Raw genomic sequence first — 134,921 nt, 5'->3', positions numbered from 1 at the left:
AATACTTACTCATATTGCATCGCGCAAAAACCTCTTAAACTACTTGGAATTTCTTTGTACAAGCCGACGTTTAGATCAGCTGCTCTTTAGGCTCCTTGAAGGATCTTTAAACTTTGACATTTTCTTTCTGTGCATACTTTGTACTTGACTTTTATTTTTTTTACATAATGTGCAGTGTACAAATAATGAGGCAAGTAGACAAGGGAAGATAACTGATACTTTTTCTCTAGAGGAAGTATGAAGCATCTGAAAGTCTTGACTGGGAGAACGGGAGAGAAAAAATAGAAAAATGTCCTCAGAGACACATTAACCAGGAAGGAGAGGTGACTATAGTGAACGAGTTCAGCTCAATAATTAAGGTCGAGGAAAGAAATTAAAATTTTTGTGCAAGGCCTTGGAACGAAGCCGCTAATAATTCTTTCCGTTTATCCATTCGGGTTTCAGAGAGTTGGAAACCACACGGCACATTATGTCCTTTCGTTGTTTATTGTATGAACTGAATGAAGTAATGGCCAACAGAGCACAGGCCGAGGGAACAGCCTGGAGTTGTTACCTCATGCATGTCAGAGCAGACGGTGTTGGAGTTGGACTTGGACTTGGAAGCAGCAGGCTGCCGTGACGCTGGGGGGAGAGAACTTTCCTTGGCAGGATGAGAGACGAGGTAGATTTGGATCTTGAGTTTGTAAATACAGTTTGGCGTCAGGAGGACGGGGAATAATTTCTGGGGTCAAACTTAGAAAGTTGCAGGTTGTTGCGAAGAGCTGAGCAGGATTTTCCATTTCCAACCAAAGTTTCGCAGCTTTGTGGAAGCTCAGGAAAGCTTTTAAGGAGTTCAGAGAGACAATTTTCGCATGTTTATTTTACCGGATAATGTGCTAAAAGTGGAGGGTAGGACTGGAATCACAATACGTAAAAAGGTGTTTATTTTTGGAAGTGTGATAAATTACTGTCTTTCCAAAAAATGCCCTGGGGAACCACAAACAATCCCAGGAGCTGGACTAATCCCAGACAGCCGATTTACCTGAAGTCTGAAGTCATCTTTTGTGATGAATAGCAGGAGCAACTCATCTGCACAAACACTGAGCTCACTGACATCGGGCTTGAATTTACGTCATCGTTGAAATGGCAAGCGGCTCCTAGTTTTCCTTTCCACAGGGAAGCTGCAACACGCTTTTTCCTGAAACATCAGTTTAATGGAAGGTGACTCTTTTCCATGTAAACAATCAAGAAAGAGGAGACTTTAATTTGCAATTGGCGCGATGGCAGTATTTAAAGTCAAATATAGAAAGTGTTCTTCATAATTATAAAGTCCTAAAGCGTTTTCTTGGAAACTTAAAACACCCGTGTCTGTCCAAAGGGTTTTCGTGTTAAATGGAAAGGTATTTCTCCTCTATGACTTACTAAGGCTTACATCATGCATTCAAAATTATTTCCATCTTGTTAAAATGCTATTATTTGTTATGTAAAGAAAAAAAACATGACAAAAATCTGATGTTAAAAACATACAATGATATGTAAACACTTTTTAAACTGATGCTTTAATGAAGCATATATATATATATATATATATATATATATATACACACTGCTCAAAAAAATAAAGGGAACACTTAAACAACACAATATAACTCCAAGTAAATCAAACTTCTGTGAAATCAAGCTGTCCACTTAGGAAGCAACACTGATTGACCCGACGAGGGTCCCCGTTGTCAATCAGTGTTGCTTCCTAAGTGGACAGTTTGATTTCACATAAGTTTGATTTATTTGGAGTTATATTGTGTTGTTTAAGTGTTCCCTTTATTTTTTTGAGCAGTGTATATATTTCTTTGGAGTCTATCAACATCCTACATTTTTCTGACACGGAAGTATTTTCTAATAGAGTCATGGAATATGGTAAAGTCACACTGAAACTATCCTTCTGATAAACCTCTGCTTTTTGCTCATCTGGGTGCGTGCTTTGACTCTCTAGACAGACATCTGAAAGTTTAGGAATAAAAACCTGAAAAAAGAAATAACTATTTAATCTGAAGAAAAGAAAGTATGATGTCACACTGTGTGTGTGAGGTGTGTTTTCTGACCCTGACATTAAGGATGCAAATGACAAATCCTACTGAGATAGTTAAACTTTACTTTAGTTTAGCGACTACTAAGATAATATTCACTAAGCTTAATCAATATTTGATGTCTGGTGTGACTAAACACTGAAACTGAAACGACAAAAAAAAAAAACAGTTTTACCAAATTCTTTATTTGAGGGTTTGGATACGTAGGCAACCAGATTATTTCACATATCTACATTTTCTTACCTAAATATTTTTTTCAGGTAATTTGCACATAATATGTGTTATTAAATGATTTATTGTGGTCCTCTTTTGGCTCCCAACAAAACTAGCAAGAACTAGCAAAAATGTCGTAGGTATTTAGTCATTTAACCTTGTTCATCTCATCTTTTTCAGATAAGTAAAATAAATAGCTTTTTATAGAAGGCTTGTGTTGCCTACGTGAACGTTTCTTGAAAATAAATAAAATAACAGGAACTGTTTTGCGCCAGTGTCTAATAAAAAAGAAATGCTGCCACCAGAGGGCAGTGTTGCATCACTCGTAGATTCGCTAGTTGCATAAAGTCCTATGGGGAACTTCATTGAATGTTTTCCAGTTAAAATAGCACAGCTAAATGTTTTGGTGCAAATAGTACTGAACAGATTTCCCCGACAACAGCCACTCAGCATAACTGCAGTGCAGATAGCAAACGGTACGCATTGAGCAGAAACGTATTTGACACACTTTCTGAAATAAAAAAAAAAACAGTTGGATGAAACAATCCTCCGATTATTGAAGCAATGCCAGTCCGAGCTTTGATTTTTCCCTTCAGTGGGTTTTTAGCACGTCTGATCATCAGCTTTGATCTGTTTCAAAACCCGCTAAGACCGTCACGGTGAGATTGGTGTGCCCCTGGATCAAGACAGGGATTTTCAGTCTAGCTCTGAGGCTAAAACCGATGATCAGTTTCTGCAGAAAAGAGCACAAACGTATTGCATTTTTAACCATATTTCTCTTTCCCTGTGCTCCTCCACTTTCCACCTGCAATGCTGAATCAGCCCGCATATTTTGCAGTCTAACGTTGTTTAACATTTTTCTCCTACCAGAAAAAAATAAGATAAAAAAAAAAAAATCAATGTAGCATTACAGAATAAACGAGAACACTGTTTTAAGGACATTCTCATTCATTAATGCACTCATGGACAAACACTCTTTCATTAAAAGCTGCAGACGGGGTAAAGTGTGTTGTTGACATCGTGTGTTATCCGTCCTCTTGTAATCCTCGGGGATGTCCGGAGCTGTAGAGGGCAGCATTCCTACCTGAGACCCAGGAATGTGGCATTTATTTTGGAGTGCAGCGTGAGGAATGCACTGTTTGCTTCAAAAAATGTCCTCTCTGTGTGGTGGATGAATATTTAGAGGAAAGTCATAAATAAAGATGAGATACAGTTGGCACTGATGGTATGACACCTGGCAGCACAACAGAAAAATGTGCCATCAGGTTTGGAGTTTTGTTTGTGGGGTTTGGGGAGGATTTGGAGGCTTCTTTTTATTCTGGTAAATATTGATGTTTTAAATGAGGAGGAAGTAGCCTTCGGCTATGAGACAGGATGTTCTACGCATGATTTATCACCGCTGCACTCACCTGTTGTTCTTTTTGGTACATTTAAGCACTTTCACTGAGTTCGGGTTGGGTCCAGTTTGCAGGCAGAGCAAGAAATGAAGTACATTTGCAGCATTTCTTCAACACATTGTAGCTGTCCTGGCCTGGCCATTGAAGTTTGAGTAGCTGAAGGTCACTCAGAAAGAGGCCCCTGTTCACTTAAAATCACAAAGAGCCAAATTCAGCACTTAGTGTGCAGCTTAAGGAGAGGAGAGAACAGGAAGCTCATGTGAACTTCTAAAATACCAACGCTATAAAAGGTTCCCAGATGCTGTTAATCCACCAAAAATAAAGATAAAAAACATTTTTGGGAGAAAGGCTTCGTGGGACAGCCAGCGTTTGCTCTGCTTCCATACAAAAGCTGCCAAAAAGTCCTTATCTGTTTTGGAGGGATCGGTTCTAAGTTCAGAACAACAAAATCACATTTTTAATTAAGTTTTAGTCAGATTTGTTTCATGTTTTCACTCACTTCTGATTGACTGAGGAATATCCAGGTTGTATGTACTATAATCCATAACATAAAGAAGCTGCAAAAATCAACATTTAACAAGCATTTGTAGCATTTAACTATTTTGTAGCACTATTTGCCCTAGCTTGATGCATTAATGGTGCATTTTAGTACCAACATCATCATTCAACCAGGCTAGTAATATCTCCAATACCTTATTTAATCAGATACTTATCGTTAGAGATATAACCTATCACTGGAAAGGCGTACCTAATAAAGTTGCCAGTGAGCAGCCCCACCTTGTGGAGGTTGAAGGACACAGCGATGTAACTGGCTTCAGAAACATTCAACATTTTCTAATACATAATAACACACTGAAAAGAATAAAACAAACAAACAAACAAACAAACAAACAAACAAACAAACAAACAAACAAAAAACCCTGAATCCTCATTTGCTGTACAGGCAAGAGTCAGCTTCGCAGCTCAGCAAGCTGCTGCAGGAATTCAGAAAAGCAAACGTTTAAAACTCCAGTGAGCCTTAAGTAATTGCAGTTTTAAGGCATGATTACAAAAATATTCTCTGCAAGCTCAGTTTATTTCTAAAGTAACAAAGTAAGGCACACGTGCATCTCCAAGCTACTGGTCAGGTGGACAATATGCTGATTTATTTGTTTAACACACAGGTAACATTAAAGGAGACTTTCTGTGCACTTTGCCATTAAAGTCAGCTGTAGTTCACATATGGCAGACTTAAATACCATCCTCGTTTGCTCAACTTGAACCATCTCCTGTAAACGCACAACACTATGTGCACAGCAAATATTACCGGCAGGGTGGGGGGGAATGCAGGAAGACAAAGTAAGCTAAAGTCAACAGACGTCATGACCTCACCGTAGGGAGGGAACGAAGGACAGATGGAGGTGGAGACAGAGGAAGGCAGGACGGTAACTGAGAAATGGACGAGTGTCTTCTAGGTGGCCATGATGTTGTGCTGGAAGGATGTGGGCACTGGTCAGGCCACACACACGTACACACGCACACACACACACACCTCAACCCAGTCGTAGTAGCAAGGTCATGCCTAACTGCAGCTCTTATTATTGTTGTGCAGCAGTAAGATTTAACTTTGTGGTGGACAACCAGAGGAATTAGATTCTGGATAAGTATGTTTAGGTATTTGACTCTTGGTTTCTGTAATGGTGGGTAATAAATTGAGGGTGTATGTCTTGGTGGGACTGGAGGGATTTGGCCTGGAGCAGGAAGTTCCTGCTAAACCAGAGTTGGAGATTCTGGACGGAGTTGGAAAAACATACCAGAAGAGTGTGCCAAGCAGCGCTCCATTCAAAATGTATAATTTGAGGCAGTAAATCAGCCAGGTCCACATCATTTTCTGTTTTTTTTTTGTTTGTTTTTTTTACCATCAGCGCTCTCGAGAATTTAACCTTTTAGTCGTTTTAAGCTGTAACGTGACTACACGAAGTAAAAATGCAAAAAACATGCAGCTTATTGCAAACAGGATTTCGCTGCTATTATTAACATATCCTCATCAGGAGCACTCAGTGATTTATTCCTGTAATTTTGCAGCTGTGGAAAGCGTTTGACGTCAGAAGAAGACAAAGCAAACGGCAGAGGAGGTTCCGAGGAGGAGCTCGAGCATATTTGAGTGAGCAGGTGGGGCCTTCGGGGGGCGGAGCGGGGGGGTCAAAGGTCGAGAGGCGATGACGGGTGGGACGCTGTGGTGGTTGGGTGAAAGTCGGTCAGCAAACACAGTCTGTCGTCACAAACACACGAACTACACGGACAGAAACAGAAAGAAGACGAGTGTGCGAGACAGGAAGACGAGAGTGGGGGAAGTTGGAAAAAAAGAAGGAGAAACGTTGAGGCAGGGAGGAAGGCCCTCAGGTTTATTCACGATGTTGTGATATGTTCGTCATGATCCTGTGTGGTGCCGTCTCTCACGTGAATGGAAAGTAGTGATGTGCGGTCAGTCATATATACCATACAACTATCCACGCCATGTTTGCAGAGTGTATGACTGTGTTTCTCAACAACATGGGCGAGATTTGAGTTGTCTCTTTCGACAGGTACGTGCAAACATTTTTTGGACTCTTGTCCTTTATTAAGGACTCAGTTGGTTCAACATTGGACCCTCTCTGTAAGGTCTGTATGGCACAGAATTGTACAATGCAACCAAACCCACATGACCTCATCGATCTCCTTCGTGTGACCTCGGCTGACTGTCAGATATTTCGGATACTGCCTGTTGGCCCCACTTGTGATTCCACTTTCTTGTTTTGCATTTCATTTATGTTTTTTGTTGTTGTTGTTGTTGTTTTATTCAACCTTTGCTTAACAAGGATAGAATCCCATCGAGATTAAAAACTGCAGAGGCAGTCCTGACCGAGAGGCAGCAGCGGATAGAGCACCAAAAAGTTACAGAGTTAAAAGAAAACGACGAGACGTGAAGAAATGGTTGCACGCTGTTGAATCAGCTTCAATAACTTTTAGCTCGGAGGTAAAAAAGCTCAATGTTCTCGCTCAGTGTGTCAACTGATGTACCAAATTATGCCAATATTAAACCACCACTACTGAGAAAGTGCAGTCTGCAGCCAATCTGCTAATGATCTGTGTGATTAAAACTCACTAGGTTCAATAAAAGTAAGATTTCATACAGAATTTGTATTTTCACTGCTCCTTTACTTAAATCATCACTTCATGTTGATGAGAAGTTCTATGTCGATATAGAAAGTTATTAGAAAATACATCATGTTCACATTGTGCATTATGCAGGTTTGTAACATATTGCAGGTTCTACATTGTTCTGTTACTTTCACTTACATGTCTGAGGAAATCCATTACTGATGTATTGGCTGTTGATTTGTTGTGCAGTAGTTGCTTCCATCTCTGAGGTTTTGTATTTTGTACCTTGTAAGACTCCTGGGCAATTCTGAAGATCTTCTCAATCACGAGCAGGAGGGAATCAGTCTTGTTCAGATCAGGAGCAAAGAAAACTGGCATTCAAGTGTCTCAGCTATGGTTTGATGGGTTTTAAAATTTGCATTATTGGATTAAATAATCAATAAGAAAAGACATTTTCTGACAAGTTTTCAAAACTAAAAGATGGTTAAAAAAATATACATCACCCGTCATCTTCCCTGTTTTTTGGGGGGTTTTTTATGTATCAACTTGTTTTGCTGCCTAGATTCTGGTCACATGCACACTGATATGTTTACTCCTGACAAACCATAATAGCTGATTTCTTCAGTAGTTTCTAAATGTCTTTTTTTTTTTCAATCTGCAATTTCAGTAATTTATTTGCTCAAACTTTAAGCATTAGAGAAAAAGACACAGCTGGCTAAAGAAGATCTAACCAGCCCAGCCTAACCCCACGTTTCTGTTCAGGACAGATCAATCCAGCCCTCAAAGGTTCACATCTGTCACCACATTAAAACATTTTCTTTTTCCACCTCTTGTGAAAGACCTTTGGGGTTTTTTTTGCTTTAATTTATCTCAAGGATATTTGCCAGGAACACATGCCCTCTTTCATCAACTCCCCACTTCACACGTTCAAACAGGCAGGTCAACACACACCGAAACCTGCCAGATGCCGAGTGCGACCACAGCCTTTTACTGTCGGCCAGGCAGGGCGCTCCATCAGGGCGATTTTGATGTTCAGAAATTGCTCACAGGCAAAAGGGGAGGCGAGAAGGTCAGACTCACTTACCAGAATAACAAATCTGTAACTGCCTCAATCTTCTCATCAAGCTTCTTAGTAAAAAAGCAGCTTACTGTAAACTAAATCTGAAGCAAATGTGTTATATTGATTCGGCAACAAAATTAACATGGGCACGCTATGTTCAGGTTGCACTAATATTCTTGTTCAAAATGAGGAATCCTGAGGTGACGGTCATTTCATATTGTTTTTTACTAGACCCAGAACAAACTGCAACCAATCAATCGATCGATCAATCGTTTGGAAGAATTTATGGCACTGGTTAAAATACACAGCAAAAGGTATTCGTGTCAGAAGCTGTGTTTCCCTTTACCTTAATGTTGCACAAATTGGAATTACGAAAATAAATGTGTTTAATGGAAAACATGGCAGTTTTGACAAAAAGTCTTTTGGCACTAGAACGAGTTAGTTTATTTTGCAAAGCTGCAATGGAAACACTTTTTTGCATCACTCTGTCATGCGAAAAGGAATGGAAGGTGACGAGAAGTGGTAGGAGAATGATGGTGCGTTTTTTATTTGTTTGAGGACTTATCACACGAACAAACTCGTTCACAAAGTTCTAACTGTATTTCTTCTTCAATGGAAACACAGCAATTACAAATGGTGTTTTTGTGCATTAGTTTTGTGCACATTTGTAATAAAACACAGCCACTGAAGGGTTTACCATTTTGTCTTGTTGCAATCAGAAACATTCTTGCACCTTTACATAAAAAAGCAAATAACTGTGAAATGGAAAGGAAATTATATATGGGTTTAAGTTTGTTTTTGTTTTGTTTTTTCAAAATCCCCTTTTTATCTTTATCAGGATGATGTTTTTGTGATTCTTAATTGAATTTAGGTCAGGGTTTTGGAAAGCGTCCAGTCTTTAGCAGCTCCACCGACATCTTTGTAGTTTTTAATTTTGTTCCATAATGGTCCCCATCAAGTCTGACTAGCTTATTCATCCCTGCAAGAGAAAAACATGATGCTGTTGTCGCCATGTTTGTAAGTGAGGATGGTCTCTATTGGGTGGTGTAAATTGCCAGTTGTATTCAACACATAATGCTTTGAATGCAGGAAAAACAATAACTTTGGGATCATTTGACCAGAGTACCTTCTTCCACAGGTTTGCTTTGTCGGCTACATGGTTTGTGGAAAAATCTTCTCAGAGTTGGATCCTATTGAACTCTTGGCTGCTTTTATTATTATTATTATTATTATTATTATTATTATTATTATTATTATTATTATTATTATTATTATTATTATTATTATTATTCCCTCTTTGCCTAACCTGTCAATTGAAGTTTGTGGTTTTGCCACACTCTTTCCATTATCATGTTGTGACGGACTTCGACAAATGTTCAAAGCAGGGTTATGTAACCCTGCTCATTTTAACCTGCCTGCAACTTTGTCTTGTCTCCTGTTTTTCTTGGTCTCCATGATGCTGTTTGTCCACCAATGCAGCCAGCAAACCTCCAAGGTTAAAGCTTGTGATCGTAGCGTAAATGAGAAAAGAAAAAAAAAAAAAAAAGGTGTATAAATACCTTAGGGTTTGTGTAACTAGGGAAAGCACAGTCAGCCTATTGTGTCACTGTACAGAGCAGTGTCCAGTGTCAGTCCTTGAGGGCCAGTGCGCCCTGCATGTTTTAGATGTTTCCCCGCTTCAGCACACCTGAATCCAATGAATGGTTCATTACCATGCCTGTGCTGGACTTGATGACATGACGAGGAGTTTAACTCTAGACATCTGGATCAGCAGCGTCGGCGAACGGACGCATGCATCCAAAACTAGAAGAGCACCGTAGTTGAGTCATTCCTCCGCAGGACAGCAGATAGCGGAACATCTAAAAAGAAATCGGTGGTGCTGGTGACACAGACGGTGACCACCGGTGGTCTGCCGGCGGCTCACTGCTCCAGATAAACAGGTCGGCCCTCTGCTTTTTCAAAAACAGCTCTTCCTTCATGCGGCAGCGTGTTGCTCTGCTCAGACCAGTCTGAACTGCCCCTCGCCAGCACTCGGCCGCCTCGGCATCAAACGATATTTTTAATGAAGTGGTCAAAAGCTATTGCACAAACATTCTAAAGTAGCTTAGGTCAACAGCGTCCCTGAGCCTGTTCTGTTAGCTGGAATGCTCCCGCGCGCCGCGAACAGGCCTCTCTTTGTTTTTCCGTCCAGCGGCCTCACGCCACACCGTGCTGCACAGGAATCCTGTTTGTTTTCTTTCAGATTTCTCAACCTAGTTCGCTCTGATGTACAAGCATGTGTGTGTGCGTGTGTGTGTGTGTGTGTGCTTGCTGTGCCTTGAGGTGTGCATTAGGTGTGCATCTGCGCTTGTATCAATACAGCAACAGTATGCCCCATTGACCGTGTGGTCATTATAAGACAGTGCCAAGGTTCACAAGCTGTAACATGGAACACACTGTAAAATAAACTTATTGTAATTCCAGCCAACAACAGTTTGGGCCGTGCAGAGATAGGATGGAAGAGGCCCAGATGGATGTCTGTTGGATAAAACCGTAAATGTCTCGCCACTCATTCACTCCAGCTAAATCCACTAATTTGGTCAATAATCTGCAATTATCCAAAATACGGTGTTCTTTTTAATGCCCTCCATGCTGACTGGACAAGCCCCTCACGCCTCCTGTCTGCCTCATTAAGTCCTCCTTTCCCGTTATTCTGATTTTTAATGTTGGCTGACCAAACCAGAGGAATTCATTATCCCAGAAATCTTTCACAACAGTTTCAATCGAGCATTCAAGGCAGTTTCTGACAGTGAAACGGGAGGCTTGTTCATTCTTCCTTTCAGTGACCTTCACTGTCTGGACTATATGAGCTGTAACCCTGGAAACAGGGATAACAGTAACCAACCCCATATTAAAACTATAAGGTTTTCTGATTACCCTGAAGTAGGAAAACTATCGGATAGATGTAAAAAAAAAAAAAAAATTAAGATATAGTTTGTAATTTTAACTGAATGCAATGCATTTTGTGTTTTATTATTAAAATATCCGGGGTTTGACTTATATTATGACCCACTTATAGTAGCAGCACCTGTTTAATAAGAAAAAAGGTAAGCCAATGAGTTACCATAAAAACAGGACCTTTAAGATTAAAATATCACATCAGGTCAATAAAAACAATTTTTAGGGTTCTGTGAAAAATATTCTTAGCACCTGCTGGAAGGTTGTCACATTTAAAAGATATTTTTAATCTCATAAACAAGCTTCATCAGAATCCATCTTGAACAAGACTGTAAGAACAGAATGGGATTAGTTACATTCGGAGTTATTTCCTGACAGAAAGCGTAACTCTAGGATTGCCCTTCATGTTTCACATTTCCCCAACATGATCCTGCCACCATGTTTCATTTTGGGGATGGTGTGTTCATATTTGATGTGTTTAGTTGTTTTTTTTCCTACATAAAGTGTCTTGCATCAAGGCAAAAAAAAAATTGCATTTGCATCTCCTCTGACCAGAGCACCTTCCTGCTCCTCTTCTTCATCCCTGACTTCTTCTGGCTCATGCTGTGTGGACTAAAGTGCAACATGAACGTCTCATGGTTTCCTTCTTGCCACTTATTCATAAAAAATGTTGTTCAGTTAACAGACTTCCACCTGAGTGATGAATCTCTGCTGCTCTGACCTTTTGACTGATTTTCTGATTACTGCTCTCCTTGCCCTGTCTGACAGTTCAGGAGGACGGTCGCGTTTTTCTAGTCTTACAGTTGTACAGCGGATTGTAAGATGTTTAAACTTTGGGATATTCTCCTTTGATCTGTCTGCCGTAGGGGATCTATTTGTGCTGTTTGTTTGCATGCAAATCTTCTCTACAATAAGCTTTTGAGGCCTGCACAAAACAGTTGGATGAAATGGGTCGCCATATTCAGAATAAAATTTATTTCTTTTAATACCACTACTATTTATAATAACTAACTACACACAGTATTTACTAGTCATGAAGGAACTGGTTTGATCTTCTTAGGGGTGTCACTGTAATGATGCCACTGAATGCCACTTTAAGTATGTTTATTGTAGAAAAAGAAAAAAAAATGTGTCCTGTTTGGTCCACATCCCATTTATCTATTACTTTGTGTTGTTCTGCCACATGAAATTACCTTAAAATACATCCAGTGTTGCAGTTTTGATGTGACATGTGGAAAAGTTTGGAAAGTATAACTACCCTTGCAAGGCAGTGGACATACCTGTAGGTTACCTCACAGTGTTTGGTTAAGCATCTATCAATCTCCTGCTGTTAAAACATTTCTTGCTTTCGTGAGTCTCTCGCTGTCCGTCTGCCGTAACTGCTCAGTTTCCACCGAGCCGAGGAAATGCCTGTTCTGGGTTGTCCCACTAAATGCCACATATAGGCGGCACCTTCTAACGCCACGGGGTGAGCTGCTCCGAAAAGCACCTCCAAAACACTCTGCAGGGCGGTGTGCCGGGTAAATCCTGCACCTGCACAAACACTCCGAGCCAGGAGAGCGACCCACACCGCCCTCTAAGGCACGCGAAACCACATGTCCGAGAAGCAGGAAAACAACATACCTTGGAACAGTTACCGTGAGAAGCAAAGGTAACGGGGAATACAGTTTCCCACAAACGGCAGCATTTAAATGACAGCTACAGCCTCGAGTCTGCACGTACCTCACAAAAGTCATTTGCGTGAGGTGCGGACAAGCTGTCCCTGCGAAGGAACAACTCAGACATGTGACACAGAACAGAGATCTTAGTGAGAAAGAAACAAGATGTAGGACGGGGCGGAGGAGACCGAGACAAATGGAAAATGTGGCAAGTGAAATCAGATTGGGTGATAACGACGAGTTGGAAACTTTTCGGGTATAATTAAGTCAAAGGGAAAATGTGTAACGACCAACCAGAGACGGGCTGAGGACTGACCCACTCAGCAGAACACCTACCTGTCAGACAAGGCCTGTAAAAGACTTTTCCCACCAGGACAAGGCCTCACATTCACACACAATGTTACGTAACCGTCGCACCCTTCAATCATTGGGCGGTAAGTGAGACCCCACAGGAGAGCCTGATCCTGCAAGCTTTTACAGCCTGATAACTTACTCTCTATCTAGCTAATAGGCCTCCACGCTTAATCTTCAGGCGCTCTTTGTAAATATCTTATGTAAAAATCAACATAATACCTCACAGAGTTGTCCTCCTCAGTGCTTTCCCCACTCAGCTCCTTCAGACTAGCGGCAGCAATGATTAGCAACCACCTGGTGGAACCGTTTGTATAGAAGCTACTTTTCAGCCCAACACTCCCAAATACATTTGCAAACAGCATAACAAGAAGCCGGTGATGCTGTGCTGAGTGTCAGAAAGAGCAGGAGCTTCTTAAAGAGACAAAGGCCAATTTCAATCCATCAAATTGCCAAGTTACATTTCTTTTAAGTCATGTTTGATGTATGCATAACAACTGAAGGTAACAGTTGCTTGACTGTGCAATAAAATGGCACTTTCTGTCTGGAAAATGCCCCTTTAACGACCTTTTGAAGTTGGAGAATAACACAACGCAACGTTGCTAGAAAAATACTGCAATTAGTTTTTCACAACAGAATGCATTACATCAGGTTTGAAAAATCCCAGTTTGCTGCAGCTGAGTTGACAGGTACCTAAGTGATGAGCTCTTCATGCGTCATCGCCTCCTCCACCTCTGCTCTGACAGAGCTGCATCATACCGATGGCGAAGTTCAGCTGGAGAAATAACAGTGAGCTGACGGCTGGTGATGCACGACTCACATTTGGTTGTTAGACACATGGATAAAGATCCTGCATTCAGGGGGGATGAAGATTTATAAACATTACACAATGGGATGAGTCATAATCCTCTGACTATGATGTTACAATGCTGCTATTTGGCTGCTGATTGAGGCGGCGGGATACGATCTGGTGGGGGACGGGTTGTATCGTTCAGACTGAAATCACATTTGCGCCATAGTTTATTAAACTGACCACATGTAATTGTAAAATTCAAGGCCTTTGTATTTTTGTGTTCTATTACTTTGTTTTTTGGCGTTTTTATTATGTAAATCACCTTGAACTACCTTTTTGCTTAAGTACAAATGAACTTGACTTGACTTGACTAGGGACTCTCAAGATTGTTTTCATCAACTTTAGCAAACTGGCAGAAGAGAACAAGTAAGTTTCCAAAAGTCCAAACACATTATTGCACTTAGGTGTGTGTGCATTGTTATTTGTCCTGTGTGTGTCTATGTTGCCCCGTGATGGACTGGTGACTTGTCTGTTCTTCCAAGTGTAAAAAAATCTTTTTGCGGCATTAAAAAGACTAAACTAAGTTAGACATTTGCTAGAAAATGTGTTACCCTGAGTACAGGATTTATTGTTCAGCTAGAGCTTAGTTATGAAGCATTACATTAACTTTAGGTGCTGATGCTGGCTTCAGAAAAGTAGCTACTTCCTAAATACACTTTTATAAAGAAATCTCACACTGTACAGAACAATCATATGAAAAAGTACTGAAATAAAATCTCCATCCCGAATTTTTTCTTTTAAATGGCCACATCAGTGAAATTTGGAAAAGACAATTTATCTGAGTCAATTTAACAAATTGTCAGTCTAGTTTTTTTTTTTTTTTTTGTGAAACAAACTTGTTTGTTGTTTTCCCCACACTTTTCAATACAGCACCCATTCAGAGATTTTCCAATTCACTTGGATTGTTATGTTTCTCGTCTGTGTGGACTCAGGTAGAAGCATGTGAAACTTTGTGTTGTCTGCTGCTGCTTTGCCATGTAGGTGCGTGACGACCCCCCTCCTCCTGCGTCATCACTTCCTCCTCACTTTAGTGAGGAATTCACCTTTGACTCCTCCGGCTGTGGAATAATCCATGTTGTGAAGGAGAAGAAGAAGATGATGGGAAGATAATATTTTCCACTGTCAGTTTCCAGGAGCGAAGGTGTTGTGGGAAGGTAAAGTGGAATGAGATAACAGCAGTAAATAGTTATCTGGGTGGACAGATTGTCGTCTGTGTGGTGGGTTTTATGCGGCACTTCAGGATTTGTAGAAAATCTCGAAAAAGAGTGAGGTTGTCAACTTTTTTGGGGGAAATCTGGACGCAACAACAGGCACTCAGAGAAGATCTGATTGTGACCGGACTGGCAGAAACACGCCACAGATATGCGGGGGGAAAGGTGTAGACTTCAGTCTGACCTTGCAGCTCGTAGACAGATGGCAAATGGCCCTTTGGTTCCAGAGGTGCAGACAGACAGGGAGGGGTCCCTGTTAGCCACTGTTGCAGAAAACTTCATATCTGGAAACAATTAGCTCAGATGAAAACCCAGACCAGACCGTTTTTGTACAGAGTAGCACAATCCTCTAAAGAGCTTTTTGGGAACAATTTGATCTCCGGTGTTCACGCCGAAACCACAAGTCAGGGAAAAGGCAACTTTCGCTATCATTGCAAGCGATGCCGCCTCACACTTTATTTTACCGAACACACCTAACGCGGATCTTAAAAAGCAATATTGTTACAGCTGCTTGTTGAATTCGGGCAGTCCCAGAACTTATCTTTCACCTTTTGTCCACTACATTAGTCATCTGAAAACAGTTTCCTTCTGCTGTGCTCAGTTGTAACAAACCCATCTAGTGTTGACTTTATCCAATGTTCCTTCTCTCGCAGGATCACACAGATGCTGGGATTTCTTTTTTTTTTTTTCCCCCAGTAATGCCAGAACGTCTGACCAGATTTCCCAGGCAAAGCCAAAAGCACAGCAGTTGGTGAGATGCCCTGATTGCACACTTCACCAGTAAGAAGCTTTGTGGCTTGAACATTGTGTTTTTGTTCTGGAGAGTTCTCCCTCTTTTTTTTTTTTCTTTTTTGGTGTTTGTGGCAGAATAGGTCATTAAACATGTGAGCTGGTTCCATACCAAAGTGACACACGCAAATATTATTATTAGTTATGCAGCTGTGCTAATGCTGTTTCATTAGATTACATAATAGAAAATAGGAGCTTATATAACAGAAGAAAACCTTGTAATTAGAGCCGAAAGCGAATCTGTTTGACCCTTCACAAAAAGCCATCTTTGCTAATTGTTTACATGAGGAAGAGATTGATTTAGACTCTGTCTGTATCTTTTCACCCTGTGTTTATTATGTCTTTTTCCAGCTCTGAGGAAGCTAGACAGAGTCTCACAACTTTCACTCAACAATGATGCCAAGCTTGTCTCAGCTTCGGGTTTTATAACAGCAATGCCGCATTGCGAACTGGAGTTTCTGGTGTTGAACAGACATGGCTGCTGACCAAGCAGGGAGGGCCTAACAAAAATATATGAGCTGCGTTAATGGGGAATGTCCAATTCAGCATTTTTGAGGTTGACTCATAGATTTGAACTTGGCGTGGGCTCTATTTAAAAAAAAAAATTAAATTAAATAAAAACTTATCTCATGATCCAAATTACTCCAAAGCTCTGAAACTGATTGGAAATCCCTCAAGAACCAGTTTATTGCATCGGTTCATTTAGTAGGTGTCGAGGAATTTGGGGTTACCCATGCCAATGTGCCCAATTATATTAAAATCCTCCCTGGGGAGTTTGTATCTCCAAACCGTTCTTGCGCTTTGCAAGTGTTTTATAGTCTTTGTGACAAAGAGACAAAAAGTGAACAAAGACCACCTTTACCTCATGCAGAAATTAGAAAACACTGATTAATTAGCAGGTAATTGGCTTTTAATAGCTAATTAGCTGTTTGTTGTTCATCCTCCTGTAATCTCAAATGAAAGCATTTAGATCTTATTTCTCTTCTATTGACTTGTAAACAAATCTCAGAGGGAACCTTTACTGTTTATTGAACAACAATTCTGCTCAATAGACAAAATCTTGTGTTTTTAACAAGCATTTGTAAGTCAGAAACTCAAGTCATAGTGTAATTATGCTGTTTGCAGAGTGACGGCTAGCAAACTGCAACAGCTGGAACATACAGGGAGCTTTCATGAATCTGCATGAGAGCACGGCCAACTGGTAAATAACCATCCGGTAAAACAGACAGTAAACATGCTCTTAAAAACCTATTTGACACCTCAAATGCACCCAGAGTAAAAGAAAACAACCTCCTGAGTCAATCAAAAGGGGAAAAAAAACACTGAATCTTTGAAGGAATGCTAAGGTAACATCTTGACCTGTACATCGCGAAAAGAAACACCTGTCCGGGAAGCAGCAACTGGCCCGTTTTTTCTTTTCTTTCTTTTATTTTTTTTTCTGTGCTTGGAGTAACATTTTCCTTGGCAGTGAATGAGACGAAGCAGCAGCGTGTGATTAAAGCCGATGTTTTCATCCAACGCTTTTACAGGAAGCTAATTAGCCGAGGTATGCGGTCGTGTGCCAAGCTAATGTGGGGGAACTGACATTCCTGCAGAGAGGCGGTGGCCCCAAAAAGTCAGTCCAGTGTGTGTTGTTTAGATTAAAAGACTTGTCTTGGAAATTCACAACACATTCATTGTCGAGTGCATTGCCATTGGTAACAAACCAGAGAAGTGGAAGAAAAATAATACAAAGGGTTTTTTTTGTTTTGTTTTGGGTTTTTTTGTTTCTCCTAATTAAATCTCAAAGTGCTTCCTGAATGTGAAGTCAGTTCCTTTGGGTCAATACTTAAAAAATAAATTTAAAAAAATCTACTTCTGTTGCGACAACCGACTCTACCAGCTTCGAAGATTTTATTAAACAGACTTTGAATTGCTTTTAGCAGTCTTTCTACTGTAGCTCTGTGTGTGGCCTGTCCCACGGTAGAATAAGGGGATATCATCTGTAAAGTACAGACCATTGTAAGGGTCACAAACACTTCATGGTCCCAAGACTTTGCACAGTTTGGAGAAATGTCCTCGTCACTGTTGACAGCTTTCCCTACTTGTTGAAATCGCTGGTATGTTTCAGTGGGAGGTCCGAAAGAGGAAGCTCACGGGGTTAATGTGTACAGTATACGTTTAAAATTAGAAACCCACCCTTTGACTTCCAGCTGAGAGGTCACAAAAACAGAGCCCGGCCAGTCGGGGACCCACATGTAGCCATGTTTTGGTAAAGACCACCTGACTTCCGTGCCGCTGTGTGTGGCAGTAAATCTGCCGCCGAGATGAGTTCCTCTTTGTTTGTTGAAAGAGCTACAACCCCCCCCCCCCCTCTCCCCCCCAATTCTCATCAGTGTCTCTAGTCTAAACACTTTCCACGGCTGCTGTATAAATAGATAGTTTCCACTTTCTGTTTCTGTTTCTGAGATTTCAGCCGCCCGTCGGCTCCGCTCGTTATATCTGCGCAGATGTTTCCCGACTTTTGGTCCGCAGCAACTTTCCACCTGCAAATTTCTTTTCTTTTTTTTTTTTTTTACAACCCGGTGGAGAACGATTCGTCCAGAGGTAATGAAACTGATATCCCTCTCCCTTCGCCATAACAAAATGATTAAAAAGAAAATTTCACCGACAACAGGAATCCGCCTTCAAACAAAATCCCTCTGACATCAAAAAATACATCATATCTCAGCCCATTACCGTAAGTAACACTAGACCCGGCCATTCTGCGCAGGCTATGCGTAAAAAAGATTAGGCCTGATGCGTGTTTCCAGGCTCGACGTTTTCCACCGCTCGGGGCTTTAAATAGGCACACTTTCCATCTTCACAGTTCATCTGCCCACCAACCCCATTGTTAAATCTCAATAGATCACCACAGGCTCCAAATCCATTATTAGTTTCCACTGCTTGTCTCTTCACGGATGAACCTCAGAAAGTTTCCATCGGCCTCCAAGCCTTTCATCTGTCAAAAACTGGCGGATGCCTCCTTCATTGTTAAATGTCCACAGATCACCATCCAAAACATTTAAGACTCCCCCCCACAACTGTTTCTGCAGACGGGCTTCGAACTGTAAAAGAAAGCAACAGCTCACTTTCCCAGACTTTCTGTTTTTTTTTTTTCTTACCCTGTTTTGCTTTGCTGATCAAACACAAATATTACAAACGACACTGGAATGTTATAAACTAAATCTACTGCCTTGGCAGGTCGAATTCTGCATTCCTTTTTTAAGTTTATGATTTTACAAGTGAAATGCTTAAAACATAAAAAAAAAAATAGATAAATAAATAAATAGAAAAAAAACAAGAGCGTTCTCTGCTGTTTGCAGCCACGATGATTTCCAACCTAAAGAGTGGAAAAATAGTTCAAAGTGGGGAAAAAAATACGCAGGCAGGAAAATCATTTTGAGCTTTGGGTCTCATGTTCAGTTTGCACAGTGGTATATAGATGGGGTGTTTGAAGTTAAAGCCATGGAACATTCTTCAAATAGCTTGCCAGCAACCACTAATGGAATTCAGTTTAATTCAGCTGAATGTAGGCAACACAAGTGAAGTTTCAAATGTGGAACCGCTTTGGGAAAAACCCACCAGCTTAGCATGTCTAAGGTATACCTCTGCATACACAGAATGCACCTTCGTGTAATGTATATTTAGAGCGTTAGCACGGCTGAATCAGCAGAAACAGATTATTCCTTTCATGAAGGCTTCGTTAGTCTGAATTACCGTGAACCTAATTGTGGGCCTGATTAAAACATTAAATGTCATTAAATCTCTGAACCCTAACCTTGCTGCTCTGGTCTTGTCAAAAGGGAACGGGACGAAGATTAAACATAAAAAAAAACAAAAAAAAAACGAGCAGACGCGAAGCGCAGACGGAAAACAACACGTTTTTGTTTTCAACGTCCTTTTCTTCCTGCGGAGCTGTGAAATCACGGGAAGGTATGAGTGTGCCTCCGCTGACTGCGGGCAGTGTTTGGGAATCATGGAAACAGTGATGGGATGGCCCACAGGAGGCACAGAGGCTCGCTCTGTAACGTCACCGTCAGGCTTTGACATCACGATCCACGGAGAGCCGTGTAATTTCCACTTTCTGACCCCGAAGGTGAGACTAAATGAGGAAGGTGTTGTCGTGAGACACAAAGTCGGTCTTCTCCACAGAGCCTAAAGGTGGAAACCCCCCAGCTGTTTTGCTTTGGCAGGCTTGTGATGTCACGGGGTAACTATGAAGGAGCGTGAATATCACACCGTGCTATAACTGGCTGGTAGTAGCTTGTGTAAATCTGGACTAGGACAGGAGACAGGCCTGGGCCTGTAAATACCGTTTGAGTTCAGACGTGATGGAAACTCCAGGGTTTATTTAGAAACTTAATCAATTTTTTGTTTGTTTTTCTCTGTAACTGTGCATTATTGAGGATTATTAGCAGATGATATAGAAAAAAAGAAAGCAGTGAACTAGAATCGGTATGAAACGGACTGATCAATTGTTAAGACCAATAGGGACCCAACCACATGAAAGCAACTCGTCTCACTTGTGGTGAGGATAACTCGCTGAAATTCAAGCCAAGTATCAGAATAGGGAAGAAAAGAGATTTATTACTAATTTAGTCAGAGGTAGTAGTTCATACCAGCATGTTAGAAATTGCTGACATTTTGGGATTTTCAACAAAATCGTCTCTCTGGTTTGAAAAGAGAAAGTACCTGTAAACAAATGTATTTCTGACAACAGAGGTTAGAAGAGAATGGACAGACTTGTTAGAGGTAATATTAATAACTTTATCAGATTGGTGGCTGCTGCAATACTATACCAGGTCTCAATCCTATCAGCAAAAAAAAAACCTCCCAAAACAAAAACTGAAAATTGAGGCTATAAATTACACAAGCTGACCACAATTGGATAATAAGAAATAAGAAAAATGTTGACTGGCCTGAAGGATCATAAATTCAGAGGGTCGGGCCAGAGTTTTCATTGACATGAAAGCATATCTCCATTCATACTTTTACTGTACTCAGGTGCAGCTGAAATCAGAAGTTTAAGTACACAGAATAAATTGACACTTTTTTTTTTCTCACTGTCTGAAGTTAAATTGGACCAATCTTCTCTTGTCTTAGGTTAGTTAGAAGAACCACCAGAGATGATGCCACAATAATGAGAGAAAGAATGTCAGACATTTAGACTGTGAGCGCCTTGTGTTCACCTTTCATTGTAGAGTTTCAAGGTGATCGAGACAGACCTCATCCAGAGAGGATTTCTGTTTTGGGGACCTAGCGTCGCTGAACCCGGTCTCATTGACTAGCATTGGACTATGAGTTGGTTTACCATGTGTAGGCTCCCAGCAGACAGAAGTCTTTGTAAAATGTGATCCCTTCTAATTAGAGTTTGTACAATTCGTAATATGTGTGCCAGTCTACAGAGATATTCAAACCTAACAGCTGGCAGATTCATGTGAGTTAAAAATCGCACTCACAGATGAATAACTGAAAATGAGACACACTAAGTAATAACTTCACATTCGGCTTCTATTGTGTTGAATCTGAACAAGGCGAAAGATCAGACAGTTCACCTCCTTTAATAGAAGCGATGCCAACAAGTACAAAGTTGAGCAGACTACCATTACAGCACCACCAGACATCCAGCTCTGATTTAAACCTGAAGCAACTCTCTTAGACAAATACATCCATCTATACTTAGCCTTGACATATCCGACTCTACCTCACACAGAGCTGTGTATTTCCTTTGGCCACCTCAACCATCCCATCCACAAAATCAGATCTGGAGACTAGAGAGAATAAATAGAGTCACTGGACTAATATCCACAGGAAACTTTAAGTCCTACAGGCAAAGCTCAAACATTCAATGTGCAAAAAAAATTTAAAAAATCAAAATCATTCATGAAGCGTAACAAAAACTGAAGAGTATAGGTGAAAAAAACAGTGCAATTTTTGTCTTTTTGAACCCTCATTTTTAAGTAAACAAAATGGAGGATGTCTCAATCCGATAGACGGATTCTTCGTCAAACACACATATTCCAGCCCAATCCCTGTCATAAAACAATGCCCCGAGTATTTTTAGGAGATGTTTTCTGAATGATTCATCTAAATATTTCTCATTTATTGGTGGGAAAAGGAAGGAAGTAGTTTAGGGTGAAGTTTTAGGGGCTGGGAAAGACAGACAGCCAACTTCCTAAAGTAATTTGGTGTGATATGAAGACCTAGGCGGAAATTCAACCTGTAAGACTATTCCGGCATCACCCATCACCACGCTTTCACCCCAGCCAATCAGGACGCACCACCTCTCTACCTCAATCCAATCAACTGGCAAGAGCTCCTTCAAAAGGCGAAGCAACCCACCTCCTTCCCATTTCCACCACCAACCTCCCAGATGCCTCCAGGTCCTCTCAAGACTCCTCTCTCCAAGCTCCGCTCCACCACCAGTGACTGGGCCCGGGGGAAGACTGAGCTTCGTTCGAGGCGACCATTCAAGCTCGCTGCGATTCTCAGCACGCTCGTCTTCCGCCGGTGTCCGAGCGCCAAATTCTCGGTCCAATAAAATTGTCTAACTGCTGTTTCTCTCTCTGTATGAGTCTCTACAGACTGAAATGCTTGAAGTCGGTGGTAACTTTATGTGGTGATGGGACTCTGAAAAAAAAAAAAAAAAAGATCTACAAGCAGGAAATCAACTGGGGTTACATTGGTGGGAAAAACTGACTAAACTATTGGAAATGGAGCCCAATAAAAACTGTATTTATAATTATCTATCTCCATAGATTATGAAGTTCACCAAAGACAAACTTCTACCATGCAATCTGAGATGGTTTGTAAAATGTTGGGTATTAGTTGTTTATAGTTGATAGTATTTCTGTTTTATTGTTTTAAAATATAGGACTTACTTGTGCATCTATCTATATTGTCCTTCATTTGTTTTTAATTTATTTAACCGGTCCTGTGTCATGACGACACTGGGACCAAACAGAACAGAGAGAGCACAACGTTTTTTGCAAATTCATTTTAGCCCCTCAAACCACAACCATGCTGACATTTACATACTGCAAAAAATGCCTGTTGAGGCATATTCTGTACACACCAGGGCTCCAATCGGAAGCACTTTGCTGCCATCTAGTGGTCCGAGTTATATCCCATTTTGGGTAATTTAGCAAATTTGCACAGTGCAGATCTAAATGTATGTCTTCTACATGTATGTGCTATGAACAGCACTAGTTATGTCTACCTTATTTAGAGTCTGTTTGTCTACTAGTAAATTAATAGTTATTTTTAAGTAATTGTTAATAAATCCACACTGTTAGGGGTTAAATTTAATCATACCTTTTCTTGTTTTTGTTTCAGAAATTTGTTCTTCTGTTGCTTTCTTTTTTTTTCTGTTGCTTTGGCCAAAGATTGCATATTTATTTTTCTTGCGGCTTTTTTAGCATTGTCACTGTTGTTTGGTTTAAGCTGTTTTTGGGGAAAAAAAGGCTCATGATAGCACACACACACAAACAACAGAAAGCATGAAACAAAAACATTTCACTTGATCTTAAGAGGACATTCATTAAAAAAAGCTTGCGAACATGTCCTGCAGTGGAAGATAAATAGACGGCAGCAACAGTAAATTACTCCACATGTTAGATAACAGCAGCTGCTGTGTCTGGGTGTTGTTTTGCAGTGTGGCAGGAGCACGTTCCTTCATCAAGCTGCTTCCGTTAGATATCAGTGCAGCTCCTAAAGCTGCGCTGACATACAGCACACACATTTTCTCTTGTCAGCTTTACAGACACGCAGGAATCCCTCACACACACACACTTTCACTCACAGCTGTGCTCAGGCAGTCAAGTAGAAGTTTCTACTGTACTGAGCCTGCACAGAAAGAGAACATATCCTTTTTAGGAAAAGCACAGGCCTCCTTATATGGGGATGCTTCCTGTCTAGTAACAACCCAGTCTGCTGGCTTGTTTCTTACATTCCTTTCCTTCAGCTCCTAGTTTCTCTGGGAGTTTTTCATTTCCGATTTGCTGGCTGGAGAAGGAGCAGAGCAGTGTTTCAGTCTAGCCTGGTGTGTGATCCCCCCCCTTTTTCTCTTAAAAAAAAAAGGTAAAGAAAATACACAAACCTCCGTCTAGCCTCTTTCCTGCAAACCTCTACTTTGAGTTTGATGTAGTAAAATAAGCCTGGCCTAAGATGGGGCACACCTGGCCGTTTCAAGTCCATCACAGACTAAACCTCATTAGGCAGGTGAGAACTCAAAGAGCATGTAGTCTTTGTTCCCGTCATATCTGCACTTTCGCCGGAGTCGACTCATGATATCTTATTGCCTTTCAGCCTTACCCGGGAGTCAGACTCAAGATGTCCTGTTCAATGTGAGATAAAAATCTCCAGCCACAAGTTAAAACAAAGCAGCCTAGCAAAATGTTCCCCAATCAGCAAGTGAGAAAAGCATCTGGATGTTCGAATGCATTAAGAATTTTCTTTGGAAAGAACAGTTCAGACTGAAATTGTTAATCTTTAGCATTTTACCTCGAAACAATTGGTTTAAAGTTTTCCCTATGAACACCAGCTCAGCTTACCGTGACTGCACTCTTTGTTCATTTTAGATGGAAAAGCGGGAAGCACGACGTAATGATAAAATTTTGTTTTCAGAATCACAAACTAACAACTCAAATCGGTAGTAGAGGACATTTACTTTCAGAGTCTCCTTTGCATGTGCTTCTCTGAAGTCAAGTTGTGTGCTTCAGAGTGGAAAAGCTGACAGCTATTTGAAGCAAAGTGATTGGTTTTTAATGGCTCAGTCAACACCCGGAATGAAATCCTCAGGAGAAGGAAGCTTTGTCAAAACTTTTAAAAACAATATTCAAAGATTCTCTTTATGAAAATTGAGTTTCCAGATAGGGCTGCACAGTGGCGCAGTTGGTAGAGCTGTTGCCTTGCAGCAAGAAGGTTCTGGGTTCGATTCCTGGCCTGGGGTCTTTCTGCACCGAGTTTGCATGTTCTCCCTGTGCATGCGTGGGTTTTCTCCAGGTACTCCGGTTTCCTCCCACAGTCCAAAAACATGACTGTTAGGTTAATTGGCCTCTCCAAATTGCCCCTAGGTATGAGTGTGTGTGTGCATGGTTGTGTGTCCTGTGTTGCCCTGTGACAGACTGGTGACCTTACCCCGCCTCTCACCCGAAACGATAGCTGGAGATAGGCACCAGCAACCCTCCCAACCCCACTAAGGGACAAGGGTGCAAGAAAATGGATGGATGGATGGAGTTTCCAGATAAAAAGTTGTTATAAAAATCCCCTAAAATTCTTTTTGTTGAAGCAAAAGGTGGTTCTTCAAAAATGTTGACTCAGGAATTATTTCTATATAATTAAAAAAAACGTAACTCAGTGCCAACAAGACAGTAATATGAAATACAGGCACTGGAACAATATTAAATCAGCTACATTAATACATGCTATTAACATTTTAATGGGCCCAAAACTACCTTGTAAATGAGTAATAACAGCATTTTGCATTTTAACATTTGTCACATTGGAGGATTTCAACTGCAATGAATGTGTGTGCACTTGTCTAGTGTTTGTGCATTGATTTTGAGTCTCCATTTGTATAAAAATACAATATGTGAGATCTGATGACCCCTAGTGGCAAACTTGCAGAATGCAGCAAACTAAATTTCACTTTGTCTTCCAGGAAAAACTGAGGTGGATTCACATGTCCAGAAGTGATTCAATCACAACTTTTATGTAGATACCTGCTTTATAAACTGTAACAAAACCTACTTTTGAGCTGGTCCCTGCTGGCCAAAAAAAAAACAAAAAAATCTAGGTTAATAACTTGTACAAATAGCTTAAGAATTATTGCTTAAAAACATGGTGAAGAGATCATAACGTGCAAATAATAACCTTAAAGCACAGAACTGTAGCAGTTTCCCAGACGTGACAGCATGAGAGCAGAAGACTAAGTTTCAAAACACCATCTTCCACCTCTGTACTGGAACAAGCGCCTGGACAGATAACCAGCTCAATTTAATGGCTCAAATGATTTCCTTTGTGTTACCGCTTAATGTTCATTTACCAAAGCACACAGCGTCTGTGCACCTTTGAAGTCCGGTTGGTGGAATGCTGTTGAGGTCTTAAAGTCTTAACCACCTGCTACACATCAAGCCGTTTATTTTATGATTTTCATGCCTGCATTTTAATGAGATTCCACCTGTTGTTTTTGCCCACCGTTCCTCTTTCATGTAAACTCATCTGCGGCTTCGCATTTGAACCCTGCCGTCTTTTCCTCTTTCTTCTTGTCTTTTTTTTTCTTTTATAAAATGTATTATTTATAGGCGCTGGCAGCCTGTTTGTGAAGTCAGTCTTCAGGAATTCCCAGTGTGGGGTCCCAAGCCTCTAAACCAGACTTATCCTTCCATCCCAGATGAAAGCTTCTCGAAGAGAGATGGTGTTGTTTGGCCCGAGCAGCAGAGCCTTGCCTTCAGACAGCAGGAATGCGGGATGTCTGGAGTGGGGGTCAGGAAGCGAGGAAAGAATGCCAAGCATGTCCATGTTTGTCCAGGGCTGGCTCTCCATTCAGCCCCCAGTGACGTGCCGCGAGGGCCGGGGAGTATAAAGGGAGCCGGAGTGTGCAGTCAGAACTCAGATCAACTCCTCTACCGAAGCTGAACTCCGGCTTTCACCGAGAACAGAAACAAGGAAGAGTGTGACCGGAGCAGCGGCTTGACAAGAGATTAACTTCCCCGGAAGACATTCACAGACTTGGGCTCTGAGACCAAAGGAAGACTTTCTCCACGAGGGCTTTGGAAGAATCCGAATTTGTAACTGAGAACTAGAAACGATGTCTGCTGGAATGAAGAAAACGATCCTGCTCCCTGTGCTGTGCGTCGTGTTCTCCTACATGGTAAGCTCAAACAATTCACAGATGCTATTTTCATTTTCTAAACATGAGTTTTAACCTCAAATATCACCATGCACCATGAATGTACCAGCTGCTTATCCCTGTCCAAGCGGAGCCATGTGCTCATGATGTTTACCTGTGCGTGTGTGTGTCTTTGGTACCAGGCTGCAGGTCAGGAGTGCAGCGGCCAGTGTTCCTGCCCCTCCGCCCCGCCTCAGTGTCCCCCGGGAGTGAGTCTAGTGCTGGATGGCTGCGGCTGCTGCAGGGTGTGTGCCAAACAGATGGGCGAGCTCTGCACCGAGAAAGACGTCTGTGACCCCCACAAGGGTCTCTACTGTGACTTTGGAGCCCCCACCAACAGACGCATCGGAGTGTGCACAGGTGAGCCGACAGGTCCTTCTCGATTGTCTGTCACCTTAGATCGTCCTAAAAGCATGAACCTTAAACTGAACTTTGTCTCCGCAGCTCGGGAGGGAGCGACCTGCGTGTTTGGCGGCATGGTGTACAAAAACGGAGAGTCATTCCAGAGCAGCTGCAAGTACCAGTGTACCTGTCTGGATGGAGCTGTGGGCTGCGTCCCGCTTTGCTCCATGGACATCCGGCTGCCCAGTCCAGACTGCCCCATGCCAAAACGTGTCAAGGTGCCCGGGAAGTGCTGCGAGGAGTGGATATGTGAATCTCCCAAGAAGAACTCCTTCGCAGGCACTGCTTTGGCAGGTGAGTCAAGAGAAACGTCCTTTCTAAGTCTTCCCACGTCAATAAGACGTACTCAGAGCTCTTGTCTAATCCTGGGTCTCTTCATGTGTTTACAGCATACAGAGAGGAGGAGACTTATGGTCCAGATCCTAATATGATGAGGGAGAACTGCCTGGTTCAGACTACTGAATGGAGTGCCTGCTCCAAGACCTGTGGCCTTGGGATATCTACCAGGGTCACCAATGACAACCACGAGTGCAGGCTCGAAAAGCAAACCCGGCTGTGCATGGTGAGACCATGCGAGTCCCAGCTGGAGCAGAGCATCAGGGTGAGTTCTTCTTCAGATAAGCCCCTTGAAGAACTTCCACGAAACAATATCATAATGTTTTCACCAAAGAGCAATCGGCTAAACCTTCATTCTCCACTTGCAGAAAGGGAAAAAGTGCATCCGCACTCCCCGGGTCTCCAAGCCCATGAAGTTTGAGATCTCGGGTTGCACCACCACCAAGTCCTACCGGCCAAAGTTCTGCGGTGTCTGCCTGGACGGCCGCTGCTGCACCCCCCACAGGACCACCACCCTGCCCATGGAGTTCAAGTGCCCCGACGGGCAGGTGATGAAGAAGCACATGATGTTCATCAAGTCCTGCGCCTGCCACTACAACTGCCCCGGGGAGAACGACATCTTCGAGGCTATGTATTACAAGAAGATGATCGGCGACATGGCGTGAGCCACTGAGGCATGGTCCAAACCCACGACTTGAAAAGAAACAGAACTCCATCTCAGTTTGCAGCTCAGTATATTTGCCTTTTGAACATGTCATTTTCCCCCCCATAGTAAACGTAGTCCAGAGACTCTGAATGGCTGAAGCATGTCAGCCGCATAGACTCAGACAGAGGGCTGCGCCGCAGCTCTACAAGATTTTATGCACTATAACTTTTTACTTTTTAAATGACAAACCTACTGTGTGGTTTCCGTCCATTCCACATTATTTTTCTTGTTACAAATCCATCCATTTTTCTTTGTGCATATTTATAGCATATTTAAACGCTGACCTCCTCTCTAAATGAGGTGTCTAATTAGCCCCCCCCACACCCTCCCTCCGTCCCCTCTTTGAGTCCAAAGACCAGACCTGTAAACTCTCAGCAGCTGTAGAGGGAGCATGCCGACCACAGCGAGCCAGTGTCCAAACAGGACTGAATGTGTCCTTGTGCGAGTGTGTGTGAGTGTAGGACTGAATGTCGACCTTGTGTGTGTGTGTGTGCGTGTGTATGCGTGTGTGTGTGTGCCCTTAGAGAGTGGAGGAAAGGTCAGAGTCTTGGTCCAACATGTGGATGAGAAACCAACTGAGAAACAGCTGAGTTTATGGTTAGATAAGGAACGCAGTTGCAATGGCACTGAGAAAAGAACGTAAACAAAAAAAAAAAAATAATAATAATAATGTGTTGACTGTAACTAATTCAGGTCTATTTTGTATGAAAAAAAAAAGAAGTAGAAGAACAGACTGGAAGGATTGTATTTTTCATTCCTTTTTTTCATGTTGATATGTAATTTTTGTAAATATTTGTACAGTTTAATTTAATTTAAAGATCCCAATTTGTTCTGTGCTTTTAAAGTCTATCTATAGTATATGTTGATGTGGGGGGTTTTTTGTACTGTTTTTATTGAGAAGTGTGACAAAAATGTTGCATGTTTCACTGTGTAGCAGAAAATAAAATCTTATATTTTTTATAAAAACAAAACTCTTGTATTTTTGTACTCAACCACTGACTTAATTCAACTCTAAATATAAACAAAAAGCTGTTGCGTCATTTTTATTTTTCCACTGACCAGCAACCGCCAACATAAATTATACCATTACTTTTCATATTACGTCACATTAGACCAACAAACCTCAAGGTAGGTTTTTACAATCTAATGTGATTCACAAAAACGAAAAATAGCTACAAATCAAAATGGTAATAATGGTAAAAGGAAGAAAAAAGATACAATATGTGCATATTTGTTTTGGTGTATTTGATTAGCAGCATTGCACAGAGACTGGATGTTTTGCTCATTCTTCTCTGCAAAACAACTCAAGCTCCTACAGCTTGACAGTTTTCAAGACTTGACTGACTGAACCATTATAATCCATGAGTATACGCCCTCCTAAATCACTTGGTTGTAGCTCTGACTGCGTATTTAGTGCTGCTGTCCTTCTGGAAGCTGAACCTCGACTCTAGTGTCCAGGTTTTTGGCAACCTCTAACTTGGAGTGTACTGATGTTAGCTCCATCAATCTTCCCTTCAACAATTTCTCTTTCCCAGAAGCCCTGCAGCTTGATGCTGCCACCAGCTCGCCACAGGCATGGCATAGTCACGGTGATCTGCAGCGGTAGTTTTCTGCCAAAAGGTACTTTCTGCTTTCACCTCACCAGATCACCTTGCACATTTGCTGTTTTCCCTACGGCGCACTTTAAACAGGACTAACAAATCAGAGTTGTTGAGCTTCTTAGGAGTCAACATGAGCTTTTCGACTCAGATTAAGGCTCCCGTTGCTCAGTCTGTCAAGTTTAGTTTGATCACCTTGACTAAAATAACAATTATTTTACTACAAACTCAGGAGTGTTATGCTGTGGAAAAATATTACTTTATGGAGTGGTGTGCGATGACATGTCCTTGTGGGGGAGACAACACAATTCTGCAATTCAAAGCAACAATGCAAACAAAAATATTGCAACCCTTTGTATACAAATTCTCACAATCAACATTGATTGAGAGCAAAAACAAAAAAACTAAAGTCCCCTTGTAAACTGACTCCACTGTCAGCACTCGCTTCCAATGAAAAAGGAGATACAATGTCGCCATCTTGTGTCTGAAACATCTCCTGCACTGACTCATGCCCCACGTCAAGTACGGAATAAACTGTTTGTTTTAGCTCCAGATGAGCGTCTCTGTGATGTAGAGACTGAAGGTTTCCTTTGAAAAACATTCCCTGCGACGAAAGCTCAGCAAACGCGAAAGGAGTCCAGGGTTTGATTTTGGTTTCGGGCAATGACCAGAGCTGCTCTAAGATCATCTGAGACCTTAAGCAGAGAGTGGTTTGGGGGGCCTAATTACAGATAGGCCCCCAAATGATGTGTGATAGATTGTTCGGTTATTGCTCATTTACCACAAATAGGTTTATTTCAATTAATACATCAACTTTTGATGTCTTAATTTGACTTGAGACAATATAAAACGACAGAGCTTCATGTTTTTCTGTTTTGCTGTTTGAGCTTGGCACTCGTCCCTCTAGGTGTGCAGCTTTCCAACAAAGCAGATTCAGAAAGGAATTGATTTTTCTCACCAGTAAACAGAGCAAGTGGGTTGCGCTGTGTGTCTGTAAAGATTTATGAAATCGTTAAGGCGTTCTGCACATTTTCTCTCAAGGTTTCAAGCGGATTAAACTCAGATTGAGTTTAGCAATCCTTCACAGGGTTGATGGCATGGCAAAACCTCAGATGGAGTCACGAAGAGGATGCTGTAAACGGCAGCATACTTCCAGCTTCAATTTTAAAAATAACTAGCGTAAAATAGGATTTAGTAATAATGAAGAAAATGCAATGCTGAGTTACCGTTCAGCAGAAAACCACCAACACTGTCTGAGTTGTTTGCTTGCGTAAATATACAGTTTGAATCTTCTTGCCTGACCTGGCTTTTAATGACTCACTGTGTCCATATTTTGCTGCTGCCTGGTGAAAGAAAGATACAAACTTTATTTCTGAACCTGTTCTGAGCTGCTTCCACGGTTTCTATTTTGAGTAATAAAAAAAAAGGAGATAAACTTTTGCACTTCACTTTTTCTCCTGCCCACGTTGCGAAAGTCTCATTCAGAAAAAAAAACCAAACAAGTCCCTAGATGTTTTCCCATTAGTCCTTGCGACAAATAAAAGTGTGGATTTCGACGGCGGAGCTAATGGCTGCAAAGTGTGTCGCGCCTGAATAGAGTGTGTCCGCAGCCAATGTGTCATCCCGATGAGTCACGCCGGCCTCAACGCCCACAAACAAACAAGTGCAAACTTCAGCTACTCTCGAGAACGATGTGTTTTTTGCAGCAAAATACTAGTTTCACTCCTGCTGTAACAGGTTCCTCCAAAAGTAAATATTTGCGTTGAGACGAAAACCTTCAAAAGTGGCAACCTCCACAGTTTAAGACGTGCATTAATCTTCTTCACATTCAGTGGTGTTATGGGTTATCACAGATATGCACATAGAAACTTTATTTTAAAAAAAAAGAGGTTTCCAGAATCAGTTTGTTTATTTTCTTAGAGAAATTCAGTACAGTGTTAGAATATAACACAATTATTTTTCCTGCTAAAAATCTAAACTTATTGCCTTGGCTTGATTGGGGTTAGTAGTTTCTATCACGTCAGGGAATAATTTCTCTCCTCTTCTCTTTCTTTTTTCCCCCCCCCCTTTCAAAGCAAATTACCATCCCAGAGAGAGATTTATATCCCCACACAAAGCCATATTGTGTACGATCTCAGCCTTATCCTGCCCGGATAAGTCCCAGGCTTTCGCATCAATCATTTGTAATCTGACAAGCAGACGAAACGCATGTGCAGAATGAGCAGACAACTGCCATCCATCCCTCCATCCATCCATAACATTAACATATCTTGAGGAATTTGTCTTTGCGATGTGGGAATGCGTTTCAATGCAAATCTAGCTCCAATCTACTGTGTGCTACTTTACGTGAGAGAAACCATGTTAAAAAAAAAAACAACAAAAAAAAAACTAGAGAAGCAGAGCAGCATCCTGGAGTAAAGAAAGGAAGAGATAAAACCTTGTCACACATTTGCACGATCTATCTATGGAAACCAGGCGTCTGGCGAAGCGCAGAAGGACGAGGAGGCAGGCAGGCCGCGGTGTCGGGTTTTGTGCCGCTCTCCCGCTCAGCCCCGCCGCAGCTCGTGGAGTTTCTGGGCCACGTTTTCCAGCTCCGACTCGATGGCTGCCAGACTCTCAATCTCAGGCTCCTGCAGGTATAATGAGGGAGGCGAGACAAACACACAATGAAAGTGATGTAACGTTTGTTTAGCAACTGTGGCTAAAAAGCACATGGCAGCTGTTTTTTTCTGAAGCCGTCACGTAACAAGCTGGTCCTTTTGTAATTCTCCCAAGTCAAGCTACATGGGGAAAAAAAAAAGAATCCTACATTTCCCTACCTTTTCACATACATCTTGGCCTTGACTTTAAAACCATGCAGTGAGCAGGAGACATTAAGCGACGCAACGGCTGAGCATCTAAAAATGTGCTCTGAGCTTTTTTATGTAATTACACCATCGTGCTTAACAGAACACTTGCTTTGTTCAGTAAGATCCAAGATTCTTGAATCATGATCGGTTCTTGTTATGAATACACGAGTGGGTCGAAAAGCTGGCAGAAGAGCGAACTGCATGTTTTTATGTTTTCTTTATTGGGTTGATCTTTGGCTAAATAAAGCAGGAATGTGATGAGATGAGATTGCTGCAGAAATGACTTGAAATATAATGAACCAAGTTCAATGAGGGTCCAGAATAGTGGTAGAATAGAGGAAAAAGAGAGGGGGATAAGAAAATCTGTATTTAAGTTAAAACTTTTCGTGAAGGATAAAGCCTACCTCTGACCTCCTGGTGCCACTCCCTTCCTCCTCCATCACCTTCCTCTCCTCCGGCGATCTCCGCGCTATCATCTGCAGCTCCCTCTCCTCTGGAGTTCTTTCTGGATCTCTTTTCTTCTTCTGCTTCCCTTCCTCTGCTTCCTCCCTCGAATGGTGAGACACTTCCTGCCGGCTGCCCGACCGAGGCTCTTCCTCTCCTCCTGCTTTCTTCTTCTGCTGCCAGCTCCGGGCCCTCTGGGTTAAGTGACGTAGGCTTTCCCTGCTCCCTCTTTTTACCGCCGTCTGCTCCTCCGTCTCTTCCTTGTCGTCGTGTTTTTGCGAGAAGAGCACGGATCTTTCATCGCTCCTCTCCTCGGTTTCTGCCCCCGCCGCCTTTTTTTTTGGATCCTCTCTTTTATTGGACCGATCACCTGGAAATATGACACATCAAAATTAGGGGTCAGAAGCGACAGGGAGGAGTCCACCCTGTCAGCAGGATTCCACTCTCTGTAATAAGCCCCCCCTTGCCAGCTGGCAGCAATACCTCCAGAGGTGCAGTCTATGCTTTTTGCGGATTAACAGTAAGTGAGCCAATAAGATATCTACCGTGATGGATTATTTTCTGCAATGCATTTCATAATTCTGGGAATGGAAGCTCAGTTTCTGACAATTACCATGATCTCTAAGGTTGATTGATTTCCAGCCAGAATTACGGGCGATGGCCTCATTTGAATTTTATCACATGAACAAACTTAATCAATTCTGTTTGTGTGCTGTCAGCTTGGCCTCTATATTGGCTCCACTCCCTCTGCAGAAGCAGTAAAATTCATCATGTATATGGGAGCACTTCCATCAATCCTCCAGCAGCGTGTGATGGCAGCTGCCGCAGTTTATAACCTCCCTTTGCATACAAGACGGAGCTCTCCATTGTTAGTCACTGGTGTATTTTTTTTATTATTATTATTTTGACAACATGTCCCCTTATGTCCCGAGTGAAAATAAATATGACAACCTGAACTATCGAGCCCTGACAATGAGAAAGCATCTCGTCTGGGATCGCTCTGTGGAGCAGATCCGTTTCGAATCAAAGACGCAACAATCTGCTCGCCTCTCTCGTCGTCCTCTTCTGAATTCTCCTCCGAGCTGGTTCGGTCCTCGTCACGTTTGGCCTCGTCTTCGTCCTTCTTTACATCCTCAGGTGACTCTTCCTCGGTCCCATCCTTCTGTTCTCCTGACCTCTTCTTCTGGGACAGGATGGATCGCTCGCCGGGTCCTCCCAGAGCTTCCAACATGGATCGATCTAACAACAGAGACTTTAATTCACTTAAAGGGATTGATGTTAAAAGCTTCTCCCTCCACTTCATCGCAGCGATATTTCAGCATTGCATCTGTCAAGCTCATATGTTCTGTTATCAGCACAATCCAGCTTTTTTTTGTTGCTGTTTGTCTGTTGTTGCAATAACTCCTGTTTCTATTGCCTGTTTTCCTCTTTGTGAATAACAGAGAGCATTGCGGCGCCTGTAAAAAGCCTGGTGAAGTTCAGTGTGGGAACACGTTATGCTTGCCCTCATTCTGTCCACAGAAAATATCAGCAGACTTTAAAATTCACCTCAGCACTTTTTCACTGCCTGACTGAATCGGTAAAGCAGGAAAGAATGAAACACAACCATAAAACACAACTCTGGAATTTCTTTCACATTTTCATTTTAGTTTTTTCCTGCTTTACTTATAAAAAAAATGTAAAAAGTGTGCCTTGCATTTGTATTCAGGCCTTGAACTCTGAAGCCCCTGAATAAAATTGTTTTCCACCCAAGCGGCTTCAGATGAAGCAAGATCTTTTTTGAGTGTGTTAAAATGGCCCAGTCAAAGTTCAGATAAACTGTAAATCAAGAGTTGTTGTTCATAGATGCTCTCCACCCAATCTGACTGAATTTGACCTATTTTGCAAAAACAAATCTGAAAAATACTCATTCTTTTGATGTGAAAAGCTGGTAAAGACTTGCAGTTGTAAATGAAACTGAAAACTTAATCATTTCAATCAATTTCTAAATTAAAAAATGTATATTTATCATATAGCATTATAATATTAAAAGGTGTGTTTTCATTATTTGTAAGCAAAAAAAATCATCTTAACAAACAGAAATAAAGGTTTGCAAACATTGTCTCTGTGTAGTTTTACTAAAAGAACTGATTACCTGAAATAAAGTCATCTTTCAAAAATATTCTAATTTCTTGAGTTAAATCTGTAAACTACAAATTCTACTAATATAAAATATTAATTGTCTGTGGTTCTACGAAAGGTTCAAGAGATCTGAATACTTTTGACAGATGACATTTAAACATATTGATTCAATATTTGCTATATTTTGCACTTTCTCAGGAGTCGCTGATCAGACTCACCTCCACCATCAGCTGTAGTTTGAAGGACTTGTGTGGCTGGAGTTGGTTTCTCCTTGTATTTCTGCAGCTGACCTCTCTCGTGATCACCTAAAACAGTCAATCAATAAACAAATAATGTTACTTAAATGCTTTAAGCTTGTCCTCCTACTTCACCTGCCTTCAGCGCGCACACACACACGCACGCACACACACGCACGCACACACACACACACACACACACACACACACACACACCGACAGTAACTAACGAGTGACTCACCTTGAGCAGCGATCTCCTGCAGCTCCTTCAGGAAGTTATGGTGCCGGAGGATGGTGAGGAGCTTCTCGTCTGTACGGACATGCAAATGATTTTTTAAGAGTTAGGTGTTTCATTAAAAAAATAATTTAAAAAAATACATAAAATGTGAAAGCCGACAAAGCTGGGAGAAAGGCAGCAAAATCTGTTTGTTCTGTTTTGACTTTTGTTCGTTTGTTTTAGAAGACTCAGCGATTCGCTTTGGGGATTTCATCGAAGTTAATTGCCAGTGAATTTACTGCTTTCAAAGCAGAAACACAATGAATCACTTTGGCTCATAGCGACTCCCTCTGTGAATTACAGCAGCAGCGAGAAGTGGACTTTCTGCTGACCCACAAACAGCACTGCACTCCGTAGGCAGCAGCCGCTCCTGCGCCGTGCTGTGCACTCTCTAGTACGATTCTCTGATTTTTCTCTTCCTCCCTCCTCCTCCTCTCTTTTCTTTTTATCCATCTGGTGGTGTACTGTTTCCCTCACTCACCGCGCTCAGAGTGCCGATTGATTTTATTTTTTTAAACAGCAAGGACAGCATGAAGGTAAAACAATGCCTATGTAACTGAATAGTCTTCAGCGAGTGGCCCTGATGTGCATGCTGCTCTGCAGCGGGTCTTCATCCAGCCGTGACCGCATCAATCCATTAACCTCTCGGTGCAGCCGTTGTTCAGACTGATGCAACTGCAGGTTGTGAAGTCTGGCTCCTTTAGGAATGCTGTCAGCTCTGGTTTCTGTTTGAGCAGGCTCCTTGGTTTAGGTCCCCACAAAATGTGCAACCAGAGAAAAATAAAGTCCAGATCTCACCACAAAGCAGATTTTGCTACCCGTGTTTGAAAAGCTGTAGAAAACAATTTTGTGCATTTTGAAAAATAGAAGAAAAAAAAAAAGCTTTTGTAAATCTCCCAGTATAGTTCAATGAAGATTCAGGTTAGGCCACTCTAGATGATTGCCAAAAAAAAAAAAAAAAACATGTAGCAACTACATTGTCATTGGCCAGCCAAAAAATGTGCAGTCATTTTTTTCTTACACTAATGCCTCCCCCTCACTGATGCTTCCCTAGGCGGTGAGCCATGTCCCCCTCATTTCAAACTCTGCTACTAACGACCACAGCGATAACCACAAAACGATAAAATAATTCATTTAGTTCAGTTTAAACTTCAACTGCATCACACAGACACTTGAGCTACAAGATACTAGAATCTCATTAAAATTTAATGAAGTGCTTTGGGCAAAGTTGCACTAACCAGACGAATGTAGTGTTAGTGTTTTCTTTTATTTGCTGGAGGAATTGTAAAAAAAAAAAAAAAAAGGAATTATTTGATGTTATTAGATTTAATTTAAAAAAAATCTAAGTGAGTGTTTTAAAGAGCAAGAAAGCAAAAAGTGATTAATTTAATATAATCCTGCTGAAGATTTACAACCTTCAAAAGAAGGCTGCGAGCAAAAATCACTGATTTATGGGCATAATCTCTCCAAAGTAAGCTAATAATCATTTATTTGGATGCATTTATCTATAAAAACAAGAGATGCCAACTTGACTGCAGGACATACAGAGGGTAATATGAGACTAATTCGCAATAAAAAGTAAGACTGTATTTGTTTGTTTTTTTATTGTCTGTGATAATTCAGGGTTTTCCAGATATAATTGTCAATAAAATTCATTTTTGGCAAAAAAAACAAAATAGTGATTACAAAACAATCTGTTTCCAGGTGATAAATTTTTTTAAAGATGTAATAACCTTGCAAATGTGTGCACATCCTTAAATTAGTACTTTTTTAAAAAACATTTTACAATTCCTTTTAAACATTCTTTATTTCACATCCATAATTTCCATAAAATCTGCTTTGCTTTGACATCTGTTTGTCCAAGCTGGATTTTCCCAACTTTTCCTCATTTCTATTCCTTTAGCTTTTGGTATAGTTTGCAGAAATGCTACAAATGATTAGAAGGACATTCTAATATGATATGTACAGATATGTAAATTGCTTAGGATTCCACATCATTGTTCATTTACAATGACTTAATAACAGCAAGCAATAGTTGGAAAACATGTGGAACAACAGCGACATTAGTCACTGGCAATGACAAAACTGCAAGAAAAGAACAGCAGGCTAAAAAATTAAAATGCAAAGGAATTTATAATGAGTCCAAAATGTCATTTACTTTAGAAGCGAGTTGCAGCTGTAAGACCTCCATAAATGGAGATAGTCATGCAGACTTTGGCAAATGCTTTCATCAAATGGTAGGAACTAATATTTACTTCCTCGCACATCCCAGAAAATGTAACAGCAGTCTTGCTTTTCATATTGACTTACTGGTCTTGAGAGTGTTTAGACATTCCTGACTGACAGGAACTTGCTCCGGTCTTGAAAGAACATCAGCGAGCGCCTCGACGATACATTTCATCACCTGCAGACAAGGAGAAGCAGAGCCCCAAAAATGTTTCTTGCTTTTGGTTCAGATTTTTTTATTCCGAGGAAAACTTTGCAGTCAGTAGCTCACCTGGCTGCAGAAGACAACTTGGACTGCTGTGCCCCTAGTGGTGACTAAGTTAAATAGCAACTTTACTCAGCAGCAGAAGCAGCATGAACTGTACTTTCAGTATGCTGACAAATACCAGATGCCAACATAAATGCTGTTAGCTGCTCCACTGCAAATAAAATAGCATCAAAAATAAAATAATAAACTGAAACAAGATCTTGAATGTTTTTTCTTGTTTAGGTTCAACTTATCACTTTAGTCAGAGCAAAAATACTGTGAAAAGACAACATTACCTTCTGTCCAATCAAAGTTAAAATATGGCTGAAATGTCAAAAGGGTAAAATGTCTTCTACATGAAGACATCCACTGATGCCCACATATGGTTGAAAAGTGTTTCAACTTGACCAAACAGACTGTAACCAAATCAACATTTTCACTTGAATGACTTTGAGTTCGGCATTTGGGGTTAAAAAATAAATAAATAAATAAATAAATAAATAAATAAATAAATAAATAAAATAAATAAATAAATAAATAAAAAGAAGCACATTTTGTAGTCTAAGTGAAAGCTAGATATCCATGGACACCACACAGTTAAGAGGGATGATGCAGTTAAATTTGAGATACATAAAGGCGTACTAAGAATATTTAAACATTTAATTATTTAGCTGATGTGGATACAGTTTATTGAATTTACTCAACAATTCGAAGATCTGTTTGGATTTTGTTTTATCAAGTTCCTTGATTCTAACAACAGCGAACGTTATTAATGCATTTGTCTATCTATGTTTGTCAAAATGACTTTCTGAAGCTCAATTCTGATTTGGAAGAAAATGCCATGCAAAATATAGCATTTTGAAATGCTTGTTTTGTTTTTATTTATTTATTTTTGCACCTCTGCACCAGAATGCTTGTGATCCTTCTTATAGCCACTTTCTCTTTTCACATGGGAGCCTTTTTATTATCATTTTTACTGATGCACATCCTGATACATGACCTAGAGAGGCCAGGAGACCTAAATAATTCTGATACTCTGTCAATAAAAGGTCTACGTTCCTTCATTTAACATTTTTTCCCACATCTTTCTTTTCCATTCTTGGATCCCTATTTAAAAAAAAAAAAAACAACAAAAAAAACTTTTGCCCTGGTAACTGGATTCCTGCCATCTTAAATCCTGGAGGTCAAGACTCTCTGCGGGCTTCCAATTAGTATGTATTGATTTCACAAACCGAGCAAGTCCCCAAGCGAAGAAAGTGCTTTGAGCTAAATTGCAAGGATTAGGTATGTCTAATCACTGCACAACTTCAGTGTAATACGCAGAAACATTATGATTTTACATGGTCATTCAAATTAAAATGGTCGGCTCTAGATTTTTTTAATTTTTTTAAGGGTGATACAATAGAAGTTGGGCGTGTTATGTAAAGCCTTACTGTCACAGGTACAATCAGAGCATCTCACCTCCACGTCCTCATTCTCCAGCTGACTTGAAGTCACTGGCAACGACAGAACTGCAAGAGAAGTAAGAACAGGCTTGTGTTTAAACCCCCTTTTGTCTCAGCTGTTTTGTCACAGCAGCTGTCGGTAAAAACAACGACAGTAGCAGGACTAAATGTGCCAAAGATTCACTTCGTCGCCGATTAAGAGACGCGCTTGTCGCTGTCCTTGGTGCTGAACCTCTGCAGCTGCACGTCTTTCGGATTCATCGTCAGAACCGCCTCACTTTCCGCAAGGTTACTTGTGTATTTTCTTACCGCAGTTGGACAAAATAGTGAGAAGAAGCAGTCCGCTCCCGATCATGTTGGAAACGAGGTGAATTAAGCTCTCCAGGAATAAAGCAAAACAGCGAAGCTTTTTCTCTTTCTTCTTTTTTTAAAAATCAGAAGCTCGGCGATAAGACGGCGAATTACGGACGCATTCTGAACAAAAAAAACTTAGTCGTCTTTCGGTATTTCTGGAGAGCTAATATTTCTTTTTTCTCTCTCTCTCTCCTCCAGCGACCTGGCAGCCTCCCGTCCTCCTCCGGTCTCTCTGCTGACACTTCCCCGCAACAGCAGCGCTCTTATACGGCGAGGTGGAGGGAGGAAATGACATCATCTTGGGACAAGAGGCTATCATCGTTCCTCGTGAGCTTACCTCGGTAGGTTTCAGGGCGTGAACAGGTGAGGGTGATATAACCGGCTGCCGTACAGCATTTTTGTTTGATTTTCCACAGATTTTTTTTTTTTTGGGTAAAATGTCTGGAATGAGGAGGTGCATTAGGTTGAACAAATATTTGCAAACACATAAACGGTGGTAAATCATGACGAAAAGTACAATAGTGGATGTTATTTGTCTTCGTGTTGCTTTTAATTCTGTTTATTTGTGGAGGTGATGCGTGTGAACAGCTGACGAGCAAAAGTAGTTCATAGCCTTTGGACTTGTTTTATATCTTCTAATGATATAAACTTAAAGACATTTTATTAAGATTTTCTGAGACAAACCAGAACATAACTGTGACAATTAAATTTGAAAAATGTTACAAAATCTGAAATGTGTGGCGTGTTTGTTTCACTAATGGTCACTGATATCACATAACGTGGTACTGCTGAAGCTCAGTTTAATAGTTTAAACTGAATTTTATTTAGGGTTATTAGAGAAAAATGGCTAAAATGACTTCTTCACTTTAAGTTGCGTCTCCACTTTTAATTACACCATCTTTAATATAACCAGCAGCGGCTGGAGAAATTAGCAATGATCCCTTCTGCAGTCAAATCCTGTTGGTGATATTTGTACCGTGAAGCTTTTTAAAAAGAACTTTGTCACTAGTTTAACTTCTTACATAATTTGAAAGGACATTGTGGGACAATGACAAGCGTCATTTTCAGAGAAGCATCAATCAGAACCTATTCAGGTTGCGATACGTCCAAACAGAGCATGAGCATAATGTTTTGACCATTATGATGGTAATAATCTGCAGGCTGCCTCACAGTCTGCATCCTCACGTGTTACAGCCATTTGTAGAATGATCAATGTAAATCGTGCACATAAAGTGCTTCTTAAAGGTTTTTCGCATCTTGTGATGCTGCAGCTTCAATTTATTTTAAGATGTGTTTTCATTGTGACTTAATGAGAAAATCACACAGAGCAGCTGGGAAGGAAACGGTTTTCTGGCCGAATTATAACCATTATCATTGCATAAGTGCCCCTTGTGTTCCCAAGGAGCAAACACATAAATCATGGAAACAGTTTGCTTGTGAGCTATTGTTATTTTTGGTCAGCGGGAGATTCGTCAAAACTAAATGACAAAGAGAGGCTTTTAGGAGTGGATATTTTCCCCTCAGCACCGTCCGCAGAGATCCCAAAGTTCCCATTGTGCCTGCAGAGCGGCAATAAAGACCCGCCTGCGTCAGAGACGGGTCCATATTGTCCCGCATAAACCGGCAGCGGACCTGTTCAAACATGAAGAGGCTTTCCTTTGAACGGCATCATTATGAAATCTGACGGCCCAGTCTGATTAAAATTCATGCTGATTTTACCTCCACAGGCAATGAAATGAAATGGAAGCGAACGTACATATTCCAGATACAGAACTGATTTGTTTGATACAAAATAACCTTTTTTTTTTGTCCTTTAAAACACATAAAGGAAAAATAAACAAGAACACATTAAAAGGCTGCAGTCGCAGCATGATGTGTCAGACTTGTGTACATTGCAGCAAGTTTCAATAAGCCTCATTAGCTGCTATGCTGTCCAGCTCATCCACTCTGTTGTGCGTTTATTTATTCAAGAGGTAAATGTACTAATTCTGAGAATCCACAATAGCTTCCATCTGTGCTTGTGATTCACAATAAACAAACTAATTGAATACATTCTGTTAACTTTCTGTCCAACCAGACATCAACGCAGCCTGAGTTACACCTGGATCATCCTATGAAAACACAGTTTACGACAACGACTCAAAAGGTTTCATCTTATTTTTGAGGTTTACGTTTGTTTGTTGCTTTTTTTTTTTTGCCTTGTGTTGTAGGAGTTCTCATTGCATGGCAATTTCTGGAGAGAACAGAGAAAGTGGGTCAGCTACAGCCTGAAGATCCATGGAGCAAACATGGAACTAAATCACATGCTGCTCGAAAAGACAAGAGTTGTCTGAAGAGATCTCTGGTGGGTAAAAGAGTGACTGCATTTCCATATTTAAATCAGGTTCCTGCTCAAGTTGCAGGAACCTGAGCAGGTACTGAGAAGTACTTCTGCAGAAGGAAATAATACAAATGTCTGGTTGTTGTTTCAGATTTGTATTTGTAAAAATGGTTGCGAGCCATGTGTAATTTCTTTCCACTTCTACAAATATGCACCTTTATTGCTTCTTTTATGGCATAAAATCCTAATAAAAGCTGACGTTGTAACGTGACAACATGTGAAAAGCTTCAAGGGTGTGGATACTTCTGCACAGTAAGAAGCCAATGCAAGTGCTACAGACAATGTTGTTGTGATATTCCAAAATTATGTTTGGCTGGGTTTCCATGCATGCAGTGTTAAAAATGCATCAACAATTAAAAGGTTTTATCTTTTTTATTATTATTATTGTTAACATTTGTATTAAATAAATATTTCTGAAGGTAGACAATGAACATTTTTTCCTAAAAATAAATACAGAAATGCCAGAGGTCATTGTTAGGAAACAGAAAACATTGCTCATGTGTGTTTGTAGGCTCGGGTAAAACTCTCAACGACTCCATCTCTATCTGCTAAAGATCGGATAATCCTGAGAGATATGACAAATATCTCTCTCTAATCTGTTGTAAAAATATTTACAGCCTTTTAGCAAAAACTGCTCATTTTCCTCAGTGATACATTTAAAGTCACATTCTGGCTCAGTCTTGGCCGGTCAATGACTACATCAATGTAGAAATTGTAAATTAGAACAAGGCAGCAACAGTTTGATATAGTTTTGGTCAGAAGTGCACGTACTCCAGCATGAATGTCCTTACAATCTTGTTGCTTTTCCTTACGTATTTAAAAAAGTGTTCTCGTCAGAGATTTCCCAATTATGTGCGCTCTCTGTGTGTGCTCTCTTTGCAGACGTCAACAAGCTTCTGGTATAATCCAAAAACCAGTTGAAGCTTGTCTCTCGGTCGCATCTGAGTGGTTTTGGAAAAGAGCGGCTGAGATCATCTGTAAGACTAGAGAAAACCCTCAATAAATTGAAATTTGTGCACTTAATCTTTGTTCTTAAACACCACTGAAGATTCACGTTGTAAAATCATCCTAGAATGGTTAAAAATAAAATAAAATAAAACAGTTCGAATGACTCACTAAAAACCCTGAATGATTTTAGCGTTTATTCTCGTGGCAGTAAAGTTCTGACCAGAACTTGAAATCTGCGTTTAAGCCACGTACAGCAGGAGGAGCAGGACGGCGGCTGCCGGTGACGTGGACTTGGAGCGAGGAAGAGACGAACTCGGCATGGGTATGGGTATGAACGGACGGGTGTAGATGTACGGGTGTTCCTGCAGACACATGAATAATGAAAATAGTTAGGTATAATTACAATTAAAATTAAAAAATGCACAGTTTTTCTCTTTGGTTTTTACACTAATTTGCTAATAATTTCCCTGATTCAGTACCAGTTGCTCAGAGAGACTGTTAAAAATACTCACCTTTGGTGGGCAGATGAGCTTGACGCGGTCAGAAAAACTGTTCACAATAATTTTCTTTCCCCCAGGCTGAAACTGTGTGGAGGACACAGAAATACATGGTAACGTGTTTTCAGCTCGGTGTTTACTTTTTCAATAAAAGAAAGAGATTTTTATAAACTATGAACAGCGGTTTGAAGTTTGAAATAACATATCTCTGCAGGAGATGTGCAATTTCGTCCCCAGAGGGAGATGTTAAACGTAGCACAATATAAAATAATCAAGAAAGAGGCCATAAATGATCAATATTTGAACGGCTACTTTTCTAACTTCCCGGAGCAGCCAGCTGTGCTTCAGTGCCAGTGGTAGAACAAATATTAATCTGCAAACACATCTGTTTCTATGGCATTTCTACCTGCTGGAGACGTATCTAAATGCTTGGTTCAAAGAAACAAACATTCAGTCGGGGTGCGTATTAGTTCACCATGTTGTTCCACAGTGCTTTAGCCAGCTCCTCGTGTCCCTTTATGGTGATGTGGAAGCAGTCGTGAGCGAAGAAGTCCGCGTCAATCTTCCCGTTCTGCTCAGAGGGATAAAACATCTACTCTTTAGATTCAGTGACAAAACTCTCTGACTAATCAGAATCACGAGCTTCTATTAGCAAAAGCTCCAGCTGTTTGAGCAGGCATCCTGATGATTCAATCCCCTCGGCGCAAAGTTTTGTGCTGATTCACCTCCTGAAAGCAGATGCTCACATCACAGCAATATGACTAGGTTTTTTTTTTGTTTTGTTTTTGTTTTTTTAGTGTTGTTCGTTTTCACTTTTGCTGTTTGAAGTAGATTACCGGGAAGCGTGGGGGGTCAGCTCGTTTGAGGAAAGGCTGCAGGACAACAGCAAAATCCTGTTTGAAGAAGCGATTGCTGTGCAGCAGCTTCTCAAGTCTCCCCTGCAAAAAAAAAAAAAAAAAAATGCAGAATTTCAATCATTCAGAAAGTAACTCTTCTGATTTCAAAAACAAGCATCCACCCAAGGTTCTAGGAAAGATCTGCGACTGCATAATAGCACCCATTAGCTTTTGTGCTATTACTTATGAAAGATAAACGCAGGACTCATGAATACCTACTCGATTTGTCATTTATTTCTAATGCTAATCTAAAGTCTGTGTTTCTAATTCAGGGCTAACAAAATTGTAATAAATATCAATGCAAAACAATAATACTGTTTAGCACAGTGAGAGTAATAAGTGGCACCTGAAACTCCAGATTGACCTGAACCAACTTCTCAAGTTCAGGAGAGTCGGCCAGTGGCTCGATCAGACACGGGCAGAAGGACCTGGAACAGACAAAAACTGGGCTAACAAACCAAAACAACACCATAAATATCTACTCGGTAAAAAAATTATGTTTAGGACACTTCAAAACCTAAATCTTTAGATTTATTAGACACACAAAGAGCAAAGCTTTGCATATTCTGTGTCCAAAGATCATTGAGCATCAACTAAGATGCTCAACTCAGTGAATCGTGCTGTTATTTACTGGTGAGAATCAAATACATTTTGATGTCTGATGAAAGGGAACTTTCATCAGACATAAAGTACCCAGCAGGAGTTTACACTCATCATAGACATTTACAAGCTTAAACATAGTTGTGTAAAGTCTCAGAAAGATTAATAAATCTTGTTATAACAAGGAGAGGTTTGTGCCGCAACCCCACTCACGGATTTATAGCCCTGCATGGAAACAACACGCCGTCTTCTCACTCCCACTCCTGAAGACGACCTTCTCATTCCACCAACTGGACCATTTGCACCCCTTTGTTGATATCTAACAGACACTCTCTGCTCTATTTCACCTTGTTATTAACTATGACGTGCACATAAAAAGAATACAGAATCTAAAGTAAAAATTTCCCTGCTATGTCTGCTGCGTCGTTTTAGCAGGTTGTAGAGAAACCGTGTGGTTTTTCAGTTACAATCCTGAATGAATTTATCACCGGTCTTCATATCATAAGACATAAAGTTAATTTAAAGTTGTTTGCTTGCTAACACAGGGCAGGATTCATACATTTTTTAAGAGTTGAGGTCTAGACCATTCCAGAGGCTTAATGCAAGACAACTTTATCCATCCAAGCAACATTTTACGTGTGTTTGGGATCATTGTCCTGTTATGTCACCAACTATGGCGTTGCTTCAAGAATAAGACCAAAGCTCAGATCGGTAACCTTTGGTTAGGTCATTTAAGAACAGCCCAGAAACCACTGAGACTAAAATTGACCAGTTTCTCCAACATCGCCGCCTTCAAATAAACGACTGAAATGTGCAGCAAATTGCAAAGACTGAGCCGTTTGGCCTCAGCAGCAGCATGATGAATGGTCGGAGTCCAGCTGAGTCTTCCAAAACTACATGTTGCTTACAATCAAATCGCTGGAGCTGCGTCACATATTGTCAGCCCACTCTTGACAAAATAACGATTGAAATAAAAATCACAAAAAGCCCAGAATTGTTACAACGGGGATGACTGCAGGCTCACCGCTGCAGACTGCACCCCGGGGCAGGCTTCCGCACCTCCTTCAAAAAATGCATTGTCCAAATCTGCACCACGTTGACGATCATACGGGGAACCTGAAACACAGCATGGAGACTCACTAGACCCTCACTCCGAAAGAAATGATGGGGCAAATTCAAAATGCATCATGTCCCTCTTTTTCGTTTTGGCTTCACCTCATTCATAAGCATTGTTAGAGAGACGTTCATGAATTTAATGAAGTTATCCGCCGAATGCAAATCCTAGGCAGAAAAAAGGGAGAAATAATTCAGCAAAAAAAAAAAAATGCTTTTACTTTAAACTAAATTCAGCAAACAAGTAATTAAAAAAAAAAAAGCTCTCACCTTATCTTTACAGTAATCACAAATGTCATTCATGCCTATGAGGATGGTCAGAAGCTTCCAGTCTTTGTCAAAGTCAACACCCTAAAGTGGAGCAAAGTGCAATCTAAAACATAAAAGGTCGTCCTAAAGCTTTCTCTCCTTTTTGATGTATTTTTTTGTACCCAAACTACCTCGTGTTTTTTCAAGGCGTCAATTAAGTTTCTTGTCTGATTTGGGAGGTGGCTAGGAAAAAAAATAAAAATAAAAAATCATTTTTCAATACAATTACAGATCTCAGTTCTTTTAAATCACAGAAACTGATGCCTTCACCAAGGCAGACCGGCGTCTGTTAAGAGTGACGAGGTCTTACTAGGCGTTTTCTCCGGACTTGGCCAGATTAAAGCCGGTTTTGCTAATAGGAGCCTCCGCCCCGTGGATGGTCTTCTCAGTAGAAGCGCCGATCAGAGTGGGGTTGAATAATTTGATGATGTCTGAAACGCAAAGTTAGGAATAAGTTAAGAAAATCCGTGGTATCAAACAGATCTGACAAGAGACGATGGTAAGAAACGGCATCTTACTCGCCAGAGTGATGACGTCTTGAAAAGTGCCGTGGCCTCCAATACTTCAGAGGATACAGGTATATTATTAGTACAACAGAAATATGAGGAGTTGATGTGCAGGACCGCAAAAACAAACATATTGTGATTGTGAGGGGTAAATCTCACCTCCACGAGACATGGCGATATTCTACTGGGATTCCAAGCACAGTTGTGGCATTGGCACCTAAGGCTGTCTGAAAAACAAAATGGTAGGTTACCCCAGTGACTTTTATGGACTAATTCATATCTTGACGTTTTGCAAAAGTTTCAGCGTCCATACAAGGCAGGTTTATTTCAGATTTTAGATATACGCTTGTTAGGGCGTCAAAACAAAAGTACCTACAGTCACTGAGTCCCCCAAGGCAGCGATGACTTTTATATCCGCTGCCTTCACCAATTCAACTACGGCGAAAAGTTGAGAAAGAGAGAGAGAGAGAGTCAGTTGAAACTGAGTAGTGAAAGAGGGGTCACCTGGAAAGTGGACACACCTGAAGAGGGGACAGTGGGAGACGGGGTCATGTCAGGACACTGGAACGGAGGATGTTGGAAGTTCCTGGGTCGAGTTTTCTCTGGAAACGTCTGTGAAAGTGAAATAAAACATAGTGGCATACATTCTCTGTCCTCCAGATATATCTTTTAACTCTAAATGCCAGTTTAACTATGTCATCATCATCATCATCATCATCATCATCATCATCATCATCATCATCATCATCATCATCATCATCATCATCATCATCAATTCAGGAGCTGGCTTTAACTGTCTTTTTGTTGTGCATTCGTCATATTTTATCAGAGCATACTTTTAGGTGCATCTCAGTAAATTAGATCATCAAAAAAACACAAGAAGGGAAACTCAAATATATACATAGAATCACCTACAGTGTGATATACTTCTGCTTATTTCTCAAGGTTAGAGCTAATGAAACCATCTGATTCAGTTTCATAGAAATTCAAATAATATCTAGGACTAATATAAAAAAAGGATTTTTTTTATTACAAACATCAATTTACAGTGCGTCAATGTTCTCTGACGTATGTACTCATTCCCTGCCTTGAGAACCTTTTACATGAATTACTGCATTAAAAGTGTTAGTAAATGGAGTTGATCAGCCTGAGGTACGGCTGAGGTGTTTTGATTTTATAGTAAGCAGTAAAATAAATTTTAGTTATTAGCACCTTTTACTCAGGAAATCACTATGTGCTTCAGGAACCACAAGACATAACTTTAAAATACGGTTAGTTTATAAATCAGTGGGGTACCACTACCAACCTACCACCTGGAATGATTTATAAATAAAAGAAAACAGATGATAAAACCTTTGTTTTCTAATAAGAAGTTACGTTTTTTTGTTCCCAACAGCTTTTTGTTAGCCGGTTTTAAAAGCAGCGGTTAAATGGTGTACCTTATTGAGGTCCTCCTCACTGTAGTGTCGAATCCCCTCATGAAATTCCCCCCACCAGTCGTTACCTTTGAAACAAATTGAAATCCGTCGTCTCTAAAATGTGCACAATGTCTCTCGATGCAGATTTAAAACATTTCAAAAACATCCCCAAAGACATCAGTTAATGAAATCCCACATGTAACTCTTGTGCTTCTTTCTTAACAGACAAAAACAACAAAAAAAAAGTTTAATTTATCTTAAAAAGTTTGCTACAATAGCAACAAAAAAAAAAACTATAGCCCTGCTTGTTCTAGCACTTACCTTTGACAGGGCAGGACAGGAGCGCACATGCCACAACGATCCAAAGCGCCTCCATAGCAGTGGACATGTAGCAGACAATAGGTCACCCCCCACACAGCACAATGTGATGCTCTGTTTTTACAGCTCTGTCACTTTGTGTCAACGACACCAATACAAGCTGAGGGACCAATGAGAAAGTCTGGACCAGAATAATGTATTTATCGATGGTAGGGAATTTTTTTCCTTTTTTTTTATTGAGAGGGAAAGCCTTCATATTTGTGATATAAATCCATCTAGACTGAGATAAAGGCCTTAGAATTATGAAACATTCACTTTTATACTTCCAGTTGTGTCACAGCTGCTTCTAAAAACAACCAAAGAGCTTTAAAAAATAAAAAAAACAGTTTTTTGGCAATAAGTTCATGTTTTTCGGTGTCTGGAAAAAGAGCCGTTTCAAAAAGCTCTCATTCACTGCGCAGTTACCTAGCAACTCACCTAGCAACCCTACCCATAGATCCATTCTAATCTGTTCTAGGAAGCATAATAGTTTACTTTTAAGAAGACATTTCATCCATTCTTATACGTTTAGTGTGCGTAGACAGTTCTTAACTTGTCCCTTTTCCAATTGCTTAGTAGAAATTTGAGACCAAAACCCGACAGGGATTACGTCAATAACAAACAACAGTTAAATGTCCATAATCTTTTATTAACTCATGTCTAAACCTGTTCTTGTGATGGTAAAAATTTTTTTTTCCTCCCCAAATGTGACTTGCCCTGCTGGTGAATCCTGTAAACCTTCCTGTCCTCAAACGTGTCACAGCAGCTTTTTTTTTCTCAACATAACACGGGTACAGAAAGTAGGAGGAATATGTTAAAATCTTGTTTGAATGTATAATCTAATTTTTGGTTCATGCTTGACAGAGAGCCGATTTGAAGTGTTGGCTTTAAACACTTGTAAAGAACACAAAAATACAGGAAATTGAATTTAAAAAAAAAATAAAACAGAATATAATTGATAGTTGTAGTTTTTCTCTTATTACTGCCCGAGTAGACATACATGATATAAAATTTAAAAAAAACCCACAATAAATAACAAAAAGACACTAAACTGTAGTTTGGCATGTTTTTGACTTGCCATTTAATAAGAATTTAAAAAACCTATTATTGCATCATTTTTTTAAAGAACAAATATTCTCCCACAAAATGTTTTTAATAGGATCTTATTTTGATGTAAGCTTGTTTTGTTGTTGTTGTTGACCAAATTCAAAATTCTCCTCATTGTTGGAAGCCAAAGAGTCACTCTGGTACTTCAGCTTTTTAAAGACAACTGTCCAACATTCTTCTCGTTTCTCTAAAAATTATAATAATAATAAAAAAAGCATACGTGTTTTGTATATTATAGCATAGAAATTAAACCTTTATGGATTCTGGCAAAAATACTAAAAGAAATTTAGCTAGAATTAACTTAAAACTGTTTAAAAAAAATTTGCCTCAACCAAAAAAAATGAAGCAGAATCCTGTCTTTAGCATCTAAAACATTGAATAAGCTTCTTTCACATTACCTTACCCTTTTAATTTTCTATACCTGCTTTTATTTAGGATTGAAGCAGATCGACTCCTGGCGAAAAAAGCATGTGACAAAACAGGGACGTGTGAGAAGAAACTAAAGCAGAAATTAGAATCCTTCTAATCAGCCGACTTTAAAATGTTTTTAATCAGGAAACTGCAGCGTATCTCCACGGTGCCTCTTGCAGAATGCCGAGTCACAGGAAAGAAAAAAACAAAACAAAACAAAAGAGTCCTAGGTCCTGTGTTTGTTTCATCACTTCTCGAATGGAGAACTGAACAGTTTCAGCAGCCAATGAGAGTTTTCTAATAACGTGGAGGAGAGCAGGCAGTGGGAGACATGCTCAAAGCAGCAGGTTTTTAATCAGTTCTGCTCTCTTGTCTTTCCCTGGCCTCTCCTCACTGCTGCTGCTCCTCCTGATGAGCCTCGCCTGTGGCGGGCGTCTCCTCCTGGTCCTGAGGCTCTGCCTGAGCTTGTGGTTCCTCCTCTTCCTCCTCTTGCTGCTGCTGCTGAGCGGGTCTGGGAGGGGGCGCTGGGGTGGGAGCCGGGGGGCGGGGCGCCACGATGATTTGATGCTGCCTCTGTCTGTAGGCGATGACCGTGCCCAGCAGCAGGGCGATGACCGTCATGAGGTAGAGGTCCCACTCCGGGCCCAGAAGCTGGTCCAGGTCCACCTGAGCAATCAACTCCTTTAGCTTCCAGAGGTCAAAACCAAAACGGGAGCGGTGGGAGAGACATAATTAAAATCATTTATCTCACAGATTAAGACATAAATAAATAAAAAAAATAGAGAGAGAGAGGTTGAAGAGTCATTGGAGTTAATGTTTCCAGGTTGAAGCACTTACATTAAGGTCCTGCAGGTACTGCAGAGTGTAAATCAGGCCCAGCTTGCACAGGGCCAGGAAAACTGGGACCTGGGCATCAGGACTGGCTTCTGCTGCCATGTCGTAAAAGCGTTTTGCTAAATGGATATCCTGCAGGAGAAAAAAAAAAAACGTCCAGATTTCTAGTTTAGAAATCACACATTTGGTACCACTGATTTATGAATCTGTAAATATGGATATAAGTAAGTTGCTATTCTAAGTTCATATGTAGCGCAGCAGACGCACCTGTTTGATACCCAGACCTTTCTCATGCATGTATCCCAGGTTGAACATGGCCTGGGCGCCGTTCTGCTGCTCTGATGCGAGCCTGTAGTGAATGACCGCCGTCTCATAATCCACATCCGTTCCATAGCCATAGAAGTGATAGTCGCCCAGTTTAATCCGAGCCACAGTGTAACCTTTAAAAGAAAAGCACATGAGATTTTTTTTCCCCCACCCTAGAGTCAAGAGGAAAACTTCTCATAACATCTGACGTTTGTTCTGATGAACACACGACAGAAAATCTGTTTTTGTTGTCGTTTATTACATTTCTTATTGTTTCTCATTTCTATTTGGACTTATGTTAAGGTCGCTGTAACATAAAACAGCGACTGTTTTATGTTACAGTCTTGTAACAGTTATAAAACATTTGTTCAGACTGATGCATGACTATCTTCACAGCGCAAAATCTAAATAAAAATATTTTTTGGGGAGGGGGGGACTGAGTATTTCATTTCTTAAACATTGTGAATTCAAGCAGAAGTTTTAAAAACAGGAGACAATGAACTACTCTTAAACCTCAGTTTCCTCCGGCACATAATGCAGAATAGCTTGTGTCACAGCATGAGTAAAAAAAAATAAAAAAACTCAAAACATAAATTTATGATGCATGAATGAATGAGATAGCCTACCTTGTGCAGCAGCTCTTGTCCAGTGGAGTAAAGCACGAGGATAGGTCTCATTGTCGCTGAAGATTTTTGCACCTTCTGTTTGGTAAAAATCCACACGGCAACAAAGCGTCAACTTTGACCCGCCACCATCAGTTCAAAGGAATAGTCAGGCAATTCCACAAACGCATCTTGGATTTCTTACTCTGGTCCAGAATGAAGGCCACGTTGCTCTGAGCCACTTCGTAGCCCTGCTCTGCCAGCAGCAGATACTGAACCAGCGCGGCGTCCGTCTCTCCCTCTTTGAAGCTGCCGTAGGCCGTCATCAGACGCTCCGACCAGCGGCCGCGCTCACACACGTTCTTAAAAAGCTGACAGCAGGAAGCGCACACACACGTTACATTGAGACCATTTTAATTTCTGCATAAAAATGTGTAATAAGATCAGCAGCTAACCTCCACTGCAGTGTGGCAGGAGCGCATCACGCCGGTGCCGGTGGCGTGCATCTGGGCCAGGTTGTAGAAAGCCAGGATGTGGCCGGCCTGCGAGGCCAGGTTGAAGAATTTCAGCGCTTGTTTGTAATCACGCTTCACACCGATTCCATCTGCAATGAAGACAGACGGACGTATATTGTTAAAAAATAAAATAAAATACAGAAATACCGGTGAAATTGAATTATTTCCATCTTACTGTAATACATGGTTCCCAGCTGGAGTTGTCCATCCACCCAACCCTGCTCTGCTGCCTTCTGGAAGTATTTTAGAGCCAACTCGTAGTTCTGAGGTCAAAGAGAAGAAATAATTAAAGTAGGTGCTGAAAATGTAAAAGCATAATTAAAAAAAAAAAAAAAGAAAACACCACATCAAAAGTCAAGAAATTAATTCAGAAATTTAGTCAAATGCGTTTCTTACCACAGGGACTCCCCTTCCATATAAATAAGCCATCCCCAGTCCGCTCTGGCCCACTGGATTACCCTGAACAATAAAGATGTCAGTTCAAAACAAATATTCAGAACTCCCCATTAGATGTAGCCACTCAAAGCAAGTCAATTAAATATATATGCACTTAAAAAAGTGTGTGGAGGAGAGTTTCACATTACCATATCAGAGGCCTTTTTGAAGTACTGCAGAGCCGTCTCATTGTCCTGAGGGAGAAACTCGCTGCCTTCTGAATACATCTGAGGGGAAAAGATTCAAACAAATAAAATAATAAGACAAAAATTTTTTTTTGATTTATGCATAAATGCCTGTGTCAAAACAGTGGTACAAAACTACTGGCTAACACAGCTCTAGAGTTATTGTCAATATGCACAACAACTTGAGAGAGTGTTCAAGACATTGAAATTAAAAACAGCATAAAGAGGAGATAAACTATCGGTAAATAATTTGACTGAATCTTCCCAACCTTTCCAAGGAAAGCCATGGCATGTGTGTTCCCAGCATTCGCAGCCTGTGTGAAGTAGTCATACGCCCTCTGTTGGTGAGGAGGAAGCAAAGACGTGCTAAACAGAGAAAAACACCTGTACAGAGTCGGACGCGTTATTGGTTGTTTAATGTTACCTGGTGATTCTGCTCCACTCCACGTCCACCATGTAGATGAAGCTGACCTAAACCAACCTGGAAATGCAGATAAAATTTATTATATTTCAAATAATTAAACATGGACGTAATGCCGAGATCAACTTTCTGATTAATACCAACTCCATGATAATTTGCCGTTTGTTTTGTTGTTGTTGTTTTTTTCAGTGCTTTGCTAAAGTTATGTATAACCACCTAAATCGTTTCACATATTTGTGGCTGAAAAGAGCCTCAAAACGTAAGCGAAACACACCTGAGCTTGAACGTCTCCTTTCTCTGCCAAAAACTGGTAGTACTGGATGAGGTCTTCCTCCAGCATCCCACTGGTGGAGCCCGGGTTCTCCACCTCATCCAGTAGCCGGATCCTCTGCACTGCCGAGCCTCCCGTCAGCGACACGTCACTCGCAACTAGGGGAGCCACACACAAGGCCGGAATACAGACAGAGCAGATTTAAAAGACGGTAAGTAAAAGCGCAAAAAGATCAAACAAACTAAAATAAAAATGCTTACCGTGATTTGCCACCACTCTATAATGCGTTAGCGCTGACTCACAGCTCTGGGAAACACCCACACCGGCCCAGTATCTGTAACCCTAATCACAATGTAGAAAGATATTTAATCTATTATGAATATACAAACATGTCCGTTAGCGCAGAAATGGAATGAGCAAGTCAACTCACCATGATCATGTGCGCTATTAGGTTTCCACCCAATGCGCCAAAGGTGTAATAAACTAAAGCCTGAAAGACAAAACATCAGCGTGAAGCGCTGTAATTAACTTGCAGTGACCGGATTTGATGCAAAGCAGAATTGCAGTGTGGAAAAGGCACCTTGGCTTGACTTGAGTTGACTCCGAGTCCTGCTGCATACAGAAAGCCAAGAGCCTGAGGAGAAACGACAGACGGAAAGTTTACGCAAATGCTTGAAGACGGCGGCTCAAAATGCCTCCAAACTTCAGGCGGCATTGGAACTTTGCGAGACGTTTTACCATCTGAGCTTTAGGTGAGCCCTCCACAGCCAGCTTCTCAAACATCTCTCTGGCTTTGGTGATATTTTGGCTCATGTAATCTCCGAACAGCATGGCGTATGCAACCTTCTCCGTGGCCTTCTGGTGGCCTTTCTCCGCTACTTTCAACAGCTTCTCGTACAACCTGAGAGAGAGAGAGAGAGAGAGAGATCAGAGAAGCAGAGGTGATGCAAGTGAAGCGGAACAAATACGGCTTATAAAATGTGTGTGACCAGCAGTGTTATGGCACTCAAAGCAAATAAGGATGTGCAACTTCATATGATTGGTGCCTGGTAATAAAAGAGAAACAGAAAGAGGCTTTCAAACCAAAACCAAAATTTCAAATGACGACAGTCGGGAAGACCCAAAAATATAAACGGTAGTTTCTATAAAGGCCACTACAATTCTAGACTATTTACAAGCCTGTTATTAAAAATGTTTTGACCCATAAAAAAAAAAAAAAAAAAAAGGTTTAAGTTGAAATTTAATGTTGAAATTTTTCTTTTTTCCATTCTGGAAAGATCATACATTTGAAGCAGTTATATATATATATAAATAAAATAATGATAAAAAGATGTGGGGTTCTCATTTATTGATGACTTGAGGAGAAAAGTTTAGTGATTGGGTAAAAAAAAAACATTGATTTATTTAGCCACAGTGACAGGAAGCACATGTGGAAGAGCCACAATGAGGCTTTTAATCATGAGAAGTCTAAACTGACAGTCAATCACAGCGGTGATGATATCGCTCTGTGGAGCTGTTGCACCGTCAGTGTTGGGGCAATAATGTACCTGCAAATTATTCAGATTCAACTGATATAAACAGCCAAACACATGCCAGAAGTAGTTATAAATGAATAGATAAAGCAATGAAAACGCATAAACAAGGCTTAAAAGTCAAGTCTGTGGCAGGAAACCCACTTGCAATATTTGCATTGTTGTATGATTAATACATGTTGTAAGCAAAAGGAGTTCAAATAAATTGCTATGACAATATTACAAAGAAATTAACACCAACAATCAAATCCAATGCAACCTAAACTGCAAGTTAATATTGAGCCTGGAGACCAAAAGGCAGCCTCATCAGAACAGAGGAGAAATGCTGAAAGCAATAAACTCACTCTTTCTTCTGAGCCTTCCTGGTGGAACCGTTAAGCATCCGCAGGACTGTCTGATACTGCTCCTCCGCCTCTTCAGCCTGCAGTCTCAGCTCCGCCTGCTCCTCCGCTGAAGATAAGAAGAAGCATAAAGAAATGGGGGGGGGAATTCAGATTTTGTAACACTCACTGACAGGAGAGGGGAGGAGCTAAAGTAAAACTACAACTTGTTCAATCTGATTTCCATCATCCCTGCCAGGTTGTGAACCTGATGGCCTCTCCATTTCACAAACACAAAACTACTTTATTGTTCAAATGCAGTCCTTTGACATTTTGTGCCTCTTTTTTTATGTAATAATACGCTCATTTTTTAATCCAACGGTCTACATTTCTGTCAATAAAATGATACCTGAAAAGGAGTAAAAACATCAAAACTCCTGATTCCTACAACTGGAAACTGCAAATTCGGAGCCGGAGAGACGGCTCAACCACAGCTGAACGCTTACTCTCGCAGAATCCCCATTTCTTTTCTCCGTCGTAGTCGTAGGTTGTGGCGCACCACAGCCGTCCGTCCCCCCGACCGTCAGTGGTGCAGTCAGCGTACTCCTTCCCATGGAAGTAGAACGGGAAGACGCAGGGCTCTCCATGGGCTGTGCCCCCATTCACTACAGGAACTGAAACAACATAATAAAAATGCTTAAAAAAAAAAGAAAAATAATCCTAAATCACAGTGATAATTACAACTAAATCAGATAAATCCTATATATTTTTTTCTATTTAGAATTAAAGGGCTGAGTATATGTAGTATTAATCCATTAATCTCTCCCTTTATATAAAACAACAACCGTAGAGGTGAAAGCAACCCCTGAGTGTAATGACGTAACAGACTCTGCAACAGAAGCCACAGGTGCAAGATGCTGTTAAACTCTCATGGGGTTAAGCCGTTTACCCAAAGTGCTACTGTCCTCAAACCACATGCTGCCTTTCTTAGTGTTGGCAACAGAGAACGCAGGTTAACATGCAGAGACTTACACAAGCTTTTTTTACGAAATGTAAAAAAAAATAAATAAAAAAGAGGAAGTTTATTTTTGAAGGTATGGTCACCGAGAAGTCAGTAAATGCTAATCATTGCTTCTACAAATGTTGAGTATAACTATGAACAAATACACTAAATGATCACTGACATTTGAACACTGACGTAAAATCTCACTTTTCACCTCCAGCTCAGTGCTTTAATCAGCCACAACAATTACATTTTATGTGACAGTGGATACTAATGTGCATTCCATCAATAAGCATTACAGAAATATTGCAATTCATTTTCTTCTTACTGTTATTTAAAACAAAAAAAATAACTGGAGCAAATGTGATTCACCTTCTTTAGGTTTCTCCTCAGGAGGAGGCGGCGGCGGCTGTTCAGGTAGTTCTTCTTTTTCCTCCGTCTCTCGAAGTGACACTTTTTCCTCTTCTGTTTGGGAGCCGTCGACGCGAGGCGCCGCCGAGGCGGCTGCCAGAATCCTTGATACAATGTGGACGTCTTCCTCGTCAGAGTCTGGATCGTGATACGACTGCACAAAGCAAAATTTAAGTTTAACAGAGCTCACCGAAACATAAAGAACTTCAGTGGCGCGTTCAGGCCATGTTCAGTGCTCTTCATTAAAAAAAAAAAAATGTAAAAAAAAGAAAGAGGAACTTATCATTTCAAATGTGAAATAACCTCAACATCTACGGCACAAGGCTCCACCCAACTGACTAAATGTGTTCACACAACCAGGCAGTAAATGCATGTTACTTGAAATACAATATCCTCCCAAAATATAATCACCAAGGATATTTCTTTTTACAACTGAGATATTGAATCAATATCTCAGTATATATTGACTGCCAGTCAATATATTGTGCAGCTCTGCTTTTCATCTCAATGATACTTAAAAATCTGACCGAGTATGTGATCTCAAATGCAAAAGCTGATTTTATTTGTTATCGTTTGATTTTAATGTCCAAATTATTTTCATTTTCATGGATAGAAATTCTCACATGGGAATTCTATGGATAGAATTTATTAAAATTAAAAATACAATAATAATAATAATAATAATAACAATAACAATAATAATAATAATGGTGGGAGCTCTTTGAATTGATGCGTTTAAAGGAAAAGGAAGCCAACCAAATATTTGGCTCATTATATCTTCAACTCTGCTGCTAATGTGTATGAAGCTCCAACCCAACAGACGTCAATAGGCATTATTTATATTTTACAACTAGGTTTACGTTTTTTTCAAAGCAACATTTCGGATTTATGTAGTTTTTTGTAACATTAAGGTCACTTGAAGTGAAAGCAAAACAAACTGAGGTCGAAATGGTTTGCACAGGTCACAGTAAATAATTGTGTCCATCATTACGCATTCCTGCTCTGACATGTCTTTCAATCAATATCTCATGACACACCTTTAACTCAGATCCATCGTCTCTGTGTTGATCTTCATCTGAAACACATTAGTAGGGCAGTAGTAAAGACACAGGTTCTCGAAATTGACTGATCAACTTCCTAAACCCAAGATAAAACAGCTGCTTTCAATGGTTCGGAAACGTGCTCTGAACGTCTGCATACAACAAACACAGCCATATCTTACCTGCTGCCAGTCGATCAGCGAAGACGAGAAGGAGAATAGCCACAAAATAAAGCCTTTTAGCCGTCTTCAAACCTCCCTTATAACCCATTGTTGATGTTAATAACGGGCTAACCATCTGCTAGCTGCAGCCGTTGCTATTTCTGTTACCAAACATTCGGACACAGAGAAAACTAGCACAAAATAAAGTTTCACACACAAACCTGGTCGAACGGAGCCCGGATCACTACATATAAACGTGGTTAATTTTAGCTTCCCCAGCTGTCAAACAAGCTAAGAAATTCCAATGCAACAAAACTAGCGAGCTGAGGAGTTCCACTGAAACGACGCAGAGCTAACAGGCTAGTTCTACACAACCGCATACAGACAAAAAAAAGGCCAAATATCAACCTATTACCAAGCTTCCTGATAAAACAGCAAGTACATATGTAGATTTTATAGCAACCGAGTGAAAGACAACGCTTTGAGGTCTGACATTTAGATTTAAACCAGCACTACCTCACTTAGCTAACCATGTTAAGCTCTTACTATAGACCGTTTCCTACTCTGGAATTTCCACCAATCAGAACCCGATTCGAGTGACAGCAGCCAATCAGAGATGGCCAAAAATGTCTCAGCGAATCAGGTGGATACACAATTATCTTTACAGGTGACGGGCTGGTCCACGACACCAAAACATGAAAGAGAGACGACATGAATATGAAAGTTAGAGAAGGTTATTTTGAGTCTTGCTTCATTTCTTTAGCAAATCAACAACAGTGCTAACATTTAAGCTAAACACACTTAAAAGTAATAGAATATCGGTTAGTTGTCCATACACTTTCATATTTAACATAAGATAAGCTACAAATAATCCACATAAGCAGGTTTTCGGAGAAAAACGTACTTTCCTCCTTAATAAAAGTACGTTTTTATATGGCATCTTGAGGTAAGCAATGTTTTAATATTACAATGATAAAATAAAATGTACTTTTTTCTCAATTAATTCATAATTCTGTGTGCTTTAGCTTATTAGTAGAATATATACAGTATATCAGCTTTTGACATCAAGAGAGTATGTGTCCAAATGATGTACAGAACATGGCATTACAAACAGCTAATTAAATTGAAAAAAGGAAACATCTTAAAACTAGCTCTTGCAAGGAAAAAATATTAATTGTATGCAAATATGTATGGATTTTAAGGTCGATTTATACATTTCTGATTCTGTTGTGTTATTTTGTGGTCTTTATCCTTGTATTTATGTGATTTCTCATCAACCTGGAATGGAACTAGAGATGAAAATTAGCCCCCTGACTATAATCTCACATATTTACAAGTCATCGATATACAATGTACCATCTTTAAAAATAAACTTGAATTTCCAGCTGCCATTGGGAGAGAATCCAATTGATGTCATGTTTTATTTACATGAAACAACCAAAATAGATTTTTTTTTAAAATTTCCGATCCAAGTTTTGAATGAAATAAAACTAATGAATAAATAACCACTTCTTGATGAAGATCTGAAACAGAGTTCCTTAAGTTGCCTTGATCAGATATTAATACTTATTGAACTTTGAAAATGCGAGCGCAAATAATCCTAGCAGAAGTTGTGGTAATGAATTACTTCAAGTTTATTTACAGGCAGTCATGGTGGTAATTTAAAAGGCAGCTAATACATTTTTAGAAAACAAATCACCAAAACATCATACATTACAGAAAGTGACAGTGTAAACTTTACAGACAAATCGAAAAAGGTCATCACATTTTTAACTCTCCATGATTTTGTAGAAGTGAACCGTTTGGGAAGTTAGACATTGCAGTGCGGATATTACAGATATTATGTGACAATGTTAGAAACTGTTAGATAAAGCTGCTACTAAAAGCACAATATGTGCAAAAAAAAGATAAAATTTATATTTTCTTTTCCCAGATAAAAAGGTTTGCAAGTACACAGAACCTGACATTAGTGGTAAGGCAAAAAGGCTCAAAATCAATTATGTGCAAATGTATCACTGCATAAGCCCACTTTAAAAATAAGTTGTTTCTTAATATCTGTGCAGTTTTATTGATTGAATCATATTAACACGTTGAAACACTCACAAATTAAAAAGGTTTCTTCGTACACATCTTTACTCGTATGTCTTCACTGCATGCCTCTGAAAATCTAAGACATGATATTGAATCCTTTTGATCATTTTAAGAATACCTAAAAAAACAAAAACAAAGAAAAACAACAAAAAAGTGTAGCTTTTTCACCTTGCTCAGGGTTAGACCTCCTAAAATACATAATTCCCTTTAGAAACCTTCCTGGACAAATGCTATCATACAAGATTCAATGAAGTGGTCATGAACTTTAATAGAATGGGTAAAGAAAAAATAAGTACAATATTCTCTACTTAACCAAAAGCCTAAAATAATTTATCTGATGGATGTGGATTCGACTAATTATCACATTATTGCACGGCACCATGTTTTACATCTAATTAAAGCAAAAAACGTTAAAGCCAACCGATAAATCACAGTATGGAAATAGGAAGAATTTCTCCACCAGTGGAAAAAAGTCTTTCAAAAAGTGGTTTCTGTTTAGTGCCCTTGCTAAAGTATACACACCCCTTAAAGTTATTTATGCTTTAATAACATTACAACCACAGACCTAAATGTATTTTACAAGAATCTCACGTGATAGACCAACACAAAGTGAAATGTTATTGTGAAGCGAAAGAAAACGGATCCATGTTTTGCAAATGACAAAATGCAGTTATATTTAGTCCCCTTTACTCTGATACCCTTAAATAAACCCAGAGTAACCATCTGTTCTGTGAAACATTATGGAGCAAACAGCATTTTGCAGACCAAGGGTCAGGTACAACGCTGTGGGGAAGAACGGTTATAAAACATTATCCCCAATTTTCAGCAGTCCGTAATGGATCCAACTCCCTTCCCGAAACAGAAAAAGTATGGCACGAGTGCAAACTGAAATAAATATAGCTGTACAATTCGACTTTTAATTTGTTTTAGATATTTTTAATCAAGATGAAACATCTGATTTTCTTTCCACTTCACAATCATGCACAACTTTTTGCTGGTTTATCACTTCAAGTCCTAGTAAAATACATTGTAGCTTTGGAAAGGCAGCTCTGGTAAAAATGTAGACGATTCTTTATAAAAAATCTCCCTGGGAATCATTACATTGCAAAAAAAACAACAACAAAAAAAAAAACAACAGTTTTTTCTGTAAAATGTTTCCCCACACGATAAACTGCAACTGAAACGCCTGCACTCTCTTATGGTTTCCGGAATCAAATAGTGCTTCGCTACAGATGAAGAATTCTCTCCCCCCCATTGCATCCGGATTCCCCAGAAACTCCAGAGAACCAGCTGCAGCGTTGTCTCAGAGGGGAAATTTAAAAGTAGGCCAGGACCCCGCAAGACAACGTCGCGGGCCAGAATTCATCGCTGTACTGCTTTGATGACCCACTCTGCTGCAGGATTCAGCTGGGAAAGATCTTTCATGTATGTTTCCCCGTCTAAGCATCTCTCCTCTTTAGAGGAAGGGGAGACAGAGAGAAATAATTAACAGATGGATTATCAGGAGCTGCAGTCACTGTAACTTTCATGTATAAAAGATAAGCGAATGAAAATTTAAACAGTTCAGTTATATAGCGCTGGGAGTTGAACTTACTGATGTTTCCACCAATCTCATAGAGACACAAATCTTCTTTTTTCACCAACACTGAGCTGGAAACAAAGGTGAAAAAGCAGAGAGTTACAGGCCAGTAGTCTACGTTTTATTGGAGCAAAGCGAATTGAGCGTAGGTGTAGACGTTACCTGTCTTGGCTTAGGAAGCGAGTTAGTACATCAGAAGCTTGCAAATCTTCTGTAAGTTGAATCGCCATGGATATTTTACTGAACTGTGGTGCTTGAACTCGAATAAATCCCTGAGTATTCTCCTGGAGAAAAACACAGATGTGGAGAGTTAGGGGTTCAAAACCATACATTTGACTTCACACATAAATTCAAGGTTATAATCCAAAACATCCGTCTCTGAAAGGAGAGCTTAGAAATAAATTACTTCTCCGTTTAATAAATTGTTACACTCTCCAAACAGCTGTTACTGTTACAAATCTGTTTCAAGGCCAGCCACTTCTCAGTATTGCACGAAAAGACGAAGCGCAAGCTGTGTAATTACTCTCTGCCAGTCAGATATCATGTCATATTGGAGATAAAAACAAGACTGTGAATCGGATGTGTTAACTGGCTGAAAAAGGTGGAGCAAAGGCTCGCAGTGCTCTGGAAATGATTGACGATTCGAAACTTTGCCTCAAAGCTTCAGTGAAATTCTACAACATCACCACTAGATGTCACTGTTCCTCATCAGACGAAGTATTGGACCTGCAGAAGGTAACCAGCAGGTATCAACTGTCGGGATTCTTATTTTGAACTTGGCTGTATTGTGTGTGAGCCCCATAAAACTTTAAATATTCCAGCATTATTAATTTACCATAATTTTTATCTCGCTTAATATAATGACCACACTTTTTTTTTGTGTGCGTTTGTTGTCAGCGTTATAAGCCATTATTGAAACTTATCAAAATGTTCCACTTTCTGCTTTCAAAATGCCAAATTTGTTCCGTTTCAACTTAGAAACAAGCTTCAAAAATGACAATTACGCAAGGTGACCACTTACTAGATATTGCTAAATATCTAGTAAATGGATTACTAAAAGCAGCTTATTCCAGAAATCCTCTCCTACCTCTGGGATAGCTTTATCAATTGGTCTGTCGGTGGTTATCTTCTTCAGCAGCTTCCGTACAGCTCTGTCCTTGTATAGTTTTCGCTGGCTTTCCATATTCTGTTGCCTGACCTGAGTCAAAATGAACTTTGGGATCTGAAGTAGATGGTAATAGAAAGATATAATTGTCTTTTAAAAGATGCTGTTTTTAGGAGTAATCAGGACACATTAACCTCCAATGCTGATTAGAGTCATGTTTAACATCTTCAGTTACCGTCCAAAGGAGATTTTGGTATCTTATGAGCAGCCGGACGATATTGGCTGTGCTGGTTGCCATGGAGAACTCCTGTTGCTCCGTCACCTTGGATCGAAAGCCTTTGAACATGAAGATATTGGGTGCCATGACAACAGAGACGTTGTTCAGAGTCATCTTGTTTTTGACCTGATGATTGATGACACGCTGGAAAAATTCCACCAGTGCCTGCAAAAGGAAATTTATTTAAAAAATTTAAAAAAAAGTCCTCTTGTTGAAGAAAGACACATGTGCGATGTTAATTTAAAGGGGAGTGTGTGACTAGCTTCATAGACTAAGACATGGAGTATAAACCTTCACCTCTGATAGGTTGATTATGTCTCCTGTACCTCCAGAAGTATAGGTTTATCAAGATTAATTAGCTGTATGGCATTTGAAATATTGTAAATTGCAAATACTTCAGTATGGGAATACCTTGTGTCATCTGGTAATTATATATATTGGTATGAAAAATCCCATGTCGGTGTTCCTCAAGGCTCCCTTACTAAATTATTACTAAATCTGTCAATTTTACAGTAATTTTCAGAATAAATAGTTGTTTTTATGTGTTCTAGAATCTACAGTAGAATCCCCTAATTACTTGTTTGTTTTAAACATGCTTTTTTCCCCCTTTATAAATGTTGCTTGTACTGTTGCATTGTTATCAATGCAAATCTCTTTATCTCAGTTTTTTCTGTATAGCGATTTGAGTTCCAAAGTGCATATATAGTGCTGTACAAATAAACTTACCTTCAAAGTATCCCGATTGGCCTCAGGCAACAAAAGCACCAGCAGGTTCAAGGCCTGAAGCTGCTGCTTCTTTGTGGGAAGCTCTTTCACAACACAAAGTACAACAGCGCGGTCAGACCTCACACCGTGTCACGTAAATCACGAAAACAGGCCTGATACATACTGTTGACTGCAATAAAAGCGTTGAGGTACTCCACAGTGAGCAGCGGATGAGGCAGCTCCCTGATGAACAGCTTCAACAGGCTCGCCGCATCGTGCTGCTTCACCTGCTTCCACTGAAACGTCCTGTCGTAGAAAGACGACTCGAGCTCCTGGCACAGTGACTGAATTTGGGTGAAGACACACCAGCAGGCGATGTGAATTCGGCTGAAATCTAGTGTAAACTAATCTAGAAATTTATAGAGCGTCCATGCAAGAAAATACCTTGACTCTAGTGGCTGCTCCAGGGATACGTAGCAAACCTTCAGTGTCTAACCCTTCCTCCTCTACATGACTAATGAGCTGAAAATAGATGAATGACATTACAGAACATCCACAAGAGTAAAGAAGTAAAAAATAAAAAAAAAAGTTTTATATCAAACAGTGAAAGCAATGAAAGCTACAATACACATTAGAGTGCAATTGTATTGTGGTTTCAATTCAATTCAGCTCAAAAATAACTTATTAATCCTAAAGAAAATTTAAAAAGATTTAAAACTTTACATTAAAATGAGTGTAATTAACATTTTCCTTCATCCATATCGTAACCTTTGAATGGGTCTAAGTGAGTGAATGAATGAATGAATGACAGGATGCTCACCCTCTGCAGAATAAGTGGCACTTTGGTCCCAGGATCCCGCCGGTGGTCTTGATCCAAAAGAGTTATCAGAGGAACACCAAAAAGGCCACTTTCTACACACGCGCGCACACACACACACACACACACGCACACACGCACACACACACACACACACACACACACACAGAGAGTGTGAACAAAATGTGTTTAAACACATTAATACACACTACAGGACCTTACAAAAGTTTTCACAACCCTTGAAACCCCCATATTTTCTTATGTTAGAATTGCAAAAATCTATATACTTTAATGGGGTTTGACACTAGCCATTTAGCACAGCAAGAATAGCAATAGTAAAAGGAGATCTACAAAGTATTGATCGACTCATTAGGTAAAATACAAAGACATTTTTTTTCTTTAAAACAACAATGTGTACTGTTTTCTGTCCACTTTACAATTACTCGCACATAGAATCCTAATATACAAAACTTTGCTGTTGAGAAATGAGAAATTTCCAGGAACACACGGTGCTTTTTATTTTTTTCGTTTTGGGCAACAATACCTTTGCTTTTCACTCTGCCAGGTTTATTGGCCTTGACATCTATTCCAGCTGTGTCAAACAGAGCAGTCATCTCTACCAGAACAAGTCTGCGCGCCTGAAAGATTGTGATAAAAACAAAAAAAACATACACACAAAACTATATCAGTCTGACATCTAAAAAAACCCTGATCTTTAATTGTGTGTCCATAGATCAACCTGTTACAGGGTTTTTACCTTTTTCATATCCAAAGGAGAAAGATCTCCCACTCTGGTCTGACCCGTTTTATCCCGAAGGAGCTTAAAGTTCTGAACCAAAACAAAAGCAATAAGATTAGGGCACAGAGTTTTCAGTGGCTGATAGAAAAATCTAAAAATAATAATAATACTGACTGCATTTAAACCTGTCACAAAGTCTCAACAACATTGTCTTCATGAATGAGTTTAATTGCAATACAAACATCAACCACCAGATGTCACTACAGTCAGTGAGGGCTCAGAATAACACAGACAACCTGGCTCTCTCTCTGCTGGTAATCAACATGACGTAAAGCAGAGATACGTTTTTATTTATTCTAACGTCATCTCTAAAAAAAAACACACACACAACGTAATTACTGTTAATGATTAACAACTACAGAATAAAAAACATGATCAATTTACGTGGGCGCTTAATGTGGTATGTATACATTCAAAGTTCAGGCTTTTAAACAAACGCTGACATGCTGAAAGCATAAGTATACCTGTAGATACGCCAAAGCCATTGTGTACAATTTTATGACTCACTGGAAGTTTGTCATCAGAGGAGTTGAGGCTGTTGTTGACCTTCAACCTCTGATTATTGTCCCGGTAAGAGAGTGCCTGCTCCGAAAACGCCACTTCCACATTCAGTTCCGTCTCAGTTTCTGCAGAAAAGTACGAAGAAATAAAATAATATGCCCAACAGGTGGCTCGGTTTGAATGTTTTTGTGCTGATGATCTGAAACCACGAGGCAGGGAGAAAAAAATGCTCAAGTGTCGTTTTATCTCCCTGCGTATTAGTCATTGCAGACGACAAAAAGGAAGTTAGAGGGGTCTGTTGACTTCCAACTACTGTGATAGAAAATTAACCCACATTTACAAGGAGTCGCATAGCTTCCAACCATTTACAGAAATGCTACGCTCACCTGTATTCGTGTCCTGTTTTTCAAACGTAAATCAGTATTTTGATCCGAGTCCAATCAGCTTCCCTAAACATTTCCTTTGATGCATCAGTTATTGATGGAACTTCCTCTAAAATTCAGCACAGACTTCTGCTACTGTCCTGCCTCAATTCCTGTTATATGTGATTACATTAAACAGAATCCTAAGGATTTTGTTCCTTTTGCACCGAGATTAAATCTCAGTTCCAAGGAAGACATTTATTTGGGCCCGGCTTCATAAAATCCATACTGAAGAATCCTGAATGGGTTTTATTCTAAAAGGATTGAGCTGCTCATACCAGCAGTAGTTGCATCTTTGTCACTTCCCTCTTCCAGTTTTGGAGGCTCTTCATTCTGTAACGGTGAGACAGTGCAGCGCAACACATTATATAACACAGAGCAACATACTACATATACCCAATTCAAAACTGCTTTATTTATTCTAAAAGGAAATTAAATGCAACTCATGCAGGTCCTGAATGATGCCATCTGTTGTTGGCAAGAACTGCTAATCCATCTCATTTGTTTTTGCCGCTTCTCTTTTGCACCGCTTGTATGTACGTGTATATTTGAGCCGAATCCATACACTTTTTCTGTATTACGAAATTACAAAGCTAAAACAAAACAACAAAAATCTGAAAATTGAAAAATGTCTACAAAAAGAACAAATTAACATACTAAATTAAAAAAAATGTGACTTTTTTAAAACTTTTTATTTTAAGGTTTCTAGCGTGTTTTTCATGCTGATGTGAGGTTCATCTCATCACCTTTTCAGGGGGTCTGAATATATCCCGAACATCAGGCAAGTGTTGGCGGTTGCGTCGCCGGAGCAGCGTCTGCTGATAAGACGACACGCGAAGCTGCACAGCGGCGGCCTGCGTTCTGGTGAGGGTGGACAGGAACACGGCGCTGTCTTCTTCCTGTCAACCAATAGGAACCAAAAATAGAGGAAGACATTTGCTCGTGCATTGTCCGGATTCTCAACGATCTGTGAATCTGTACGGGTTGTTTATCTGCTCACATGGTCCTCGGCTCCCAAGGAATCGTCAACCAGTCGTACTAGCCCCGCCTCTGTAAGCCACGCCTCCTCATGCTCTCCTTCTAAAGGAGGAGAAAAAGTCATTTTGAAATGGTTTCGGACCAAAAGGACGAAGAAGGAAGGAAAGAAAATGGGAAAGGTTATAAAATAGAAGGATTAATTTTCTACACTTAGTCTTCTTTTTCCAACCTATAAAAAATATTCTTTACATAAAATCTACTAAAATGGGCATAGTTTGTTCTTTTAGAAAACAGTCTAATTATATTACATGGAAAAGATTAATAACAAAGATAAGTGAACAAAGAAATCATACAGGAAAAAGCTTCCCGAGAACAACGGACTAGCAGGTTGAATATAACAGGAAAAAGACAGACAAATATTGAATTCCTAATGAGCAATGGCACAAAAACAGTCTGCATACGTCACAGCTGACTTTCACTTAGCCCTCAGCTTTAAAGCATGTTTCAGTAAATGTCTCCAATGAAACAAAATTATAACTCAAGGACAAAAATTGTAAACACTAAAAAGCAACAGTCATTTTGATGCATCATATGCATCAGTTTTGACAGCAAGTTCTGATTCAGCAACAAAGTTTCGCTAAAAGAAATACAAAATGTCAAACAAGCTTACTGCCACCATGTTTCCTAAGGCGGATAAAGGGCATTTTTCCAAGTTGCATCTCTAATATTCAGATCATGACAGAAAAACTAAAACTAAAAACACATGCCCCAACTACCAGTAGAAAAATATCTGCATATTCCTGAACATGTAGGAAAATAACGTTTTATTTACATCCCGTCAATAGAAACAGAATATCCCACCTTCAGGAGCTTTCTGCTGCTCCTCCTCTTGAGTTTCTCCTTCTCCTCCAGCCCTCCCATGTCCTTCCCCTGAACTCTTGATGTTCTCAATCTCCTTCCAGTAGTCGTCCATCTCCAGCTCATCCAGGGAGTCCTGCGGGAAGCGCAAACACTCAGAGTCAGGGATGTGAACATTTACAGCTTCGAGACGTCGTTCTCGTTTCCGTCCTCGGCTGAGGTTGTCTTCCTTGATATTTTCACACACGAAAAGCCCTCCAGGACCTGACGCAACAAGTTAACGGTAGAAAGGAAAAACAAAACAAAAAAAAAAAAAAACAACCACAGCCTGTCAGAACAAGCCTCAGGCAGTTTCTGCCAGAGTTCCCATCATTAAAACAAAAATATCTTTTTACGTAATCCCCCCCTAAATTTAATCACACTCATAATAACGCAAAAATTTCATTTTTAATTGAGCCATTTATCGCTTTGGATATTTAAAAATGGCTGGCTAATGAGCTGCCCAAAAATAAACTCCCATTCAAAAAGTTGCTTTGAGCAAACAGGAAACAAATAACGGAGCAAGTTAAACTGCAAGCAAGTATGATTGCTTCTGGAAGACCCACTGAGAAAAATGCTGAAAAACATTTGCACAATTGAGAACACGGACACAAACGTGTCAAAAGCAAGAAGAGAAATCACTTTGTTGGTCACACAGTTGACAAAACAGCTCCCAGTCGCCCCCTATTGAACAGGAGTGCGAAATCATAGCTTTATGAGCTGAACCATGGCATAGCTGCCCCAAAGTACATAATATAGGACTGTGAAACATTTAAACACAAAATGCATTAGAGATGTTGATATGACTTGCGATAGATGAAATTGACATTTCCAAATCCAGCATAAGCGAGAATAGATACAGGTTTATAGGTGAAACAGATAAAACAGAACAACTTTGTTGTAATATGTTCAGCCTTCCTGTTTTCTGTTCAAAGTCATTGCTCTCTCTTTCGTAGACTAAATTAGTCACAGATATGCCTCAACATGTAGGTTCGATGTAAAAAGCATTCTTCTCCTTTGTGCTCATCCCGACTTACTTTTTTAAACAACTGACTTAAAGATTTCTTCACTCAAGTATATATTTTACACCAAAAATATTGTTTCTCTGTATCGTGCACTGGCTTATATTCTACAAAAAGTTTAAATGGTAAATAACAAGCCATCCCATTACATTCCTTCACTTCTTACCTGAGAGAAGCTGCGCTGGCATGTGCGCTGTGGTCTGGGCTTGGAGTTGGGACTGTGCCTCGGACTGGAGGCCAGCTTAGGGCTGGAGGAAGGCTGAGACCCGGGATGAGCAGCAGAACCTGAACCTGATTCAGTGTTGCTGGCTCCTGTACCACCGGTGGCCAACGAAGGTCCATATCTATCTTCTTCTTGTTGTTGTTGTTGTTGTGTGCTTTGGTTATGCTCAAGACTGTAGTGGCCTGTTTTGCGACTGTTAATGAGACACAAACAGAAAAGAAGAAAAAATATATAACACGTATATAAATAGCTAAACTTCTTGCAAACATTCCAGCTGGAAATCATTTTTTGTTTCACTTGTAGCCGTGTACTTTGCACCATGTTTATTAGACACGATGAAAGACACATACGGATCATAAAAGTATTCCTTGGTTAGAAGCGTTGTGTTGTCTCAGAGCTGTTACTTTCAGGAATGTCTTCTTGGACTTGCAGTAAATCTGTGAGTGTGTGTCAAACAGAGGTGGGTTTGCCAAAGGTTGAAAGCACAAAAAAAAAAAACAACAAACAAGTAGAATTTTCGGCAACATCTGCCGGGGAGCAAAAATAGCACACCTTGTGCCCCTCCACCTTCGTTTCACTATAGATAAACACATAAATCTTGCTGAGGAGTACATTAATGTTGCTTAGCACAGACGAGACAGAGTGGCCTGCTAAGAATAACAGAGTTACTTCACTTACCAGGTGAAACCACCCAAGAACGACATTTAGCAAACAACTCAACGATGTTTGCACAGCTAAAAATAAAAAGGGATGCAAATACAATAGTAATGTTATGCTTACATATTTCAGATCAAACTAATTTGAATAAAAGTTAAAAATAACCCAGGTAAATATAAAAAGCCATCTCTAAATTATGATTTAGTTTATTAACAGCAAAAAACAAAAAAGCTATCTGGATCAACCTGTTCTTCTGTCGGGAACACAAATTGCCCTTTCCATAGGTTATAAATGAGTTACCGTACTATGTTGAAAGTCGAGTTAAATTTCATGAGCTACACTCATATCTGATTATTTCAAGGCCTATATTAAGAAATCAAGAAAAAGATCTCAAAAAGCAACACTTCCTGCACCATTACAGAGAAACTCAAGAACAAAGCCACTGGCATCTGCAAGACGTTATAAAAGGTATTTCTGACATATTGGGACTAAGGCAATCCATGCACAGAGTGGCGAACTTTAACAGTGGAGTGGCTGGTCTACAAAAATGACTCTGAAAGTGTATCAAGGACTCAGGAGGTTAAAGATCCCCTTATGATAACTTTTGGTAAAAATCCTCCATGGACTGACAAGACCAAAATGGACCACTTTTGAGAATTTAGTGCCCCTTTATTTCCGTCATAATCCTAATTCAGCATTTGATAAAAGGATCGCACTGATAGTAAAACATGAAGGTAGCTGTGTGGTTGTTTACAGGTGATTTGTTGAACCTGGATGACTTGTTGTAATTTACGGAACCATACAGTTTTGCATCTGGTAGAAAAACATATAGCCAGCCATTAGTTTGTGACCTCAAGCACAAGCAGAACAAGTTTGGGAAAGGCCTTGTCAAAGTGTGAACTTAAATCTGCTTACCTTAACCAGACTGTTTATGCTAAAAAAAAAAAATCATTGAATGTGACTTTATAAAAATTATTCTGCAAAGAGCATGGGGGTAAAATTCCTCCACTGTGATGTGTCACTCTGTCATTTATCCCAAATGCTTCATGTAATGACAGTTGTTGCTGCCAAGGGTAGAACAGCCAGTTATTAGGTGTAGGCAAGTTAACTTTTCACATCGGGTCAGTTTTTTCTTCCCCTCTGAAATAAAATCATAATTTGAAAACTACTTTTTGTGTGTTCTTAATTTATCTTTGTGCGACATAAAATGTTGTGTGACAAAAAAAGATGCACATATGTGAGGGGAGAAATACTTTTTTTTACAGAACTGTACACATCTTTTGTATGTAAAATGTATGTGTTTAGAATAATCTAACGTTAAAACATTTTGAAAAAAATCCTTTTCTGTCTGGTTTTATAATCTCGTCACCAATGGCAGCAAAGATTTTTAGTAACTTGTCTTGTTATTATATTCCCTGTTCATGCCCTGCAGTTGCAGCTGTTGCAGAGCATGTAACCCTCTGCGTGGCCTCTGTCATATTTCCGTCAACAGCTGCCGGACGCGGGTTTTCACCTGTCGTGTCCATCTATTTGCATATAATCGTCTAGTCAAACACGCCATCACAAACAGCCACACTCGTCATCCAAGTTGTTAAAAGGAAGATCCCGGGACACGTAAGCAACAGAAACTGGATGAATCAGTGAGACTCGGGTTACTACAAGTTACAGGAAAAACACTGGCAAGGTTTTCACTTTTAAAAATATATATATTTCGGACTGTAAGCACCGGTGTTTGAAAATAGCCCACACTGCACACAAGAGGTTTTATGTAGGAAAGAAACATTTTGTTGGAGTTATAAAAGTTCGTCGAGGTAATGCGTGAGAAGGACAGCATTGTGACTTGATGTACTGCATTAATTAACTTGGGATTACCAGCAGAGAGCATTAATCTGAAAAAGTTCAGAGTCAGGCCACATACCACAGCAGACCTTCCACCAAACTCTGTGTTTAACTTGCAATAAAACTCTTGACACTCGTCAGATTAAACCCTGAATCATCACCATTCCTTTCCGTTCACAGCTCCTTCATTTCAAAAATTTCTCCTTTTCTCCTCCTCCTCTTCTTATCTCCATCCACCCGCTGAGATTTAGTTGAGTTTATGTGAGCCGTGTCCTCCTCTGCGCTCCTAATTATGTAAACTCGCTCTGATCTGTGTGGCTCCAGCTGAAGTGCTTTAACTTGAGTGGAATTGCAAAAATGTTTCTGTTTTGCTGGTTTACTGCAGAATATTTGGTTTAAATCTAATCGACACACGCCAGCTCACTCGGACGCGAGTTAATCGTTTACATTCACCAGGCTTTAAAGGTACTGTGTTTAAATTATAAATCCAGCTTGCAAACTGACACGTCAGGCCGTGTTAGTTTCTCATTCATTAATTTGGCCATCACATGTGCAAGCTTTCAAAAGAGTAGAACAAAGTAACTAAGCTAACGGATCAAGAGACTCCTCGGCTGTTCACCTCAGAGTCTGCAGTTTGATTTCTACAACTTTTCTGTTGTTGACGAGCCGGGATTGAAAAAACTCTTACTGGCAGAGATTTAGACGAGTCTCTTGGAAGTTACAACGTTTCATTGGATGGCATAAAAGGGCAGAATAAAGTCAGGAAATAATGAGCAAGAATGATTCACCAACTCTGCCTCTTCCCGGACTGCATAAAGCATGCGTTTTATTGTGCAACAGATCTTAAAGTGTATCAACTGTAGCTCGAGCCAGCATGTGATAAATAGCAATAATGTTCCAAAAATAAGTAACAATAGTGGAAAAAAGAGATAGAAAGTGCGTAGCAGGTTTTTTTTTTTTTTTTTTTACAAGCTGCAAAGAAGGGAGTAGATTGCAAAACATCAAAACAATAAACTTTCTTGGAATAAAATTAAAAATATATATATTATGCTATGAACAGAAAGTTATTTCAATCCTATAGTTTGTCTTTATCTGAACTAAGTGACGCTACTGCAAATCAAATGAGATGATAGTAGATTTCATTACAGTCATTGACAAAGTGTCCATGACTGTAATACAAATGTGTTTGAACAAGCTTCCACAAGCGAAGAGTCGGCCGACGAAATAGTTGATAAGAGAGGGAAGATTCATTTGATTATATGGAAGTGGGTCGGCTATCTGAGATCTGATCAACGTCAGGCTTCAGCGTGCCGGAGAGTCATGCCAGCTAGAGGCGGGAATGCACCAAATCTGTTCCACCATCTGAAGCATTTCCACGCGACAGAATATGCAGAGTCAGAAGATGAAGCACCAGAAAAGTACAAACCGTGAGGAAGTCATTTTATTTAAAGCAGGAGAGGACATCATCTTGCTCTTCAGTATAAAATTAAAGACTATGCATCATTTTAAATGTTTTTGTTAGCTTTCAGCGTAAAAGACTATCATAAGAGGATAGCAGAGGTACGAGCATGGTTAGTCAAAAACAAACCCAAGGCTGACAAAAATAAAAACAAGCAAAACGTCCGATTCAATACAGACCATCCAAGCATTCTGATTGGACAAGTCTTTCCTACCTCAATGACCATTTAAGTTTCCCCCTGTTGGATAGAAAATATGAATTTAAACCGTGTTAAACCCAAGAGTTTCAAATGTTTAATGATTGTAACTTGGCAATCTATGAGAAAATGAAAGCTAGAATGCATGCAAGTCTTCCTTCTAGAAATAAGGTTATCGATACACTGGGTGCAATTTTTTATAAGTTTAAAGGTTTATTGTGATCACATTATGGTTACAGTTTGACACTTCCAAGAAGAGATTACCTAAAAAGGACAACGGAGCTGCAGCTGGATGTGCAGTTGCTCTAAACTTTGCACCTTCTCCATCCACACGCCTTTGATCAGCTAGATGGAGGGTGTAAGCAAGTCGCAGTGTCAGGGTGTGTGAGCGAGGGGGGAGCAGAGAGGAAACCCTTTCATCTAGCAAACAATAATTTCAACACTGGCGAGATGAACATAAGTTGGGATCTGAGGAAACGCCTCGCCCAGGCTGTTCAATGTCAATTATCAGTTTGCGTGAGTTCTTGGGTGAAGAGGTTTTTCCACCTGGCTTTTCTGTTACTGATCACTATTTTTCAGTTTTCTTTGACGCTTAAACCGACAAATGTAGATTAAGTTTCTTACTTTGATTTTATGTCACTGCGAGAAAAAATATTAAAAGTTTTGACTTGTCACTTGAGATGAACAAATATCGTCTGATGTTGCCATCGCCTTAATCTTTAACTCCTTCCATAGACTTTCCTTCACAATCAAGTCGAAACCTAAATCTGAAAGGGGTGTGAATAATATTGGGCTTAACCATAGCAAAGCGCTAACATTTAGCGATAAAAACACTCCTGTGAAAGTTGTTACCGAGGAACGAAAACTCAAAGTTTGCCGTTTTTCTGTACTAGGGAGGGGCTTAAAAATTATGACAACAATTATACGTCTCTATGAAAACCATTATAAGCAGTTTACAAGGTAGCTGTGACCATGTGATTTGATCAGACGTCACTAAGATTTAATTTTTGGAAGCAAAAATAAAGATCTAGCCTGTGAAAAGACACATCATGTCTACTGTTAGGTACAGCCTGTGATGCTATGAGCCTCTACAAATGCCCTGAGAATCTTGTTGGTGAATTTACAGATATGTTCATTCAGGGTGCTACTTTTAAACAGTAGCTAACAGGAAGGTTGAACTTATTAAAGTTGGTCTGTTTATGAACTTCCAGTTTCTGTACAAGCGGAGCCCTATCCTAACCCTAAAATGTGGCCATCTATTTCAAATCTGACTTAAGGAAAGGGTCTGCATTCTCAAAGGGAATCAAGTTATTAATGCTAACACTTCTAACTGCTAGCACAGAGTTTAAAACAACACTGCATTAACCAACATTGTGAAAAATAACAAGAAACCTGCAATTTCCAGGACATCAAATCTAAGACTTTTCAGGATCACTATTATTCAAATAAGTGAACATAAAAATAATTCAAGTTTTTTTCTTAAGTTTAATCATTAACATACTTAGTAACTTGATAAAGTTAAAATATAACTTAGTTGAGTATTCAAATCTGTTCCCTTTCAAGCCAAAGTTCAATAAATAAAACCCACACTATTCCAAATAAACAGAACATAAAAAGTCAGTTTTGATTTCATTTCCCTAAACAACCAACAATAAGTCAGTTTTACTTCACAATATAATCAAACCCTGACGTCTTAACCAGAACGAGGACCTGAAATTGATACCAACCAGTGGAAAATCCAAATAATAATAAAAAAGCAACAGAGTGAATAAATTTATGGCAAAACTAAATTAAATTCAACACCTTGGAAAGTCTGGGTAGATTTAAAACTCACAAAATAACCCCAACCCATTTAACCCCTTAGGCTATTATACACCTAAATTCAGATTGTTGATTGATAGCTTCTTACTCCTCGCCGTCACTAGTTTCAGAGTTATGCCTTGTTGGATGTGTTCGCCTACAAAGTTAAAATGATTCTTCATTGTTGTTGGTTAATCAGCAACCAATCGGTGTCAAGCATTATTTAAATGATAAAGTAATTTGCTTTTTTTTTTTTTGGTTACGAAACATCCTATGTCCATTTCAGTGGACACAGGGTCTAGGGTTTCTCAAATAGCCTTCGTGAATAACCATGTGATTGTACAGCTACAGTTTACTAGCAAATAATGGGAGAATTTAGAAAATTTATGAAGGGGATAAGTACTGCTTGTCCCCTTCCACAATGGCCTCAAAACTTAGCATGAGCATTCAGATCAACAGATGTCAGCTGGCGCATTTGAAGACAGAGCATGTCTCTGTCCATTCCTCATCCCCTGCCGACACAGCTACTGGCCTCAACGATGACCAAATGCCTCGATATACAATCTGCCCTTCAGATCGGATGAATCTGAAACACACAATTCATCCTTGTGTGACGGAAAACTCCCAACGTCCCTGACGGTTTACCATTCTTGATCATCTTACTTGACTCTATTTTATGCGTCTAACTTAATACTTGATTGAGCTTAAATTAGCCCTTTTAAGTCAGACAAATAGACTTTGGAAACTCTGGAGGAAAAACAAAACCTCTCTGCCCAATTTCCACACTTCCTTCCATTTAAAAGGACAAAGACAACACCGTGCAAGACTCCGAGCAGACACGTAACCCAAGGCTCCGTAGGTAGGATGTCTAGCTGGTGCGAGGCCAGAAGCTTACGGTCTGTTTGTTTTACGTTTCCTGACTTGAGGGGAACAATGGCCTCCAAACTTAGCCTCCCACAGGTCAGCCTAGACGGGACTCACACACTCTGCTGACCGAGGTGAGACAAAGGAAGTCTGTAATGTGACGCTTTTCTTTTTAGCGAGGCAAGCAAGCCATCTGGAACACACGCATCTCCATTTTATCTACCGCACACTCACAGTGGTTGATGCATCAACATAAACCAAAAGGGTAGTGGTTTTCTAATCTTTACCGCATCACAGATTGTTCCGCTGATGCGTCATCTTCACATCTTGCACGAGGACGAACAGATGAGGATATTGTAAAAAAAAAAATTAGGACTCAAATTGTATGTGACTATTTGAGCAACGTCCTAAAATTAAGGTCGTCGCAAGAATAATTGATTCACAATTTTGAATCAGCAAGTCTGAACTGAAAGTTTGTGATTTTTTTAATTTAATAGAGGGTGAAGAGGAGTTTAAATGTACTGACAACGTTTTTATTTCAAGGTCACACTGAATTAGTTAAATCGACAGAAAAGGCCTACAGAATAAATAGGAAGAGAAATATTCCAGCCAGCTATGAAGGAAGACACTTCAGCACTCTTTCCTTCCTTTTTGGGTGATGAAATGTTTAGTATAGTCAGTATGCTTAGTCATCTCTTTCCTCTTAGCAGTGCAATATTCTCTCTATTTCAAGCATCCTGTTTTGGAACTGTGGCAAAGTTTTTATCTCCCTTTAAATTCTTCACAATAAAAGCCTTGCCATGGATTTTCAATGGAATGAAGTGAGAACTTTGACTGGGACATTCTAACACAAATGCTTCGGTTTAACGAATGCCATTGTAACTCTGGCTCTAATAGGTTGCCCTCCAGGATTACCCCATATTTAGCTTCATCCATATGTCTTCCTATCAAACCTCTTCTGGTTCTTGTCTGTGCTGAAGGAAAAACACCCCACAGCATGACGCCAACACCATGTGGTCAAGATGATGTGTAGTTTTCAGCCACGTACATATAGAGTTTTGCCAGAAAGTTCAAAGTTTGTTTTATAAGACAAACTTTCCCCCATGTATGCCTTTTTCCCTAGAAGGCACCTAGTAAACTTTAAATGGAACTTCTTGACACTTTTATCACTCCATAAAAAGCAGTGACCAGCTTAGTGTCACACTTTGTTTTCATAGATGATCTATGAGGTCTTAACATAAATGCAAAAGTCGGCCTACTGTTTCACGATTATGCACTACTTTGTGTTGGCTTAATAAATAAAACATGGGAGTAAGTGTGGAAAAAAACAAAAATATATAGTTTGCACCGTTTTGAAATAAGTCATGGCTAAAAGAAGACCCACAGTTAGATAAATGACAAAGAATGTTTTTTGTTTAAATGATTTTTATGAAAGTCTTAAAATTCCTAGTCACTACAGAAATGCTGGTTTACACCGTTTTCTTTTAATATGAGGGCACCAACGTTTCCTTCAGCTAATGTTGGTTTTCATCTGTTTTTGTTTTTTTCTTCACAGAGACAGAAATAAATGACCATACCGCTCAAATCATCCATAAAGAATGAGTCTATAATTATGTCAAACTACACAACAATTAAATAGTAGAAAATTACACGACCATGGACTTAAGGAACAGTACAAATCTAATAATTAACCTTACACCTGCAGGTGTGTGTGGGAGCTCTCAATTAGCCACCTTTGTATAATCTAGAACTTGCAACAAAGTCAAGGTGAACCTGCTGATTAGAAATGAGGTAAAGGAAAAACATAAACCCGAGCCCAAGGGTGGAGCTGCGTGGTCCCAGGAGCTACAATAAAAAGTCCCCGCCTGTGGTGCAGCTTAGCGAGTTTACACACTGCTCTGCTCTGGCTGCTTTCTGCAGGATCCACTTCGCATGCCGAGAATTTTTAAACTTTCCTGCAATGTCAGCACATCCACGCCACTCAGGCTGCAAAGTGAGAAAAAGTGCGCCATCTCTCTGACCTTTGCCCACTTGCTCGTAAACACACAGGCACACGTAGCTTCAGCTCCCCACTGAAGAAATGAATTAAAGTGACAATACCAGGTCACATTTCCCACCTGTGCAAGTCGGACTCCCGGTTCGGTACCGGCGGACAGCTGGAAGTGGAATCACCACACAGTCCCGTTTGCGGTAGCAGCTCGGCGTTGCTGTGGTAACCCGTTAAAACCACTCCCTGAGACTGGTGCCGACTCATGTTTCTCCTCTTTTTCTTCTTCCGTCTGTCTCACACACGGCAGACATCCGATCTATAATCTATAGATGAGCTCCGCCTCCGCTTCTGAGTGTGTTTAAGGTCCTATCTGTGGAGGCTTTCCATTGCTGAACTTCTCTGTTACCGACTCATGCGGACTCAAAGCTCCGCTCCGCCCGGACCCTCGTCTCGTTTCCTCTGGTGTGTCCTCTCCCGGAGCGGAGGAGCAGGACTGGGGCTGGATTACACGCCGCTGACCGCAGATCAGGGATTGGCCGAATCAAGCAGGTCAACTTTCCATAGACAACACCGCCCCCTCCTGGTGTAAGAGAGTACTGACTATTTCCTGCTGGGAGAAGTCCGCGTCCCAGAGGCACGTATGCTGTGAACCCCAAAATTATTTGTACCCCTGGCAGATTTAAGCTTCTTTCAACCAATAAATGAAAGAAATTATTTAAAGACATTATTTCACTGGAAATAATGTATTTATCAATTTAATTTGAATGAAAAATATTTTAATTCTGCCATGGTAATGAATATGCCTGGATTTAACTGTGCAATTTCTTTCACTCATTGTACTGTAATAGTTTTAATTTGCTCATGGTTAAGCGTGCATTACATTTTTCTCCTCTTCAATTTAAAATGTTTACACTTGTATTGGCATACCCAAGATATATTAGAATAATTCAATGACCAGCCCGCTAAAAACCTCAATATGCCAAAGTGTTTTTGACCACATCGCAGAACCTGCTGGGAATTGTCTGCTTCCCCCTAACGAAATGGCACCCTGGGCGGAGAGCCACATCACCCTAAATGAAACACTAGCCCAATTGGCATTCCGGCTTTGAATACGTTGTATAAATTCCTAAACTGAACATCTTCATCAACAACATTTTATGTAATTTATTAAGCAAAAAATAGATTTTTATTTTTGCACAATTGTTTCATCAGTCCAGTTAAATGAAACCTTCGTCTATGAAGTGCAACCTCCATCTACAACTAGAAACCTACTCGGTGGTGTGACGCTGTACAACATGAGCACAAATGTGTGTTTGAAACCATTTTTGCTGACCGCTCTACCACCAACTACAACTAGTCCTTCAATTTCTACAAAATAATAGAAAAACAACATAGAGAGCAGCAAAAGCAAACAGTGCACTGCAAAACTCAATTGGATATGATTATTTTTGTACTAAGAAACAAGATTTTGTGGATTAAGAATGAAATAATTTTAATCCTTGAGAACATTACTGACTACAAAAAAAAAAGTATGAGAAACAACACATGGGTCAGATCCATGGGACCGCCATTAAGCCAGACTGGCAATGTTCACAGACTGGTTTGTACACAGAAGCCTTGAAACACAAACAAACAGCTTGGCTTAGACCTGCTTACCTAAAATGGAGGCACTCTGCGATCCTGGAGACCATCCTGTCCGTCTGTCTCGGAGTCCGGTCGTCTTTCTTTAACACAGCATGGCTTACAGGCCATGCGCTGGTAAATGGTGGTAAAACACTCACACAGACACTGTGGCAAGCGGATTAACCAGCAAGGTCAATCAGATTTTTTTTTTTCCTGCTCCTCCCAGTGTCTGATCCTTTGTCATTCTAACCTCTTTGGTTCCAGTATTCCCAGTTGGCCCAGTAACTCCCATCAGAATATGTCTGCCCCTATCATTTCTGTTCCTCTGCATTCCTTCAAGACGTTATCAGCCTCGCTGAAAAGGCCACAAACATGCATTGGGAGGCATCAGGCCTATACTGTTTAAAAGAATGATGGCTGCTGTCAAAATGAAGGGATTCATCTTAATGAATTGCAAGATCAAAAGTATCAAAACTCCAGATCCCCTCCGTTTGTGTTCAAACTGAAGCAAAAATGTCACACAGGTTTGCTGTGGGTCGTGGCTCTGGTATACTCCTCATATTTGTTGGTACACAAAGAAACTTTGTGACAGTTTTAAACAAACTAAACAGCTCAGAGCTCCCCCTACTGACGACTATAAAAAGTCAAATGAAAAACTGAGGTTTTAGTTACACGTACACTACAGCCACTGTGATGACGGAGAATAGATGCAGACTGAGTCGGTCCAAACAAAGACTCCCAGGTGTGTTTGTTGATTATGACTCGTTTGAATTGGATACATTATTAAAGCAGGGTTTGTAAAATTCAACTCTTGTACTCAAGGTTTCTATGAATATTACATTTAAAAATGTCTGATTCTTCAGTTATTGTATTGATTTTTTAGATTTTTCCAGCATTTGCATTTTCATACACCTGACAAACGCATTTAGGTTTCATTACTTTCAAGTTCAAAACATTATGAAACATGAGATTTATCAGAGTGAGGTATTTCACTGATTTTTGGGGGCAGCTGAACTCTCAACACTTCAAAAAGTCTGTACAGGTTGAGAGATAACCTTATAATGCTATTCCAACCTTAGATCAGTCTGATTTCTTTTGGTGAAAAATCTAAAGTAATGCTTTTTATGGCACCCAACCTGGACAAAGTTTCTGAACCAAAGGCAGTCAACAATCTACATGCCCAAAAATAGCAAATATGGCCTTTTTTTTAGCATATGCACTTCCAGTTTTTAATCAGCAACTCAAACACAGGAACAGCCCAGTTGAACATGACATTCTGATATACCAAATCAAACATAAACTGATCTAAATATAATTCAGAATAAATATCCACCCCATCCCACAAATTTCATACTTTACTCAGCATTCAAAGAACCGAAAAAAAATCTGAGAAGTCAAGAAAGCCAGAAAAAGTGCAATTGTTTTTAATTTAAATTAACCACAGGAGTGATTCAACGTCAAGCAAACGTCTGACTTTGTCAAACAAAGAAAACACGAGAATTTATTACAAAGAACCGTAACCAAAAAGCAGCAATCCTAATCACTAAGAAATTAGCAAACATAGTACTTTGTAACATGAGCAAAAACTACTTTTACAGCTGGAAGAGAGGAACATGAACAAGAAGCAAGCTGTTGAATCTTCACACCTGTAAAAGGGAATAAAAACATAATTTTAGTCAATTTTCTCACAAACGCTCACAACACCTGTCTGTCAATAAGGGCTGGTTAATTTGTCCAAATTATTTAGCCTAATGAGGTTTTGATACAGTAGAAACGGTGTGAGCTCATCCTTCCAAAACTAAATGAGTAGGAGAAAACAAGAACCTTAACAGACATTTCTCATAAAAGTTCATTTTTACACCTGAAATCATAATGTCAAGGCTTATGGTTCTCAGTTTCAAGATTTCTATGACTCGTCTCCAGTTTAGTCAGTAAAGTAGGGCCCAAAAGCATACAGCTTCTTCAATAACTTATTAAAAGCGAAAGTGGCTGACCGATGAAAACTAAACCAAGTTTTAAGAGTTCTCAGTAAATATTACTGGAGCTCTCCACGTCTTCTTTAGGCATTTATTTACCAACAGCAAATGTTCAGCAAACCTGAACATGGAAGTAGATCAAGTATTCAGTTACATTATTTGCAGTTTCAGTCGGTTAGCAAGACTTTTAACACAAAAACTAATCGCAGTGAAGCCCTTCTCATGCAGTGTCTTGGAAAGGTATTTGAACCCAATCACCGTTTTCCGTATTTCTCATGATAAGCAGAAAGTCAAAAGGCTAATTAACGGGATTCCTCACCACAATCATTGAACTGAGCTCCTCAGATCCCTAAACATCTTGGAGTACATATCTTTTTCTTTATCCAAACCATCTTTATAAGCCCTAGGACAAAAACAACAAACAAAAAAAATCTAAATACAGAAGCCCAATTGGAAATCAAACTCAGCTTTCAGAGCTATATACACTCAAGACAAAAAAAAAAAAAAAGGTTCCTGAAAAACTAACAATATCAGCATCAGCTTACAGCGCTACTTTCCTCAGGAGGTTGTTAATGTCGCTGTCGAACGGCTTCTTCGACTGAGCCATTATGAGGTAATCCTGAGCGCTCTCAAACTCCTGCAGCTCGTGGTAAGCCTGCGAGGGAAAAATATAAGCAAAATAACCAACGAATAAATCGCTGCACGCGCTGATCTGCTTTAAAGTTTACTCTCAACAGAAGCAACTGAGGAAGCAGATAAAAATCCAGGCTCTCCGCTAAACGGCAGATTTATCTCCCGCTTTGCAGACACTGCGGAGTTTTATCTCCAAAACTTCACAACCAAAGCTCCAGCCTGACCTGTCCGCAGCGGAACAGGGCCTTTGTGTTGGCCGAGTCGATTTCCAGGGCCTTTTTGCCATATTTGAGGGCTTTTTTGGGATTCTCCAGTCGGAGCTCGGCGAGCGAAAGGTTAAGGTAGAGCGGAAGCAGAGCCACCTGGATCTTCTCCTTGTCCAGCTGGTTTTGCGAGTCCCAATTTCTCAGGAGAGTTATCGCCTGTTGGCAAACCAGAGCACGCATGAACGAGGCGCGGCGCTCCGCTACCAGACGCCGACTGACTTTCACAGTACCTGCTTGTAGCGGTCCTTGGCGTGGTCGTATCGGCTTTGATTGAAGAAGCGGTTGCCAAAGCTGCGGAGTGTGTTGATGACTTTGACAAGTGTGGACAGAGGAACGCTGCTCTGCTCCTCCTGGGGACAAAAGCAGACGGATCCACGATTTGTCGTAAACTTGTTCTTGAAGTAAAACAAAGTAACGGCCCATGGGTTTCTGTAACTCAACTACAGCTCTTTAATGCCCCAAAATGCTATTCTTTTCCAGTCTAACATTTACAAAGTTATCAGTTCTGATAAAATGGAGTGATGGACAACTATTGTGCAATAAGTTAGGGAATAAAGCCTGAAAACAGAATGGGCTTTTTTTTTAAATTCCGTTTGCTTCCAAACCTCTCATGTTTGTTAATCAAATTCCACACTTTTCCTGACTGTATGGAAGCCCTGCATTAAAGTGGGAAAACAAAACCTTTAGGAACAGAGTCCTTCAATGAAATCCCACCGAGCTCATTGAAATAAACTCATCCACTTGACCCGAGTCGAGGTAGTCCAGGACTTGAACCTCATACAGAATTGCAGCTGCAGCCGGGATGAAGGGTGGACAGCCCATTTCTCCATACGCGTACTGCGGTTGGAGCAGGAACCGAGAGAACTCCCCTTTCTTCATGGTCAACAGCCCCAGCTCCAGTCCGGCTAGAGTCACATCTGCAAATTAGGATTTGGGTAGAAAAATTTATCTTCTAATCAGACAAAGATGGAAGGTTACATTAAAGAAATACTTTTAAATAATCCTACCCCTTCCCAGCTTCATCATTGGAGGGTACTTGAGGTGTGCGGTGCTTTCAAAAGGTTGATTAGAATACTCCAAGAAGCCCGAGTAATACACTGGAAGAGGATACAATATGCTAAACACCAGCTGAAAAATAGAGCATGAATCCCATAAAAAGGTTTTAGATTTCTTTGTAGCTACTTATTACTGAGGCGTTTTGAGGCACAGGTGGGCCCTCTCCAGGCTGGACCACCTCCTTCAGGATTCCTCCATCGCCCAAGATGTCATACATCCGCCGACCGAGCTGCTCGAAAGGACTCTATAAAATAGAGACGGAAGGACAGGTAGCTAGGACTATCTAAATAAAATTAACAGGTGTAAATGTTGGGATTATTAAAAGCTTAGGGTAGAAATTCCTTCTGGAAACAAAATAAAAGCACCAGTATTTCAAAAGTTCACCATTAATAAAAAAAAAAGAAAGCTTTACAAAGTGCTTTGTTTTTTCAGAAACCTGTTTCGTGCTGTTTTATAGGTCCTCGATTCCTATTCGGTTCTAAATCCAAAAGCTGATGCCTATTGGGCCTGACTCAAAGCAATAAAACCTTTATTGAGGCACTTCATGCATCAAGCGGTAGGCGCCATCAAAATGTATTCAGTAATTGTTCTGACTTTTATGACGAACTCAATCTATTATCAGCAAATTCTTTTAATGATTCCAATAAACACCTATGAACATGAGGTCTCTGAGGTTTATCGGTTCAATTAGGGTCATATTTTATAATAGTCAGCTGTTCCAAAAAAACAAGAATAAATAAATGGGAATTGGGCGTTAAATAATGTGCTTAAAAATATACAATTATTATTTGGAGACTCCAATTTATTGTAATGCTTAAATACAAAGGTTGCCACAATAGTACACAAGTTTGAAATTGTTACGGGAACCGATTTAGTTTCCTCATGTGAAGAGGTTACAGATTAGCATCAATGTTAAGTCTAGCAATCATCCGCGCTATATTTGCAGTGACTTATCAAGGACAAATACACATACAATTAAATTTATCTACAACAGTGTCGTTCATAGACAACGTAGCCTAACGTAGTAATGTTAACATAAGGGATATATGTTAATTTTAGTGTATTGGTAATATGTGATCTTTTAGAAAAGCTAATTAGCCCAACATGTTGACTTACCAGCGTGTTCGTCGTTAGCCGCCTCCCGATGCTCGGTACTAACCCGTTTCCTGACATTTAGAGTCTGACTAAAATATATATATATATCCTGCAACCGTCTTCAGACAGTATAAAAAATATTACTCAAGATGTAAAGAGTAATATGTTTTCTTCTTTTTTATTGTTTAAGCTAATTGGCTCAGCTGACTCCTTGCACGAGCAGGGCTGGTTCAACAACTTCCTGCTCAGTTTACTGACCAATCATCTTAATGATTCAGGGTTTTTGGAAATATTTTTATATCAGGTTGTCCTCAGCGTCTCAAGATAACAGCATACTCAAAATACTATTTTCACAACTTGAGATTAAATTACAAATTTCTTTCCCAAATGATGCTTCCTTAACTTGTTGAAAAGTTCACAACATATCATGACGACCCACGATGGTCGTGCAATAAATACAGAAACTGCGGAAAACCGAGACTGGACAGAAAGAAAGAAGCAAAATGGAGCTATAGATGGAGAAACAGTTGGTTAGACATTATGTGGATGATGAATTTTTTTATGATTGGTAAACTGGCATCTGTCTAATTCTTCCTGTTTATCACCAATTTTATAACTAGTTGTTCTTCCTTAGTGTAGTCATTTTAATGTGTCTCTTGTGGTTTTATGCCTGTAAAGTATTTTTGTTTTACACTTGGCTGTAAGAAAGATGCAGTATAAGTACTTTGAATTCAACAACTAATTCAATCTTAATGATTTGAGCTGTCTTTGTAAAGCACTAAGCTAAAGGTTTAGAATTTGGACATACATTTATTTTTGTCCGTCTCTACCCACCTCTGGTGCCCATACCACTCGTGGTAATCCTAAAACAAGTTCTATAAAACATATGCAGCCATTGAATCATTGCATGGATCATTTTTCTTGCCCAGTTTTCAAAATGAGAAAGACAAAAAATCACACCACTATAACATAGTAAACTTTTCATAATGCTGCCGAACGCAGTCATTTTTAAACACAAAGAAATTGAACTATAAAACATAATGGCTCGTTGCCACATAACAGGTTTTATTTCCCATGTCTTTATTTATGTACACCTGATATTTTATTACAAAATGTAAGTCTGTTATGAGTTATATTCCTAAGTACAGCAATGTCAGATATATACATTAGCAAATAATTATCAATAGATTTATATAACCGTACAAATGTTCCAGCTATAAAATATCACCTGGTTCTTTCAAAGTTGGCTTATTGAAAGATGTTTGAAAATAAACAATACAAAATAATATCTTTAATGAGTAAAAAAGTGGCGTTCAATAGGCAAAGTGAAGCCATTCTAACAGTTCGGAGCAGCCTACTGCCTAATCCATGTTATGAAGTACAAACAATATACATGTATGTTTTCTTTTATGTTCTTATCTGAAAGGCTTTACTTTGTTACACCATTATAAACATGGACTAAACAGTGAAACGGAACGAGAACTGACTGGCACACTTCTGACCTGGGATTACCCATTAAGCCAGTTAAAAGCTTTCCTTGTTTTTGTTAGAAGTTCTGCAGTTCAGCAGGATAGACAAAGTTGTTCCTGAAGAGTTTGTAGGCCAGGAGCTGTCCTCCGAATATCATCATGACCAGGCCCGAACCTGCAGAGAGATGGAGGTAGATAGATGGCGGAAGGTGAACAATAAAGAGGAAGCTTTAAAGGTCAGCAGCAGCAGATTAATTTGGAGGTGTGTTGGATGAGTCGGGGGAAAATGTCATATCTTCCTCAGACAGAGAGACAGAAATAGAGATTTTTGTGTGTGTGTGTGTGTGTGTGTGTGTGTGTGTGTGTGTGTGTGTGTGTGTGTGTGTGTGTGTGTGTGTGTGTGTGTGTGTGTGTGTGTGTGTGCTGTCCAAAATTGATTGAAGAACTGATAAGAAGGCAGAAGCTGACATGAATAGGAAAATAAAATCCTTACCCAGAGCGATCCACCAATGCTCGGCAGAAGGGAAATCTGACATCACTGCGAAAAACGCATCAAGTCAATGGGTTGAATACGACAAACAAATATCAAAACTATTATATAATAACTAGTGTTCAAGAGTAATTTCTTGATTCTTTTTTTTTAACTCTTTGTGTGTGTATCTCTGAAATGACGGCTAATTATATAATTAGGCCTGCAATCCTATCAGTTGTCCTGGCCTACTCATCTCATCCACTTGCGTGCGCACGTGTGTATTTACCTGCTACAGTCATCCCAACGTGCAGCAGTGTGACAGTTATTGCGTAATCCCAGACCCACTCCTCCACAATCCACGCAAACACCAGCCCTCCTAAAACATAAGTAACTTCGGTGGAAATGACCCCAACTGGAAGGAATAAGAAATATTTTCCTTAATCACACAGAAATTTCCTTCGACATTTTCTTGTCATGTTATTACAGAATATAAAGGGATCTCTGTGTCCTTAACTGACCACAAAAGGTCTTCAGTGTATTGTTTTTTAATTCAGTTTCTGTCAAATATGCAAATGTTTTCTACTTCTTGGATTGCTGAAGTGTGTGGATGTATTTTAGCAGCAATTATAGAAATTGCTCTTACCGGCTATCAATGCAAAAATATAGCATCAATCTTAAGCAACCTCAACACTGGAAGAGCTTTATCAGTAATTTTTCATATCAAATATCAATGGTGCTTTCTTTGATGATCTGCACTCAAACTCATTCCTGTTTAAATGTTTCTTAGTTAAAAACATACACTCACCAGACCCCTATTAGCCCTTTAAAACTGCTCTAATGTTTTGCAGCATTGATGTAACAAATTGTCAGAAACATCTGTAAGAGACTTTGGTCCATATTGAAATAAAAGCGTCACACAGTTCCTGCAGATATGTTGGCTGCACGTCTATGTCAGTTGCAAATGCTCGAAATTCCAGTCGATCAACAATGTCTAGCTTAATCAGCCATGCTACATTGAAATTTACTTAAGCCCCCTTTCTTTTTTATTACTTCAGCATGTCGTCTTTATGACATTTTAAAGCAATGAGTTGTTGCCAAGTCATTGGCAGTGTTGCTATCAGATGTTTCTAATAAATTTGCGGCTAAAATGTTTTGTCAAGCATGAGTGATGGGAGAATTGGAAGTAACACTCTTCTCCAAACACTCATGTGTTATCCATTGTTGGATCCACTACTGCAACTCACCCAAGTATTTGGGGTTCTGCCATGATGGTTGCGTCGTGTAGTCAAATGGCGTTAATAAACTGTTGATCTCGTGAACCCTAGAGAAATGACAAGAGAACATCATAAAACGTGTCCAGTTTGGCTACAAGAACCAAATTGGGCACTTTCAACCTGGCCTTTTTTACAGTGGCTTCGCCATTTGTATGTGAGTGTGCGTACCTGAAGAGTCCAATGCAAAGGCTGACCACAATGTAGTAGAGAGAGTAGAAGCACACCATGCACATTAGCAGATTCTGCAGAACAACCTGAGAGGAGAGAAGGCAGTGAGAGCGATGGCGACCTATCTGGTGGCGTCATATTGAGTAAAAATGTAAGAAATACAAGTTTTCCCCCAGAAATCTTGCTAAGCCCGGTGGCTGGGTGCTAGGGCAGGCACCCCGTCGTGTTTTTCAGTTAAAAAATGTTTAAAGTTGACAGGAAATATGAAAAATATTACTTGATAAGTATGTGTTATTGAAAGATTGGAAGATGAATACCTGAACACCAACTATAAAGTCTAAAAGGAATGCAAACATTTTTAAAATACTTAAGTAAATAAGCAATGCTTAGCCTGGTGGGGGCACAAGTAAAGCCTGGTGGCCCGCCAGGCTTATAACACACTGGGGGAAACCCTGGAAACGTCTTCCTGAAAAACAGTTTATTGGGTTTAGCGTTACAGTAAAGCTGACTTTAACTATATACCATCGTCTTCTGTACTAAGTGTAAATAACAAGCAAATAAAGAAAGCCAAACATCATATCTGCTTTATACAAACAATGACTTGACATATTTAATACTTCATCCATATACACCCAATGTTTTATGCCCCAAGCTAACAGAAAATGTATGCACCTCCATTCCTCCTATCCTAAGTGACCTAGAAAACATACCCTCCTGACAGGAGACAGTCAATGTCCAGTTAAATCCTGCTTTCACAGATGACTGACTTCAGCCCTTACAGGAAATGAGCTACATGACTCCCCAGGAGCAAAGATAAAAGCCCTTTTCTCGTGGCTGACATTTCAGGTGGCTAAACCCAGGTGTAACTAATTATTTTATTAATGAGCTCCATTCCAGTCGAGTGGATCGGTGCCAGGCCTCTCTGGCTTACCGGCGCACCTCGATGGAATGGGGGTCATCGGTAATCTTATTAGTTACACTTGTGATTTCCTGCTGGGACAAGTCAAATGTCTACTGTGATGCAGGGTTAACAGAGTAGACCGACTCTTACAGTCAGACAGATTAACAGTTTTCTAGGTCAAATATTGCCATTTATCACTTATTAATTGTATTGTAGGGTCTGATATTTTTACTTTTACATTTAAAAATAGGTTCATTTTATTAAGAATAACATTTCTATGAAAACATAAAACTATGTACAGAGTAAGACAATTAAATATAAACAAAGAAACTGCACAACGTGATTGTTGTGTTTATTGCTGATTGGTGACAATTAGCATGTTTGAGCTAATAGCGACTGAGCACCTTGGATTAAAATAAATTGTGTTTAGAGGATTATAGGAGAATGTGTAGGATACCTACAGCAGATAAATAATAATGTCACTATATAACCTGCTTAAAACATGAACTTTTCAAAGCATGAACACAACCCGCCAAACTCTGGAGTTGTGTTTGTCAAGCTAGCTAGTCAATTTAGCCGTCAAAATTGAGTGAAAGCTTTTTCAGCCCATATGTGCTGCCCAGTTTTAGCCTAAACAAAGACATTCAAAGTTAGTTTGCCTCTTTTAGTCTTTTCTTTTTCCACTGTTCATTCACATTTAATTGTAGCTTAGAAAAATGCTAAACTGGTGTAGGTGCTAACAGGTACCTGAAAGCAGGCAGCGTTTCCAGAAAAACCTCAAACCTCATAACCTAAAGATAAGTTTACATTTGCAATACTAATTACTTGTTTAATTTTTCTGCATGATGCTAATACAACAGACTGATGATTTCAGTTTGAACATCTTTGCTGTCATTTCCTTTTTAGACTATAGTAAGCACACCAATGTCCAAAGGTTTAAGAGTTTAAAGAAATAAACTGCATAAGGCAAAAGTGAATGCTCTCCCAAATTGCCTCTGGTTTTAACAGCTTCAAATGTGTGGGTGTTTGTAAAACCACGAAAGCAGTTGAGCTCATGCCAATGCCTTCAGACAGCTAAACACCTATGACTAACTCTTCGTCTTGTTTATCTGCCATCTCAATAATAGACTTTGCAGCTTTTTTTTTTTTTTAAACTGACCTAGAAACCAATTTTTCACCTCAAATGTTTTCTTCCAAGTTGTATTGACAGAGTCCTCCATAAAAACATCATACACTTGTTTGCTGTTTGCTACAGTCTACAAGTATACTGAGAATTAACTTTTGTAATTAACAAAATGGAATTACCTAATACATGCAAGGATAAAATGGATTAAAAGTTAATATAAACATAACTAAAACAATAATCGTTGGCTAAAACCGATGTTTATCATCAATAGTATCGATACAAATGTCACAGAGTCCTCTCAAACCAACATTGAAACTATAATATTTTATTTATAAATATTATGCAGCTATTTATTAGCTTTGTGATCAGACTCTACATTGCAACTTTTTCTTTAATCCTCCATTTTTTTAAATAGTTCTCTGTTCTATGGTTTTCTGTCCTTACCCAGGTGTCACTGGGTGTAGTCTTGAGGGAGAAGGGTCCATGGCGTTTTATGAGCGTGACTCCACAGCAACGACAGCAGTAGTCCAACAACATGAATGTTTGCTGGTCTAAATGAGGAAACGTAGCCTCCATGTGTGTTTATGAGTCCCTGGGAGCATCTTGTAGGGAAGCAAGGAAGGCGGGATTGGATGAAATGAGATTACTGCTAAGAGGTTGGAGTAAATCCCACATGGGATAAGATGCATAATGCATGTGTGGACAAATACTCATAACCCACAATTAGGTAGTTTGTTTCACATGTGCAATGACACACAAACGTCAGTTTGATCCTCAATAAGAGTAAGACATTTCCAATAATTTAAAGAGAATTAAATAAGACAATTTATACCATGCATGACAGTCAAACATTTGCCTTAAATGTAATTTACAAGTGGAATTCGGTGCAATTTGACTTTATTTCAATGTCTGATAATGTTTGCAAGCCAAAGTCTTGAAAGCGCCTCATCTGAACATTACAATCAACCACAAATCAAATTATTCCAGGTAGTTTGCAACATAAACACTAGATGGCAGGACAGCCTGCAAACCTTTAGAAAACTCGATCCATCAAAGTGGAACCGACACAAGAACGATTAATTCACATTTGCAGTTTTGACGACTATAGATGGAATTTGGATTATAAAGAAAGCTATGTAGATTTTAATATTATTTACCCAGATTAAAACTGAAAAGTGCGAAGCGACGAAAAGCGATTTCCAAACACAGAAACCAATAGTGACCAACATAAATAAGAACATCGGCGTTTTCTTTTGCGCCTTCCGGAAATAGCCAAAAGAAAACTTCACCGTTTGACGTCATAACATGCGTACGTAAAGCAAATGCACGTGCTCCTTTTGTGTGGGTTTGGGGTTGACTCGGCTGCCACGGTAACCTGCATCATTGTATCCATGGTGACGGCAGAGCAGAGGGAAAGGAAGAGGGGGTTCCATGAGGAGTAAAAGGTAGGCGTCATAGCCGAGCATCCCTCTGTGTGTACACACTGTGTGAACCGATGCCATGTTTTATTGCTCTGCGGCTGACGAGGAGCGACTCATGCTAATCTTTGTTGTATTCCTCCGCATCATGATGAATATTGTCAAAATGCCAGACAGCATTGATATGGTTTTATCTTGAGATGCATGTGTTTTAAGTATTTTCCATAATAACAACAACAAGCAGTGAAAAGCAGCAGCTACAATAGCAGACTGACCAGGATCAAGATAAAAAAAACAAAAAAAAAAACAATACTCTGGATTTGTTGGACAAAATAAAAAACAATCACTTAGAAATTTTGCCGTTCCCCATCTTTTATGCAAATTTATGCCAGCAAATCCATTAACTGAATAATTAGGCTGCACATATCTGTTGCCATAAAACTTACCTGGTTCTTTCTTTGCAGGAAAAAAAAAAGATATCTCTGGACTTCTTAAGACTAACACACTAGTTTTTAAGAGAGACAAACTCAAAAAAAAGAGCTGGTAGAGCACTCTAAAGATGAAAAAACATAAAACCACTAAATCTTAGTAATTAACACATTCACTTACAGTCACCAATCAGCTGCAGCATTAAAAGCTACAACAGGTAAAGTGGACGTGAGGCAGCTAGAAGTAAATAAGCTGAAAAGAATATAACCTTGCAGTTTCAGAAGCAAGAAAATTGTAAGAGTGTGATCTTTATTTAGGTCTTTTCCCAGCTGGAAAAATTTGAGGAGGTATTTGTCTGATTCATCACTTAAAAATCCTAAAAATAAATCACACAGTGAATCTGGAGGCCTGTAGTTTTTTTTTTTTTTAAAGGGACTGATAGAGACAGGTAAACGGGAGTCTCTATTTACAGAAGAAGGGAGGTTAAGCAATAAGTTTCCATCTGCAGAGACAGGAACGTCTTTCCCCCGGATAGGATTTATTTTAAGGTTTGTAAAAAAAAAGAAAAAAGTAAAGCATCAAGAGAGGAAGAGATACTCTGGGGAACATTAAGGCTCATTGACCTAAATGTCAATAAGGGCTGTCTAAGGGGTGGAGGTGCTTTAATTAAACTATTGGGTGCACAGTAACAGAGAGAAATGCATTAGTCAATATGGCCCTTGTGCATCTCTCTTCGGTTTTCCATTCTCTCCTTTCAATATTCTAAAATCCAAAAATGACTATTCAGAGCAACACTTTGTCCTAATTATTTCCCCCTGTGTTTCTCTGGTGTCTTTTCTTCACTTATCACTCCTAGATTAAGTAACTCTTTTTCCCTTTAATTCTTCTGCTGAACACTCCCATCCACAGCTGCACACAATAAGTGCAACACCATTTTTTTTCTTTTTTTTCAATTCTCACGACTCTGTGCAGGCTTGTAAACAACAAATATAACAGCTAACAATGCAATGCTTTGTTTCCCCCCCCCCAACTCCTCACTTTGCCTTTTTTCCCACACTCTGTCTATATCTTCCTCGTGTTCTGCTCCTTTCTGTCGCCTCTGTATGTTTTCATTTTCTTCTTCCCTGCATGGAATGTAAATACATCAGCCATGAACTGACCACAGGCTTCAGCAAGGGATCTCAGCTTTCTGCTGATCCTGTCCCAAGACCTCGCGTGTTCGGATAACGACTTTGTTTTTAAGCATTTCACAGAATGTGAACGTGTGAGGTGGGAGACGTTTTAGAGAGTGTTAAAGTGTGAAGGTTACTGTCACATTTAAGGTCAAGGAAGACGTTTTACAGACCGACTGAAACGCCTCGGTCGTGTCCAAGCGTAACCTCTCCGTTTGTCCATGTGCTCAGCTGCCTTTTCTTTCTTTCTTCCTTTCTTTTTGTTTCTCTCACGAATCAAATCCAAGCCACTTAAAACAAATAATATGGTGTTTTCTGGCTCTCTCTTTAACGCACAGCCTGTTGTTCAAATAACGCATCTTTCCTAACATTCCCTCACCTCAACTACAAGCTGCTGTGTTTTCACTGAATCACTTCCTGCATGTAAACACAGGAAATGACACGAATGCCAACATCTGCACCGCTTTTTTGCTGCCCTGATGTGTATGCGTGTGTGTGTGTGGGTGTGTGTGTGAGTGAATTCATGAGTTTGTGAGAGGGGGAGAAAGGAGGGAGCAAAGTTGAACAAAGCAGTGCTGGAAATAACAGATAGATAAGACACAGACTGTGCATTGCAGCCAAGTAGACAAATTACTTGTACAGTACAATTTTAGCTTCACAATGACTTTTTTTTTTTTTTTGTATTTTATATGTTTTGTGTTTGTTGCATTTATTTCTCTCCAAGGATATGGACGTTAACAAAGACGTCACAAAGCGTTCTCTCCGCCTCCTTGGTGTTATCTGCTCCCTGCAAGGATTTGCTCCCTGACTTGTTATTCCTCTTAAATATAAATGAAACACGCATGCATGCTCTTCCTCCTGGGCGTACATGCAGATAACACAGCCCCCTCTACATCTCTCTCTCTCTCTCTTTCTCTCTCTGCTCCTTCCTCACTCGCGCATTCCCACGAGCGTAAACGCCTTCAGAAGACCTGGACGGAGCTGCTGCTCGATTCGAATCATTGGATTAAAAAACAAAACTAAAAAAAAAACGCCATTACCTCGCTTGAACCCGGACTTCTTAAAACGGAAATTCTCCATCTGACCCATTTTATAGTACTTTGCTTTTTGTTTGGACGCGCGGTCAAGTTTTGGACCCCAACGCTCCACAAAACGACTTTTACGCATCAGGCAACCACAGAGGGCGTCACATTGACCGCTTTTCTTTAGCTTCTTCATCTTCTTCTTCTTTTGCATTGTAATACCTCTGTTACGATGCAAGCTTTTACGCGTCTAAATAATCCGAACGACGAGAAGGGAAATGATTTCTATTAAGTAGCGTGTTTCTCCGCCCTCATCATCCTCTGCGCGCATACTGTGATCTCCACCAGGCGTAAGAAAAAAAAAAAGTGTTCCGCGCACAAATCGACGCTTCTTATCGCTCAAGTTCTAATTTGAGGCAAGGAAACTGTCGAAATGACGCCTCTCGGTCTGCCTTAAAGGAGCTGGGATGCTGGTGAGGGCTGCTGCTGTTTCCAAGAGGCTGCATGGGAGCGAGCTGTCATCTTAGTTCTCCCCGGCGCGGCATCATCTCGCTGGAAGTAGTAGGCTTCAGTGTGGAAGATGGCTTTTGACTTTCCCCCAGGATACAAAGCGTAATCCCTCTGCATGTCTGATTACACCGTGACAGTGGAGACTCGTCTTTCAGTAAGGTAGGAACCAACCGATCCAACTTCTGATATATATATATATATATATATATATATATATATATATATATATATATATATATATATATATATATATATATATATATATATATATATATATATATGCACTTATGATTTCTTCAATATTTTAACGATACTTAATGAGAAACGTGACCCTTGAAGTTGTTTTTTTCCACATTTTGTCACATTAACTCCACAAACTTTATTCAAATTTTATATGATAATCAACTCAACTAGTGTATAATTGTGAGGTGGAAAATAAAAACTTAAAAATATTAAACGTTCTACAGATATGTGTGCAGTCCCCCCTTTACTCTGGTACTCTTAAATAAAATCCAGCCCAACCAAAGGAGTAAACAGAGTAATGCAATCCCATTAATTCGTCTGTTCTGTGAATGCCTCAAAGGTTTATTCGAGAACAAAGCAGCTTTCCACCAGAACCCACAATTTACAAATCTGAGCCTCCTGGAAGAGTATCAAGAAAGAAAAAAAGAGAAAGAACACCATAAAAAGTCCCCTTTTGGATGTGCTACAAGCCACATAGAGGGCAAAGGAAACACACTGAAGGAGGAGCTCTGGCCAGATGAGACCAAAATTAAATCTTTGGTCTAACATACAAACATTCAGACGTCCTCTGATCTGAACCGTTCCATTGTAGCTCCGAATTCAGTGCGGTTTTATGTGTTTGCAACATACGACACACGAGTCAACACATTCAGACATTCACAGATGACAATGTGTTCGAAACTGTAGTAGATAAAAGCACCTTTCATTGCAGTTGCATAATCGCTCAATTAAAGTCCTAGGAAATCTAACCTTTAATCATGAGATTTTAATTATTCAGTGGGGAAGGAAATCATCTGTGAAGGTAGAATTGTTTTATATGTGATCAATGGCATCACAATTATTGGCGCCCCTCTTGCATATCCCCCTTTTTCAAGTGGGGCGTCATTGATTCTTCTGCTTTAACACTTCCTAAATTTGGTGCAGAGGGCATTTTTTTATTTAAAATCCTGTAACATTTTGAAGAGTTCATGATGTTACGCACTCTAAATGTATTGTCTTTGTAAAACAAACAAGCCCACAGCATCACAATCCTTCATCATACGATGGTCATTTTGATTCTTCCTTTCACTCCAAACCAACCTGAACTGTTTGCCTCTTCAAAGATCAATCTCAGTCTCATCTGACAAAAGCAAACAGTTCCAGTCTAAATCCCAGCAGGGTTGAGCAAACTCCAAATGTTTATGTTTATACAGAAAGTGCCTATTTTGTTTTTGGCATGCGGCTGAAAACAGCTGGTTGGCATGTAGATGGTTGCTAAGGCGGCTTTGTGACCCCGAGATGTTTTCTGCAGCTCTCAAGCGAGTTAAGAGTTGGAGATTTTCACCTGTCTTTTGCTCCCAGTGTGCTGTTAAAAGATAAAAAAACATTCATCCTCTTCTTCTCTCCTTGTATATGTGGCCAGCACTCTAACTCCACTTTAAAATTAAAAAAATGTGTGAAATTATCTTTTTTTTTTTGTCATTTAAGGTTGTTTGTTTGGTTTCTACTTGTTAAGAGAGTGTCAGCACTGACCTTTGCCTGACATAAACCACCGGGACATTTCCCTTTTGGACTAACTCATAAGTTTAGACATGCAATGTTTTCACAGCCAGTCCCCAATATTCAGCCAGTTTTTAGTGTTTGTAAACACATCTAATTTAAGAAAACCTATTCCAGACTGGCAGGCTGCTTTTGTTGGTCTCAGTGTTTGGATTTAACGTACTGCAAGTAAAGAAAATATTAAAACTGCCATGTGTAGAAACAGGAATTCACTCATTAATATTTTAGGTGACCTTTAAATATGTGATGTGTGTCAGGATTCAGATTTTTTTTTTCTTTTGGAAGAAGTAAGTTTTTAGGGGAATTATTTAAAGTTGGGCAATCTTACAAAGTTAGATCAAGAAGGATTAGAACAGGCTGCTGATATGCCAATGCAAAGATCTTATCATGGCTAGGGTACATTCTGTTCATTGCTGCTCTATGATGGCGCATAGACTCACCAGTTCCATATTTCTAATTTTATTTTGACTCAGCTAAAGTTTATACAGCCAGAGCAGATTTTTATTGACTGCTGTTCATGTTTTCTATCTATTAATTCAACATGCAGTTTTGGAGTCTGGGTAAACAGTCGAAACACTTCAGTGCTCTTCAGGTCTAAAGAATTAAATTTTGGTTGTACTTGATTAAATCAAGTGTTTTTTGGCCTAAATGTACATTTTTTCCAAGCTTATCTATTTTCAGTGTGAAGTTGTGATATTCTGATCCAGATTTTGTTTTGTTTTGTTTTGTTTTCTACAAAGAAGCTGACATGCTTTGCCAACTTTTATGAGTTTTGGCCAAATCTTAAGTGGGGCAGAGCAAATAAAATTGCACAAAACTTTATTGGTTAGTTGTTGAAATTCATTTCATGTATAAGAAAACAGTAATGGTTATTAACTGGATGTTCTTAATGTTATTAAATAATGATGAACATATGGTGAATTATTTGTTGTAAGCTTGAGCTGGAGAAATGAGAACAGCGTGTACAGACGTTCGGTGCAGGTTCTCCGAATAATCTGGAAAGTTTTACTTAAAGCGAACTGAATGCTGGAACAGAGGTACACACTGATTTGATGCTATGCCTCTGTGATTGCTCTCTGGACTAAATAGCAGTTCAGCCGTCTAAAGACCGAACTGAGATCTGGCAACTAAACTAGTCCGGAAACACAACCAGGCTCAATCAGGTCAGAATGTGTTAGCAGTGATTCTAAAAACATTTTGGCTTACCTCATTGTCTAACGAGGACATTACCTCCCTCATGTTGTTGTTTTGAATATATTTATAACAAAGTTAGAGCATACAACCATAAAATCACATTCAGCATTAGAGGTTTGGACAAACAAGGCAATGTGTTCAGTACATGCTATTCCCAGGTCTGACCACTAGGTGTTCTTCCTTGCTGAACGCTGACGGCTTTGGTTTCCCAAATCTGGTTGAGACCAGGAAGCTTTATTTTGTTATTTCTGAAAATGTTAGCAAGTTCAGTGGCGCATCTTACTTTGTCAACGACAAACTGGTGCCTCAATAGAAAGAGCTTATATATCTTGGACGTCTGTTGTGGTGAAGAAAGGAGCTCAGCCAACAAGCGAAGCTGTTGATTTTCTGGTTCATCTGTGTTCCTGCCCTCACCTGTCGTAATGGCATATGAATCATGACACAGAATAATATCCTGCAGCTGAAATGACCTTCAGTCACACAGACAGGGAGAAAACCTCCGAGTTCAACCTCAGCTCTTCCATGCCGTCAGTTTTTAGTGGGTCCAACACTCCTGGCCAAAAGACTGAAATAAAAAAAGTTGAAATGAGTTTCCTCACCTATAAAGTAAAGAATTTGTTTTGTAAAAAAAAAAAAAGCTGCTTTGTGTCTTGAATCACATGGATGTGGTTTTATGTTGAAATAATTTGGAACAACCAAACCATCTGTTGCTTTTTCATAACACTGACATGATCAAAATTAATGGAAAACATTTGGAGGTGTAGTACATGTCTCTTTATTGACAGCAAGGATAGCTTCAATGTTTTTATAAATTGCCAAATTTCCTTTTGCAATTTTGAAATAATGAATTAGTTTGCTTTTTATTCATGTCAGTAGTGCAGTTTTAAATGTTAAGAGGCACTCTTTATGCTAGATATCGGTGTATAAGACAGTCAATCTACTACTTTTCACACTGCGTGTGGTTGAATACAGTCACAAACACTCTCTATCAAAGGTGCTATTAACAGTTTGAATGAGAAAGGCACTCTACATTAGGGAAAGAAGAAAAATAGGGCATCTTCTCATCCAATTAATGGATAATCAAGAAGAAATACAAAATAATCAGGATATGTCCGTCAGGAGGCAACAAAAATAAATCTTGAAAGGAATCAGATGTTGGACAGAATTGGATGTTCCAACAATACGACTTTGCAAAACTGAATCAAATGTCAATTCGATGTTATTGTAAAAACAAATGCCTCTTTTCTAACATTTACAACACTCAATAATTAGATCATCTATCGTTAATAAACAAAGCTTTTCGCCATCCTTCAGATTATGTCCTGCAAACAGGATTAAAGCTTCAGTAAAAGTGAAATGACTCAACATGGCTGGGATAGTTTAAGTGCATGCTACCATGCTTAAGACATCAGTTATTAACCCAGGCTGCATGGATTTCTAATGATGTCTAAAGATTTGTGACAAGGTTATGCACCAAAGTGGCAATGCATCACCGACACCTGGCACAAAGCCATCCTCATACTGGAGGGACATGTCATTAGAGCAGTGCAGAGTCTAATTTAATCTGAATAACCATCTTCATTTTGGACCCAGCACAGCATCCAGGAAATATGATGGGTAACCACAGGAGTACTAACTGTAAAACGTCACCAACAATGAATGCATTTTCTCTTTAGCACATGATGTGCCTGATTTAAATTTAGTCTCTGCAAGATTCAAAGTGTAAAGATCAAGATGCGTAAGACGCACCTGGAACAAGTCTCTGCACAGGAATTCACCAACACCAATTAAATGGCTGTAGGAGGAGCTGCAACAGCCCCGGACTGGACACTGGTTTGACATGTACATGTTGTGAAAAAGTCAGTAGAACCTACAACAGCCTGTGTTTTTCTAACATATTTGGACATTTGCATGTTTAAGTTTCTTTTGTATAATTTAACACATTTATTCCCCCTTTAAATGGCTCAATTCACACACACACACACACACACACACACCCCACACACACACACACACACTCGTAAACACATATGCACAATGACAACACTGGTCCAGATTGTACCCTACTCTTCATCCACCGAGCCCTGAAAGGATTATGTCAATTTTAAAAATTACATAATGAATAAAAAATTTGCAGTGACTAAAATAACTAAAAGTTGACAAGTGAACTACAGAGTTGAACAGTTTTCCCTTACCGCTGGAGCATCATTGGTTTAGATTTGGGTTAGTAAGATAATTTTATTTACATAACAAAAAATCAAAGGAAAGAGCAAAAGAAGAAACAAGAAAATAAATAAGTATAAATCCATGTTTAAGAATAATTAGTCCGTGATTTATAAACTAGTCTGTGTTGAGTTATCATATTTTGTTGGGTATTTGTTGGGCACTCTGAATCCACTTATTTGTATTTTTCACAGTTTTTGAGTCTAAATTCTTTCAAAATGTAATTTAAAATTAGCTACTAATTTGAGGAGTACAATATAAAGACAAAATAAATCATAATGGACTTTTAAATGGATTTTCCTGGACGGATCTTTCTAATTAAAATTTGAGACAGAAATAAACAACTAATAAACAAAAAAAGAAGAAGTTGTACAATCAGCAGATTCCTGTTTTATGGAGAAGGTCAAACAATAAAAGAGGAACTGATAAGCCAGCACCTCTAAATAGAGACGCTTTGTAACGACAGGTGCTCTGTCGTTGGTTTATTTTTATTTTTTCAGAATAAGCTTAATTATGCTAAATCAAGAGTCACTGTAACCTTGGGACCTGTTTACAGAAAAACAGAGTTACTCATTGAGCCAAATGAATCATAATAAGACATCCTCGGAGAGCTTGGATTTAAGAATCATTAGAAAGTCAAGTGGCTTGTTGGCTAATCCTCCTTCGCTGATATCAAGCAGTCTGGATAATCCCGTTGAAGAGCCTCTGTCGTAGTAGGTCAGCAGTTTCCTCACTGTCACTCTTAAGACCCCAAAAAGATGACAAGAGAGTGAATTTGTCATAGAAACACCGACAAGATTTGCGATTTTTATAAAAAAAAATTTTAAAAAGAGCATATGGATATCAAAACCTCAGAAGTTGGTTACTGCGTCAGTTCAGATGGGGCTTATCGGTTCCTGGTTGTAGTTTGGACAAACGTGTGACTGGCTGGCAGTCAGGATTGCTGGGACGACAAAAAAAATGAGTCATTTGACTGGAATCAGCAGGGGGCTTCTCAATCCGAAGGGTAATTTAGTCGCATGGAGCTCCATTCCTCATGTGAGGCCGTATTTCTTATTAAGTGTGATCGATACGAGTCGTTTAAGAAGAAACAGCATGTTTCATCAATCTAATGACGGTAAAAAATAATAATAATAATAATAGGGAGTGCAGGATTTGACACTTAAGTGGTTACATCAGAAAATATGCTTCCAAAAGGTCAGTGTGAAAACACGTAGTGACATATCCTCCAGACAGATGACTCACCCGTGACCGTCAGCCCGTAGGAGAACAGCACGCGCTCTCGCTCATTATCTGCTTTTGCCTTGGCTTGCTTTTTTTGTTTTTGTCTCCGACACTCGTGCTGACGAGAATTGCCAGTCGTCTGAGCTTAAACGGCATCGCAGCGGCTGCGTAATTACCGAGATCAGTTTAAAAAAGAAACAACACTGACAAACAAAAAGAACGACAGAGTTGGAAGAGCTGACGGGAAATTGCAGACTGTCTTTCCCCCCCCCCGCCTAGGCGCTTCATGTTTTGCCCTATCCGGGCAGAGGGCAGATCATGTCCTTCCTCCTTGCCACCATTAAAATGACAGATTACTGGCCTTGCAACTACATTTGAGTTGTAATTATCCAGAAAAAGGAAATCTGACATCTGTAGTCTCTCAATCTGGAATTTTTTTTTTCTTAAAAGTTGAATAAACAAATATCTTGTCAGACAAATGCTATGCATTCAGTGATAGTTATGTCTTTTTTAAATTTCAAACTTAGTGTTGGACCAGTGAGAAATCTCCACGGGAATTGTGGATGCCACTAAATGTAGGTGGCTTTGACTTTTTCTTTATTATAAAGACTGAATGATGGCCCAGTATTAAGTAAAAAGCATGACTGAAGCCTCATTTGGGCAACATCTGTGCAGCTAGACTTCACCTTTGACCTTCTTATGTAGTTAAAGTGATTCAGAAAAAGCATCTGACTACGGGGAAGAGATTTTCAGCTTCTGCATGGCACAATATTTCCCTGACTGATGATGCTCACTGACAAAAAGTAAAGTCAGCTTTGACGAACCCCCTAATGCACAAATTTCTCTGCCAATATTTACAATTTTATACGGAAAATGTAGATTTTTTTTTCATAATTCTGATTCTGTCTTCTTCTTCCTTATGTTTGGATACCACAAAACATCAGCAACATCTGAAATTTGTGGCTGATTTTCTCTTACCTGCTGATACCATTTTGCCCATTTGGGGTTTTTTTCCCCTTAAAACACATAGGTAATAGCTTTCAACACATTTTCTTTTCTAATCACACTCCTGTGAGTAGTCATAAATTATTTATATTCAAGGCTTGGGTAGTTTCACACCGCATTTAAGAGAAAGATCTCTGTCACACAGGTTGTAGAACAAATTTAAACCAAGACAGCATGATGCGGAGCTGATGTTTTCTGTGAGACATCCACTTCTTTGGCATTATGAACACAACTGAGAAGAAGTGTTTGATTTTTTATTTTTTTTTGTGGAGGGAGAAACTTCGCGATACTGAAGGAAAACGTTAAGAAAGTTCACGTTCCTGTTTTCACCTTCCTGCTGCTGCTGGGTGTGCACGAGTTCTTGTGAATGGAAAAAGAGTCAGAGTGTGTCTTGTGTACCAGGCCCAGACCCAAACAGAGCAGCCACTAATTTGGGCAGCATTGGTGTCCCATCCTTCTCTAAAAGCTGTCAGCACTCACTTTGTTTCTTCCTGTATGAGGGGGACAACTTAAGAGTTTTCTGTGCTGTGTATATTCAGAAATATCTGCAGTCATGTTGGTAGACTTCTCTGTTGTTTTTCTTTAAGCAAACAAGACTATTTCTCCCAATTTTGCTGCTTTGGACTTGAACTTGTATTGCAAGAAGTCAAAAAAGCTGATGTTAGCTGGTTCCTTTAGTATCTGCTTTGACTTGCAGCCTGGAATCCACCGCTTTACAAGCATGCTCCTCACAGCCAAGTCGTTCTGAAAAAACATTTATTTGCCTTCCTTTAGTTTTCCACCATAACCTCCAAATCAACAGGCTTTAGTTGTTCTGCTCTCGCTGTTGAACCGCTGCTACGCGCTAGAGGTAGTAATATTTCACAGACGGAGCGCCGCTTCTGCTCCACTTGGTAGTGACTCTCACACCAAACCTCTGCTTGAAGCTGCAGCATCTAACCTAAAAAAATACATTTTACATACGTATTAAAACTTTCACTGTCCTAACATGAGACAGATAATCTCTAAAAAAATAATCGATCTCCTCCCTGTTCTGCATAATTACTCCGCTCAGTCAGAAACAGCCAATCAGAACTAGCAGTCAGGGGCACAAAAAGTGGGTATGCACTGTATGCAACGCATAACGACCCTGAACTAGAGGTAATGGCGGAATTAATAATAAAATAAAGACTTTGTGGTATTCTCATTTAGTGACGTAATTATATTAGTGGTGCTACCACCCCCACGCCACTAGAGGCAGTAGCAGGCCCGAAAAGGTGCAACTTAGGATCAGATTTAAAAGTATACCGAAAGCTATGGAATTTGTTAAAAACTGTGAGCTGCGCTCAAGTAAATAAAAGAGAGAAGTTCAAATACATGCTGAGAGTGAAACTCCTTCTTAAAGACGAAGCTATATCCTAGATTTCAAAAGGAAATAAAAACGGGAGACCGCAGATAATATAGGAAATAGAGCCCCCTTCAATTCCGGAGTGCAATGGTCCCATTTCCAAATAAGATGTGAGACTGACAGTGGTCTGTTTCCGACCGTTTCTGTTTACTGCAGGGATGTCATTCTCAAACAACAAGGTAATGGTGGGTAACTATGGCAACCAGTGACAATTTAAAAGCCCGCCTACTCTTTCTGTAGTATTGACACGGCATCTGCCGTGTCAATAAAAAAATCCGTCAGACTGTGATGTCACAATGTGACATCACAGTGTGACATTCCAAAGGCAGAATTCTGACATCACCAGCGATTATATAAGCTCCTCACATCCATCTACCTTCATTGCAACCTGTTAGCAGCCGTTGTCGATAGTGTCTCGTGAGAAGTTACTTAGCAGTACGTAGTAGGATTTTCAACTTTGAAATCTACTGAGTTTCTAGAGAAGTGATCCATCTTAGAACCACAAGTAAAAGTTAAAATGGAATCCAACCAGAGTAGAATTGAAGAAGTGGCATCCGACAACATCGTCGAGAGAAAAGTACAGCCACCCAAGCCACGCAAGCGCAAGAAGAAGATGTCCTTTGCAGCCTGGTGGGCGCTGCATGGATCTGAGGAGCCTAAGATGTCAACTGAAAACATGGAACAGCAGGACTCTTCATTGGTGATTGACAATGGATCGAGCGCCAACGCACCGCAAAAAGTAGATCAAAAGGGGGACGGACAGGAACCTCAGAGTGAATCCAACGAGAACCAGAAGCAGAAGGATTCGCTGGCCTGTGTAGAAGAGTACATCGCTGGACAGCAGGAGAAAGTCGACACAACAGAGAAAGAAAAGCCCGCCAAGTCTGAGGAACAGCCACCAAAGCAGAGGGAAGAACGTGATGAGTTAGCATCCATGGAAAAGGAAAGTTCTAAGAACACTGTGATTTCTGCACCAGAGCCGGTGAACGAAAAGAAATCCGTCACAGAAAAACCGAAGAAAGTCAACCAGTCAAAAACTAGGCGCATCAAAAAAACCCCACTGTTGTGGAAAACTTTCCCAGAGACTGATGCTTGCATAGATTTAACATTTTTCACTCAAAACAGTGAAATCGATGATGGTCCTCTGCCGAAAAACCAAAATTATCAGGGAGCTTTTTCCAGCAGCGGAAAAAAATCGTTGTGGAAAATGCTCCCAAAGTCTGAACCCTGCATAGATGTGAGTTTTTTTGCTGAGAACACTGAAACCAAAAATGTTTCAATGCCTGCCGAAGAACATGATGAGGTAGCTTCCTTGGAAAAGGACAGTCATTCTAAGAACACTGCAACACAGCTGGTCACCAAATCCATCTTGAAACCGCAGAAGACACCGGATGAAAAAGGGGAGAAACATCCATCTCTGGGAAAACCAATGGACGACATTCAAACTGGACACTTAACGGAGGTTCCTGTTAATCAAACGGAAGAAAATGTGCCAGGAGAGGGTTTAATTGAAATTCAGGATTTGCTCCACTCTACAGAAAAGAAAAGCCAAGTAAAATGTATGTGTGAAGCTAAATGTAAGGAGTGTGAATTGGAACATATAAAAGTACAAAAATACTTAATGCAACAGCTAGATGACATGTTCAATGTAAATCATCAACTAAACGCTAAACTTAAACAGCTACAAGATTTGACGAGAAAATTACTGTCAGAGAGAAGACAGAGGAAGAAGACTATGGTTTCTGTTCACACTCAGAGCGAATCGCAAGGCACCTCACCCGTTTATCAGTGTTTGTCAGTCCAAACGGAGATGGATGCCACTGAAAGCAGATGTCACTTGAAACAAATCCGTCAATCAACATCAACGCAAACGGAGATGGATCTGCTGGAGAACCGATGTCACTTGGAATCAGTTTATAAAACAATCTCAACCCAAACTGAGCTGTTTTTATTGCTCAGAAAACAATCCACTGAAACCAAAATGAATGGACATCAACATCGGCAGAACAAAGTATTTAAAAGATCTACAGATGAGAACAGCAGAGAGTCAAAAACGAGAGATGCATCTGAGCTGAAAGCTGTCAGTGATGAAAACGTTTCGGGAGACATTGAAAAAGAGGTTTCAGTACCGGAAATGGTTGGAGACCAGAGAGAGAGCATGGAAAACGAGATTCACACGACTGAAACAGCCATCGGTGAAGTACCGCAGGTAGAAACGGTCTCCATGGCACATCAAAATGGAGACCACCAGGTGGAGAAGAAGCGTTCAAAAAAATCTAAACGCAAGATCAGGAGAAAGGCAGCAGTAAGAGATGCAACTGAACTGGAGAGCCTCTGTATGGAAAACGTTTCTAGTGACAGAATTGAAAAAGAGGTTTCAGTACCGGAAATGGTTGGAGACCAGAGAGAGAGCATCGAAAACGAGATTCACACGACAGAAACAGCCATCGGTGAAGTACTGCAGGTAGAAACCGTCTCCATGGCACATCAAAATGGAGACCACCAGGTGGATAAGAAGCGTTCAAAGAAATCAAAACGTAAGATCAGGAGAAAGGCAGTAGTAAGAGATGCAACTGAACTGAAAGCTGCCAATGATGAAAACATTTCTACTGACAGCATTGAAAAAGAGGTTTCAGTACCGGAATTCGATGGAGACCAGAGAGAGGTAATTAAAAACGAGATTCACACGACTGAAAAAGCCATCGGTGAAGTACTGCAGGTAGTAGAAGAAGAAACGGTCTCCTTGGCACAACAAAATGGAGACCACCAGGTGGAGAAGAAGCGTTCAAAAAAATCTAAACGCAAGATCAGGAGAAAGGCAGCAGTAAGAGATGCATCGGAACTGGAGAGCCTCTGTACGGAAAACGTTTCTAGTGACAATATTGAAAAAGAGGTTTCAGTACCGGAAATGGTTGGAGACCAGAGAGAGAGCATCGAAAACGAGATTCACACGACTGAAACAGCCATCGGTGAAGTACTGCAGGTAGAAACCGTCTCCATGGCACAACAAAATGGAGACCAACAGGTGAAGAAGAAGCGTTCAAAGAAATCAAAACCTAAGATGAAGAGAAAGGCAGCAACAAGAGATGCAACTGAACTGGACAGCCTCTGTATGGAAAACGTTTCTGGAACAAACACAGAGCAAGAAGTTTCTACAACAGAAACAACTGGGGATCAAACAGTCTTGCTTAAAACTGAGATTCATACAATAGAAACAGAAATCTCCAAAGAACAGCAGGTCCCCGAAGAAAGAACTGAACTGGAAGCTGTTGTAAACCCGATTGAGACAGAACAACACTTAGTCGATATCACTAAGACAACAAGTCCTGATCCTGAAAAACTACCCGACATCCCCCAGAATGCTCCTGAACCAGCTGAGACAACAGTTGGGACAGTGTCAGAAGACGTAGCATGTAAAGTTGAGGCAGTTTCCACAGAGGAGGAGTGTGGTCCAATGGAAGATCAGACAACATCGCTTCCACAACCAAAGGTCACATTAAACATAGATGAAGTCCAAACACCACCTCAGGAATTAGAGCCACAAGCAGCTGGTGAGTCAGCTGAGAACAATATTTCTGAAGAAGAGAAACCCAAGAAGAAGAAATCGCTGTGGAAGCGAATCAAAAAGGCTCTGACTCCACCTCCTCTACGCCAGATCAAATGCAGATGCAAAGTCCATCCAGACATCAACTGATGTCTGAAGAAGATTTAAAAGGGGGCGGGGCCACGTGTGTTTTGGTGATTAGCAGTAATTGGTAAAAAGCTACTGTGATTTTGAATTGGACATTTTAATATTGAAAAGACAGGACTGCACGGTGGGACATGTCTCGCCGTGCAGGTGTGGGTTCACTCCGGGGGCTCCGGCTTCCCCCACGTTCAACCACATCAGTAGTCATCAGAAAAACCTAATTTATTAATTAGAGGGAGATTTAGAGAGAAAATGTAAACAACGTGGAACAATGAGAGAATTTTAGAGTCTAAACCGAAACAAACTGGGAAAAATTTAGAAAACTATTTATCTTTCTGGGCAATCAATCAATCAAATTTTATTTGTATAGCACATTACAGCAGCAAGGCATGTCAAAGTGTTTTACATCATTAAAAATAAAAACACAGTCATGTGGCATTGAATAAACAACCCAGAAAAACATATATATGTATATATATGGTTTTAGAAAAAGTTGTGTACTTTCAGCTGACAGTTTTTAGATGACAATGACTTTCTGGAGGTTTTCCAGTCACTGGCGCTGTTCTTAAATGGTTTAGGTCTTACCTAGAGGACAGGTAAGACCTATATATATATATATATATATATATATATATATATATATATATATATATATATATATATATGCCTCTATAAATATATATAAATCTATATATAGATATGTATATCTATATATCGATGTCAATCTATAAACATATACCTTTGTCGCTCTCTCTCAATATTAATATATATATATATATATATATATATATATATATATATATATATATATATATATATAAGCCTCTATAAATATATATATATATATATATATATATGTACGTATATCTACATATAGATGTCAATCTATAAACATATACCTGTTTGTTTCTCTCTCTCTCTCTCTCTCTCTCTCTCTCTCTCTCTCTCTCTCTCTATATATATATATATATATATATATATATATATATATATATATATATATAAAAATTCCCTTCTCACCCTCCGCGGGTGGTCTGTTTCATCCTCTTAGCTCGGGTCCTCTACCAGAGGCCTGGGAGCTTGAGGGTTCTGCGCAGTATCTTGGCTGTGCCTAGAACTGCACATTTCTGGACTGAGATGTCTGATGTTGTTCCTGGGATCTGTTTGAGCCACTGCTCCAGTTTGGGGGTGACTGCCCCGAGGGCCCCGATGACCACAGGCACCACTGTGGTCTTCACCTTCCAGGTCTTTTCCAGTTCCTCCCTGAGGCCCTGGTATTTCTCCAATTTCTCATGCTCCTTTTTCCTGATGTTGTAGTCACTTGGTATTGCTACATCCACCACAACGGCTTTCCTCTGTTCTTTATCCACCACCACAATGTCCGGTTGGTTCGATCTGAGCCATTCTGGCAGTAACTCATCTAATTTAAATATCAAAACATATTTAAACCTAGTAATGGCGATTAAATGGCAGAACCTTTTATTTGTTTCCCAGCTAACTTTTTGAAATCCTGATACATAACGGCAGCCCGTGGCCAGAAACAAAATCAAGAGCACCATGAGCCTGGCAAAGAATGAAAACGCGAGAACTTCATGTGCTCAAATCTATTGGAACCTCGCTGAACACACCCACACCAGTGGTTGGTTGGTAGTATAAATTAATAGAGGGGTAGCACTCTTACACAGCTTGTGGTGTTTATGTGTTCTGCCCTTAAGAGTTGGGGTGTGTGTGTGTGTGTGTGTGTGTTTCATGCTGGCACACAATGACTTGCAATAGGTACTTGCAATAGGTAACCCAAAACATGTCGAAAAAGGACAATATTTGACGTCAATTTGTGATTTGTTTTCAACATAAAGCACTCCCTGGGTGGTTATTCTTTGTTAGATTCTGATGTTATTCTTGCTTTGTGTTTTCCCTCCTGTCAGATCTAGTTATTATTGTTCTGGTACAAAAGGTCTCCTTCCAGCTTCCTCGGTGTCCCTCTCAACATCTGCCTGTGAAAACTAAACCTCACCTGTGTTCTCCGACGCACATGTTAAACGTAAAGCTTAACCGATTCCCGTCATTCTAATCGAATTGAAACACCAGTTTTCAACAGCGCGAGTTGCTTGTTTGGACCGATTTCCAGGGAGTTAAAGTTAAAGGTTAAAGATTTGCAAACAAGTCCTTGGGATGTTTTGTGAATCACGTCTTTCAGTGGAGAGCTTCTGTTTAGCCAGGCTTTTGTCACACCTTTTGTGTCTTTCTCTTTCTTTTAAATCTCGGCTCACCTTACTCTATGACATCTGGGCACGCAGTTTGTTGAAGTAAATAAAGTCTGTGTGCAGAAAATGAAAAGTCTGCCAGTGCGTTTTAAGAAATCACATGCATAATAGCTGTTTCTGTCTTTATCCTCGTCCTGCCTCCATCTGGTTTCAACCTTTCCCCCCCTATTTCCTTTTTTGAGTACTATCCCACCTGATGTGCTCACTTCCTTTTCCACTTTTCTTCCTAAAGCAAGGAGCTGGAGACTGCGTAAATCTAGAGCTGAGGCGCCAATCCCAAAAAACAGATGTAATTAACAACCTGAATCTAGGTCTCTCTTTCGCCATCTCCTCTATTCATGTCGCATCCGTTGCCAGATCCGTGCGCCTCTGTACACCCACCGCCTTGTTCCATGCCAGTTTCCTTTGGCGTCGCCTCCTTTTCTCCTCCCGGCCGTACCCGTTTCCAGCTGATAAGAGGACGGCAACCGTCTCATTCCAAATTTTAAAGAAGTCACAGAACGGGACTCGTATTTAAAGTGATTTGTTCATTCCTCATGTGTTGCAGCAGCCAGCTGTGCTGCGATGCTAACTGCAGTTGTTTAAAAAAAAATGCTGCTGAAATGTGACTTCTGCGAGTTTTGAAGGAAGTGTTTGAACATCTTTTGGAGTGTGGAAATGTAGGAAACGTTGTCCAGGATTATCTCTCTGGATCTCTATCCAGAGAGATTAATAAAAAAATAAAAAACATAAGTATATAAGAATGTCAATTTTATGATTACATCCATCCAGAAATATTTACGACCTTCAAACATCCAGTGTCACAAAGACTTTTTGCGAAGTTGTCTGGTTTGATATGCTGCCCTTTGTTTAAGCCGTGTTTCATTTTTTCTTGGTGACAAAGTTTAAGCGTCTTAATAAAGTTAAGCAAGCAGTAAGCAGCTAGTAAGAGCCGTCATAAAGTTCAGACAAGTCATCAGCTAGGCCCACTTTAAATCCTAACCGAAACAGAGGGACTCTTTACTGCAAAGATAAAGAGGAGAGATGGCTCATTTTTTTACTCCGTGTCTGTAGTTGTGATTCCTGTGCACACAGCTGGTTTGTTGCTATAGAAACATGTCACCTAGCAGCAGATGTAGTTGCTATAGGGACAATAATCTCGTGTGATGTGTCATATGGAACTGGGAGTTTGTGGTAATCCTTAAAAACACCTGTCGTTGCTCAAAGACATAATAAGCGCCGGGGTAAACACGGACGTGTTGAAATGCAGTGGGTGACGGAAAAGATACAACTCAGGGTGGAAAACATTTCTCAAGATGATTGAGTTGTTTAAAAAAAAATAAATAAATGTTTGAGGATGTTGAATGGCTTTGATATCATCCCTGCCCGACTGTGAGTGCGCGCAGATTAACAACGAGAGCAATTTATTCATTACCGAGGCGATTCATTATTCACCGAACACCCCTGATGGAGATTTCACATTTTTATTAGCCAAGGGGGAGAAGAAGGATGTGAATTCAAACGCGAAACGTAATGCAATCGCAGAACTGATGGGACACGTAGTTATTTTTAAACAATTAAACCCTGCGCCTTCGAAGAACGTTTAATATGCATGATGGGTGCAGATGAACTGACTGTCTGTTGGCCGCCGAGCTCGCTCTCTGAATATCAGCTCTTCGTTTGATTCAGGCTCTCGTCTCAGTGTGTCAGAGCCGGAGTGGTTTCTCGTTAGGCTTCTGGTGTGTCTGTTACAGCAACAGTTCCTTCCTCTCCGCTCCGCTTGTTTCTCACTCCAGACTCGTTAAGACTACAGTACAAAACGCACCAGGCTCGATTCCCCCTCATTTCCCGGAAAAAAAAAAAGGCATTTCTCTCTCTCTTATCTTGTTCATTGTCAGATCTTGCTTCCCTCGCCGCCACTTTGTCTCGGAGAGGCTTTTTTTTCGGCGAGGTTTAGGTCATGACTCATTGTTGCACCTTGGCAGGTGCAATGTTGAAAGCACATCCCTGTTTCCCTCTCTGTTCCCTCTTCTTTTCCTCACTCAGCCAATTTTCCCTCCATATAATCCCCATCTCTTGTCCTGTATCGTCAACCGTTAGCCGTTCCGCTTATTCGTGGAATAAGTGAACGAAAGAAATCTCTCCTGTTGCTGTAAAACACTGTGTGGGTTCATGTTTGACGCACGTCGAGGAGCAAAACGGAGAGAGCTGAACCAGATCAAACCCAAGAAAAGTGGCTGCTTGTGTTTATCCTTGTGTGTGATTCACCATCTGTGATAAAGCCCTCTTCAGTAACCGAAAGGATGATTGACAAGATAAATACGTATATATGGCTGAAGGAGAAAAGAGGGGTAGGCGGAGGAGAGACCCTCAGGTCCTGTGCAATTTTTGGCTTCCTTAGATTTGTCAGGGCTTTGATTATTCCTTTAGGGTACGGGAGAAAGGGAGGGAAAGAAGAAAAACAAGAAGTGACCAAATTAGACTGATTTAAAATTAGAGAAAGGATAAAAATAGAACGAGGAGACGAGACGGGAGGGGGAGCGAGATAAACAACATGAAACCAGATCCGGGCTGGAAATGTTCAGATCTTCAAGCTCATTTTAATGTCAGACAAGGATGATCCGAGTCCATGCAAAAAGTTTTCAAATTGTCATTTGAAAACTAGGATCAGGCTAACCAACTGGGGAGCTGTGCTGAGACTTTGATGAGAGGGTTCGAGAGAAAAATAAATAATAATAATAATAAATAACTGCATATGCTTCTGGGGTGAAAATCAAAAGTCATAATTTCAGTCAGGTTTTGTTAAAAAATGTTGCTTCTAGCAATGAAACAACTTATTAGCAACAACAAATGTTACCTCATGCACACCAGATTACATGGTGATTAAATAATTAGACACTTATTGCAGACCAAGCAGTTCTTCATAATATTTCTGATTACAGTGAAGATGAAATAACAATAAATTTGAGATTAATTTAGCAGATTTCCACATGGGGGCGTGTTGGTTTCCCTCAAGAAATTCAATTACCATTTAATTTAATTGTATTTAATCAGCTTATTTGTGTCCAATATTGAAAAAAAATTGATGATCTGAAACATGTAAGTGTGACAAGAAGCCAAAGCAGAAAAAAAACTGTAAGAAGGAAATATTTCTTTACAATACCTTTGTTCATTATCTCCAAATTTTCTCACTGAATGCAAGCAGCAGTGATTGTCCAATGAAAGCACATATATACTGAACGATTTGTGCATCTCAAAGAATTAGTAATACTTGTTAAGTATTTGTAATAACTGATCATTGCTGCATGAAGTTACGGTGACTCAAAGAGTAGTCGTAGTTTGGTTTTGGGGGCCTTCAGAGACCAGAATAGGGAAATACCTTTAGAACGAGGTTAATGTAACTAAGCAACAGCTGCCCTGGTTGTTCTACTTTTCATTTCCTCGTACTATTCATTAAAGTTTAACAGGATTATGAAAGTCTAACCTGCTTAAAATGTATAAGAAAGAACGCTGCTTCTTCTTCTTCTTCTTCTCCTCATGTTCACCTGACAGACTGGCAGCTTGATTGTCTCGCTCTCCGCTCTCGGCTTTCACAAGACGAAGTCGTGCTTTCTGGTCCACAGTTCAGTTTAGGACTAAAGACTGCATCAAAAATAGTTGACTGCGAGTTTCTTTTTGGAGGGTTCTGTTGATGAAATGCCTGAACTCACACATGTTGCATCTTTAACAGGGGAAAAATGTGATGAATGGACTAAATTTATGCAGCACTTTCAAGTCAAATCAACCACTTAAAGCTTCTTAAAGCCATTCACCCGATCGCACTCACAACCACCAATATATGCATGAGGTTAAGCGCCCTACCAAAGTACACAACAACACATAAAGCAACTTTGCACTGCACAAACTCTAAGCACCGAGCCAAACGTTCGCACAAAGAAACTGAGTGATCACGACCTCTGATGATTCCCTAATGGCAAACAGCTCCCGTTATCTTGCTCTTAGCTGTTCGGGATTGTTTAGGGATGACACTTTTGTGAAACAATGTTTCCTATCATGTATTTAAAATGCAGATTCCCCGCCTTACGACAAAAGCATGAACATGGCAGCAACTGTAAATGTACAAATAATTTCAGACATTGAAGATACTGGTGGAATGCAACATTCAAGTTACTCAGAATTAAAAGCGGAGTCAATTTAATCCTCCACGAGGACAAAGATAATGTTCATGTGAAACCAGATTATAGAGCTTTTGAACCCAAATGAAGGCTCTTAAAAAAATAATCTGGTGTTTGTTTCAAGCTCTCGTCTGTTAATAGCCATTAATAGACATCAGAGCTGGTGGAGAGCCGAGCTGAGGGTTCATTTAAATGCTGTTACATTTGCATAACTTAATAATACGTAAGGAAAGCAACAAAAACTGAAATGTAACAAAAACAAACAAGGTTTGACTGGGACTCAGGAGCTGATCTGGTTTTGGTGACTATCTGTACTTAAAAATAAACCCTTGCAGGAAAACTCAAGTTAAATTTACACAGCTTCTGCAAAGTCACGTTGTCCTGAGGCTGGCTACCTAAAACATGACATTGCTTGTAATGAGCGCAAATCTGTGCATCACGTACGTTTCATTTGCACTCCGAGCAGAACATAGTTTCACTTTTAAACATTTTCTGTGGCTTTAAATAGACACTGCTATGCATTGGTAGCCATATTTAAATTAGACAAACGCAGCTATGATCCCTTACAACAAAGGTCGGCAGCATTGTGAGAAAGGCTCTACTCTGATTATTAAGTGTTCTTGTGTCTGAACACTGCAGATGTTCACATCCCTGGACATCTGCTCACCAAAGCAGCTGGTCGTCTGTTTTCTCTTTGCTAATATGTGTGCCTGTTTAAAATTTTTGTAATTCTTGTATGTCTTGTGTTTTTTTTTTTTTTTAGGTTTTCTTTCCTTCTGCTCCTTAGGATGCCAAATAAAATGTCTTTATAACTGGCTCTCAATTCGAAGCTTGCAGGTACAATGAAGTTATTCGGATCAGTGCCGCTCCATTTAGTGCCGGGTGGAAGAGTCCCTCTGCACAGCCAGCTGACGTTGACGTTTGTTAGACGCGTAACGCGCCGGGAGCCCCTTTTCATCTACTTTATTGCTAATATTCCTCGCATTGCTACGAAGAATGATGCGAATGCGTCATATCTAACATCCCCTTTCTTCTCTGCTTTATGTTACCTGTTTTAAGAGGTTCATGCCTGCAAAACACGCTGCGCCTTTTGGGTGTAAAAAAAAAAAGGTAGGAGTCAGTTTGGGCTGCAACAATGCTACGGTATCTACAGTTTAAATATCCAGGAAGTCCCACTGAGATTAGAAATGTATTTCACATGGGCGACTTGACCCCAGATCACAGCCACACAAATCAGAAGTAAATTAAATAAATATGTAATAAACAAAATGGAACGCATTTACATCATACTCCCCCTTTAAAGTTTACTTTATGAAACACCTCAAATGTTCACGGATGTGAATGTGGCATGCAGGTGAGCATCTTTTAGTGAAGCTTGGATAAAGAGAAAAAACTAGACTGGACAGCTTCAAAGAAAATATAAATAATGGATAAAACGTTCTAGGCTGGTCATCCATCATATGAATTCAACCATTATCAATGGAATGATGCTTTCATCTCTGTTCTGCAGAAACTTCTCTCTCCTCTTATCAGTTTTCGTCTTCTGTGTACCGGTTACGCTGAAGTTGGCGGATTTATGGCTTTTGATTAAGCAGAAAGGTGGAAAGAAATGGTCTTTTTCTGCTGATAGCTGGGCACAGACTTCAGGAGCACAACTCAACCAGGCCTTGGTTCATGTTTGCTGAATGAGTGCGTTTGAAGAGGCTGCAAATATCTGTTTGCCCTGCTGTAAAAGAAAAATGCCTGGATCTGCTCTAAAAATAGCATTTTTATTTCAAATGAATGTATTCGTTTGTTTCCATGTTTTGTCCTTGTGCGTTGTAGTTTTATCAATGACATTTTCAAGCATTGGGATGGTATGATTTTGCAGCATTAAACTGAACAGAAAAAGGCTTTTCCAGTGAGTTTATCGTTGAATGATTAGCATCATTAAAAAAAATAAAAATAACAAATTAAGCACCACAAATTAACTCAACGACCTCCCGATGTGTGCCTGCAGGTAAAGGATGACTGCAGCAGCAGGTGTACTGACAGGCTTGGCCAAGCTCAAGCGCCAGGACTCGGCCCGCTCTCAGCATCGGCCCGTACCACCCGCATCACAAGGCTTGGCTAACCCCGGCTCCGAGGGCGCGCCCAGGTGATGTTTCTTCAGGAATTTAAAACACAAACTTGTTTTCAGCTGCACAACTTTATTTTTTTGTTGAGTTAAAAAAGTCGGCAACATATTTATTTTTTATTTTTTTACAAATGAGGGGGCTTCCGTTAACGGCTTGATAGCTTTCTTTTCGAGTTTGAAACTTTATAAAACTTTCTAAATTACTCAAATGTTCCTCTAAAGACTATACTTTGAAGTGGTCTTGATGAATATTTCATCAGGATTTTTGCCTTTTTAACTTTTTACCTCATTCTTACTCATACCTGACATCATGTTCTGCAGTGTGTGATTAAAAATTTACCTGGAAAGTAAGAAACAAATGAAAACTATCTCAAACACATAAGCTGCTTTAGATTTCTGATTGAAAAAACCATCGAACTCTAAACAAAATCTTAAAAATATGATCCAGGAATGTTGTCCGAAACCAATAAAAGAGTAGAAGATAGTATGGTTGCTTTGAACCAATATATAAATCAACATTTTATGCCTCCGTTTCTCTTAGAAAGCGGAAGCGACGCACAGACGTTGTGGTGGTCCGAGGAAGGCTTCGACTCTACTCGGCTTCTGGCTTTTTTCTCTTCTTGGGACTTATCATCTTGGCAGTAGGGATTGGTATGGCGACCCTCGGTTACTGGCCGCACAACAAAGCCGTACCGACAGGAGGAGGAAACGAAGTGAAGGTGGGGAAGGGTGTGACCAACGCAAGCCATGATGTTCAAGGTAACATTAGATCTGGGGGGGTTCACAAAGCTGCTCCAAGCTGTTTTTTCCCGCTCTTGTTACTCGTTTTCTCTGTGCTCTGATTTTAGACTCACCTTCAAAGCGGACAGGCGGCGCTCTGATGCGGTTTCTGGAACAACATCTTCACTCTGAGAGGATGAAGATGCTTGGGCCCTTCACCATGGGCATAGGGATTTTTATCTTCATCTGCGCTAATGCAATACTTCATGAAAACAGAGACAGGGAGACTAAGGTAGGGATGAAATTTTCTCGGATCATACATCAAATTCCCATTTGAATCAGATAAGTTCAATAACGCTTGCAAGTGGATTTTACTTTGCGGATAAGTAATGATTTAAATTATTCCTTGCCAGTCCCATATTCTCATTTCTCTTACTTCTCTCTCTTTATAAAGTGAAAAGCATGTACTCTGCTCTCAGCATGTACCGCACCCCCACTAACACGCAGATTTGATTTCTTTGGACCTGCTTTCACTTTTATGTCTGCAATTTGCTTTTGATGACATTTTCTCGGTTCATCTGGTCTTTTCTTCCCCTCCTTGATTTGATCAAACCCCTCCTCTCAGCATCTCCCTTTCCTAGTTACCCAAATGTGCCGAGTTATCTATTGTAATTGAGGCCTCGTACACATGTAGCCGAGTCTTTATATAAACGAGTATCCGTCTCCCCATCGTTTGAAAAAGATAATATCGTACACATGGGGTTACAAAAAGTGTTCATCCACACAAACCCGCTTTACGCCACTGAGCATTGTTTTAAACATGCCAAACCCATAGGGGGCAGTGTAGCGTAAAGCTACAACAACCAATCACAATCCTTCAAAAACAACCACGACTTCCTGTTTGGAACGAAATATGGCGCCAGGAAGTTCATTTGGGTAGACAGGCAGAGAGGTTGACCTACTTTTAAACACTTTGTCAGAATAAAAAGATAATAAAACACAAGATAATGTTAATTGGGAATCAGGTGACAGCTTGTGGACGTTGAGCTAAATTGTGCCTCAACACTGGGAGGGACATCTGCTGGAAAAACAGCCGTCCTCTAAGTGATCTTCCTCCTTTGCAGCTCAACATATTGGAACAGTTGGGCTAGTAGAAAACGAACAAGGAAAGAGGGTAAAAAAAAGATAAAAATCAGCACCTCTCTGATAGCAATCATCTTTCTTCCACTGCATGCCTAAACAATAACAATAGTCACATACGTGACGTTAGCGGCGCATTTCCATTGTACACACACGCAAACGCTAATGAGAATTCTCAAATCTCCACGTCGGTCAGAGTTTTTAATGACCGTGTTCACGTGCCAAATCACGTGAAAATCTATTCGGTTTCTCAGACATCCAGCTATTATGTGGACGAGGCCTGAATGTGGCAAGGAACTACAGGTGATTCCGGCTAACCCAGCTGTCCTCTGCGTTAGATAATCCACATGAGGGACATGTACTCCACGGTCATCGACATCCATCGCCTCCGGCAGAGGGAACAGAGACAGTACCACCACCACCGCAGCAGCAGCGTGTGCGCGCGAGACGTGGGTGACCTTCGCAGTTTTGGGGCTGACACGGCAGCGCGCCTGGCCAGCAACTCCCTCCTGGGCTTCTCGTCTCGTTCTGGAAGCAGAGTTGGGTCCACGGAGGAGGAGGAGGTCCTGCTTGGGGATGAAGAATTCCACAGACACAGAGAGCAGGCCAGGTTGGATTGTAGCTTTGCGGGACTGCTGGCGCCTTTGTACAAGGATGGGCCCTTTTACGGCGCCGGACTTGGGTTGTCGCAGTCCGACTCAATGCGACACCAGTGGTCGGTGGACGGAGATGTGGAGAAGGGAGGACACCATGCGGGGTCTATTGTCTCCTCCTCCATCTCCGCCTTTACTCTCCCTGTTATTAAGCTAAACAACTGCGTAATTGATGAACCAGAAATGGAGGCAATTACCGAGGAGGACAGAGGAGGCGAGAGGCGGGAGGGTGAGAGGCCAGCGCCTCTGAGCTCCATGGAGTCTCTGGTGGTGCCAGTAGCATCTGTCGCCAAGGCCTCCAAGCCGCCGGGCTTGCAGCGCAGCAACTCGGCGTCCTCTTCCTCCCGCTGCTCTTCCTTCTCCTCGTGCAGCCTCTCCCCGGCTCCCTCCTCTACCTCAGGCTGCTGGCTCTCGCCGGGAGCGGCGAGGAGCGACTTTGGCTCCAACTCCTCTCTGCACATGCTGAACAGCCACAGCCACTCCAAATCCCTGGACCTGGAGCGCGGGCCCAGCATGCTGAGCGTGCGCTCGGAACAGCGGAAGCACCCCAGCTGGCCGCGGCTCGACCGCAGCAACAGCAGCCGCAGTCACAGCGGGAACAGGGGCAGCAGCAAGGGATACACGCGCCTGGAGGACAGGGAAGAGCAAGCGGAGCGGCTCTCGGACGCGTCGGCGTCCCCGACAGACAGACGCGACTACAGCAAGCGAGAGAAGCTGCTCATGATATCCAGGTCGCATAATAATCTGAGCTTCGAGAAGGATGAGTTTAATAGCAGCACGTTGAAGAGAGGAAGCTCGGAAACTCGATTCTGAAGGCGCGCGAAGGAAGGGGCAACACCAACTCTCTCCTGGTCTGTAAAATTGTTCTTCACGCTGTCTTAGTTGATGACTACGAGACTAAGTTGTGCTTTTAAGACAAGTTTTTTTTTTTTTTTTTTTTTTACAAGGAGCAATAGCACCAGTAAGTAACATTAGAACCTGCACAGCAAAAAGGTTTTGCACTTAAATGGCTGTCTGACTCCACATGCCTGCTTTACGACAGTAGTGGTGCTGTTTTACAGCTGACTCTTGCATGTGGAAGGTGAAGCTCCCTGCGGGGATCAATGCAACGACTTCAAATTACATGAATAGCCTCTGGTGTTTAACAAACTGGACCAGGCATCAGACAGTGATGTTAAATGAAGACGGTGGCCTGCAAATAAATACGACAAAGAGGCCCTCATTGCCCTGTGGTCATGTAATATTGACCTTTCCCAGGAACTTCAGTACAAAGATGGCTGCAAATACCAACAGTTTGGTATCTGTGGCTGCGGCTCTGCTGCGGGTATTTTTCAACTAACTGCTAGGTTAGATTTTACTCAGGATTAGTCATCTCTACATATGGCCACAAACCCACTTAGAGTGCAGAAAATCTCTTGTTTTATTAATAACAATTGTGTCATTGATTGAGGAATATTTTCAGAAACATTTTGCAATAACTCCTGAAAGAAATGAACATCTTTCAAACCAGATCTTTTCCTGCCTTACTGTTTAATTCCTAAAACCAAATGTGCATATTTGTTAAATGACTTGGCTGTGGTTTAATAACCATATCTGAACCCAATCTCGTCTACGAAGAAAAGAACTACAAAATTTGAAAGGCATATTTATGCTTCAATGCTTCAACTGTTTTTCCAGCTGTATCTGGAATGGAAAAGACGGTCAGGACTAAAGAGAAATGATGCGGGACTGAAGACTCCTCAGTGTTTAAGTCCCTGATGAGTTTTTTTTTTTTTTTTTTGCTGGTCGTGTTTTCATAAATCACCATTTGAAGCATTTTTACACACATTAGTTTCCAAAGATTGCCACATGTAAATAGCTTTGTCCCATCACAAGATGCCGTCACACATTTTCTTCCATTAAACTGCAAACAAATGGAACAAAATAATTCACGAAGCAGCTGAAACTGTCTTTGAAAACAGAAAGTAGAGCAATACAGCTGCATCTCCTGTTAACGTTTTTATTTATTTCACCTGTACTTATTTAATTGTTGTCAATTGCAAAGGAATTGAACACAAAATGAAGTTTATTGGAAAACTACAATATGTAACAAATGAAATAGCCAAAACAATGTGACAAATAAACATCAGCAACAGACACGGAAAAAAAAACTACACAATCATGAGGATGACTGATAAATATCCAGCAGACATTCTCCAAAAAGTCACATAAGATTCACTGCTAGGTGAGCTATATCCTATTCGGTAGATGGAAAGTTGAGTGGAAGGGAAAAGGGCGATAGAAAAGAGGATTCATATGATACAGGAGTTTCACTTTTCTTTTTGACTGAATTACTGAAATAAAATCAATTCTTGATGATGTTCTAACTTACTTAACTTTTGTAAAATTTGGTTTGGGCTGCTAGATAAAAGTCACGAGACACGTTACGGCGGCCATCTTTGTTGACACCTCTATAAAAGTTTTTTATTGTAGCATTTTCCGCTACATATGAAACAAGGTCGAATAGTAAAATTGTTTTACAGTCTGATGTGTGTTGAGAATCTTTTTTCAGATGAACTAGTTTCTAGCGGTCTGTGAGTCACTGTTCAATTTTGTTGTTTTTTCTCAGAATAAAATTTATTTTCTCTGAAAAGCGTTGTTCTTATTACCTTTTTTTAACATCTATTTATGCAGGTAAATAGAAATTAATGCTTTTTAGCAGCTGTGGGCTGCAGATGACAGTGAAAGATCGATTTTGCTGCTACATCAGAAAATTCAAACCACAGGAAGGGAATTTAAAGCCAGCAGCTGGCATGTCTGGTTTTACAGTGTCATCATGTGTGGTGGGAGAGCATCAGTGTTAACATGTTAAATGATAATAAAACTTTTTTTTTAATGAATTAAAACATAAATATCTGCTGCTAATTATGTTTGTGATAAGTCTCACAATCTGTATCATATCTTAGAAACTACTGGAAATACTTCATCATCACCATTAAACATATTAGTTATGTAGCTGTCACATTCAGTTGTGTTTAATATATTAGAATATGGTTTCTGATCATGTTTTTCAAATTAGAAGTACTTTTTTTTTAAAGTCACAAACAAGTATGAAACCTAGTCCATGTTTCTGTTTTAAAAATTTGATTTCTTTTTGATCTGATGTAATATAATCTTAAACCATGTGTTTTCATAAATACATGCTTAAAAAAGCAGTTTGTTTCTGAAATAAGTCTACTTTTTCAATAATCCTCTATTGAATATGACTGTATATTGAAATCTGCCAGATTCCGGCTCTGTTCTTGATGACGAATGGCTTGACATTTTCAAATGTTACAGGCTATGAAATGACTGCAATTGCCTGTTACTCTGTCAGCGTCGTAGAGAAGATCGGACTGAAAATCTCAAGTCGCACGCGTTCTTGAGATAAATATAATTGTGTTTCTTGTTAAAATGGATAACCTTTTAATACATGCATTCACATGTCTGCGTATTTTGAGCCATGACCTGGGAACTTGCAAAGACGTAGCTGCCTCTGGAATTTTCTGGACCCAAGTCTGCCTTTTTATTGGCCCTAACTCACAATAGTTTTCTGTTTTTGGCACAGAGGCATTGATCCCCTGGGGATGCTAAGCTGTTTTCTTATTTCTGCATCAGACAATGGTACAATTAACTTCCTGGCCATCTCTGGGATCTTGGCTCTGCCTCCTGGTAACACACACAGATTTGGTATTACATTTCATAGAAATCCATCTTCCTTTCCATTTGTGAGAAATTGTATTGCATGTAATCCACGTTCTTGTGTAATAAGGCTTCAATTTAGTTGGACCATCATTCCTTGGCAAACATGCATTAGCATATCCACTCAACACATTTCAGTCAATGTCTAAAGAGACGCATCTAGTACAAGAACTTGCTGAAATAAAAAAAAAAATTTTTTTTACCATGGCATGTCACAGGAATTTGAATAAACTTAAAAAAGAAAAAAGAGACTTTTAAGAAAAAAAGCATAAAGAAAAAACACCCACACACAGAGTCCAAAAGCAGACGACTACCAAGAAAACAAAAAACACCCTGGAGGAGAAAAAAAGGGGAACAAATAAACAATAAGAAATGATTATCTGGGAAAGTACAAAGAATTACCTGATGTGTGGGAGCCGATTACAAAAGACCAACGGACAGAAATTAGGTAAAAAAAAATGAAAGAAAAGGTTAGAACAGTATCAGCTGAAAGTCGTTTACACTGTCCATACCTGCTTATCGATGCAGGGGTGTGGAGGGACTCAACAGGTCGCAAGTCCCTCACATGGATACAGAGACACACAGGACAACAACGATCACTCCTAAGGGGAGTTACTTAGAAAAACTATTTAACCTAACATACATGTTTTTGGACTGTGGGAGGAGGCCAGAGAAATCTAAACTCATATGGTCAGACTCTAAAAGCAATAATGTTCACAGGAAATCAGGAAACCAAAACGTAAACACCAGAAGTTTTAGTCAAATGGAATATTTTGACCTATCAAAAGAAAAGAAAAAAAATCAGTTGCTGTCTGTCTTTGCGTGATGCCAGAGCCTTGTTTACCCGAGGCAGTTTATTTTCCTTCACCATTTAAACCCACAGTAAGGCCTTTGGTTTAGTCCCAATCATCACGTGCCGAAGTGGACGCTTTATTATTGTTTGATTAAATACAGAGTCCCTCTTAAGTTGTCGCTCTTCACTGGCAACAACCAGCAGAAAGACATAATTCAGACACTTCTCTGAAGGAAAGAATATTTTCCAGAGGTATTTCTTGTTCCCCTTTGTGTTGCATCTAACCTAATCCACACATGCTTGAACGAGACCTCACCGATTAACATATTCCATCAGATTATGTGGTACATTTTACACATACTTGTCTTTGTCCTTGCAGTAACATACAAGGTGTCTGACATAATTATGAAAATGAACCCCAACATCAACTTACCAGGCAAAACACATCACTAGTGAAACAACTGCTTTCCATAAATTATCATGTTAAAATCATTTGCATGCACGTGAAAAGGTCTACATTTTAATCTAATTTAAAACTATCCCTACTGATGCAGGCAGATAATCAAACCTTACCGATGCCTTTATAAGCAGATGGCTGATGGCGCTGTCTTATCTCCGTGTTATTGAGGCATAGGGTTTTTACTTTCCTGAAGGCAGACTGTGGAAATAGATCATGCCTGACCTGTTTTTGCATCAAGCAAGCAAACTGCATGATGCAACAAAAGAATTTCAGCTTAGCTAAACAAATCGTGTACTTTAATCAAGGTTTTTTTGTTACGAAAGCAATACAGGCCAATATGAACCTCGTCTCCTTCCCTGTTCGCTCTGGTTCATTATCTCACAAATAATAATAATAATAATGACCACACAGATTTAAACATTTCCATAAACAACTCGTTCTCTCTGTATCCTCCATGCAGTACCCTCAGGCTTCTACAGCTGGCAGGGAATACAGGAACCAAACTCCTCCATCGAAAGTTTAGTTGCGAACGACATCACTTAAGTTTGTCCCGAAAGAACAGATGGCTAAATGAGGCATGCATCTGAATAAAGTGCTTCAAAATGATTCACTCTAGCCACTGAAATTAATCCAGAAAAGTGCCTTTCCATGGTAAATCCTCAATCTTCCGACAGGGGGGGGCAGACCAATCTGAACTCCCTCTCTTTCTGTGCTTTAGCACCACTTGCATTCATTTTTATCACTCTGCATCATCTGAGTATCCCACAGGCAGACCTTTCCCATCTCCCCATCCTCCTCGCACACTTTGAAGAGCTGTTGATATTTAAGTAATTTCTAGACAGCCCAATGTTGAATTTTTCAAAAGTGTATTTACATGAGACGTCCTCTGCATTTAAACAGAGGGTAAAATATGCGTCGGACAAACCTCTGTGCACTCGCATGCTGTAATCCTCCACTGTAGAAGAAAACCTTCAGCTTGTGAAGAGATTTGGACGACCATGTTCAATGCTTATTGTCTGTGCTAATCTAATTTTTTTTATTTGCTTCGATTCCTTTGCTTGTGTTGATCCAGTGGATGTCAGAGTGAGCTTTAAATTAGAATGTTTTAAACAAAGAAATATTGAAATGTTCAATACTTTATCTGTTGAATTAAATGATGACTGCCCCATATGTTTACCTTTAGGCTAAGCCTGGTGATAGAAAAAGATGCATGTATATGAATTTAAAAGAGACCTACAGTCAAAAAAAATGAATCAGCAATATCGTAATCTGAGAACTTTGCTATAGATTTAAAAAAAAGATTTAATGGCTGTCCTTGCTCCTTCTTTAGAAAATAAAACAAACTGACACAAAATTCACCCTGTGGTTTAGCCATTAAAACTATGTGTGTACATATAGTTTTTACTAAAGCTATAAGGAAGTGCAGTCCTGCTTATCTGTATAGACACGCATGAGAAGTTGTACATTTTATGTGAAATAACATTTGTAAAGTTCATTTCAGGTTCGCTGGACAATCCTGTCAGTTTTGACCTTTTCTAATGATTTGCATTCAGCTGCTGACAGCTAAACAAAGTCTTGAAAGGCTTTTTAAAAAGAAAAAAAAAAAACTAAAAATCATAGTTGCCGAAAAAGATGATGTAAACACATCAACCATAAAACAAACATTAAATTTAATTTAATTTCATGAGCTTTTATTTGCTTGTTTGCAACTTTTTGTGTTTTCTCCAATTGGCTGGAGAAGGGAGGGAAGTACCGTATTTTCCGCACTATAAAGCGCACCGGATTATAAGGCGCATCTTCAATAAATGGCCTATTATAAAACTTTTTTCATAAATAAGGCACACCGCATCATAAGGCGCATAGAATAGACGCTACAGTTAGGGTTGCCACCCGTCTCGTATTGAACCGATACGAGACGCGATTTGTTCTGTACTCTACAAATGTTGATGTGTAATAAAAATGAAGTGGTCCCCAAGTACTTTATATAGTGGGCTGCCCCAGTCATTGTTTCACTCACGGTGTTGGTGTTGCGATATTGTGCCCAACTGCTTTCTGGGTAACACAGACCAACAACATGCTGCCGCCACAGTCTGTCTCTCTTTCCCCAACCCCCCCAGGCTTTAAATGTATAGACCCTGGTCCCTTGGTAACCCTAGTCGAAGCACCCCGGATGAATGTCTAAAGCCACTTTGTTGACATAAAAAATGTCAACAAAACAGTCCGACTCTGGTCGGCGAGGAGAGCCTTCCGCGACAGGCCGGGGCGTGGCCGGACGATGGTCACCCTTCTCCGTTTGAGCACAGCATGTTCGTGGAGAACGTGGTGTTAAAGGACCTGCAGACACCTGATTATCAGGTCGGTAGGTAGATAGGTCAGTCAAACTTTATTAACAAACCAGCGTTCTGACAACTATCCCAGCATGCACCGCACGCTTCTTCTTCTACAAGCAAAAATGAAGTCGGCGGCTGCTTACCGTAGTTGCTAGACCTGTTGTGGCTCAATATTGGTCCATATATAAGGCGCACCGGATTCTAAGGCGCACTGTCGGCTTTTGAGGAAATTGAAGGTTTTTAGGTGCGCCTTATGGAAAATATGGTAAGTGTTTTGTGTATTAGGCTCCAGTTGTTTTTGCCCCTCCAAAAAAAACAACAAAAAAACAAAACAGTAGCAATGAGGGCACTTCACTCGCATCCTCAGCCATTAAGCAGACTAATTACTACGACACATCTGGAGGCCAAGTGAAATGGTGTGCAGAGTGGAGGCTGGTGGTGCGGCTGGCAGCAGGGACTGTACTGCATCAGCAGAACCGTCACAGGTAAAAGCAGAGTGTCGTGGTTTGGATGAGTAACGCTGAATTAGTAATGGAAGTGAGTCATCCACTCGGAAACATATTGGCGTCCAGAGCAAATGAAACGCTCGAGTCTTTTTTTTTTTTAAATCAAGTGGAAAAACAAGTGAACGTTTTCGAAGTGTGTAGATGTTCAGACACAGTTACAGATTAACATCGTCAACGCTTTAGTGGCTCTGTCCTATTAACCTCTCTCATGTCACTTCCTGTCCCAGTGTAGCAAATCCTTCTGTAATCAAGTTGAAAACTGAGCGCATCACCGAGAAGAGCCTTATGGCGGTCGTCTTAGCGTGTGCTCATTTGTCTGTGGGTTAGCGCACTTGCCACAAAGTAAAGACGGGGGGTTAAAGGGGGCGCCCAGTTGCCATAGCAGCGTGATATGTGCTCTGGACCCCTGCCTGAGGAGTAAACACACACGAGCACAAATCGAGCTTTTAAAAGCAACGCTCAACCCCCAACAGCCCCACCAGAAGCCAGAAAAAAGCTAAACTGAGCAGTAATTTGGGGAGGGGGGTTCAACCAATAGACTGCCACAGAGATAACAGAAATACTGACTGAGGTCAGCAGAGTTTATGTGATGCATTGACCTCGAAGTGCTGATGGGAGGAAAAGCTATGAGCTGCTTTATACAAACACAGTTGCAGAAATTGGTTGAAAATCCATCTGGTCATGTCCTTGTAACTAAGCTGACATGTGAGCGTTTATTTTCACTGGCAACAAGAATGAAATACTGAAGCTGATGTAATAATCCAACACCTACAATAGGCTTTAAAAGTTTCCGTCATGTGTTTCAGGAACAACTAATTTCCAGCAGATATCAGCAGGTAATCAGGGATCCCAGGCAAATGCAATTGATTTAAAACAACTAAACCTGCCACAAGGTTTTAGTGCCTCAACCTGAAGAGAGATAATCATCCTGCCTTTGTTTTATGTTTACTTCTCAGACTATGGATTACTTCTCTGCTTTGAAGTGGAAGATGCACAAATCAAGCTTGAACAGAACCAAGGTTGATTAACATAAACGCATTAAAAACCGGTGTTTTTGTGCACAGAACTGTGATGTGCGAGATTTTTCTGATTCCTACCAAGCCAAATTCCTCCTCAGTAAAGCTAATTAAACCAAAAGACACAAACGCATCCAGCGCCAGGTGAGTCACCGGCGAGCTTCGCATCTGCTTTATATTGCTTCCTGAAATTTGGTTTCTGCCTTCCTCTTCCCTCATTGTCTGACTCCTTCATCTTTCATTGTTCCCCCCATCTTCTCTTCCACCTAGTTTGCTCTCTACCTTCATCATCCCCTCATCCGTTTCTTGAGCTTTTCAATTATTTCCTCCCCTCACACTGTTTGCGTATTCCCTCATATTTTTATTTTTATTTTTTCTGGCTCTGTCTCTCTGATCCCCTCGTTCTCTCCCACCCCTGTATCTGCTTCGGCTCGGTTTCTCTCCTTTGTGTTAAGGGTGGCTTTAAAAATTTTAGTTTCTCTGCAGCGAGTGGCGCCGAGACAGACAGGTGGAAAGAGATGCTAATGAGAAGAGCTCTGAGACGCTTCACCCGCTTGGTTCCTCAGTGTGGATGTTTATCCCCGCTAATTAGATAATCAATATTATCTGATTGAAATTAATTTGCGGCAGCTGAATACAGGAAGTACACACTTACAAATGGATAATTTGGCTTGATTGGAAAGATTCACTGAGTGTTATGTGTGAGTGAAATGCCTCTGCAATACAATTCGGTGATGTTTTCGAAGCCTGTTTGACAAGTGAGAAATTAAGCTGCAGGTTAAAAGTCTTATCTTAAAGTGACATTCCCGCATTTTGTTTTGCTGCCTTAACCCTTGGTGTGTTTGATTTGGATGTGCATCACTGTAAAGTGACGGGGAAAGGATAAATAGTTTTCAAATTTTGTTGTCCGCCTCATTTCGTACAGAAAGGCAACAAGTCCAGGGAAGTTTTGGTTAGACAAGTGTAATGTGCATCGCAATAATAATAAAATAATAATAAAACAGACGCATGAACTCAGATTTCCATTTCAGGATGAGAGACAATGGGGTTAAGTTTGACTGTATTTCTTAACCATTTCATGCATAGTGGTCACTACAGTGGACAGCTATCTAAAAGCCATTTTCTTGTGTTTCCTGTGGTTTTTTACGTTATGAATGCACACAGACCACTGAAGTGGACACTAATGCATCATAAAATACACTATCAACTACTGGCCATCAGCTGCAAATGCAAGAAATTATTTTTGTCAAATCCAATATGGCCGACAGACCAAAACCTCCATGCCAACCGACCCGGTCCCTCCTTCTACTGTAGACGACTCTTGCTGATAAAAAAAAAAAAATTGTGACATCAGATAACCCCTAAAGAACCATACTACTCATGTATCTTTCAAATAACAATTTTGTATTTGGAAATCACCTAAAAAAATAAATAAAAATCCTACCTTTTTTTATGCCTTAAGAAAATAAAAATAAAAATTGGAAATAAATCCTGACACAAAGGATCATAATTCATGCATTAAAGGGTTAACTGATAGAAATAGACTCAAACCGGAGATTTGACATGATTTTTAAGTCGAAGGTCACCCCAAGGTTTAACATTTTACAAGTAGCCCAAGAATCCCCTCCTTTTTTTCCAGCTATGTCTTCCAGTGCAAAGACCGCTTTTTTTCCATTCTTTTCTTTAATTGAAAAGAATTCCCAGATATTCAGCTTTTTAATTGAATCTAGGAATTTTGGCAAAATGTGTTGTTTTGAAACTTCACAGGGAAGAAAAGAAGTATACAACAGTATGTGATCTGCATAACAGTGACAGCTGTCTTTAAAAGACGACACAATGGGCCCAGAACGGAACCCTGTGCGTCACCAAACTGGATGGGACAGGAATGGGATCTGTAAGTGGATGCAGCCAAGAGAGTTGATCTGTCAGACGAGTACGAGAGCAATGACTGCAAAACAGAACTAGATATACCAGCCAGCCCCCTAAAGACTTGACTCGGACTCGTCTGAGACTCGAGCCTTATAAACGGTCTTCGTCTCATGTGATGAGGACTGAAAACAAGTTGGTGTATAAGGCATGTGCTTGATGTAAGACCGTGATGTTTGCCGACTGCGCAACGTTATTGGCTCTTTATGCTACGCGTTTATAGTAATAACCACAAAATGTACCTTTGACATATTAAATAACGTCGAGTCGAATACAAAGGCACACAATAACTTCCCATTTTAATTTGCGAAGTATTTTTGAAAACCACGTACCTTTCGCTGGAAAAAGCGTCTGCAAACTATTTGTGGTTTTGTCCAAAGGCAAATTTCCACCATGAAAGTTTATTAATCAAATGTTTGTGCAAGTCTCTCCATTTTCCGGCTTCGGTTTTAATCAGGAACACATGAGCAGCTCGGCAGAAATGAACAGCGATGCATTCACTTTGGACGGCCTTTCGATCGGGACTGAAGGAACGGAGACGGAGAGCTGAAGAGCCTTGTGGGAAATTAAAATGTTGCAGGGAGTTTGTGGACAAAGCTGTCCGTGGGTATGCAGTCAGGGAGGGAGGGAGCGTAGGTGGAGTGACAGAGAGGTCACACAGCTGTCTGCGTGTGTGTGTGTGTGTGTGTGTGTGTGTGTGTGTGTGTGTGTGTGTGTGTGTGTGTGTGTAATCTTCAAGTTGGGTTCCCCTCAAGACTCCTGAAACTAAAAGCTTTTTCACTAAACACAGATCAGTGTCTGTATTTGAAACACACTGCTCACTACACACACAGAGACACACACACACACTGACAGCTGTTTGGTCTCAGTTCTCATTAATAAACTGCAGTGAATGCACGACTTCACCAATCACAGCGTTTGTGCGTAAATGAAGGAGAGCATTAATATAAAGCATGCAAACGTCTGTCTGACAAATTTTGTGTGTTTGTCCACATTCGTGTCTCCCCTTCCACATATGGAAATCTCTGCATTAAACACATATGCTCATTCACATGTTCCTTCATATGCGAAGCAATCTGTGCCAGTCTGTGCGTTTTAAGTTCAAATGGAGCCTGTATTTCTTTGCCTTAGCATGCATTTGTCTGTTTAGCCGACCAATCAAGAGGAAAGAACCCAGATCTCTCTTAACGAGGCAATTAAATTAGTTTTACTGAAAGGAACGACCTCGGGGCACCAACACCCCCTCTCTCCTTCATGCTCCTCTTCATTTCCTCCTCTAACGGGCTATTCTGTATGTTATTCCTGCTCTCATCCTCACAAATGCGATCCCTAAGGTGCATTGCTCCTTCCTTATTTCTCTTTAGCTGTCCTTTTAGTTCCAGTTTCTCGTTTTCGCACAATGGATGCCTCTCCTTTTCATCCTTTCCAACTGCGCCTGAGCTTCCCTTTGCTCTTTGGGGTGCTTAATTGTGCTCATCAGTCAAGTATCTTGTTGCGATGATGTAAAAGGATATCAAAATCCACTTCTGCGCTCACACGTTTGCTGCTTTAGCACCGAGCGCTCATACTGCAGGTTTGTCACCGACGGTACATAATGATAATCCGGTGTTTCACACAAGCCATTATTCATAGTTTTATGAGTTCGAAATAATAAAAAAAATTAACTGATCAGCTGTAAAAAATAACTATGGGTAAACATTTATTTTCACCACTTTCATTTTTTTCTCAAAGAATATTGATTTCCCGTTTAGGGTTGCTTTTAGGAACCATAATAAATGAAACACTGACCAATATTTTCGACATGTATGGATGGTTTTGACGATGGAACTCGCTAAAATGTAATATTCCTCGCTGGCTTTCACAATTGTTGACCGTGTGTTGTTTTTATTTCTATTTTTCTTTTATTACGTAAAACACTTTAACTGCCTTGTCGCTGAAATGCGCTGTGCAGCTAAACTCGATTAACTGATTGACACAGAAGGTAAACCTATAAAAAAAATTTGAAGAAGTATTTGGTGCAGAAGTGTGAATTTATAAAGCATTTTCCTCAAACGTGTTTCAAATTATCCATATAACTACATATAATTCAGCTGAAGCTCGTAATAGTTGCTGCTGAAAGTTCTAGAAAGTCTTAACTTGACCAGACCAATGCCTGCAAAGTGGTTGCAGCGAGGGTAAAGCCTCTTTGCAGAAACCACAAACAACAATAAAAATCCCGAATAACAATAATATTGTAGTTTTTAATTCTTCAACGTACCATCCTAGCAGGGTTCACTGATCTCACCGCCATTTTTTTTTTTTTTATTTATTTTTTTTACAAACCATATTAAAGACATTTCACCTGGAATCTTAATCCGTCGCAGAGCGCCAGGGTTGAGACGCATGCATGTATTCATACGACCACCATCAGGAGAACAATCCATGTTTTAGATCCGCAGGGATCAGACGAAGACGACTCGGATTCTTCCATATGACAGGTGGCTGATTACGCCTGCAAATACCATCCCAGCAGAATCACGAAAGTGGAACACATCATCTCCAAACAAACAGCTCTTCTCGTCATGCTCAGGCAGATGGACGGCAATGCAAGACCAAGCTAAGAATAAAATGCATAAAAAAAAAACAACAAGCAAATGACTGGGGGTCCAAATGGACCGATGAATCCAAAATCCTGTCCAAACATGTTGACGGTGGGTTGAAAAATTGGCTTTTGCAGCTTCAGTCCATGACTCCAACATGACTTGTGTTGACTGTGCAAACTGTTGCAGAGTCATCTCGAGGTTTACTTATTTAAACTAACACGTGAGAGCGAGCCTCGGTGCAGAGCAGCGTCTTTAAGGGGATTATTTGCGGATTATTGGGACAATGAGTACTGATGTGGCCACCGAAGAACCCAAAGTATGAGCAAGAGACAAGCTAATGCTAACTTCTTCATTGCATCAAAACTAGGATCCAGTTGAAGTGTATTTAAAATGTCAACATGACTGGATTGAATACATCTGTACAAATGTTTATCGTGCAGATAACCATAAAAAGGTATTTGGTATGAATCGATGCTCTACAAAAAACTGAATTCAATAGAAATTAAGTTAGATTTGTTGTGTTAAATGGAACGAGGTAATTTAAAGCAGTGCTAAAATGCAATAAATTAGAAATACTTAAGATATCCTGAAGCCTTTAAGGCAGCCAATCTCAATTTCTCACATCTCCATTAAGAGTGTGACCGTAATGATGTCTCTATTTTAAATATTTTTGCACGGCTTTTGAGTCAAAGATTAGTGTGTGGAGGACATAAAGGGTTTGAATTTCTTTTGATTATCTTAACCATGAACCATATGTTCCCAGCTGCCTGCAGTAATTACCTCACAATGGGACACGAACTGTTCGCTAAAAGCAGTCTAATCTGCATGCAGTTGTCGCATTTATCGAGTGTAACAGCCACGTCTGTTTAAACTTGCCTGGTTTTGCGAGATACGTCTCATCCGAATACCTAAAGCACTGAGAGTAAAGAACTGTTAACATCAAAGTCACTGACACGAGTTAAGGAAAGCGCACTATCCTCTTGTGACATAACAAGAAAGAGATCAGTTAATAAAAGCTTTTCGATTACATCCTTTTAGGTTGTTCTCTTCTATTTTTTCTTTGTGTGTTTTTAATGGGTTTGTCCCTTAGCGGTGTTCATCCGTTTTCTCTACTTCTGCACCAACATGTTCAGAAACACGAAATGGATTTTCATCGGGCACTTAGCATGACGAACTGTGAAGCAGACCATGGATGAATGGTAACCCTGGTAACACTGATTAGAAAGTTTAAACAGAAGACTTTACATCAACTCTTTAAAAAACATCCACACGGCTAATGCAAAGACAAAAATAATAATAATAATAATAACATGAACCGATTTATTTATATTTTTGAAATGCAGCTCTTGTACTTTTGATTAGAGTGTAAATTTTCACCCAAAAAAAAAAAAAAAAACGCTGAAGATAAAATTTTGTTAATTATTGCACTTCTACCCAGAAACAACTTACTTGAAACCATTTCGTTTTGCTCCGTTTTCAGAATTTGTTGGAAGAAAAACTGCAGGGCTTTAACCTTCACTTTAGCTTCCAACTTTTTTTTTTATCTGTGAAACATTGGGAACGAAACGGCTCCGTAACTGAGCTATTTACCTGTTAAACAATCTCAGATTAAAGTTTCCACTGCCTACCTCAGCTCTTTACAAAGGTTAGAAAAACTTTTGTCTTTTATATGTTTAGATATAACTTTAACGTTACTATTAAACCCCATGCACCCCACGGTTAAACTACCTTGTGCTCACAGCTTGTGTTCGTAGTGTTTGCTGTGATTTAATGATTATTCTGTATTCAAATGTGTTCACACAATGCACATGTACATTTCCTTCATGCTCAGTTGTTGGGAACTGCTGATCTCTGAGTCACAGCTTTTGGAACATCTGCTTTGAATCAAACAGCTAATAAAGTCTTTTTCATAACTCGAGGCTATGTTGTTTTTGACATAACAAAATCACACAGGAAAGAGAAAAAAAGCACAGAAGAAACATGACATCTGAATTTCCACTTCAAGACATTTCGAAGCGATATTAGCTTTTTAGCACAAAGACGTGCCCCTGAAAGCTTTTTCTGCTTCTCTTCCTGTCTTTTCTACATCCCCTCTCTCAAATGCACACACACACACACACACACACACACACACACACACACACGACTCCATTTACAGTTATAAATTATCCACAGAGCAGCCTACACAGAGCTTAAAAGCCCCTCTGTGTGTATGTGTGAGAACTGCATGTGTGTGTTACAGGAAGAGGACCGAAGAGAGTATCTGACACAAACGCCCGGCTTTGATTCTTACAGCTGAAGGACAAGCGGGTGTCATTGTCCAGTTGGTGCAACCATGCTGGGTCAGACTCTTGTTAGCACAAATTTCATGTCCAGATCCCGTCAGACAGTGTCATTCTTGCATCCGCTGCTTGGAAAATCTATAAACATTTTCATCTGGGCACCACAAAGCTAACTTTTTTTTTTTTTTTCCAGAAAACGTAAGATTACAAACCAGCAGAACCAAAAGAATATGCGTCACAAGCTTAAGCAAAAGACTGAAGGAAGCATTTTGCACAATGCTTCCTATAACGGAACCACAACATTTATAGGATTTCGTTAGGACTCGCAGTCAACAATAAAAATAATCCGATGACATTTTAATTCCTCAAGAGTGCTCGAAGAGTCTTGTGTTCTTTTTCGCCGCCAACACCAGATCATTTGGCGTGTTTGCTGAAAAGCCGAGACATTTCGGAGTCAACAGAAGGGGCTCTTGAGGCGCCATACCAATCCGACTTCAGACTGGGAGCAGCCAGCTCTTCGGTTATTTGAAATGGTGGATAGA

At 40.0% G+C, this 134,921-nt stretch overlaps 8 protein-coding genes and 1 long non-coding RNA gene across 13 annotated transcripts; 3 read left to right on the top strand and 6 right to left on the bottom strand.

Annotated features, from left to right (window-relative positions):
* The first annotated feature begins 26,179 nt into the window (after nt 1-26,179).
* ccn2a (cellular communication network factor 2a) lies at nt 26,180-28,979 on the top strand. Its single transcript, XM_008398428.3, has 5 exons — nt 26,180-26,546; nt 26,708-26,924; nt 27,009-27,260; nt 27,356-27,567; nt 27,671-28,979. The coding sequence occupies exons 1-5, from the start codon at nt 26,484-26,486 to the stop codon at nt 27,965-27,967; spliced, it is 1,041 nt and encodes a 346-aa protein (XP_008396650.1). The 5' UTR covers nt 26,180-26,483; the 3' UTR covers nt 27,968-28,979.
* Nucleotides 28,980-31,668: 2,689 nt separating this feature from the next.
* Nucleotides 31,669-40,035, bottom strand: chga (chromogranin A). The gene is made up of 8 exons (XM_008398429.3): nt 39,761-40,035; nt 39,468-39,517; nt 37,844-37,937; nt 35,498-35,566; nt 35,239-35,325; nt 33,947-34,138; nt 32,860-33,269; nt 31,669-32,236 (listed from the first exon to the last, which is right to left on the bottom strand). The coding sequence occupies exons 1-8, from the start codon at nt 39,804-39,806 to the stop codon at nt 32,153-32,155; spliced, it is 1,032 nt and encodes a 343-aa protein (XP_008396651.1). The 5' UTR covers nt 39,807-40,035; the 3' UTR covers nt 31,669-32,152.
* A 20-nt stretch (nt 40,036-40,055) lies between these two features.
* Nucleotides 40,056-43,156, top strand: LOC108165774 (uncharacterized). Its single transcript, XR_001776107.2, has 3 exons — nt 40,056-40,146; nt 42,016-42,149; nt 43,068-43,156. It is a non-coding gene; the product is annotated as an uncharacterized LOC108165774 (long non-coding RNA).
* Nucleotides 43,157-43,312: 156 nt separating this feature from the next.
* Nucleotides 43,313-49,745, bottom strand: LOC103457942 (phospholipase B1, membrane-associated). 2 transcript variants are annotated; one of them, XM_008398430.3, is made up of 16 exons: nt 48,794-49,745; nt 48,494-48,558; nt 47,576-47,666; nt 47,431-47,489; nt 47,214-47,281; nt 47,067-47,110; nt 46,859-46,979; nt 46,680-46,731; nt 46,510-46,590; nt 46,342-46,407; nt 46,151-46,242; nt 44,873-44,954; nt 44,467-44,568; nt 44,106-44,201; nt 43,646-43,717; nt 43,313-43,495 (listed from the first exon to the last, which is right to left on the bottom strand). In XM_008398430.3, exons 1-16 carry the CDS (start codon nt 48,858-48,860, stop codon nt 43,373-43,375), a joined length of 1,281 nt encoding a protein of 426 aa, XP_008396652.1. In that variant the 5' UTR covers nt 48,861-49,745; the 3' UTR covers nt 43,313-43,372. The 2 variants fall into 2 exon arrangements, 1 of the variants encoding a protein (XP_008396652.1); XR_532502.3 differs by lacking the exon at nt 43,313-43,495 and having other exon boundaries at nt 44,037-44,201.
* Nucleotides 49,746-50,467: 722 nt separating this feature from the next.
* sel1l (SEL1L adaptor subunit of SYVN1 ubiquitin ligase) lies at nt 50,468-58,969 on the bottom strand. Its single transcript, XM_008398431.3, has 21 exons — nt 58,405-58,969; nt 58,220-58,257; nt 57,144-57,336; nt 56,275-56,442; nt 55,793-55,898; nt 54,655-54,817; nt 54,497-54,550; nt 54,347-54,406; nt 54,177-54,258; nt 53,920-54,074; nt 53,649-53,705; nt 53,494-53,562; nt 53,189-53,266; nt 53,001-53,063; nt 52,780-52,867; nt 52,545-52,693; nt 52,295-52,460; nt 52,114-52,188; nt 51,449-51,621; nt 51,185-51,313; nt 50,468-51,034 (listed from the first exon to the last, which is right to left on the bottom strand). Exons 1-21 carry the CDS (start codon nt 58,517-58,519, stop codon nt 50,738-50,740), a joined length of 2,478 nt encoding a protein of 825 aa, XP_008396653.1. The 5' UTR covers nt 58,520-58,969; the 3' UTR covers nt 50,468-50,737.
* Nucleotides 58,970-59,993: 1,024 nt separating this feature from the next.
* Nucleotides 59,994-79,149, bottom strand: arhgap18 (Rho GTPase activating protein 18). Its single transcript, XM_008398432.3, has 18 exons — nt 78,732-79,149; nt 69,743-69,992; nt 68,519-68,651; nt 67,680-67,759; nt 67,426-67,578; nt 66,958-67,012; nt 66,264-66,382; nt 65,715-65,786; nt 65,502-65,595; nt 64,961-65,052; nt 64,585-64,662; nt 64,325-64,484; nt 64,162-64,244; nt 63,394-63,600; nt 63,141-63,275; nt 62,216-62,337; nt 62,069-62,124; nt 59,994-61,928 (listed from the first exon to the last, which is right to left on the bottom strand). Exons 1-18 carry the CDS (start codon nt 78,866-78,868, stop codon nt 61,837-61,839), a joined length of 2,118 nt encoding a protein of 705 aa, XP_008396654.1. The 5' UTR covers nt 78,869-79,149; the 3' UTR covers nt 59,994-61,836.
* Nucleotides 79,150-81,635: 2,486 nt separating this feature from the next.
* On the bottom strand, nt 81,636-86,177 carry fkbp6 (FKBP prolyl isomerase 6). 4 transcript variants are annotated; one of them, XM_008398437.3, is made up of 9 exons: nt 85,275-86,177; nt 84,285-84,402; nt 84,110-84,199; nt 83,817-84,019; nt 83,333-83,452; nt 83,061-83,258; nt 82,749-82,858; nt 82,523-82,606; nt 81,636-81,873 (listed from the first exon to the last, which is right to left on the bottom strand). In XM_008398437.3, exons 1-8 carry the CDS (start codon nt 85,329-85,331, stop codon nt 82,528-82,530), a joined length of 975 nt encoding a protein of 324 aa, XP_008396659.2. In that variant the 5' UTR covers nt 85,332-86,177; the 3' UTR covers nt 81,636-81,873; nt 82,523-82,527. The 4 variants fall into 4 exon arrangements, with proteins under 4 accessions (XP_008396659.2, XP_008396657.2, XP_008396660.2 ...); XM_008398435.3 differs by lacking the exon at nt 82,523-82,606; XM_008398438.3 differs by lacking the exon at nt 82,523-82,606 and having other exon boundaries at nt 83,877-84,019.
* A 120-nt stretch (nt 86,178-86,297) lies between these two features.
* tmem244 (transmembrane protein 244) lies at nt 86,298-94,026 on the bottom strand. Its single transcript, XM_008398440.3, has 6 exons — nt 91,108-94,026; nt 88,637-88,722; nt 88,439-88,515; nt 87,481-87,606; nt 87,216-87,260; nt 86,298-86,897 (listed from the first exon to the last, which is right to left on the bottom strand). Exons 1-6 carry the CDS (start codon nt 91,237-91,239, stop codon nt 86,800-86,802), a joined length of 564 nt encoding a protein of 187 aa, XP_008396662.1. The 5' UTR covers nt 91,240-94,026; the 3' UTR covers nt 86,298-86,799.
* A 433-nt stretch (nt 94,027-94,459) lies between these two features.
* tmem200a (transmembrane protein 200A) lies at nt 94,460-121,396 on the top strand. Its single transcript, XM_008398441.3, has 5 exons — nt 94,460-95,373; nt 116,135-116,272; nt 116,793-117,010; nt 117,100-117,263; nt 118,450-121,396. The coding sequence occupies exons 2-5, from the start codon at nt 116,142-116,144 to the stop codon at nt 119,575-119,577; spliced, it is 1,641 nt and encodes a 546-aa protein (XP_008396663.1). The 5' UTR covers nt 94,460-95,373; nt 116,135-116,141; the 3' UTR covers nt 119,578-121,396.
* Nucleotides 121,397-134,921: the final 13,525 nt, after the last annotated feature.

Source organism: Poecilia reticulata, chromosome 21 (assembly GCF_904066995.2).
Source record: "Poecilia reticulata chromosome 21, P_reticulata-male-v2, whole genome shotgun sequence".
Classification (NCBI taxonomy): Eukaryota; Metazoa; Chordata; class Actinopteri; order Cyprinodontiformes; family Poeciliidae; genus Poecilia; species Poecilia reticulata.
This window is presented reverse-complemented; position numbering and strand designations above follow the sequence as displayed.

Coding starts and splice junctions, on each gene's coding strand:
- ccn2a (XM_008398428.3), top strand. CDS start 26,484: ATGTCTGCTGGAATGAAGAAAACGATCCTGCTCCCTGTGCTGTGCGTC. Junction 26,925..27,008: donor ACGCATCGGAGTGTGCACAG/GTGAGCCGACAG, acceptor TTGTCTCCGCAG/CTCGGGAGGGAGCGACCTGC. Junction 27,261..27,355: donor CGCAGGCACTGCTTTGGCAG/GTGAGTCAAGAG, acceptor ATGTGTTTACAG/CATACAGAGAGGAGGAGACT.
- chga (XM_008398429.3), bottom strand. CDS start 39,806: ATGATCGGGAGCGGACTGCTTCTTCTCACTATTTTGTCCAACTGCG. Junction 39,518..39,760: donor CACTATTTTGTCCAACTGCG/GTAAGAAAATAC, acceptor CTTCTCTTGCAG/TTCTGTCGTTGCCAGTGACT. Junction 34,139..35,238: donor AACTACAGCTGATGGTGGAG/GTGAGTCTGATC, acceptor CTCTGTTGTTAG/ATCGATCCATGTTGGAAGCT.
- LOC103457942 (XM_008398430.3), bottom strand. CDS start 48,860: ATGTCCACTGCTATGGAGGCGCTTTGGATCGTTGTGGCATGTGCGCTC. Junction 47,667..48,493: donor GTGAGGAGGACCTCAATAAG/GTACACCATTTA, acceptor TCACTTTCACAG/ACGTTTCCAGAGAAAACTCG. Junction 44,569..44,872: donor AGGTCAATCTGGAGTTTCAG/GTGCCACTTATT, acceptor TTTTTTTTGCAG/GGGAGACTTGAGAAGCTGCT.
- sel1l (XM_008398431.3), bottom strand. CDS start 58,519: ATGGTTAGCCCGTTATTAACATCAACAATGGGTTATAAGGGAGGTTTG. Junction 53,064..53,188: donor TCAAAAAGGCCTCTGATATG/GTAATGTGAAAC, acceptor TTTATTGTTCAG/GGTAATCCAGTGGGCCAGAG. Junction 51,314..51,448: donor AAGGTCTGGGTATCAAACAG/GTGCGTCTGCTG, acceptor TTTCTCCTGCAG/GATATCCATTTAGCAAAACG.
- arhgap18 (XM_008398432.3), bottom strand. CDS start 78,868: ATGAGTCGGCACCAGTCTCAGGGAGTGGTTTTAACGGGTTACCACAGC. Junction 64,663..64,960: donor TGCCACTTATTCTGCAGAGG/GTGAGCATCCTG, acceptor ATCTATTTTCAG/CTCATTAGTCATGTAGAGGA. Junction 64,485..64,584: donor GAGCAGCCACTAGAGTCAAG/GTATTTTCTTGC, acceptor ACCCAAATTCAG/TCACTGTGCCAGGAGCTCGA.
- fkbp6 (XM_008398435.3), bottom strand. CDS start 85,331: ATGTCAGGAAACGGGTTAGTACCGAGCATCGGGAGGCGGCTAACGACG. Junction 84,020..84,109: donor AATGATGAAGCTGGGAAGGG/GTAGGATTATTT, acceptor CCTAATTTGCAG/ATGTGACTCTAGCCGGACTG. Junction 83,259..83,332: donor CCAAGGACCGCTACAAGCAG/GTACTGTGAAAG, acceptor GTTTGCCAACAG/GCGATAACTCTCCTGAGAAA.
- tmem244 (XM_008398440.3), bottom strand. CDS start 91,239: ATGGAGGCTACGTTTCCTCATTTAGACCAGCAAACATTCATGTTGTTG. Junction 88,723..91,107: donor CTACACCCAGTGACACCTGG/GTAAGGACAGAA, acceptor CTCTCCTCTCAG/GTTGTTCTGCAGAATCTGCT. Junction 88,516..88,636: donor CTTTGCATTGGACTCTTCAG/GTACGCACACTC, acceptor TCATTTCTCTAG/GGTTCACGAGATCAACAGTT.
- tmem200a (XM_008398441.3), top strand. CDS start 116,142: ATGACTGCAGCAGCAGGTGTACTGACAGGCTTGGCCAAGCTCAAGCGC. Junction 117,011..117,099: donor CGCAAGCCATGATGTTCAAG/GTAACATTAGAT, acceptor CTCTGATTTTAG/ACTCACCTTCAAAGCGGACA. Junction 117,264..118,449: donor ACAGAGACAGGGAGACTAAG/GTAGGGATGAAA, acceptor CCTCTGCGTTAG/ATAATCCACATGAGGGACAT.